The following is a 144179-nucleotide window of genomic DNA, read 5'->3' as shown; positions in this document are numbered from 1 at the left end:
ATGTTATAAATCAGTTGGAAAAAATAGTTAATACTAAGCTTGAAGCAACTGTTTCAAGGCAAATTCAAGTCCAATTTCAAACATCTGGAAAACAAGCTTTACAGGTATGTGATACAACAATAATAGATCTTTCTAAAATATAAAATGATGAATTTTGTTTTTTAAATTCTAAACCCTTTTTTACAGGAAGCACTAAAGATAGTATGGAAGCTTCTGTTCTTCCTGCTTACGAGATGTCCTGCAAAACAATGTTTGACCAAATTGACTCCACATTTCAAAAAGGAATGGTTGAATTTATACATTCACCTTTAGCATTTGCTTTGAGGGTAAGAATACTAGAAAGCACAATTCCTTCCTTTTTTTTGCTTCTTTGATGTTCATTTTTGTTTTTTTTTTTTCAGGATACTATCAATTTTGATATGAGGATTTTAGATCATAATAAGTCGGTTGTCCGCATGGCAAAGTTCTGTGTGGTTTCTAGGCATACGGTAAGATGTTTGAATACTATAAATATAGGAAAAACCAACTAATTTTATCTTATATTTTGTGCCTTTTTTTAGGGATAATTTAGGCTCCATCAATTCAGCCCATTTGTTTTTCTCTGTTTTGGCAGGTTAATGGTGTAGCATAATTCCACAGTGACATCTTAAAGGCTGAATTATTGGTAGATTATGTGTCAATATGGCAAAACAAGTTTCAAAATAAGACCAACGACATTACTCCTAGACGTTGGTTCAAATTTTGTAGTCCTGAACTTAGTCAGATCATAACAAAATGGTTAAAAACAGACAAGTGGGTCACTAACCTAGACCTACTTGTGTGTCTGTGGGAGGTATGATGCTTTCATTTTCATTCTATTATTATGTAAAAATGACCAAAATGCCCTCTATTATGAGGATTTACATATCTCCTGCTGATTGTACGTTATATCTTATCCTTTCTCTCCAAAAGTTTGATGACAATCCAGAACTTCATAGAAGAAGATACTAGAACATTCTGTTAATGCAATGCAATGCATGTTGAAACAGGAAATGAGCCCTGAAGAGCGAAAAGCCACAACACCAAGGACAATCATGATTGGAGGGAAAACATTTGCAACATATACAAATGCTAAAAGAATAGTCAACCTTATGGATGATGTTGGTGTTGTTGTGAACACCGATCCTGAAGTTAATGAATACTAGTTAAAAATGGTTTCATATCTTTTTTTTGTTTTAGAACTTATTTATTATTGTAATTTTGTATTGCATGTGGTTTTTGTGCCTAACAGTGTGGAGTACCCTCTTTCATCAATTCTTAATAGTGATGTCACGTGAGAAATCATTTTTCTTTTTGTTAAACAAGTCTTTATTATCATGTATTAGGTCATACCATGGGTAAAAACAGCCTTGCCCCTGGTTCCGGGGTTGTCACAAAATACTTGACTTTTTAACTTTGTTTGTGGTTTCATTTAGTAATAATCCTTCTGAGGGGGTGTTTGTTGGGCTGCTTCTTTCAATGTCATTAACAACAGTGGTAAGTAAAATCTTACTACTATGAACCTCTTTTGCTTAAACCTACCTTATTGACCTGTAGCTGATTAAACATTAAATTAATTATGCAGGTTTTGAAGTTTTTGATGGAAAAGAATAGTGTTAATGCTCTTCATAGAAAAGTATGTTGGTATTCTAGGAAATTTGGCTAATAATTTAGTTAATTATATAAAAAATGTTGAAATCTTACATTTGTCTACTATTGGAATGATTATTTGTAGTATTACATTTGTCTACTATTCGAATGATTATTTGTATAACATTAACTTTTGTGCAATGCATTGTATTATTTGTATATAGTATTTTATTTTCCATTATGTGACATAAAATGCAAATTTAATATGAAAATAAGTAAATCCATAAATAATTTTTTTTTTAAAATTTAAAATTACGATACGCAAAAATGTATGTCATCTTCATTTATGACATGGCCTTTCTTGACAGGGGCTTTCTTGATACGCATTGCGTGTCATTAACACGCGCGTCGTAAGGTTACGACACGCGAATGCGTGTCGTCTTCCTTTATGACAATGCCTTCCTTGATACGCATTGCGTGTCGTAACCGAGCGTCGTAAATGCGTGTCGTAAATGCGCGTCGTAAATGCGCGTCGTCTATCTTTATGACATGGCCTTCCTTGACACGCATTTGCGCGTCGTCTGAGCCATTTACGACGCGCAATGAGCGTCGTAAAAGGCCTTTTTTCTTGTAGTGTAGCCTCAACAAATGTTCTAGTGAATTTTCATGTTTTAGACAAGTTGGTATGGCAAAATTATGGTAGGGGCGAGTTTACTGTGATGCAAGTTCGAAAGCTTTCGGATTCTGATTGTGCCAATAACATTAATCATTTTACTTGGGTTAACTATATTCCAATTAAAATCATCTGTTTTGTTTGTCAACCTCTAATAATAGGATTTCCATTTTCAATAATCAAAGTAAAAGAGGTGTAGCGGTTTCTTCATGCTTGTGCCGTTCTGCCATTCTATTAAGAAAGAAGTCGTTCATGTTTTTTTCTCCTGTGTTATGTCTCGGAGTTGTGGTGGTGGTTAAATGATTGGTCTCACAACAACCTTTCTCTAGTTTGGAGGTGGCTAAATTGTTGAAAATGAACACAAACGACAACATATTAAAAAAGATGTAACTTTTCCTTGTTTATTTGACTCTTTGGAAGATATAGAAAGCCCGTAATATTGTGGTGTTTCGGAAAGTGAAGCGGCCTATTATGTTTCTTGCTGATGACATTAGCATTTTCACTTTCAATTGGATTAAAAATATAATTAAGTTTAGATTGATTGGTCTATTTGGTATATGTCTTTCATTTCAAACATTTTGTGTATGTCCACTTGAGGGGTTGGGTTAAGTCCTTTTTGCTTATGCTAATGTTTTGCCTGTGTTCAAAATTAATAAATAAATAACATACTTGATATACCAATCGTTTAAGATTTTGTGTCCTGTTTTATCTACTGCTTACCTATAACAATAAAATCACTTATTAGATCGAGTAAGCGTTTTCCTTCATGTCCTACAAAAAAGTTGAAGAATGATCTTCCAAGTGCTTCCATTTTATTGTTTCGATGAAAACAAGAACTAAAAAGACAGAAGTTGGACAAAGAAAAAAAAAACAAAAGAAAAGAAAAAGGAGAGATGGACACAAGTGCGCAAACAGATTAGAAAGCATTTGGAAATTGGAAAGAATAATAATTCATAATATATAAATTTTTGTGGTTGTATTTTAAATGGTTAATTACTTATATATATATATATATATATATATATATATATATATATATATATATATATATATATATATATATATATATATATATATATATATATATATATATATATATATATATATATATATATATATATGGTAGGTGTGAGACCATGTATTACATGTGTTTAATTAAAAAAAAATATGAAATTTTAACAATTTGAAAAGTTTGAATTCATAAGAAAAATGAGAAAAAATTTGAATTACTAAAATTAATTAGACTTTAATGTATTTAATACATTACATATATAAACTTTTTCTAATAATTACTTTACATATATATTACCTTACATATTAAATGTGAAATTTTAATTTAATAAAATGAAAAATACAATAAAATGATAAGTGGAAAATAGAAAATTTAAATATTTTAGAAAATGTCATATGTCCAAATGAAGGAGAAGAGGACATATGGCAAAAAAAACTTTCATTTATTATATATATATATATATATATATATATATATATATATATATATATATATATATATATATATATATATATATATATATATATGGCTAGTTATTTTGTTTTTTATATTTATTGTGTGCTAGAATGCACCAATAGAAATTTAGTAAATTAAATAATTATAGATATTACATGATTTCCATAATTATATGTATATTAAATGATATCCATAATTATAATTCTCTTTTTATGGAAACTAATTAAATCTGTCGTTAATGTCAGCAATAACATTTTTTCAGAATAAATTTGCATCTAGGTTTTTATATATAGGTTCGTACTTTGTTTCAAGACTCAATCACTTAAAATACAATAAAGTTGTATGAAATATGAAGAACGAGATAGAATACATTCTCATTCTGCTACAATACACTCTCATTCTTCTACATATGAATTTATTCTGAAAGAATATTATTGTTGACATTAATGACAAATTTAATTAGTTTTCATAAGAATGAGTTACAAGTATCGATAACATTTAATATACATATAATTAATACTAAATTACTATTGGTGCATTCTAGCACACAATAGATGTGAAAAACATTTGAACCTACCTCTCCCCCCCTCTCTCTCTCTCTCTCTCTCTCTCTCTCTCTCTCTCTCTCTCTCTCTCTCTCTCTCTCTCTCTCTATATATATATATATATATATATATATATATATATATATATATATATATATATATATATATATATATATATAAATAGGGAGGTTATAATATGTAATTAACGGATTTCAATTTAACCTCTGATTTCTAAAATTATAGATAGCAATTAAAAAAATAAATCTTTAGTTAACGATAATATTATAAAATTATCATTAAACATCATAATTTAAAAAAAAAAATTGTTTTATTTTTATCAATCAAATATTAAAGATATTGAAAACAAATTTATTTTCTTTGGATTCTATTGAACACTTAAAACATAATTAAATGATTTTTTTTCTTCTTCATTAATATAAGATGAAAAAATAATAATTATCAAATTTTCTTTCAAAATCAAAATATCAAAAAATTTCTAGAATCTGATTCGTACTATTAATAACAAAAAGCAAACTATTAATCACACATAAATATACAAAAAAAACTATTAATCATACATGAATATACCAAGGGTAGGATAAAAAACAAATTATTAATCATACATGAATAAAACATAATATTTAAGTAAAAAATCAAATATAATTGTAATCATAAATGAAAAAAAAATTGTACAAATAATTATAATATACCTCTAAGCACAAATGAATTGTAACACCGAAATTTTCAAACCAGATTTTTCATGTTTTAAACATAAAAATCGCATGTCATATTTCCCGAAAATCTCAAGTATAAACATTAATACAATTTATTTATCAAAAGTTGTTTATCACATAAACTAGGATCCTCCAAGACATATCTCCAGTGTGAGTGTGTGTACAATCAAACCGGGGCCTTCCCATGATCATCAGAATTACTTGAAACACATAACACATAACACGGTAAGCACAAGGCTTAGTGAGTTCCCCAAAATACCACATATAACTCATTAGCCACTTTAGGCTATAACTCGATAAGACCCTCAAGTCAATGCGTCTCAGTGGGACCCTCCGGTCCCAACTCAGTAAGCTCATAATAACAATACTCAACATAAATCACAAAGACATAATGTAGAATATCAAATTCACAGATAATCACAATAAGCAGTTCAATCACATAAGGTACCACTCAAGGCAAGTATAGTGAGAAGACTCACCTTGCAAGAAGTCAGCAAAAATCGAACTCAAATCACCGGTCTAGCCTCCGCCTAACATACACAACAATTATCCCTAATTAATCACGACTCTCAAAAGGCTACACTAACTCACAGAAGAGCAAAAGACCATTTTACCCCTCCATGGCCCTAAATGTCCATAATTTGACCCAAACCATAAAAGTCAACAAAAGTGAACGACAGGGAGTATGTCGTGCGAACCAGCTCCTTACATTGGACATACTGGGTTGCCATGCAGATATCGGGGACGCGCGACCCTTACGTTGCGCGTACTGGAATTACACCCGGCGTATGCTCCAGTTTCATCATTCTCACTTTTTTGGTCTTAAACAGTTAAGACCTTGGCTCGTATCTCAGATCTAGACTCTCTAATAGCTCTTAACCCATAAAGTTAGGTACTTTAAGCCTTTGTATGGTTGGAAAGGTCCCAAAAACACAAAACACTCACCCTCTTATGACAAAAAGCACATATCTCATGCATGGCTTGATCCCAACGTCCAAGATAGGATTTTTATGACACTACACCACTGAATATACTAAAAGGGGGTGGATCGTGGTCTCTAGAGTACAATATCACATAAAGTCTTCAACTTTTGGGACAAAACCCTAGAATACCCTACTAAGATGCAAAAACCAAAAGAGTAAGAAAGCTCTGAGCTTTATACCTTAAAATGAAGCCCCACACTAAGATAAGCCCAGATCCAAGGCCTGAAATCACACCTATTCTTCTTTAAGACTCTTTCTTCACTCCAAACAAACTCAAGAATGCTCCCGAGGATCTCAGATGCACTCACAAGCTCTAAGAACGAAAACTAGGGTTAAGGAGGGTTGGTGACTGAGACTGGTGGCCAGGAACGAGGCCATCATATCCTTTAAATAGGGGTTTCACCCTAAATTAGGGTTTTCACTCTGAGCCTAGTACGCCCAGCATACTAGGTGGCTTCCGCATAAAATGCACGCATATGAGTTCATTGAGCGTACACTCGTGTACGCCCAACGTACTCATTTACCACCTTTTCTCATAAAGGGACTAAAATGGCCAATTACTCAAAAGACCAAGGGTTACGAGGTATACCTGAACTTGGGATGTTACAATTCTCCCCCATTAGGATCAGACTTCGCCCTCGAAGTCATGCTCCGAAAATAATTCGGGATATTGCTCTCGCATTTCTAACTCCGGCTCCCAAGTCGACTCGGACCGTCTACGATATTTCCACTGCACCCGAACCAGGGGCACCTCTTCGTTCCTCAGAACCTTCACCTTCCGATCTAAAATCACGATCGGCCTCTCGATGTAATTCAGGCTCGTATCCACCTGAGTGTCCCCTAGGGGTACCACTACCATCTCATCGGCTACACGCTTCCTTAATTGGGACACGTGGAAGGTGTTATGAATCTGACTCAACTCTGCAGGTAGCTCCAACCGGTATGCTACCCTACCCACTCTGGCAGTCACTCTGAAAGAACCGATGTACCGGGGCCCCAACGTGCCCCGTTTCCAGAATCGAATCATCCCTTTCCATGGGGATACCTTCAAGAGTACAAGATCTTCGACCTGGAACTCCAGCTCGGATCGTCGCATGTCTGCATAACTCTTCTGGCGACTCTGGGCCATCAATAATCTATGTCTGACCTGCTGAATCCGCTCAGTCGTCTTCAGCACTATATCAGTGCCACCCATCACTCTTTGCCCTACCTTTCCCCAACAAATGGGAGTCCGACACCTCCTCCCATAAAGATGCTCAAAGGGAGGCATCCCAATACTCGAATGATGACTATTTTTGTAAGAAAACTCAGCCAAGGGAAAATAAGTGTCCCAACTTCCTCCGAAGCCCATCACACACGCTCGCAGCATGTCCTCAAGCGTCTGAATCATTCGCTCACTCTGCCCGTCTATCTGTGGATGGTTGCGGTTCTGAAGTGCAACCGTGTACCCAACTCCTCATGAAATTTCTTCCAGAACCTAGAAGTAAAGTGCACGTCTCGGTCTGACACTATCGAGGCCAGCACTCTATGCCGAGCCACCACCTCCCTCAAATAAATCTCGGCCAGTCTCTCCGTAGAAGAACTCTCACTAATAGCAAGGAAGTGAGCATTCTTCGTCAACCGGTCCACAATCACCCAAATCGCTTCAACCCCACGCGCAGTTCTCGATAACTTGGTGATAAAGTCCATAGAAATTTGTTCCCACTTCCACTGGGAATCTCCAGAGGCTGTAATGGACCATACGGTCACTAGTGCTCCGCCTTAACTCGACGATAGGTCAAACACCTTTCTACAACCCATGCAGGGTCACTAATAGTCGCTCTTTAGGTCCAAATACATCTTCAGGAACTGGACTTCTCGTAACCAGATATCATACTTGGAGAATTTGGCATACAGGCTTTCCAACCTCAATACCCCAAGAACCTCATGCAGATGCTCCTCATGTTTCTCCCTGGACCTCGAATACACCAAGATATCGTCGATGAACACGATCACCAACCGGACCAACATAGGCCTGCACACCCGGTTCATGAGATCCATGAACAGTGCTGGTGCGTTGGTGAGCCCGAAAGGCATCACCACAAACTCGTAATGCCCATAACGAGTCCTAAAGGCCGTCTTCTGAATATCCTCCTCTCGCACTCTCATCTGGTGATATCCAGATCTCAAATCAATCTTGGAAAACCAAGATGCCCCCTGCAACTGATCGAACAAATCGTCGATCCTCGGAAGTGGATAACTGTTCTTGACCGTTAGCTTGTTCAACTCCCGGTAATTAATGCACATCTGGTGTGAACCATCCTTTTTCCTGACAAAAAGGATCGACGCTCCCCACGGCAAGCTACTCGTTCGAATAAATCCTTTCCCAAGTAGCTCCTGAAGCTGTGAGGATAACTCCTGCATCTCTGGCGGCGCAAGGCGATAAGGTGCCTTGGCGATTGGTGCCGCTCTCGGAACGAAATCAATCCGAACCCACTTGCCTCTCAGGAGGCACACCTGGTAACTCCTCGGGAAAAACATCAGGAAATTCGAACACTATCGGAACCTTAGAAATAGAACTCGGATTCTTTGACACAATTTGGGTATCCATCACGTACGCCAAGAAACCCATACATCCCCGCTGTAAACTCTGCCTTGCCCTGGCAGCAAAGCAGAAGGTTGAACCGGATCTGGTACCCTCGCCATACACGGTAAGCACTCCTCCACTAGGGTCTCGTATAGTCACCAACTGACGCTCGTAGTTGATCACTGCTCCAAAACGGCTCAACCAATCCATTCCCACAATGACACAGACATCACCCATCACAATCGATACCAGGTCAATTGGAAAATCAACACCAAAAATCTCCAGCACACATCCTCGAAACACATCAGTAGCAAAAAATGCATGCTCATCGGCTATAGAAACCCTCAAAGGTCGACTCAACTCCTCGCGTCGGATACTGATGTGACGATTAAAAGCTAAAGACACGAAGGATCGACTCGCACGCGAATCAAATAACACTAAAGCAGGTACAAAATTCACAAGAAATATACCTAGACATAGCACAGAATAAGCACAATAAATCTCATAAAAGAAAACAATAAAGAAATACATACCAACCACGACATTAGGTGATGTGCGTACCTCCTCCGATGTCAGCTGAAATGCTCTCCCACGAGCCTTTGGAGCCTCGGTCTTCACTGGTCGAACATCAACAGTACGCAAAGCAGCAGGAGAGGAACCCTGAGTTGATCCCTAAACAAGTTGAGGGCACTCGGCCTTCCGATGGCTGATCTGATTGCAATGAAAGCAGATTGCAAATCTGTGACATCCCCAAAATCTCGGCCAGAAAAGACCGATTTTCATTTATGCTTTTAAATATTTTCAGAGTAAATCCTTTTGATTTGAAAGAGTTGCGGAATTTGTTCCCAAAACAAAACATGATAAAATAGTATTTATCAAAGCATTTCATCAAGAGATGCATTTCATTATATAATCAAAACTCGGGATGTCATGTTCCGATACAGACCATAAAGCATAAACGATAAACATTACAAGTCATTCAACAAATATATACATATACAGACTTGTAAACAAAACAACAAGATGATCCATCCATCTTACGCCCTTGCGCCACTTCCTGTAATACAAATAAAACTGAGTGGGTCAGGCTTGGGAGCCTGGTGAGCATATAGGGTTTTCAACCCACAATAAATAAGTTATATTTAATTTCACCAACCAAACACTATCCCGATTACCCGTTCCCGTTATCCTCACTTTACGTCCCTAAAACAACTATCTCAAGGGACCTAATCTAGGATTTTCATCGGGACGGACATCACTGCGAAGGGGTTTCCTCAACAATAGATATCCTAAAGGCAACCATGAGGGGGATAGAGTACACCGGTGAACACATCGTTCACAACACCTACAGGTTATGAACCTGCTAGCGTTCCACTGGACTGTCTAGAAAGAGTCCGTGGTCGTTATCCATACTCCGTTGAATAACTAGATCAACAACAACAACAACAACGAGGCCTCTCATCTGTTTATTACACACCAACTATCTACCCATGTTCTACCCAACATATTAGTAGATAAAAATATACATTTGTATACATAGTTTAAAGAAACCTGTATAGCATGCTTGAATCAACACATATATCACATAACAGATGAGGCACACACACACATAACACATATCTCATAAAGAAATAAGCAGATCTGTAAGATAGAAGAGAGTGAATACTCATTCACACATAACGCGACCAAATATATACACATAGCACGTATTTTTATATAAAATACTTCGTATTATTGTATTAGAAGAAATAACTACACACTCACTTGATCAGAAGATGATCGGACAGCACTACGGCTTATAGGAGTAGTATTCCTCAGCAGATCTGGAAGATCTCCTCAAAAATCGAACTTCTCGCGGGCAGAGCTTCGACTCGGGAACCGCGCTTCTCGGGATCTTCGGGGTCTCGGGACTTGCCTCGGGGCTAGAGTATGATACCGGGGCTTCGGGGTATTTCTGGCACGCAAAACGGTGAAAAACGGGAGAGAGAAGAGAAGAAATGAACAAGATAGCCGGCTGCCTTCGGATCCTTTATATAGAGGCTGGAGCCTCGGAGTACGCGGGGCGTACAGGCGTACGCAGCGCGTACGCGTCCGAAATCGTCATTGCATGCGTCATCCGAAGTGTCGACACTATGCGGAGTACGCGATAGCGTACTCACGTACGCGGGGCGTACCTTGGATCAGACGGGTGACTCGGCTTCGGATAATGCCTCCGATTTTGATTTAAAAATAAATACAAAATGATTAATAAACTTCGGAAATTCATAACTTCTTCATACGAACTCCGTTTTCGACGTTCTTTATATCCACGGAAAGGTGAGACCACGCTCTACGACTTTCGTTTAGACTCCGTCGGCTAATTTTGAATTTATTTTTATTAATTATTTTTAATAGGCCGCGACAGAAACTTTCGTTATAAATTCATAACTTCTTCGTTTGATGTCCGTTCTCGCCTAACTTTTTATCGCTTCGATACCAACAATGAGATCTTCGATTCTCATTTAGATTGCTTCGGCTAAAAACCGCTCGATCTCAAATCGAGTATTTTGGGCTGCACACCGCTAAGCCGGAACTTCGATAAATCATAACTTCCTCATACGAAGTCAGATTTGGGCGTTCTATATATATTCGGAAACCTCATTTCGACTACTACAACATTAACCAAAGATATTAAGTTTATTTTACACTTAAATTTTGACGCTTATTTTTATTCTTAATTAATCAGACCACATAATTAAGCAATTAAGCACAAAACACATAATACTCAAATAATACATTCTTATTATTTCAAAACGGGTTACAAAGGTTAACCTAGACTATTATATTGCTAAATATGGCAAGCCCGGAAACACAGGCGTTACAATTCTCTCCACCTTAGAATGATTCCGTCCCCGGAATCACACATCAACAAACAAATGCGGATAGCGACCCATCATGTCACTCTCCGTCTCCCAGGTGAGATTCGGCCCATTCGTGTGTTTCCATCGGACAAGCACTAACCCAACCATCTTGCGTCGCAATTTCTTAGTCTTTCGGTCAACAATTGCCTCTGGTTCTTCAATCAACCTTTTGTTCTCATCAATTCTCAATTCAGAAATTGGAATTATGTCGGGAACTTCTCCCGTGAACTTCCTCAAATAACACACATGAAAAGTGTTATGAATTCCATTCAGTTCTTCGGGTAATTCGAGCTTGTAAGCTTGGTTCCCAATCCTCTGAAGAACTTTAAACGGTCCAATAAACCTTGGACTCAACTTTCCCCTTTTACCAAATCTTATAAGTCCCTTCCACGGCGAGACTTTAAGCAAAACCGAATCCCCAACCTCAAAAGTTATCGGTCTCCGCTTATTGTCAGCATAACTCTTTTGACGATCCTGAGCTGCTAACATTCTTTCCCTAATTATTTTCAACTTTTCAGCAGTTTGATGAACCAACTCCGGTCCCATAAACTGCTTTTCCCCAGCCTCAAGCCAACAAGACGGCGTACGACACTTCTGTCCATACAAAGCTTGGTAAGGTGCCATCTTAATGCTCGAGTGGAAACTATTATTATAGGAAAATTCTACCAACGGTAAATGTTCATCCCAATTACCTAGGAATTCCAGAGTACATGCTCTCAGCATATCTTCAAGTGTTTGTATCGTTCGTTCGCTCTGACCATCAGTCTGCGGATGGTAAGCTGTACTTAAACACAACTTGGTACCCAATTCCTCTTGTAGACTTTTCCAAAACCTCGATGTGAAACGGCTATCACGATCCGACACAATCGTTAACGGAACACCGTGAAGCCTCACAATTTCCTTTACGTAAGAATTTGCAAGCTTCTCCATAGACCATTTCTCCCTGGCCGCTATGAAATGCGCACTCTTAGTGAATCGATCAACGACCACCCAAATCATGTCGTGACCATTCTTTGTTCTGGGTAGTTTAGTGACAAAATCCATAGCAATGTCTTCCCACTTACCCATAGGCACAGGCAAAGGTTCTAAACTCCCGTACGGTTTCTGATGTTGTGTCTTGACTCTCGCACAAGTCACACACTCGGCCACATACTTTGCAACATCAAGCTTCATCGTCGGCCACCAGTAGTAGGGTTTCAGGTCCCTATACATTTTAGTGCTACCCGGATGAATCGAGTACATGGTCTTGTGAGCTTCTTCCATCAGAAGATCTCTGACTCCTCCTGTCTTAGGTATCCAAATCCGATCTTGGAACACCTTCAGTCCATGACTGTTTACACCGAACACCAACGTTTTGCCCAAACGTTCCTCCTTTCTGTCATTCTTCTCAGAAGCTTCGCTCTGAGCTTTCTTTATACTTTCCAAAATAGTTGAGACAACTTCAATTCTCAACGCTCTTGGCCTTTTCCTTTCGGGATTGACTTTCCGACTGAGAGCATCAGCAACAACATTAGCTTTACCGGGGTGGTAAAGTATCTCGCAGTCATAGTCTTTAAGTAATTCTAGCCAGCGTCGTTGCCTCATATTCAATTCTTTCTGATTAAAGAGGTATTGGAGACTCTTATGATCAGTGAAAAGTTTGCACTTCATGCCATAGAGGTAATGCCTCCATATTTTCAGAGCGAAAACTACCGCTGCCAACTCTAAATCATGAGTCGGGTAGTTCTTTTCATGCTCTTTCAGCTGTCGAGACGCATATGCTATCACCTTTTCTCTTTGGGTCAAAACACAACCCAAACCAACACCAGACGCATCGCTATAGACAGCGAAGTCTTCAACTCCATCGGGTAGAGAAAGTATCGGTGCCTCGCATAGCTTCTCCTTTAGCTTCTCAAATGCTTCCTTATGCTTCTCACCCCAAGCATAAGTAGCTCCTTTGTGGGTCAAAGCTGACAATGGACTAGCGATCGAAGAAAAGCCTTGGATAAACCTTCGGTAATATCCAGCTAATCCCAGAAAGCTTCGAATCTCCGTGGGACTTTTCGGTTGTTCCCACTTCGTCACAGCTTCGATCTTTGCTGGATCAACCATTATCCCTTCTTGGTTGACCACGTGACCCAAGAATTGGACTTCACGAATCCAAAAATCACATTTGGAGAACTTAGCATACAGCTTCTCCTTCTTCAAGACTTCTAACACTTCTCGCAAGTGTCTGCCATGCTCCTCCTGGCTTTTTGAGTAAATCAGAATGTCGTCTATGAACACTATCACGGATTTATCGAGGAACGGGTTACAAACCCTATTCATCAAATCCATGAACGCTGCTGGAGCATTGGTTAGTCCAAACGACATAACCAAGAACTCGTAGTGTCCATATCTAGTTCTGAATGCAGTCTTCTCGATATCTTGCTCTCTTACTTTTAGCTGATGATATCCTGACCTAAGATCGATCTTCGAGAAATAGCTCGAACCTTGCAATTGATCAAACAGGTCATCAATCCTCGGCAACGGATATCTATTCTTTATTGTTGCCTTGTTCAGCTCTCTGTAATCGATGCACATTCTCATACTTCCATCTTTCTTCTTTACAAATAACACCGGAGCTCCCCAGGGCGATGAACTAGGTCTAATGAAACCGTTGTCCAATAACTCCTGAAGTTGCATCATTAGCTCCTTCATCTCCGTCGGTGCTAATCGATAAGGTGCTTTCGCAATTGGCGTTGTTCCTGGCAACAAGTCAATACGGAATTCCACTTGTCGATCAGGCGGTAATCCAGGAAGATCTTCGGGAAATACTTCCGGATAATCACACACAACTGGAATATTCTGCATCACCTTCTTTTCCTTCTTAGCATCAATCACGAATGCTAAAAACGATGTACACCCCTTGGTCAAACATTTTCTGGCTTTCATCAATGAAATGATTCCAGAATTCACTCTGCGTTTATCTCCATACACCATAAACGAATCTTTCCCAGGCGGGTTTACTTTGACTATTTTCTTCTTGCATAAAATTTCGGCATCATTGGCGTTAAGCCAATCCATTCCCAATACGATGTCGAAACCATTAAGTTCGATAGGCAATAATTCCTCGTGGAACTTATTCCCATTTAGATCAATTAAGATGTTTTTCATGCGATAGCTAACAGGTACAAACTTGCCACTAGCAACTTCGACTAATAAAGCATTATCTAGTCTAACAACAGGCAAAGCTAGCTTTCTACCAAATTCATGCGATATAAAGGAGTAGTTGGCTCCAGAATCAAATAAAATTTGGGCAGGCAATTCGTTAACGAGAAAGGTACCTGAAGCGACATCAGCTTCATCTTTAGCAGCTTCCAGTGTCATCTGGAATGCTCTCGCCTTTGGCTTTGGCGGAATGTTGGGTCTTGCTGCTTCCTTCTTTTTCGGACAATCTCTTGAGATGTGCCCCTCCTCACCACAACCATAACAAACATTCTTGGTGAAGGTGCAGTCGTTGGCATAATGCCCTGGCTTTCCACATTTGAAGCATGTGGTTTCCCCGCCACACTTCCCATGATGCTTCTTCTTGCACTTGTCGCACCATTTCGCCTCTACCTTTCCTCCACTTCCTCTCGAACTAGACTTCGAGAATTTACTTTTCTTGCTGGACCCTGAAAATCCATCGATTTTCCTTTTCTCGCCAACCTCTGACCTTTCCAGACCTTTTTCCCTGATCTGGGTCTCAACATTTCTAGCAGCCCAGATGGCGGCTTTCAATGTGGTTGCTTGCTTAACCATTGGACCATAGTCCGCTGGTAGTCCAAGGGCAAACTTGTTGACCTTAGAGAGTTCTGTAGGCACCAAATATGGGATAAACTTCATCTTTTCCGTGAAACTTGCAGCGTATTCAGTAACGCTCAATTTCCCTTTCTTCAAATTCTGAAACTCATTACTGATTTCCAGAAGGTCCTGCTCGGAGCAGTATTGCATTTTTAGTTGTTCCACAAAGTCTTCCCAAGACATTTTGCTTGCTTCTCCCTTGGGCATAGAGTCAGCTAACAGCTTCCACCAACTCAACACGCCAGATTTTAGCAGGGGGATCGCAAGAGCGGTCTTCTGCCTGTTGCTGCATTCGCAACTTTCAAACATAGTCTCCATTTCGGAGACCCAATCCATAACTTGCACCGGCGTCGGGCTTCCGGATAAACATGGTGGTTTGGATGCCATGAAATCCTTATACTTGCACCCACGACCATCATTTCCTCCATACTGGTTATTGCGTCTAACCACTGGTTGTTCGTCTTGACCAATGATTCCACTAAAGTTTTCTCCTTCAGACTGCCCTCCATTCTCCTCGGGCTCTTCCGCTTGAATTGACGGTTCTTCACGATTCTGCCTAAGCAGGCGTCTTGTTTCTTCCATCTGACGATCCAACATCATTTGAATCATCATTTGTACACCAGCCATTGTTATCGGCTCAGGTGCATCAGCTACGACAGGTACTTGTTGAATTACAGGTGGTTGATTCCTGTTTTCATCAGCATTTCCAACGCCACTCCTTGTTCTCACCATTTTTGATCTACACACCGCAATAATTTCACCTTATTACTCCCAACGATTACATGCTAGTTCTAATATCGTATACATACGCTTAGAATCCTAAACACATAAACCTTCAGATCCGGTTGGCAACAAACCGTAGATCCGAACAAACAATATCATATATGGCAACATATAACATTTAGCACATAAAAGCATTTTAGGCAACCTTCCTAAAATAAACTAGTGCTCGTGTCTAAAATCCAACAGACACACATCTCACAATCTCCACTTAGCATACTAAGTTTAAGTCTAGAAATCCTACAAATTCCTAGTTCGCTTAAACTAATGCTTTGATACCAACTGTGACATCCCCAAAATCTCGGCCAGAAAAGACCGATTTTCATTTATGCTTTTAAATATTTTCAGAGTAAATCCTTTTGATTTGAAAGAGTTGCGGAATTTGTTCCCAAAACAAAACATGATAAAATAGTATTTATCAAAGCATTTCATCAAGAGATGCATTTCATTATATAATCAAAACTCGGGATGTCATGTTCCGATACAGACCATAAAGCATAAACGATAAACATTACAAGTCATTCAACAAATATATACATATACAGACTTGTAAACAAAACAACAAGATGATCCATCCATCTTACGCCCTTGCGCCACTTCCTGTAATACAAATAAAACTGAGTGGGTCAGGCTTGGGAGCCTGGTGAGCATATAGGGTTTTCAACCCACAATAAATAAGTTATATTTAATTTCACCAACCAAACACTATCCCGATTACCCGTTCCCGTTATCCTCACTTTACGTCCCTAAAACAACTATCTCAAGGGACCTAATCTAGGATTTTCATCGGGACGGACATCACTGCGAAGGGGTTTCCTCAACAATAGATATCCTAAAGGCAACCATGAGGGGGATAGAGTACACCGGTGAACACATCGTTCACAACACCTACAGGTTATGAACCTGCTAGCGTTCCACTGGACTGTCTAGAAAGAGTCCGTGGTCGTTATCCATACTCCGCTGAATAACTAGATCAACAACAACAACAACAACAACGAGGCCTCTCATCTGTTTATTACACACCAACTATCTACCCATGTTCTACCCAACATATTAGTAGATAAAAATATACATTTGTATACATAGTTTAAAGAAACCTGTATAGCATGCTTGAATCAACACATATATCACATAACAGATGAGGCACACACACACATAACACATATCTCATAAAGAAATAAGCAGATCTGTAAGATAGAAGAGAGTGAATACTCATTCACACATAACGCGACCAAATATATACACATAGCACGTATTTTTATATAAAATACTTCGTATTATTGTATTAGAAGAAATAACTACACACTCACTTGATCAGAAGATGATCGGACAACACTACGGCTTATAGGAGTAGTATTCCTCAGCAGATCTGGAAGATCTCCTCAAAAATCGAACTTCTCGCGGGCAGAGCTTCGACTCGGGAACCGCGCTTCTCGGGATCTTCGGGGTCTCGGGACTTGCCTCGGGGCTAGAGTATGATACCGGGGCTTCGGGGTATTTCTGGCACGCAAAACGGTGAAAAACGGGAGAGAGAAGAGAAGAAATGAACAAGATAGCCGGCTGCCTTCGGATCCTTTATATAGAGGCTGGAGCCTCGGAGTACGCGGGGCGTACAGGCGTACGCAGCGCGTACGCGTCCGAAATCGTCATTGCATGCGTCATCCGAAGTGTCGACACTATGCGGAGTACGCGATAGCGTACTCACGTACGCGGGGCGTACCTTGGATCAGACGGGTGACTCGGCTTCGGATAATGCCTCCGATTTTGATTTAAAAATAAATACAAAATGATTAATAAACTTCGGAAATTCATAACTTCTTCATACGAACTCCGTTTTCGACGTTCTTTATATCTACGGAAAGGTGAGACCACGCTCTACGACTTTCGTTTAGACTCCGTCGGCTAATTTTGAATTTATTTTTATTAATTATTTTTAATAGGCCGCGACAGAAACTTTCGTTATAAATTCATAACTTTTTCGTTTGATGTCCGTTCTCGCCTAACTTTTTATCGCTTCGATACCAACAATGAGATCTTCGATTCTCATTTAGATTGCTTCGGCTAAAAACCGCTCGATCTCAAATCGAGTATTTTGGGCTGCACACCGCTAAGCCGGAACTTCGATAAATCATAACTTCCTCATACGAAGTCAGATTTGGGCGTTCTATATATATTCGGAAACCTCATTTCGACTACTACAACATTAACCAAAGATATTAAGTTTATTTTACACTTAAATTTTGACGCTTATTTTTATTCTTAATTAATCAGACCACATAATTAAGCAATTAAGCACAAAACACATAATACTCAAATAATACATTCTTATTATTTCAAAACGGGTTACAAAGGTTAACCTAGACTATTATATTGCTAAATATGGCAAGCCCGGAAACACAGGCGTTACAAAATCCCTTGGGGAAATCCTTCGCCATATGCCCCTCCTTTCCACACTTGTAGCAAATCCCCGCCCTGCAAGATCCCTCATGAATCTTGCCGCACTTGCCACAACTGCGGCCCTTCTGACCTCCTAATCTCGAATCGTCGGGCTTAGCCCGCTTGGCTGCCAGCTGCGACTGCATCGGCCGTCGGTCTCTCCCCTGAGACTCTGCATCGTCCCTAGCCTGGGTCTCCAAATCGATCTCCCTCCTCCTGGCATTTTCCTGAAGCTCCGCAAATGTCCGATAAGATGATTTTGATATGAACTCTAGAATATCCCTCCTCAGAATGCTCAAATAATGGCTCATGCGTTCCTTTTCAGTCTACACATGCTCAGGGCAGAACAACGCCCTCTCATGAAACATCCGAGTAATCACAGTCACCGACTCCGTCTTCTGTCTGAGAGATAAAAACTCATGGGCCAACCGTTCCCTCTCCACCGGGGGAACATACTCATCACAGAACATCATCACAAATCTCTCCCAAGTCACTACAGTATGCTCTACAGGAGTAAAGTTGGATGTCACAAATTTCCACTAATCCTTCGTTCCCAAGCGAAGCTGGTTCAGCGCGAACCGCACCCTCAAATGCTCTTGGAAAGAACAGGTATAGAAACATCCCTCGATGTCAGAGATCCATCTCATCGCAACAATCAGATCCTGAGTCCCATCAAACTCTGGTGGCTTCGTGTTGCTGAACTCCCGATACAACAACGAGTCACCCCTCTGCGGCCTGGCAGCAACGACAGTTGCGGTGGCTGCAGCAACAGCCGCCTCCGAAACAGCAGCATATCGCTCATCAAATGACTCGATCAGAGTGTTCTAAATAGACCCAAACATCTCTGCAATAGCCTCCCGAATGGTTGTTGCCACCTCATCATGAATCATCATGCGAATCTCGTCATCACTAACTCCATTGCTCTCTGGGGTGTGGCGTGTAGCTACCATGATGTGTTTGAAACACAACACAAAATCATCAGAGACTCGCTTGAGTATACTCACACTCGATCGCTTTCTCCTAGCACCTTATGGATTCGTACTTAGGCTACCTGCAGATCTGGTGCTTTCAGTAGTATGGGCCCAATACTACATTCCACCCCAATTCTGTAGTCACCCGAAGTCCTCCTCCTAAGATTCTAATTCACAAATACTCTATATCTCACGAATCACATGATGGGTTTGAGCCATAAGAACTTTCCTATGTGCACATGCAAACCCTAATTTCTTGGATCTAGGTTTCTCTAATTGAACATGCATTGTATCCAAGACTTACAATACTATATCTAATGAAAACAATTAAGTCTAATCATATGAAATTGGATCTAGAACAATACCTTGGATTACTTGCTTGATACTTCTTCTTCTTGGAGCTTAGAGTCACAATTGTCACTCCTCTAATGGCTTACAAACACCAACTAGCAAGAGAATGATCTTGAGAGAGAGAGAGAGGAGGGTGAGAAATCGGCCCAAGGGTTCCTTGCCTTGCATGAGTGTCGATTTCCCTCACCCTAGGGATCTATTTATACTATGAGCTACTAGGGTTTCACCTTTAACCCTAATTGAATAACTTAGGCCCTAAGCAATCCAAGATCCTCCTAGATATTAGGCTTGGACGATTTTATGGTCTCCTAACCCTAAAATCCGTCCACCCTTATATCCATAAGGATACATAGCCCAAAACACAACTATCACACATTTGACAGTTTATGCCCCTTTATTCAATTAATCTCTTTAAGTCACCAAATTAATTCTCAATTAATATATGACTTATATTAATCAAATAACATTATTATTCTTCTAATATATTATTCTCATAATATATTAATAATATCTCTTCTCTCTTACCAAATCATCATGTCAAGTTGCTATGGTGAAGGCAACCCAAAAGGACCATGCATAATGAGTCAAGTACTTACCAAATATAGTTATAGCCTTAGACACTAATCCAACAGTCTCCCACTTGGATAAGTCTAGTAACTATATATGCAAACACAATCCGATTAGCAATCATAGCTCTCAAAGACGCTATCAAACTCTGATCTTATCAGTATCCTGTCCTTTAGATAAGGCATCATACAGTCCTCTGTTTAGATATTATGCAGACAATCTTATGGAATTTATTATCCAACATTTTGTTTCTTGATCTTAGATTCATTTGACATAGAACTTAATTGAACACATCAATTTAGTCCTGACCGGGCCCGACACATAAGTCAAATCAAATCATCGAGCGGCCCTGATATCGCTTTTACCCTCTTAGGATAAAAGTAACAGATAAACTTCGACTTATATGCATTTATTATTTACTAATCAATCATACACAATAATGCATTTTATGACATCAATTTACTGATACGGTTTCGCATTATCAATGCACAACCAATTAATAAACAATAAACCATATATCTTGGTTTTAAGACCATATGATATTATCGTCTTGCGATCACTTGTGTCTCATTCCATAAAGTGATTCCAGCAAGCGCGGGTTTATTCCAATGCTCAAAACATATTCATAAGCACTCATGAACGTTGCAGCAAACCTTTGCTATGTCTAATACCTTTTAGACAATCTACACACCAATTCATGACAATCTTCATTCATACCTACTTCCAACATACGAATGATTGTGGACCATTCGAATAATTCGATTATTCTTAATAACTCAATTATTCAGGAAGTCAAAACATGCAAAGTGAAACAATAGTTAAACAATTAACATAAGATAGTAGCTTTACTTATAAATAATACTCCTTTATTTAATCATCAAATATCAATTACATTAATCTATTACATGTTTCCAAAACTATCTAATCTAAACTAATATCGTCTTTCAGCCCAATGCTCCTAGCATGCTGCAAATGCTTAACCCTGCTCAGTCCCTTCGTAAGCGGATATGCTGGGTTATCCTCTGACGATACCCTATTTACTATGAGGTGTCCTTCTTCTACTCGATGTCTAATAAAGTGATATTTTCTGTCGATATGCCGAGATCTACCATGATCCCTCGGTTCCTTGGTCAAGGCAACCGCTCCTTCATTATCACAGAAAATTTCCATAGGCTCCTTTATGGTAGGCACAACTCCAAGATCACCAATGAAGTTCTTCAACCACATCGCCTCCTTTGACGCTTCGCTCGCCGCAATGTACTCTGATTCGCAAATTGAATCAGCTACGGTTTCCTGTTTGGAACTTTTCCAAGTTCTGCTCCTCCATTAAGGGTAAAGACTCAGCCCGACTGTGAACGGTAGTTGTCCCTGTCGGTTTGGAAGCTTGCGTCACTGTACCCTCGCACTTTTAAGTCATCACTCCCTCCGAGGACTAAGAACCTTTCCTTGGTCCTCCGAAGGTACTTAAGTATATTCTTGACCGCAATCCAATGAGCCCTGCCAGCAGGGCCGGTCCATTGCTTTTTCATGCCCAGGGCTAGACAATAGAAAAATGCCCTTATGTTTATCCACTAAAATGGGACAATCACATATATAAAAATGACGTTAGTTGATAAGGTTGGCAAATGAATGTGTTAAATAAAAAAATGTCTGTATGACCATCTAACAAACCATCAAGAAGTTGAAAATATCATACATAATCACATAAGAACTTAGAATCACATATGAAATCAAAATAATCATTGCAAATTCCAAGTTTTTTTATAATTCATGGTTTTCATATAACTTGTTTAACAAATCCTTCTTTTCACAAAAGTTTTCTATGGATCTTTTCCCACTGTCCTTTAATCTTTGGTTTTTGAAGATAATGGAGACATTTGTAATTCTACTTCTCTGCAATGTGAATGAGTTGTTTAAAATTTCAGAATTCATACTTTCTATTTTGTATGGATATTTGACTCATTCTCAAAATTACAAATTTGAATGGACCATAAGATTTCAAGTTCACAGGGTTAGAAACTCGTGGAATATTTATTCAGAATAAATAGATTATACTAATCTTAATATCAAAAAAGTCAAATCATCAATAGTGAGAAGACATAATGTTTCGACAGCATGATTAGGATTTTGGTTAAAGGTTAATAAATAAAATAACCACTTTATAATTTATATGCAAGAGAGGGATCTCATTTCCCAAATCCAAGATAGACTAAAGTTTAACATATTTCACCCACGTTACAAAAGCATAACCACATCACATTAATAACCACAACTATGGGGTTTTAAGCCGTAAACAACATATTTTCATGCTATAAGGGTATGTGGTCAAGAAATTGTGTTCCAACTGGTTAAAGAATCTATTAATGCATCTCCTTGAAGTGTAATACAAAATTTCATTCTATCGGAATATTACCTCAGTCAAAATATCATTGCTTCACAATACTGCAATATCATAATATCAGAATATTAATAATTTCAGAAAACTAATATCACTATAAGAATTTCAGAATAATTACTTTAATCTGAAATCAAAATCAAAAGCCAAGAATGAGAACATCATAATTAAAAAGAGCCAATAATTAGAAGGAACACAGAATTCATAACTCAAATACCAAACATAATTGTGATTTCTGAAACTATAAGTCAAAAACCCGAGAAGGAGAAGGAGAACTCAGAACTCAAAAAGTATACAAGGAGAAGGAGATTTTTGATTTTGGGATTAAGTTACGAAAACAAGAAGGAGAACCGAATTAATAGTCATCTAATGTGCCGCGACTCCTCGATTTTGATTTAGGCGTGCGAGTTTACAATAACAAGAAAGATGCTTGCGTATGTTTTTGATTGTTGCAGCCAATCTCGTGCCCTTATTCCCTTATGTTGCTGCTAGGCTGAATGGTTTAATGGATAATCGTTCCCAATACCCATTAGAGCTATTGAAAAACTGATGCTCCTCAGCCCACTGCTGCCCAGGGCCATAGCCCAGGTCGCCCTACCCTTGGGTCGGGCCTGCCTGCCAGGGTTCCCTTGATATCTACTGACCATGATCAAAGCAAAGGCCACATCAGGGTGAGTACAAGTCATAGCGTACATGATTGAGCCAACTGCGGAAGCGTAGGGTACTCGGCTCATCTCAGCTATCTCGGCTTCTGTACTCGGACTTTGAGTCTTACTCAATTTGGCATTACTCTGTATCGGTAGTTCTCCCTTCTTCGAGTTTTCCATACTAAAATGTTTTAGTACTTTATCCAAGTAAGTATTCTGACTAAGTCCTATTAGTCTATTACTTCATTCTCTCACTATCCTTATTCCCAAAATATAGGAAGCCTCTCCGAGGTCCTTTATAGCGAAGCACTTCCCGAGCTAGGTTTTAACCTCCTGCAAAGTTGGGACGTCGTTTCCTATGAGCAGTATGTCATCGACATACAAAACGAGGAAGCTAACTATACTCCCACTGGCCTTGACATATACACATGATTCATCTTCACTTCGTACAAATCCAAACTCTTTGACTTTCTCATCGAAGCAAAGATTCCATCTGCGAGATGCTTTCTTAAGTCCATAAATGGACTTCTCAAGATTTCACACTCTATTGGGATGCTTCGGATCAACAAAACCCTCTGGCTGAGCCATGTAAACATCCTCAGCCAACTTCCCATTCAGGAAAGCGGTCTTGACATCCATTTTCCATATCTCATAATCATGAAATGCAGTAATGGCTAGCATCACCCTAATAGATTTTATCTGAGCAATTGGTGAGAAGGTCTCATCATAGTCAACTCCGAGAGTTTGAGTAAAGCACTTCGCCTCCAATCGTGCCTTATACGTGTGCACATTCCCATCCATGTCGGTCTTCTTCTTGAAGATCCATTTGCACCCAACCGTCTTACGTTCGGGCACATTGTCAACCAAATTCCAAACTTGGTTGTTATACATGGACTGAATCTCACTGTCCATCGCCTCTTTCCATTTTACAGACTCTGGGCCTGCCATGGCTTCCTTATAGCTATTAGGTTCATCTAGATTTATTAGTGTACCATCACTAATATACGTGTCCCCTTCGGTAGTAATATGAAAACCATAAAGCTGGGGTTGAACTCTAACTCTTTCGGAACGTCTAAGAGGTAAGGATTCGTCAATCGGTTCAACCGGAGTTTCCTCCTTGGGTTAAGCGCCAACATTAGAGGTTCCTTCATCGCTCGACTCTTGAATCTCTTCAAGATCGATTTGCCTCCAACTGTCTCCTTGGCTTATGAGTTATCGCTATCAGGAAAACCCCTCTCCTCGCAACGAAGACAACATTGTCACTCGGTCTATAGAAGAGATATCCAAAGGATTTCTGCGGATAACCGATGAAAATACATCGCTCACTATGAGGTTCGAGCTTGTCGTGAGTTTCTCGTCTTACGAAAACTTCACAGCCCCAAACCTTGATATGTGCCAACGAGGGAGCTTTCCCTATCCACATCTCGTGAGGTGTTTTGGCAACCTTCTTTGTAGGGACTCGGTTAAGGATATGGGCGGCAGTCTCTAAGGCATACCCCCAAAATGAGATAGGTAGTGAAGCACGACTCATCATAGAACGAACCATGTCTAACAAGGTTTGATTACGCCTTTCTGCCACACCATTCAATTGTGGTGTCCTAGGTGGCGTCAATTGCGAAACTATTCTGCATTCCTTGAGATAGTCGTAGAATTCAAGACTTAGGTACTCTCCTCCTCGATCGGATCGAAGCATCTTGATTTTCCTGCCCAATTGATTCTCCACTTCATGCTTGAACTCTTTGAACTTTTCAAACGTTTCTAACTTGTGCTTGATTAAGTAAATATACCCATATCTACTATAATCATCGGTGAAAGTCACATAGAAGCGGTTCCCATCCTTTGTGGTGGATCTAAAGGGCCCACACACGTCGGTGTGTATGAGATCCAATAAACCCTCACCCCTCTCACAAGTGCCAGTGAAGGGTGACTTGGTCATCTTTCCAAGTAAACAAGATTCGCACGTGTCATCTTCCCTAAGGTCGAATGACTCCAATACTCCATCCTTTTGGAGTTTGGCTATGCGCTTCTTGTTGACATGTCCAAGACGACAATGCCACAAGGATGCTTTATCCATACTATTGGAAGAATCCATACGCAACACATCATTTCCTAGGTTATCTACAACCATAACAGTTTCATAAATTCCATTACAAGGCATTGATTCAAAATATAAAACACCATTTAGATAAGCATAAATTAAACCATTCTCATTATTAAACGAATATCTAAATCCTTGTCTAAATAAACCATGAAAAGAAATGATGTTTCTTGCCATATCTGGCGAGTAGAAACAATTATTTAAATCTAAATTCAATCCATTACTAAGCACTAAAGAATACACTTCAATCTTGGTAACAGGCGACGATCTTCTGTTCCCCATGATTAGATTTATTCTTCCAAGCTCCACATCCCTATTTCTTCCTAGTCCCTACAAATCAGAACAAATGTGGTAACCACACCCTGTATCAAGAACCCAAGAAATAGCATGAGATGAATCATTAGATTTAATTGTGTAAATACTTGCGAAAGATGGCTTGATCTTTCCGTCCTTGATGGCTTGCAGATATTCCGGGAAGCTTCTCTTCCAATACCCTATTTTGTGGCAATGATGGCACTCTGCCTCCTTTGGGTTTGGGTTGGGCTTAGCAGGATCAACCTTGGTCCCACTATAATTAATTAATTATACTTTTAATTAATTAAAAGTAAAATTAATTAAATTAGACTACCTAGTATTTTAAAAGTTTAAAATACACCCTATACTATATATATATATATATATATATATATATATATATATATATATGTGTGTGTGTGTGTGTGTATATGACATTAAAAGTCTAATATTATGTATGTATAAGTAAACAGTCAGTCTTACCGTTAGTAGGCCCCATTCACGAAGCTGGTATATAAGGGGTATTTAAGGAAATTGCCTATAAAATGGCGAATGAATGAGTATCCAATCTTACCCACCGCACTCTTGACTAGTGGAGGGTCGTTAGCCGAACGGGTAGGATAGGACAGAAACCTTCCATTATAAGTATAATGAAGTACAAAGTAACTAAATGCTTTTACGAATTCCCAAATCATAGTTACTTTAGGCAAAATGCGAAATTGTATGCTAGTCCATGGAATTACACTTCGTACCCTTGTCAAACGTTAATGGAGCATGTGTGGTTAACCGACACACTAATTTGGGGATGATATTGGTAGCAAAGGGTGGCTCGATGTTTATCATAGATCAATGGAGCGTGTGTGGCTAACCGGCACATTGATTAGGTGATAGTAGCGTTGAGTGCACCATGTAGATTCGTATGGTTATTCACACCTTATTTGTGATCCCCGACATCCCAGTCGCAAACTTGAAGGGCATAATCGAGATTAAACATGCCATTGAAAAGTTCAATGAATCTCAAAAGACCTTGGAGTTTCAATTCATTTAAAACTTAAACCTCATTTTTGCTTTTCATGGTGGAAACTGGTGAATCGTCATTCATCTACCTTCAAATATTATGCAACTAGATTATGGCATCCTCTTCTAGGTTGTAGTGTATTGTGTTGGATCCTAGCCTTGATGTTTCATTTGGGTGTTACATCAAGGATTCTAATCAACTATCTTGAATTTTATCCCATTTTTGGAGATGTACAATGGTCTTCCCAAATTCCATGGAACAAGCTTTCCAAATAAAGATGACATTCCACGATATGATCGAGGTACCCGAGGTCATGCTTCACTTCCTCCACCTCCTCCTATTGTTCTCCCTAACCCACGTGATCGAAGGCTTGAAAAGTACAAGCTCACTCAAACCCTATTGGCAAGTAAGCACGAAGATGGAAAGTCTGTGTGTGCACACGTCTTAGAGATGAAGTCACACATTGACAGGTTGGGTATGTTGGGTGTTGTCATCTCCAAGGATCTGGGTGTAGACTGGGTTCTTAATTCGCTTCCTGAATCATATAGTGAGTTCGTAAGAGAGTACTATATGATGGAAGCATGACACTCATTGATCTCACCTATTTGCTTGTTGTTGCTGAATCAGCAATGATTTGGCGCACTAGAGAAGCAAAGCTGATTGGTAGATCTGCCTTCCAAACCTCTATGGAAATAGGCAATGGCAACGAAAGACATGTCATGGTTAAAAGGTTTGACCATAATAGAAAGGCAAGGTTTGAAGTAGTGTCATGTGTTGTTCCAAAAGAATCAATTTGCTTTTATTGCTAAGAGAAGGGGCATTGGAGACGAAGCTGCCCTATTTACCTGAGAGATCTAAGAGATGGGAGAGTCAAGACGTATGGCTCTACTTCAGGTAAAATCCATTAACTAACTCTATAAGTTCCTATTTTGATTCTTGATACATGACATGATAAGATTACATTTTGATGTTTTGAAAGATCATAGAAAAGAAAGGAAGCTTGAGGAAGAAGAGTGTTGAATCTGATCATGAAGAAATAGATTTCAATCGCATGGATTCGAGGATCAGATTTTTGAGTTGCTACTTTAGAGTTAGGGTAGATTGCTAAGAAATATGTAATAGCATAGTTTTTCAGTTGAATTGCATTGTAAAGACAAAGTTTTTCCGCAATAAAATAAAATTTGATTTTGTCTTATTTATTTTTCCTTGCAATAGCATGTATGAAAAATTGATGTTTGAATGTTTCTACTATTAGCAATAATGGATTTGATTCTTAATTATATTATTTGTGGAAATGTCGAGAATTTACCAAATATGGAGAGTTTCTCATCGCCCAAGTTTCAATTGGACAAAAACTTGGAATCAGGCAACCTGCATTGTGTGATGAATGAAAAACTTTCATATTTGGAAATTAGATTAATTCCTTGAAAAAGAGTCAAGTGAAGGGCTAGGGATCAGGTACACTTGGTTGTGCGTTGGTTAAGTCCACCACAAAGAGAGATAAAGTATTCGTCATCATTTTCTAAAGTTTAGTAATATGATTATACTTATAAGATTAAGTGTAATTCTGAGTTGATTGAAAATGTTTCAATAAATGGCAGAACAAATAAGAAGAATCAAATAGGCAGAAAGATAAAAGTTTCTCCATTCTAAGAAGAAGGGAGAGTACATTTTATTGTGTTTTATGATAAGTCTTAATGATTAAGAACCATATCTCAATTGATCCTATAAGTGAGTCTTAGTGCATTTGTATGGCTAAGAAGAGGAATCAAGAATTGTGGAAATGGTTAAATCAAGAAGTCAATCATACTTCGTTCCAATATCAAGTCTTAGAGTCATACTCCAAGATTTTGACATTGAGTGACATGTCTTTAGTAGGTTTATAACACTCAACAAATGTGGAATTTGGAAGTTTTCTTATTCTTGCACATTTGAAATTGGTAGGTTGTGATGTCTTGGATAAGACAAAGACCACCCAGGACCAATTATGTGAAGTGTTTTTGTCTTGATAAGAACTACACTAACTCTTGAATATTTGTTTTGTCTAGGAAAGTTTCCTGACAAGAGAATCATATATGTCAAGAGGTCAGTGGGAGTTTTAATGATCTTGAAAACGTTTCAAGAACAAGTCAAGAATAAACCTTATCGATCATCACTAGCACACGACTTGAGGTTTACAACCTATCGTGTTGACATAATCTTGTTTTTGTGCCATTCCAGTTTGGTTAATTGTGCATGTGAGTTCTATGAGCTCTCATTTGAATGCATAAAGGCAAAGCACCTTGATCAATTGAAAGTACATTGATATGTAGGGGTGAGTTGTTGAACAACTTGGAAGACATGGTGGGCATTCGTGCTACCATGAGGCAAGAAATCAAAATTAAACAAGTTCAGTCCATATAAGTTTGTATTTGTCGCAAACCTTGTCTTACGATAATGGTTATGGCAGATTCACATGGATAGGAACACATACACTTTTAAATCTATGTGTCATAAGGTTTCTCTCCTTCATGAAAATGATTGTGAGGAAATACTTTCACTAAGAGAGATTTTAAGAACATAGCATTTTGAAAATTGTATTCTCAAAATTCGATTATGATTACGGCATCCTTTTTCATAGTTCGAATTGTGAGATTTGGCAATTAATCTAAACATTTAGGACTTGTTGCTATAAGTTCTGAATTGATTAAGACATATATTCAAGCTATCTAAGGAAAGGTGTATGAGTTTAAAAGGATTAGATCAAGGTTTATCAAAGCATCTAGTATTAGAAATATGGACTTTGGAATTCAATAAGTATTGTTTTCTAGAAGTTCAAGTGTTTTCTGAATACATATCAAAGCTAGTGGGAGCATAAGTGTTATGCTTGTATGGAAATGATGATTATTATTTTAAGTATTCCAAGTTAGCATTATTAATTATAGCAAACAAAGATTCACTTTGCAAAGTTGCAGGGGTTGAAAAGTTGTTTTACTATAATTAAGGGAGTAAATATTATACTTTGTTTCAAAATCTAAAAGCTTAGATCAAGAAATGTAATAAAAGTTAGAATTGTGAGAACATGGCTAACAAAATATTATGGCAGAAAACTGATAAAGTATCATGCCTTTATGTGAGACATTATGCAGCGTGTCCCATATGCTTCGGGTATAGGATCAATTGCATATGCTATAATATTTGACCATTCTAAATTTTTCCAAATGCCTAGGGCATTAAGAGGGAAAAGGGACTAGAACTGGTTTTGACTAAAATAAATAAACAACTATCAAAGGACGATCCAAAGTTCGCTGAGGATTGGTCGCTTGTGAGTAGTTGGAAGTAGAGTATTGGATGGACCATATCGACATTATTATGAATAGATAAGATTCTATTTAGAATGAGTTGTCATATGGAAAATATGGAAATGTTTCCATAATTGGGAGTTGGAAATTAAGAATTTATGTCTAGATTAGAAAATTTTATGCAAAAAGGATGTTCAAAGGAATGTACTTTGAGTGAGAGACATCACATCTACAGATTTGTTTTGTAACGATTTCTGATAGAGTACCTTGTGATTTGATTGGCCAAGTTTTTGTGACTTTTGTGCTGTGACTTCACGAAAGGATCATTGCATAAAATGTTAGAATCTGACATATTCTAAAAGTGGCAAGAATTTGGTATTCTTACACTAATGATAAGGATTGGGGATTGTGACATGAGTTTCATTGGAAAAGTTTTTCAATTGATCTATTTCACAAAGTATGGACCATAGGAAGCCAAAGTGTGCATGCTTGGAGCATGGGACAGTTGTGGTTATAATTCGAGTAATAAAGTTAATTTTTTGAAACATTAAACAATGAATAATGAGTAATCAATATGGTGACTAAATAAAAGATGTTTTATTTATACTCAAGAGTTTGGGGCCATATAGGATTGAGTATTATCGTTGTGTTTCACTTTGTATGTTTTGACTTCCAGAATAACTGGGTTATTCGAACCTCCACAGTCGGTCATACGTTGGAAGTAGGTATGAAGGAAGACTGTCATGAATCTGTCTATAGATTTTCTAAAGTGTTTAGACATAGCACAAGTTTGCTACAGAGTTCATGAGTGCTTTAATAAGATTTAAGTATTGGATTAAACCCACACTCACTTGAATCACTTCATGGATTTATCACGGGTGATTAATGAGACGATAACATTGTATATTCTTGAAACTAAGACGTGTGAGTTGTTATTTGCTGGTCGGTTGCACATTGATGATAAGTAAATGCACCAGTAACTTGGTGTTATAAAACTTATTGTTGTGTGTGATTCGATTAGTAGGTGCAAGCAAGCATTTGAGTCGAAGTTTATCCATTCCTTTACCCAAAGCAGGGTAAAAGCAATATATGTGGGCACCTCGATGATTTTGTGATGACACCCTAAGCGCTTGGCCAAGCCGGGACTAAGTTGATGTGTTTAATTATAATCTGTTGTCAGTCGTCATAAATCAGATGTCGGGAAACAATACATAGACGGAGAGAATGATTTATAAACATGTCTCGTGTTTATACGATATCTTGAGACTGGAGGAATATATGATCCCTTTTCTAAAGGACACGCTATCTGATAAGATTAGAGTTGACAGCGGCTTTTGAAAGCTATGACTGCTTATCAGGTTCTGAAGTTATGCAAAATAGTTATTAGACTTATCCAAGTGGGAGACTGTTGGATTAGTGTCTAAGTACATAACTATTTTGGTATGTACTTGACCCGATTATGAGCATGGTCCTTTTGGGTTGCCTTCACCATAGCAACTTGTAGGATGAATTGAGGAGAGAAAGGATTAATTATGACTTATTAATATATTATAAGAATAATATATTAAAAGAGAAATCATAATGTTTAATTAATATTAGTCAAGAATTAATTAAGAATTAATTTTGTAGCTAAAAGAGATTAATTAAACTTAGGGGACTGATTGTATAATTATAAGATAGTTACATAGATGGGCTAATGGACTCCATAGAAGGTGGAGTGGACGAATTTTATGGGGAAGCCCATAAGAATTCGTCCAAGGCTTCTAAAGAGGGAGTCCATGGGCTGCTTAGGGGTTAAGCAGTCAAATTAGGATTTCCTTGTTAGATAACGTTAATTGCCTACCTATTTAAAGAACCCTTGAGACCCAAAAACGTGGCTAACCTTTTCAAGAGGGTTTCTGGACATTTTTGGAGTTCTCGTTCTCTTTCTTCTTCATCTAATTGCTATTGATGTTTGTGACTCCATTAGAGGTGCAACATTTGAGGCACTAATCTTTCTGAAGCCAATTACAAGAAGGATTAGATTGTTATTGCTATATAACAATCAAAGGTTAGATCTAAACCCTATTTTATGTTAATATGATTAATTGTATGCTAGATCTAGGGTTTATAGCTTTGGATATTCAATTGCATGTTCATTAGACAAACTAGATCCAAATGCTATTAGGGTTTGCATGTATACCATATGAATGATGTAGTGCTTAAAACCCATCACTTTGTTGTGCTCTGGTGTTGAGTTTCTCCTTTCGTTCATCTCAACGCTTTCTCCTCTAGGTTTAATGTCTTTAATCTTGCTATTTTATGGTTTTTTCTGTGTTACCTTCGCTTAGGGTTTTGTTAGTTGTTGCAACTGTCAGCCGTCCCATGGCCTCTTGCCTCTGTCTGTCGCATATCATTGTCTTCTCCTGGTTTTTCTTTCGTCTCAAACTGTTCTTACCATTTCCAAGAACCGTGTGAAACCCCACATGCAGCTGTGGAGATTGTGCCTATTTTGCTCCATATTTTCCTTTTATCTGGAAATAATAAGACCTTTCAATGTAGAAAGTCGATTACGCCTATGATTTCTTCATTGCTCCAAAGGGGGGAATCGAAGAAAGCTTCATCATGCTCATATCAAATCCCCAAACGAGTTTCATCTATACATCCCATTCTACTTTGTGACTGTGAAATCAGCCATTTCTTTGCAGTTTTGGTGTTGTTTCCTTGAAGAACATCCACTACAGCAATCCCAGTTTACGACAACAAGAATTAGTTTTCATATACCACTTGAAAACAAGGTTCGTTTCTATAATTACATGTTTTGATTTTTACGGTGTCTTTTTCTTTTTAGTCTAAGTTTCGATCTTACTGAGGGAATTATTAGGAATAAGAAGTCATTAGGAAGGATTCAAAGACTAGGGTTAGTAAAACATAGGACTTTCTTTGGAAGAAAGATGATTATAATTTTGAACGTGTTGGGTTAATCGGTTGGTTCAACGGGTCATGGGTCGGATCTAGTTAATGATCTAGGAGCGTTTGATTGAGTCATGCTGAAATAAAGGGATTATACCCATGTTTTAGAATGTGCACATCAGAAAAGGTCAAGTTTGACCAAGTTTATAGGAAATCACGAGATATGCATGTGCATGTTTAGTATAAAAAGGTGCTTATTTCCTTTGTTCTGTATCTCTATTTTTTATTGAATTGAGAAGCTTTCTCCCAGCAAGTTTACTTTTAGATACATACGTGACTAGTGTGTGTTGTGTGTGATTATTGTTAAGGACCTGTGCCAACAATGAAGCCAATATGGATGCCTTTTCGCCCACATACAAGCCAAAGAAAAAGTAACAAAAAACTATCAGTTTCATTATTGCAATTCATATATGTCAAAATTTATCAAAATAGAAAGTAAATATGATTTGGTATCAATTTATTGTGAATCTATGCAACAAATTTCTTTTTTACCTTCAATTTTGATTTCACAGATATTGGGATTTCAAGAATGATTTGCCTCCCGGTGTTACCAAAGAAAGAATTATGTAGTGGTGTGTAAGGTATAGTATGTACAACTATGATTTTTTTTATAAAATTTGTTAATAAACATACAGTTCGGTTCTCCCCAGTTCTCTCAGTTCGATTTGAGGGTAAGCTTTGGTGTTGGTGTTCCTAATTTGGACGTTTTTTTTTATTGATCACAAAGGGCAACGTATGTACTCTTTCATGTTTAGAATCCTGTTAATTGAATTGTTACTATGCTATAATGGTTGGAAACCACTAATCATACTAAGATTCACTCATGATGCTTCAAGTTGTGAGTACAGTATATCTGTTCACACACTTCTTTCCATAGGAAAAAACATTATTATATGATAATTTTCCATTGTTCATATGTAATATTTCTAATTCCAATTTTATGTTACATGTCATTTCGTTGGATATATTGTGAATGTTTTTCATCCGGAATATATTGTCATGATTGCAACTGCGTAAATTGTCATAACAATGTTGAAAATGAGGGTGCAAGGGGTAGATGTTGTTGAATTACTTTGGAACGCAATCCAAATGCATTTAGGCCTAAAACTGCTACCAGCCCACATGGAAACCATCATCATATGGCGAGTCTTTCTTAAAAATTTACAAAACAACCACGCATCAGTCAAATTATATCATTATTATTTTATGACACAATTGTACAAGCTTTGCATTTATGTAATTACCATTGTTATTATACATGCTATGCGTATGAAACTTTTGCTACATGATCATCAGGTGTGTGTAAGCAAATTTTACAATAGTTCTGTTTTAATAGCTAATTAAAAATTATATTTTTGCATATTTACACCATATAAAAGTTTTATAATAATTCATTCTCTTTTTTGCATAGATGTGTTGTATGTTGTTTCAGAGAGGTTACCATCCAAGTTAGTTTCTTTGTTTCTTTGTTTGTTTTTATAATATGTGTATCCTTTATAATTTGTATTATCATATGTAGATTTTGTTTGGGATATGCAACACCCGAATCATTGATAATTGATACACAAAAAGTCTCAAAGGGGGAGATGGGGTGAGGTAACCGTGTAAGAAGAAGCAGCCTTCCAAATTCATATTTGTCTCTGAGGATACAACGATGGAGTGGTGTTTGGTCTCTTGAAATGGGAACATTTACATTGGCACCATACCGTAAATAGATCACAAAACGTTAGATTTAGACCACATGTAAGTTTCGGTTATTCAAAAGGGCATTTTGGTCATTTACTTTGTTAATTGAATTTATCGTCTAAGTTGTACTGTGATTTCTTCCTACAGTATTCCACCAAATATGTACATCCCAGGATCGTAATATAGTATCGGTAGAGATAGTTGAGTGCAACTTTTTTAAATGGCATAAGGTATGAAAACATCATTATTTTCGGTTGTTCTCACAACCCAAAAGTCATTTTTTTCTAAAAAGGATTAAGTTCAAGAATCGGTTAAGCGCATCTCACTTTTATGTGTTCTTATACAAAAGTAGCTACATTTGGCTTTATAGATTTTACTATTTAATCGACTTATTAGCAAAAAAACAAAAACAATTAAAAGATGCCTTTCTTTCTCAAAAAGTTCATAGAATTTCATCCATATATTCTCAATTTATTCGTTATTGTCTTTGTGCTTTCTAACATATTTTTATTTTTATTTTAGAAGATGTTGGCCAACACATTTTCCAAGGGTGTTCGACCATGATATGCATAATTTCATGTAGTTGGAACCAGGTAATAGCATCTTATTTTTATTTCTCTATGTAATATGCATTGTATTTTGAAATTTTAGCGTTGTATTTTTACAAGTGTCTTATTAGGATCTTGCAGTATAAAAAATTGTAATCAAATATAGCAATAAAGATTGCTTTGTATTTAAATGAAAATGGCTATAATGAGTACAATTTGCACTATATAAGTAATCTACTTTTTTTTACCATTAATATCAATTTACTGTCAATTGCTTACCCATTATAGCATTTTACTTCAATTTTTTTTACCAGTAATAGTAATACACAATTTGTATATATATTTTCATTTATATATAACTTATTTTACCTATAGGTTGTTAACCGACTAGAAAAGGAATACGTGTATGACACCCTTCTCAACTATGCTATAGAGTATGACCATACTCGGATATACAATAAAATTCGTCATGAAATCAATAAATTATGTAGTGTTCATGACTCCCTCCAAGAAATTTGTATCCAAATGTTTGATCATGTATATCGATTCTTTTATATAACTTTAATGACATATTCATAATAAACAGTATTAGTTTCATGTTTATAATAAACATTCCATTACCAATATGATCATTGTTCTTTTATTTGTTACATTTGCTACTATGGGTAAAAGAGTAAAGGTAGAAAAGAATAAAGTAGGTTGTTATATATTTGCAGATTGATGAAGATGTTCTTCAAGCTAATTGCACACATTATGCACCATGCAACGAGTTGATGAATTCAAACCCGCGCTATTGGCACGGGGGGCTTCACTAGTTACAAATAATTCGTCATCTTTTACGTATAGAAAGAGAATAAACAATTAATTACCTTGTATATATTTTAAAATGTGGTCATTGACCATTATTATGATTTAAATTGATGTAGAGTAAGTCAATTTATAAACCGCATAAACTACATCAACACCATACAAACCGCACACATAAAACTGCACCAAGTAACTCGGTTTACCATCTTCGTGGTACGATTAGCGGTTGTGACTCTAAACTGCACCAAACCGCACCGTGAATACCCATAATATTTACTAATATTATTTAATATTTAAGAAAAGCATTCACAAGCATATACGAGACGGGTTCCATTTTTGTGAAATGCATCGACATCAGATGACAAAAAATAAAAGTTAGAGCAAAATGCCATAAGTGCAAAAACAGGGTGCAAAAGCACTAGAAAACATCAAACACATGCATGCATACGCTCACATATCAATTACAAAATAGAAGAAATAATTAACGGTCAAAATTTTAATAAAATTTAAGGTGTATATTGTGTAAATTGTAGCATTTTGTCATGATCCTGTTGTTGTCATCTAGCGATGATAATATATCTAAATGAGGTGTTAATCAGAAACATAGTAACACTAAAATTTGGAAGTCCAGTTATCTATTACCATAAAAATATCAACCAATGAGATGAACATTGCATATGTAAAAATATTGTATAGAAATAAGATAAGCAACTACCAAACTATTATATCAATCTAGATTATCTCGTGTTTTAATATCTTTTCAAAAATAATGAACTGGTATCACACATTCTAACAATAATCATTAGAGTAAATTACATGAATGGTCCCTATGGTATGGAGTAATTTGTACGTTTGGTCCCTGACTTATTTTTTTACTTGAAAGGTCCCTACTGTTTGTTTTTGTTGTGCGCTTAGTCCCTGTCTTACCTAAAAAGACTATTTTGCCCTTGATTTTTTCAATTTATTTAATTAAACAGACCCCCAACCTCACTTCCAGTTCACCTTACCTTTCCTTACATATCTCACCTTATTTAAATAAATTAAAAAATCAATGGTAAAATAGTATTTTTAGGTAAGACAGGGACCAAACGCGCAACAAAAACAGACTGTAGAGACCTTTCGAGTTAACAAAATAAGTTAGGGACCAAACATTCTAATTACCCCAAACCATAGGGACCATTCGTGTAATTTACTCTAATCATTATTCTATCAAAAACCTGTCTTATCTTTCGCATGCATGACATAGCATGTATCAAAAAATAGCTTCTAACTGATAAGTAAGAAGTGTCTTATCACATGTTATCTCAAAGGAATATCAACGTGTTAAAACAAACAACATGAAATAATGAACATACCTTAAAAAGTGTATAATTTAAAATGTGTGTCGAAATATTCCCCTTAGGATTTGCATTGTATTTGTCACAATTAGGAATTTTTGTGCCTTGTAACCAACACTTAAACCAATTTATGAATCAAAAATATAAGAGCATGTATGATGCATACTCTATGTCAGCAAAATTTCAATCAAACACCCCATGCAAGCAATTCAAATAGTCATTAAGCAATTGGAAACCCTAGAAGTTCTTGTTTAAGTCCATTTTGGACTAGGACTTCCTTATTGGGCCCAATGGACCAATAAGCTTCCAATTTGGCTATCTTGGGCTTAGAACTCTTGAATGGGCTCTAATTGGACACACTTCCATTTAATTCCATATTTTGGGCCATATTGGGCCTAGAATGAGATAGATTAATTATATGAACCATTTTGGGCCATAATTAACCTAATCTAACCTAATGGGTCATAAAAATCATATTTATATTTTTTTAGGGCCAAAAATCATCCAACCTAGCTATAACATGGGCTTAAGGGCAAAAAGCCCAAAAACCTCCTCTCACCCTCCCCATTCTCGGCCCAAGCCCAAAAGAAAAAAGAGTTGACTTTGTGAGTGACACCTCACAATTGTTCATGGGACATCCATGCATGAAGACTCAAACATCCATGCACTCACATACTTCCAAGTCTAGCCACTCTTTTTCTCCCTCTCTCTCTTACTCTCGGCCGACACACACACACACATTTCACTCACTTTTCTCTCAAGGAAACACTCTCATAACTCATCCATACTTCGAGATCTAACTCATCCATACGTCTACCGGCGAAATGTAATAGTAAATACACCTTCAACACCAAAATCGTTACCAAACAAATTGATTCTGTCTCGAATCAATAACGAATCAAAAATCAATAAACAATGATACTTCAATACACACGCTGAAATTTACGAGAAGTCAATACACCATCTTTGGGCTCAAAAGTTTCAAATCGTGCTTGTTGGGCCTAGCTAGCCCAATGACATGATCTTTAGGCCCGAAGGGAGCACGCTTACATGTTATTGGGCCTTATATGACCTAATTTCGTGTAAAAGGACTTTCAATAGCTTTATTGTGCTGTTGGGCCCCAAGGGTCCTTTGGTACTGCTAGCAAAGTCGAGAAGTCAAATGCGAGTCGGGCCAAGTGCCTTTCGCATTCACGATAGCCTTGAACGACTTATGGAAATAACGGGGGGCTTCGCACCCTCTTTTCTCCTCGGTTGTGGGGCTATGAGAAGTCAGGGTGGTTGGATTAAGTGACTAGTACGGACAACGCCTAAGGGATCGTTTGTATAGTTGTAAACTAGTCATTTTCATTAATGCGTGATTATAACGACTCACAACCCATAATTAATCCAATGTCACCTGGAATTATAGAAAAACAACGTCGTATCGGAATAATACTAACTAAGCCACATAATTTGATGTATTGGGAAAACATCGGGTTTTCCCTGGGAAATTCAACACTCTTGATTATGTGATATATATACAAAGTCTAACAATTATTCACGTTTATAATAATCAACAAGCATACTTACGGATCTTCACACTTTTTCTCATATACAACATTTTTTTTAGAAAATATCGGATTTTCTGAGGTTTTCAAAACTATGCAAATCATTTCTTTTCAAACCTTACTTATGAACTCACCAACATTTCATATATTGACGTTTTTCCAAAATACTTGTATTCTCAGGTAACATGTAATTGAAGAAAAATGTATCCAGTGATGTCATGATGTTTGTTTAATTAATATCGAATGGCTTATGTTTGGAAATGTAATGTTTTGAAACAATGTACTGAATGTAAACAATACCGGTTGTAATATTTCAATGCATGGTGATGAATGATGTTATGATTCATGTATATTCATTGTGATGATATTCAATTGAGTCACAATAGCCCTCGGATGTTTCCGCCGTCTGGTTCGGGGGTGTTACAGGTTGGTATCAGAGCTCTGTTTATAGTGAACTAGCATATCTAGCCACACATTGATATGAAAATATAAACCAAAAGAGGGACTAACACAACTCTGAACAAAACAAGTAAAACATAACAATAAAACACCCTTGCTTGTATTAGGAACGAGAACCTAACACCGAATCAAACAAGATAATGCTAGTATCTCGGTTAATCCAGGATTGTACTTAGTTGTATCAAGGAACGGATGTAGCCTGATCAACTACATTCCTACCAAGGTATCACTACCACACGTCCTGAGGAGATCGTGATAGCTAGGGAACCTAAAAACATACCCCTTTATCACCAAAAAGAGAACATCTGTTTAGTCTATACCATAGTTGTAGAGTCATAGGAGTAACGATAGTTTATACCTTCCCCCAGTCTTCATGGAGGGAGAGCAGCAGGGTATCCAATTTCATCAAGTCCTAGTTGCTCACGGAATGCTTGAAGATGAACCAGAAGAGAATCAAGAGGAGGCACACGACGTCAGACCTGACGAATACACAGACACCGACTACGAGTTCGAGGAGACCGATGATGACATAGAGGAAGGACAAGACCCGGGCAAAGATCACGCCACGTCGTTTGTAAACGAGGCGCAATCGGACCACCCCGCCTCACCAGTGAACCCCCCAAGGGAGAACCGCTCTCCCGAAGCTGAGATCGCCGCCCTGCGGCAACAGCTGTACGCCATGGAAGCACGTGCAGTGCAAGCTGAGCATGAGAGGGATGAGGTTATTGGAGACATGACTGAGATGGCTCAGTTGCTGGCTCAACACTTTGGCATATGACCCCGCCACTATATAGGACGCACCACGAAGTGTTAGGGATAGGTTTATCTGACCCGACCATTAGGATCTATGCTATGTACCCCGACTCTATGTTTAAGTGACTACACTACTCATAGAGTCGTTATGCTGCCGAACTAATATCACTTTTGTATGCTCTTTCGGGCAAAATTTTCATGTATCAAATGCGGATAATATTAGTGAACTTTTACGTGTTTTATTATGACATCACAAATTGCTATGTGTTGCGAATCCATGATTGTATGCTAATTTGTAGAAGTACTTAAGTTCGTACCATGCACCTAGTCAGTAGGATCACAACCTCACAGAACCCACAAACACTCAACATCTTTCCGTTTCATGACAGAAAGATGCCTCGCCGACCTACTCGCGGAAACCCTAGACCAACCCCACCCAAAGTTGACTCCACTGCATTCCAGGCAGCCGTATCTGCTGCGGTCACCACAACTATGGCACAAATTCACCAAGGGAACAACGGAGGAGGCAACGGGCAAGGGGCCGGGAGTTCGAACAATGGAATGAATCAAGGACCCACCAAAACCTGTACCTACAAGGACTTCACAAACGCCAAACCACGAACCTTTAACGGCACCGGAGGAGTGATCACCCTGAAACGATGGATCGAGAAGGTGCAATCATGGAGTGTGTCAGGGGGCAAGAAAGATCAAGAAAGAGATTTCTAAGCCAAGCAGTTTCAGCAACTACATTAGATACACTTGGCTTCGATACTAGACCTAGAGACGACGTGTTGACGCATGGTGATACATTTATTAGTGATAGTACACTGGTAATTTTGGATGAACCTTTTAACTACAAGAAAGCCATGGCGGACCCTGGGTCTGCCAAGTGGAAAGAGGCAATGGACAGTGAGATTAAGTTCATGTATGACAACCAAGTTGCTAAGATTAAATATATTAGGGTTATGCTAGCCATAGCTTCATTTCATGACTATGAAGTTTGGCAGATGGATGTCAAAACCGATTTTCTTAGTGGGAAGTTGGCTGAGGATGTTTATATGAGTCAGCCAAAGGGTTTTGTGGATGCTAAGTACCCCAATAGAGTGTGTAAGCTTGAGAAATCAATCTATAGTTTAAAACAAGCTTCTTGCAGATGGAATCTTTTCTTTGACGAGAAAGTTAAAGAGTTTAGCTTCTCTAGAAGTAAGGATGAATCTTGTGTATATGTCAAAGCTAGTGGGAGTATAATGACCTTCCTAGTGTTTTATGTTGATGACATACTCCTTATGAGAAACAACATTCCAACTTTGCAAGAAGTTAAGTCTTGGCTTGGAAAGTGTTTCACTATGAAGGATCCGGGAGAGGCTACTTATATCCTAGGGATAAGGATTTTGAGAAATAGGAATAAAAGACTAATTGGCCTTAGTCAAAGTACGTATTTGGATAAAGTTTTAAAACGTTTTTGCATGGAGAATTCCAAGAAAGGAGAGTTACCTATCTAGAGTAATACCAAACTTAGTAAGACTTAGAGTCCGAGTACTGATGCAGAGATAGCAGAAATGAGTCGAGTTCCATATGCTTTCATTGTTGGATCGATCATGTATACTATGACATGTACTCATCCTGATGTGGCTTTTGCTTTGAGCATGGTTAGTCGATATCAAGAAAATACAAGTAAATCTCATTGGATAGCAGTCAAGAATATTCTTAAGTATCTACGAAGAACTAAGGACCGGGTCCTTGTGGTTGGTTGTAGTGATAACTTGAGACTAACTGGGTATAGTGACGCCAGTTTTCAGACAGACAAAGTCAACTTCTATTCTCAATATGGCTAGGTGTTTACCCTTAATAGAGGAGCGATAACTTGGAAAAGTTTCGAATAGGAGATTGTGGTTGATTCCACCTGTTAATCAGAGTACATAGCGGCAAGCAAAGCATCGAAGGAGGCTATATGGTTGAAGAACTTCATCGGTGACCTTGGAGTTGTGCCAGCCATAAAGGAGCCAATGGAGATTTTCTGTGATGATGAAGGAGTGGTTGCCTTAACTAAGGAACCAAAAGATCATGGTAGATCAAGACATATCGACATAAAATACCATTTTCTCATACATAGAGTGGAAGAAGAACATCTCGCCGTGAAGAGGGTATCATCAGAAGAGAATCATGCAGATCCCCTCACAAGGGGTCTGAGTAGGGTTAAGCACATTCAGCATGCAAGGAGCATTGGTCTGAAGGATGATATTATTTTTAGTAATTAGATAGATATTTAGAAACTTGTAACAAAATAAATGTAGTCGACATTTGATGAATAATTAATGGAGATTTATTTATGAGTATTGTTTACTATCTTTTGTCAATTATTTATTATTGTGTTTCATTTTGCATGTTTTACTTCCTGAATAACTAGATTATTCAAATATCCACATTCAGTCAAACTTTTGGAAGTAAGTAGTGAACCAAGACCGTCATAAATTGGATTGTAGATTGTCTAACGTTTTAGACATAGCAAAAGTTTGTTGCAGCATTCATGAGTACTTTTGAAATGGAGAATTTAAGTATTGGATTAACCCACACTCAAAGAATTACTTCATGGAATTTATCACGAGTAATTCTAAGACGATAATATCTAATGATCTTTAAACAGAGATATATGAGTTGTTGTTTATGAGCTGGTTGTGCATTGATGATATGTAAATGCATCAGTAACTTGATGTTATAAAACATATTGTTGTGCCTGATTTGATGAGTAAATAGTACAAGCATACAAGTCAACTTTTATCTATTCCTTTTGCTCTAACGGGAAAAGTGATATCTTAGGCCCCTCGATGATTTGGTTTTGACTTATGTGTCGCGCCCGGCCAAGACTAAATTGATGTGTTCAATTAGTAGCTCTTTGTCATTACAAATCAAAAATCAGGAAACAAAGTATTAGACAATGAGATTGACTCAGTTCCATGTCGTTTGTCCACATGATATCTTGCAGAATGGAGGATTATATGATTATTTATCTTAGGACTCATATCTGACTAGGTCAGAGTTTGACAGCGACTTTAAGAGTTACAACTTTCTAATCAAAATTTTAAGTTATATTGACAGCTATAGTTATTAAAGTTTATCCAAATAGGAGGTCGTTGGATTAGGTGTCTAAGCCCATAACTATAATTGGTATATATACTTGAATTTATAGTAGCATAGTCCTTTTTAGTTGCCTTCATACTAGCAACTAGACAGGATGATCTATTGAGAAAGAGGAAGAATTTATTATTTGATTAATAAAAATTGAAATGAATGATTTATTAGTGTATTATGAAAATAATATATTAATAGCAAATCATATTATGTCATTAATAGTTAATCAGAAATTATTTGGAATTAATTTTGGGATTAATTGAATTAATTAAAAGTTCAGAGGCTGTTTGGCAATTTATTTATAGTTAAGGAAAGAAGCTCTAAACCTACCTAAAGAGGCTTAGATGAAAACTTCTAGGAAGGCCCTGTAATTTTCATCCAAGGGCTATTAGATGGAAGGTTTAGGGTTGCTTGGTCCTTAAGCAAAGCAATTAGGGTTTCCTACTTCTAACCCTAGCTTTGGCTCTAAGCCACCTCACTATATAAAGACCTTAGCCCTTGGTATATTCGGCACATGAAATCCTAGAGATTTATAGATGAAAATTGAAGCTTCCTCCTCCCTCTCATATCTCATCCTCTTGCTAAGTGTGTTTGTGATTCATTAGAGGTGTTACACTTCTAACACTTGCTCTCAAGCTTCCACATCTTCAAAGTTTTGGATTGTTATTTCTTCATAACAATCAAAGGTATGTATCATAACTATTATTATGTGATTTTCAATTATTTATCATAGATCTAGGGTTTATTGAATTGTTGTTCATAGTGTATGTTCAATTAAAGAAGACATAGATCTAATTGTGGTTCCATGCACACATAGGATTGTATGTTGTGTTGAAATCCCATCAGAACCGTACATCCTTTCCTTTTTATGTCCTCTTGTTATAGGTTTCCTCCCTCCCCCCCCCCCCCTCTCTCTCTCTCTCTCTCTCTCTCTCTCTCTCTCTATATATATATATATATATATATATATATATATATATATATATATATATATATATATATATATATATATATCAGTGTTGTAAAAATCTCGATTAGGTCCCGATTAATCCCTAGGCGCTACTCGACTGATTAGAGAGCGCCTAGTGATTAATCCCGATTAGGTCCCGATTAACCTCAATAGAAACTATTTTGAGGTATGATTGTGTTTATCATATTAACTTATTTTGTTATGATATTAGTGATATTTATGAACTTTTATATGATATTAGTCATATTTAATTTTTTAAAATCTAACAAATTAGCAATTAATGATCCCCGATTAATCTCCGCATAGCCGATTAATCCCTTAACCCCAGTCCACCGACTAGCTAACGTCGAACGATTTTTACAACCTTGCTATATATATATATATATATATATATATATATATATATATATATATATCAGCATACCCATCATCTCAAGCTAGGGTTTTGATTTTGTCCTTAAGGAAGAAAAAATATCAAGTTATCTTCCATAGATCGTCATCTTTATTTACTGCCACATTAAATGAGTTTTAGTTTGTACTCTCCATCATCCAAGAAAATCCTAGAGGAATTAACCATCAAAAAAGGTAGCATTCAATCTTCTCTCTCTAGGGTTCTAGTTTATTACAACAAGTCTATGAACTTGTGATCCTTAGGGATTGTGATTGTATTTAAGTTTGCTTTCGTTACGTATTTTATGATTTTAAAGTATCACCGTATTCCAACATGCCAATCGAAAACATATAAGCATCGTCAAAACATAATTGACCCATAATATACATTTCATGTATTAAACAGTGGAGATCAAGGTCCTATTTGTATGAAGCCACACCCCCTTGAATATACCCTTTTGGTAGTCTCGCCTCTTGAAAATACCTTTTTTGGTAGCCTTAAGAAGTGAAATACTCAAAACCTTTGTTGTAATGATGAAAAGAAAGAGTAGCATGAAGATACCTTTGTCAAATTACTCTCTCTATTTTGAACTCTTTGGTGGGAGATACATTGATAACAATTGAGGAATAAGTCGACCGGAGACAAATATGTATCCAAATATGGAATTTACATCCAAAACACATTTTATCCATAATACAATCTAAGAACCCGTAAGTAAAGGAATCAAATGTCTTTTCAAATTCAATTTTTAATATGCAAGGTTTCTTTTGATCCTTTTTTCTCCTAAGAAATAATATTTTTGAGAATTAAGGGTCCATCAAGAATAATCCTACATGTGATGAAAGATGCTTAGGTTTTTCCAATAATCGATTAATCAATGAGTATATTTAGTCTCTCCACAAACACTTTTGTAACAATCTTGTATATACCAACCAATAAGGTTGATTAGCCTATAGAAGGATAGAGAAATCAAATATCTCACTTTTGGCTCCAATGTTATGAATATGGAATTACTACTATCATTATCAAAGTAGAAGCACCTCTCTGAATCTGGAATTACTATCCTTTTCAAAGTAGAAGTACCTCTCGAAATGGAAATATTCAAGAAATATGTATGCCCTTATAATTTCCCATAAGCTCTTGATAAAGTGAATGAGAACCCATTATATAGACCGAGGTGCTTTATCACTACCACAACACCAAACAACTTTGTGTTTTTGGTTGCACTTGTTATCACAATATTTTACCTACTCAATAGCTCAAATTCCACACCCCTGCTTCTGCTCTATATCGTCGAAACCCCACCTATGACCACATTCGTGTTTTTGGTTACACTTGTTATCCCAACATTTCTTCCACTCGACCTCATAAGCTCGCCACTCACTCCGTTCCTTGCGTTTTCCTCGACTGCCCCACTGATTTTCGTGGGTACTGTTGCCTTGACATTTCCTATGGACACATCATTTTATCCTGTAACGTCACATTTAACGAGGCCTCTTTTTCATTTTCCTCACCCAAAAATAGCCACGCCACCCCCATCCCCTCCTACTCCTTCAAATCAGTCCCCGCCCTCTTCTCCTCCCTCGCCCACTGCCACTCCTCGGACTCCCATTACCTACCAACGGTGACAACGCCAAACCTCTACCCATCCCTTGCCATCCCCCACCCCTCCCTCTCCACCGCTAAATTCCAATGATCATGAATTAAACCCACCACCTCCTTCCGCTCCCACCCCATCCCTCTCCATGACCACTTGCTCTAAAGTGGGAACAATTAAACCCAAGCTTCCTTTCAACCTTTTTGTCACCTCATCCTCACCTGTGCCCCCCCCCCCTCCCCACCTCCCACCTCAAGGCCCTGTCCGATCCAAATTGGAACGCAACAATGTCCGATGAATTTCGAGCCTTGATGGATAATAAAACTTGGGTCTTAGTACCTCAGCCACCGGATACTAATATCATCTGTTGCATGTGGTTATTTCGCCATAAGCCCAATGCAAATGGCACTTTACAACGATACAAAGCTCGGTTGGTTGTTAATGGAAAAAGTCAACAGGTTGGAGTAGATTGTGACGAGACTTTTAGCCCGGTTGTCAAACCAACCATTATACGTATGGTTTTCAGCTTGGCTGTAGCCCGCGGTTGATCTATTCACCAACTTGATGTGAAAAATGTTTACCTTCATGGGGACCTCCATGAGACGGTCTACATGTTTCAACCACCCGGCTTCACTGATCAACACCATCCTAATCATGTATGCCTCCTTAAGAAATCTCTATATGGTTTGAAACAGGCACCCCGTGCGTGGTACGATCGATTTGCTACATACATTACCAAGTGTGGTTTCCGCAACACTATTAGTGATATCTCACTGTTCGTTTACACCAATGGTTCTAAGATGGCTTATTTGTTACTTTATGTAGACGACATTATTTTGACCGCATCAGACACAACTCTTTTGCATCAAATCATTCAATCTTTGTCCACAGAGTTTGCTATGTCCGATCTTGGCAGGCTTCACCACTTTCCCGGCATTAATGTCTCCAACCAGAATAATGGATTATTTCTCTCTCAAGCTACTTATGCCACTGACATACTTTCCCGTGCTCACATGTCTGACTGCAAACCTTCAGCTACTCATGTGGATATCGGTTCCAAACTCAGTGCAACGAGTGGCAACCTTTTACCGGACGGCTCTCTTTATCACAGCTTGGTCGGGGCGCTACAGTATCTCACCATTACCAGGCCGGATCTCACATATGTGGTGCAACAAATATGTCTTTTCATGCATGCACCACGGGAACCACATCTTCAGTTCTTGAAATGGGTCTTACGCTATCTTAAAGGAACTCTTCATTACGGCCTCACTATCTCTCCCTCCAAGTCGAACAACCTTGTTGCCTATTCTGATGCCGACTCGCCGGGGGGGGGGGGGGGGGGGGGGGGTCCGGACTCTCGCCGCTCAAAATCCGAATATTGTGTTTTTTTGGGTGACAACCTTTTCGCATGGTCATCAAAGCGACAACCCACAATTTCCCGTTCTAGTGTCGAGGCTGAGTACCGATGCGTCGCTAATGCTGTTGCAGAAACTAGTTGGTTGCGTAACCTATTGTTGGAATATTTTTGTAGTATATTTATCAGAAAATCCAGTTCTGCATCAACGGACTAAACACGTGGAGCTTGAAATTCATTTTGTACGAGAAAAGGTTCGCATTGGTGTTGTTCGTGTACTCCACATACTGGCGGACTACCAATATGCATACATCTTTATCAAAGGCCTGCCACGACAGCTTTTCACCCGTTTTCGATCCAGTCTTTGACTGCGTCCTTCTCCGGCTCACACTGAGGGGGTGTATTAGCCGTATATATTGTTTATATAATAATATTATGTTATATCTTAGATTAAAATAGTTTGTTTCCTATTTTATAGATTTCCTTGGTATATATACGGTATTCCTTTCAATGAAATCTTTGACCTTTTCTAAAGAGTTAACATCTTCACTCTCACAAACCCATTTAATTAACTTTGTCTTAGGTATAAAGTATTTTCTTTCTTAACTTAAAATTTTCAAGTTGAATCTTCAATCTCCAATCCTTGATACATCTCTTTATGTTTCTGAATTTTTCCAAGACAATTGCAATATGGGGAGAAAATATAGTCCAGAGTCACCTAGGCACCAACCTGTAGACAATAGAATGTAACTTAGATTCGCTGTGTTAAAACTTGTTGAAGTATGTGGGACCAAAGTCATAATCTTCCCAATTTTTTAGAAGAATGAGATAATGATCTTACAAGATGCAAGGAAGAGCCACAACTCTGGCATCCGGCCAAGATACTGCAAAATCATTAACCTAGTCTAATTCGCTTAGCTTAGGACCATCATTTGTCATTCTAGTAAACCGTTTTGTCTCCATTTTTATTTCAATAAGATCCAAGTTTTCAATAAAAAATTAGAAGTGAAGAGCCCCCCTAGACATATGATCATTTCCTTTCATCAAAGTATCTTACCTTATTAAAGTCTTTGGATACTACACAGAAACGGATAGTTTAGATTTTATTCCATATCAGTCTCTTCCAAGGAAGTTCACGTGGGACATAAGTTTAACAAACCAATATTTTTTTTCTTTTTTGAATCCACCATACCCTAGTTGCATGAAAATCCCCTTTATAATTACTTTATTACGAGTGAATATTCTAATATTTCAAAGTGATACATGCTCACCAGAAAGCCCATTGACAGGAATGAGTTCAAAATCCAGTTCATTATGTCCTGCAGCGATCTAACCAGACCACTATCAATCTCGTCAATTATTGTTACTAGAATACTTAAAAGATTAACGTTATTTAATAAACAACATTAATCCGTTTAATTTAGAAACATAGATTGTACAAACAACATCATTACGTATGGACAATGTCAACGATCGCTCAAGTCATTTGATGTAACAGTAATCTCTCCCGCGTATTACCGAAAGAAAAACATAGATCATTTTTTCAGAAACATTTGCATAATAAACCGATTAAATAACGTTTTGCTGTAATCCAGAAAATATTGGCAAAAGATTATGTTGCTTGAGTGAATCTAAATCAGAATAAGAACAAATTGATTTATGTAAATGCATGGTAATAATTCGATCTACAAATACAATCCCAATTTTATTTTTATTTTATTCAACCTGGACATTATTGGCCATATCTTTTTAAGGTATTATTTGTATTTTAAATATACCCTTGTTCGGGTTGTGACCTGCCCAAATTCCCTATATAAACGCTATACCTGTATACCACCCGTAACTTTCACCCAAGGCTTTCTTCTTTCTCATCAATAGGCCATAATTACGTACTTAATTATGGCATATCATACGGTTTCTCCAGCCAACTTCACCACCGTGGAATGCCATAAACAAGTCCGCTCATGGCGACTTCTCCGCTCCATCTTGGAACTACTCATCCAAGCTTGCACCTGCACCCTTGTGGAAAGACCAGATTTCAACGATGACAATCCTCCAATTCACCCTTACCACCACCGCAAACCCTCTTCTTTAGTCTTCCCGACCACCGCCACCAATATCACCGGCACCATCTTCGGTTCACGCACCGGAAAAGTCAGCTTCTGTATCCAAACAAACCCTAAATCACAAAACCCAGTCCTCCTCCTTGAACTCACAATCTCCACCACCTTTCTCGCCCGGGAAATGAAAAGTGGCAATCTGAGGATCGCCCTCGAGTGCTCGAATGATTCAGAAGCATCTCCAGATAAATCTCTCTTGGCTACTCCATTGTGGACCATGTACTGTAATGGAAGAAAAGTAGGGTTTGCATTCAAGAGACAACCATCAGCATCCGATCTCAAAGTTTTAAAGCACATGGAAATGGTTCATGAAGGTGCAGGGACTTTAAAAGCAAAAGATGTCGAAAGAAAACAGGATATAATGTACCTAAGAGGAAACTTTAGTAGGGTTACTGGTAAATCCATGGCTCGATCAGAATCCTTCCATTTCATCGACCCTGATGGTAACATCGGTCAAGAACTCAGTATTTTCTTTTTCAGACCAAAATAAGATAATTTTTTCGATCTTTATTATGTTATTCGATCACAAGCTTTTTGCTTATGTTAGGCTCGGTTTGTTTTTGAGTTGTGCTAGAATTTGTTAGCATGGCTTTCATTGTTACTCCCCACCTTTTGATCGGGTCACTGGTTTATAATTCGTATTTTGTGATATATATATAACACTTCGAATTTGCCATAAATTGTTACTCATTGATTCTGCATATATGAGATGATGTTCGAATTCCTGAATATTTAGTATGAGACAAGTTTACAAAATAGAAATTAAAAAAATCTGACTAAAGATTAAATTAGTGGGTGCATGAGTTGTTGGTGATTCGCCATGTCTCGTCTCTACAAGACCAAATAACTTTAATGTTTTTGTTGCGTAGTGAAACACATAAAACTGTACACACACCAGTATCTTTATATATAGAATGTTTCCTTTTGCTTTACACTGTTTCTTTTGTTTCCATTTCATTCTTTTTCGTTTCTTAACACCACATCAACTACCATAATCCTTTTCTTAATCATATGGTTATGTGTAAGCTGGAAAGTTGAGGTTCTTTCGTCCTTATTTGATAATAATATTAATTATGATACACTACTCGGTTGTGCATGGTGTGAATGTCTAATGATGTTGCGAATAAAGGCATTCATTTTATATCATATATGTGAATGTGTGTCTATATATATTGGTGTTCAATCATTGTCGCCTTTATGCTTGTGATTGGAGTTTCGGCAGCAAAAAGATATCAAGGTGCTACAATGTGGGCTCTTCAGGACCACAATATTGTGTGATACATAAATATTGGCACAAACTATTAAAAATCATGACAACATGCATGATCAAGTTATTGAATTAACGATCATAAGATATTCCATGGATTGAAATTGGAATCGTAATATGTATTGGTACTTTGAAGTAAATGAGCTTCCGGTTCCAATCACAAACCTTGTCAAAGTTCCCGAAGTATAAATTACAATAAGTACCATCTAGTACAAGCTAGGATTCTTGAAGGATCAATCATCAAGATTCATATATAGTGATAGTATAGTCTCCTAGAATTCAATAAGATCGATTATGGGGACATTTATTTGTAAAACTAGTAGTCTTTTGTGAAGAATGCCCAAACGAAGAACTTTTCATTGCTTTATTGTATATGCGAAAGCTAGAGCTCGAAGTCCCTTTGAGCTTATTTCCACTTTTTGGAAGGCCTTTTAGTTTCTTTGACATCGCGAATTGACTAGTCATCAAAGGCCTTTCTTGATCAGGAGGAGGAACGTTCGCCACCGCTAATTGAACAATGGAAGCTGAGGACTCGTCCATTGAAACTGATCTCCTCATTGCTACTGACCCATCTCTCTGAACACGATGATGTTCAGCCAAATCACTAATCGCCCTTACCCCACTGCTTGTTTCATCCAGAATTCTACAAGTTTTCTCCACTTCTCCATCATTTTCAACTTCAATCACGTGATGATCAACAGTTTCAGAATCCTCGCCTGGGGACGTTTCCTCCATTGTAATTGGCTCACTCGAACTTGAATCGATTACAGTCTCAGTTGGTTCACTTGTGTTCTTGATGATCGGAGCTCGACACAGAGGACAGGTCTTATGTGAACGTAGCCATGTATCTATACAAGGGACATGAAAGGCATGGCTGCACTTGGGCAAAAGCCGAAGACTTTCATCGTCTTCAAACTCACTCAAACAAACCGAACAATCAGTCCCTTCGATTAACCCTTGGTCTCTTTTATACTTGAAAATTTGGATAGATTCGATCTGTGATTGCTCGAGACCTATGGTATTGATCAACCAAATAGGATGGTGAACAACCGGGCCAAGATCCTCGTTCACGAAATCTTCATGGGTTTCATCTGTATTCTCGTTGTTTCTTTGGCGACTTCCATATCTCGCCGCGAATAAGAGGTAACAAATGAAAGAGAGCGACACAGAAAGACCACAGAACATGAAGATCAGGTATGGTGAGAATGGCTGATCGAGTGACGTTGGTGGCGGAGGAAGTGGCGGTGGTGGTGGTGGATGTGCATGACAACTATGATCATCACATGAGTCAATGAATTTTCTAGGACGATTTGCCATGGTAAGCACAAAGAGGGTAGATGAAACCAAATGTTGGAGGGTGTGATGAAGTCGTGTAAGTACTAGTGTGGTGGGGTCGGGGGAGACCGGAGACTTGGAGAGTTTCGTAAGAATTGCGTTGCTTAGATTTTTTGGGTGGTCAATGCAGACTGATTTAGAGTCTTTTACGCGTTTACGAGAAATTTGGTGCAAACATTAATGACTATTATATTATTTTTATTTGATAATATTTTATAAATATATATACACTTATTATAAATTTTATAAAACAAAGGTGTAAGATTGTTTTTTAATAGATACAAATTTTGAAGTCTGCACACCATATCTACAGAAAAATAGTTGAACCACACGTATATAATATGCAAGAAAAAAACGGATTGTTTTTTAATGTTTATAGGAGCTAAAATAAATTGAAATTAAAATAAACTCATTATAGTTATATCTTAATTTTTTGATATATCAATCACCACTAAATTGTATACGATCAATCATAATTAGATAGTCCAGTACTAATCAAAAGAAAATTAACAATATTGTCATCTTTAATTACACTTGAATTTGATTGGTAAACATGAATAAAAAAATTGATAACGATATTTGTGGTAGGTCTCAAGCAATTTCCTAACTTTCATATACATTAAACACTAGATGCGACTTTCGTGTGTTATACGGATTAACTAAAAAAATTAAATATCAAACTATAAACATTTAACATTTTTAAAAATAAATGTGAAAAAAAATATAAACAAAATTTGGAATAATTAAGTAATTAAATATATATACTAATAAAAAGACTAATGACATGTATTAAATGATTATGTTGCATATAAACATGTAAACATTAAGTATTTTAAAATAATTTTTTGAAATAAATACAAACAAAATAATGAATGAATAGGTAATTGAATCTATACTAATAAAAAAAATATTGACATATTTTAAATAATTATTATGAATCATAAATTTTCAAATACTTCTTTAAATACAACATTAGATGTTCATATTGCTAAGTTTACTCTAAACAATGTAACATATAACTTCTCATGAATGAACATTGGTTGTCTAGAAAATAATCCCATCTTTGACAGCGATTGTCATTGACTCTTGTTCATTGTCATTGCAAAACATGTATTCAACTGAAATTGTTGTCTTTGAAATGTGAAAGGAATCTATTTATTCAAGTGTGTCAAAGACATTCTTGGAATAAATGTAAGGTTTCCTATATTACTTTCAGAAATTATCTATGCTTCTACAACACGTTTACCCAATGCTATAACTTATAGGCTCGTTCAATTTTACAAAACCGCATTTCAAATTAATATTTCTTACTAACATAACTGGAACACCGACTTTAATACTAACTTATGAATTGGCTAACCTGGTGGTTTATGAGCATTTAGAACATCGGGCGAGTATAAACTTTTATCAAAGTCATCATGGACAAAATCTTATTGATAAAGACTATTGGAACTTAAGTATTCTTTTTCTAATCCCAAAAATAATTATAACAAACGGTCGTTTATTTCTTAAATGGCTTCATTTTTCGGTGCAATGATTGCTCTTTCTTGAAGACAAAAACATCAGATTATTGGTATTTTGAAGAATAGAATGATAGAAAATTCAATTAATAAACCAATATGATTAAATGAACCAATAATGAGAAGAATATGTGTTATATCAACAATTGTCTCACCATCATTTAAACCCCCAACATTTCCTTCTCTTATATCCAAAATCCAATTTGAAAATAGCATTAAATGTAGACTTTACAATTTGACCAAATATAGGAGGAATGTAATGAAGCATTCACAATGTCTTGTCAACTTTCATTAGGAACAATAGATGTCTAAAATCGCCTCCAAAAGCAATTGTTTTCCTCCAAATGACAATCTTAAGTTGCTACGAAGATTATAACTCAATATATCTTTCAAAGATCGACATCATTACTTTTCGGCACTATAGAACAAAAAGAGTCATCAGTAGGATTTTGAATAATTATAAAGCAAGAGTGTGCACTCCTACCTCCTATTAATAACAATAAAACAATAACACTTAAAGCAACATTTAAAATGATTTCACCTTCGGATCTTATGGCTAGATAATGTATTCCAAATAAAAGTTTTCCCAAAACCTTTATAGCCATAAACAAAAAATACACCTCATTTTTTCTATTGAACAATTGTCATGATATCAAAAATGTCTCATCGTTCAAAATAAAGTAGTTGATTAAAGAGTATATTAAACGAATGGTCCCTATGGTTTGGGGTAATTTGTATATTTGGTCCATAACTTATTTTTTTAACGTGGAAGGTCCTTATTATTTTTTTTTGTTACGCGTTTGGTCCCTATTGTTTTTTTTTTTTTTTTGCGCTTGGTCACTGTCTTATGTAAAAAACTACTATTTAAATAGAGAAAAAATGATGAGATAGGTAAGATAAGGTGAGGGGTGGGGTTGGGGTGTGTTTATTGAAATAAATTACAAAATCAATGGCAAAATAGTCTTTTTAGGTGAGACAGGGACCAATCGCATAATAAAAACAATCAGTAGGGACCTTCTGAGTTAAAAAAATAAGTTATGGACCAAACATGCAAATTACCCTAAATCATAGGGACCATTCATGTAATTTACTCTTGAATAAACTGGTTCTATAGAATCGTGCTGTCAAAATCTAACTGCTTAATATACCAATTAATATTAATAACATAAAGAAAATATCATGAGCCCGAATTACTTACGGAATATAGCGGATATTTAATTAAAACGATACATAAAAAATTATTTAAAAAATGCATATTAATTAAGTTACTATAAATATTTCTTCATACACATTTATTAACTTATATTATAATTTGTGTGATAGTAAATCTTCATGTTTATTCTATCTTAAATAAAAATAGCATTACAGTTCAAACTAAAACAAATGCAACAATTTGTTTTGGTTTATTCCAAAACAAAAACAGTAAATTTTTAGACTATTTTATCAAATTTAACATACTTTCTTATAAATAATCAATACGGAGTATTGAACTATACGTATTTTTTAACATCTTAATTCATAATTAAATAACTACTCAATTACATATAAAACTTATTTTATGAAATATATAAATCCATAATAGAATTTAGTTGACAAGTAAAGAACAACATAAAACGTTGTGTACAATACATGCGTTTAAGGCAAAAATAAAAATAAAAACAAAAACAGTAGCAAAGTTTAAAAATAATTAGTATTATTAGGTATTATTAGGTGTCATTTAATATTTTATATACAGTGCCTTAAATTTAGCGAGTACATTATTGAAGGAATGTTATTTGTAAAAAGTTTTAATGAATTTATATTAATAGTATTAAATGGAATTCTTTTTAAAATTAAAAAACACAACAATGACAATCACAAATGGAAAATAAATAAATAAAAATTACAAGAAAAACTACACGTTTCAAAATAAAAGATAAGAAAATATGTGGCAAAAAAGATTTTTATCTTTTAGGTTATAGATAGATTACAACCACTTATATTTAATTTAAATAATCATATATCTTCCTAGAAGCCATATTGGGGCGGAGCTTGAAGTTGCGCTAGCCTATTATGTTTTTTAGCGGTAAGCTAAATCCAATGTTTTAAAAACTGGTTTGAACTGGCCGGTCGAACCGGTTGGACAGGGAACCGGAGGAGGGAGCGGTTCAACTATCACCGGTTTTATGTCAATTTCTGAACCGGATTGAATCGACCGGTTTTTAGAAAAACCCGGTTGAACCGGTCAAAATAAACCGGTTAAACCGAATAAAAACACATAAAAAAAAAAAACCATTTACATAATAAACTTTCGTGATTTTTTTTTTCAAACCTATTTAGTTTTCTTTAAATAAAAACATATGATAAATGTTATAAAGTTTTTTATGTGTTTGTATTTATTTAAAACTATATTGTGTTTCGGTATTATACTTTATTTTTACGTATATGGATTGATGTAAAACACTAAAACTTATGGCTATATGTTATTTTAATATATATATCGATTCATCTAAAACTTATTTTTATGTGTATTTTTAATGTTTGAACTTGTAAACATCAAATTAATGATTTATTTATGTATGTATGTGTTGGAAAATAGAAAAAAATATGAAAAATATTGAAACCGGTTGATCCGGTGATCGAATCGATTAAACCGGTTGAACCGGTAACCGATCACCATACCGATTCAACTAAAAAACCGGTTTTTAAAACATTGGCTAAATCACTTAGAAATGTCAACACCATAAAACAAGAAATAATATTCATTGAAATATATATATATATATATATATATATATATATATATATATATATATATATATATATATATATGTGTGTGTGTGTGTGTGTGTGTTTAGGTTCATTTGAGACCATTCTAATTTTGTGAGACCATAAAACCAAATCTAAAAATAATTTTAAAATGCAAAATAAATGGAAAAATCCAAAAATTCTTTTTTTAAATATTATTTTCGGAACTTGAATAAACTAAAAAAAAATAAAAAAAATCCGTTTTTTTTTAAATACGTGAAACATTCTAATAGAATATTACACTTACATATTCTAAAAAATAATTTTAAAATGCAGAATAAATGAAAAAATCTAAAAATTCTTTTTTTAAATATTATTTTCGGAACTTGAATTAACTAAAAAAAATAAAAATAAATTTCATTTTTTTTTTGAAAAATACGTGAAATATTCTAATAGAATATTACACTGTACATATTCAAAAAAATAATTTTAAAATGCAAAATAAATGGAAAAATCCAAAAATTCTTTTTTTAAATATTATTTTCGGAACTTGAATTAACTAAAAAAAATAAAAAAATGTGTCTCACGGTCTCACAAAATTAAGCCGTCTCACATTAACCTAACCATATATATATATATATATATATATATATATATATATATATATATATATATATATATATATATATATATATATATATATATATATATATATAGAGAGAGAGAGAGAGAGAGAGAGAGATAGATAGAATTAGGTTCAAATGTTTTCAATAAGTATTATGTGTTTCTAATAACCAATCAGAATTAAGCAAAAATAAATTCAACAATAAATCATAAAAGGGTATAATAGTAATCTAGGCATAATTATTTATGGTACATTGACTTTTACACTAATTTCTCCCATATTTATCTATGGTCGTTCTTTTTCACTCACCCCACTTGTGTTTATGTGTGTACGAGAGCATAATCTTCATTATCGACAAACGCTCATGCATCCCTCATCAGTAGTAAGAGCAATCCTAGAATTCAAACTTTTCAAGGTATTTCTCAATTGCTCCGTCTCACAAAGAAACACTTTACTAATATCTCTAGCAACCGTGAAACGTGACGGGATACAAAACTGTGGAACAGCAACACTACAAAAATATCTGAACCCGTCACGTTCAACGTATGAAAATGGTTGCTCATCAATGGCAATCATTTTTGCTAAAGCAAGCCTGGTTGTATTTTGGTTAAATTCCCAATTAGAAACAGTAGTCGCATCACTTTGACTTGTTCTAAAAGTGCTAATTTTCTTTTGTTTTTTATCAATATTATCAGGATTCTGTAAACATACAGCATTATGTTTACCCAAAGATGATGTACCATTCTTTGTAGTAACAGTCAAGATTCTGGAACAATGTTTGCATTGCGCCTTTATAATCTTGCTTGTCTTTGGATCTCTAACATCTGTGTAGTTGCGCCAAGCGTTTGATATCCTTTTGTCCCCAACTACCGGCACTTTGTTTTGCTCAACAGCCTCACTTTCACCATCCAAGTCAACATCAATTCGACTACTTTCCATTGGTGAACCTAAAATTTCAGACAACAAACATAAATTAATCAATAACAACCAAAAGAAAACAATGAACTTTTGACACCACAAAACACAAAAAAAAACAGTGGGAATCTGAACACATAAAGATACAGGGCACTAAATCAAAACACATACAAATACAACCAAAATATAACAATGAGTCGACATTTTAGTTGCAGGCTTCGTGAGATGGAGGAACACACCAAAATATAACAACGAATCAAAATATAACATACAGATAACAGATACAGCCAAAATATAACAATGAATCAAAATATAACATACATATATGGGATTTCTTTTGAACAACAATTTGAATGGGATTTCTTATAAGTGGGAATTCATGACTTATTTGTTGAACATACAATAGATACATGAAGGATTGAGCCAAGGCACCAAGAGATGGCGAGTAGGCATAACTTTCTAAACACAGTGACCTTCGATGAAGCGTCATGGTATTTTCGGGATCAACATTCATAGCTCGATTATAGGAATTCATCGTAACTTTATCACAACTGAAACATGCTATCATGAACTACTAATAAGAATTAATTAAGTAGTGATAGTACTCACAAACTCGGGGAAGCAAGTTTAGGTCAACCAACTTCTAATTGTCTTAGACTCCCACTAGGAACCTACCTATGCAAGTAGTGATATTACACACAAACTCGGGGAAACGAGTTTAGGTTAAACTAAAACTAAACTATCATAAACTACACGCAGTGATAGTCCACATAACTCAAGAAAACGAGTTTGAATAGAACATCTACTATTCTTGAGGAACGCCTTGAGAAGTAGTGCCTACAACACAGTAAAAAAGAATATTAGGACAATATTATCACATACTAACCTTAAGATAAGGTAACAAGTATAATATACATCTTTTATCCAAATTAGGATTCAGATTTAGTCACTAAACTATCTGAATCCTACTACTAAATCATTAGAAACTATGCTAACATACTGACATAGGTGGTGATCACAACGAGTGCTAACTTAAGAACATCAACAAAGTATTTTTCACACTTACCAAACCTGTGAATTCACCAAAATTATGTTGACCCTCTCAAAATTACATGTATTCCTAGGTCAACCCACAGAGATAAAAGACTAACCACATAGTACAAACGACTATCAGACTATCAAAGGGAATAGAAACTCGACACGAAGGCGTCTTCCAGAAAGCTAACAATTCTGAAAGTCGGGCCACTCGATGTTTCCGCCACCAGGCCGAGGGTGTGACAATAAACTAGCCAATGACCATTGTGTTTGTTGTGTTGTTGTGTTTGTTGTTTTTGTTATAAAAATTGTTGTAATAATTTATTTATTCATATGGCATGTAATAAATTAAATAGATTGGTTTTCTTAGTTTACTTTTGTAAGTAATAGATTAGTTTTTCGAAATAATTTATTTGTATAAAAATATAACAAGAAATGAAGATGAAACCATTTTTTGAAGACAAAAAGGTGATTTTCGCAACTTTGAAGTGTGCAATGGCAAAGGCAACCTTTATGCAAACTGTTGCAAAAGGTGTTGTTGTTGGCAACCTCCCTTGGAGCTGTTAGACCTAATGCAACCTTTTCTGCAGTTATTTCTAAAAAGTGTTGCTATTGGAAGCTTCCACGAGTCTTAATAGGATACTTAAGGAGTGTTATGAACTTAGAATGATGAGTTAATCCTTAGAAGGTTATTTTAGTATTTGACACTTTATAACAATGATATTAGGTGTAGAGTTTGAGGAACAAGCTTGGTGAAGTGTGTAAAGAGTGAAGTATCACTAGCATTGGACTAATGTGAGTTTACCGTGAGCATATGTCCCAAACTATAACTTCAATCCAAGAGTTTTCACATGCTAGAAATTAGGGGTGTTCATGGATGGTTAACCGAATCGAAAACATCTTTCGGAAGGTTTACCGAGACTATCGGTTCGTTCATTTCTTCAACCTAAACCTAAACCGAAAAATCATGGTAACCGGAATTCGATTAACCGATTTTTTCGGTTCGGTTATCCGGTTAACCGATTAACCATTAGTAATTAATAAAAATATGTTAAGATTATCAAACCCCATAACAAATAAATGACAATGAATAATCCATATAACTTATTTAATTATGTTGTTGTTTCTATTAATAATGATACTATGATGAATTGTCAAATATCCATGGAATATGGGGAAAAAATTCAACTATTACAAAAATGTTTTTTTAATTAATTGATAAAATATAGTCAAATATTTTGTTCTTTACGTGAAATGGTGTTGAAATACAAATGTCATTTATAATCTATATCAACATATGTCAAATGTTAATGATGATCATTATTGATTTAAAATGGAAAATATAAATAATATGACAATTATTAATTGTAACTGGATATTTCTAATAAGTAATTAGATATTAACTCAATCGACTAAATATTAAAAATATATATATTTTAAAGTATAAAATAAAATTTCGGTTTTTCGGTTAACCGTCCATAGCAAAAAAACATGAACTGTAACCAAGCAAAAAACCGAAGATTTTAACGGTTTGGTTAAACAAACCGAAAAATTCCAAAATATTGGTTTGGTTAACCTAAAAATCGGTACGTTTTTAGATTTTAAGGTTCGGTTTTTCAGTGTTCGGATATTTTGAACATCCCTACTAGAAATTGCAAATACGCTATGAAATATTTTGTTGATTCTTATATGCTTCTACATGCTATGTGTTTTCTATATAAAGAAACAATTTGAGTATTTTATACAACAGATTTGAAAAATAAAAGATATTTTCCTTCAAAGGTTGGTTTGAAAATAAAATAGGTTTAAGATGAATATTGATAAGTTGTTTTATTTAAATAATAATAATAATAATAATAATAATAATAATAATAATAATTAAAAAAAGAAAAAAAAAAACTTGTTGGTTCATGTTGGTATGATATTATATGATGTTTTCATGTTAAAATGATATTTTATGGAAAAACGTTGCTTTATGTTAAATGATTTTATGATTTAACGTATTAACATGTGCATACATACTAGGATGGGTACCTATGTGAGTCCTTTTTTATATCCATACGAGAATGGTGTTATGATTCACTAGGCAGGAGTGGGAGAGTTAACCCTTATGTGATGGTCATGTGATGGTTCATGAATACCTAGTCTATGATGTGGACTTGGAAGATGTTTTGTTTGGAATACACTCCTTCTTACATCGTCCACATTAGTTGTGTTTGGAATATGCGCATTCATGACTATATGGTGTATGTTTGAAAGACGCTCCTTCATACTCAAATCTTAACCATCAAACTTGTGAGATTGGACTCTTGAGAGAAACTAGGGTTTGGGGATAGTTGCATATTGCATACCATTAACACTTTTGTTTGTTTTATATATGTACTAAGTTGAGTCTTGATATTAAATAACTTAAGAATATTGATTTAAGATTGGTTTATTGGTTTTGGGTTGTAAACCCTTCATTTGTTTTTTGTCAATAAATCCCACCTTATTTAGCTTAAGCTGTTTTGGAAATATTAAAATCAAATATATTAGAATTTGTTTTGGAAAGATCTTTGTTATGAAATCCCTAAAATCGTTTCGGAGTTTTTTATTTTGAAAGAAAGAAGAATAAATTACACGAATGGTCCCTATGGTTTGGGTTAATTTGCATGCTTTGTCTCTAACTTATTTTTTTAACTCGGTAGGTCCCTATTGTTTGTTTTTGGTACGTGTTTGGTCCCTACTGTTTGTTTTTGTTACGCGTTTTGTCTCTATCTTACCTAAAAAGATTATTATTTAAATAGGAAAAAATAATGGAATAGATAAGGTAAAGTGAGTGAGTGGGATGGGGGTGTGTTGATTTAATTAAATTAAAAAATAAAAAAATAGTCTTTTTAGATAATACAACGACCAAACGTATAACAAAAACAAAATAGGGACCTTGCACGTTAAAAAAAATAAGTTAGGAACCAAATACACAAATTGCTCTAAACCATAGGAACCATTCGTGTAATTTACTCAATAAAAAATTAATAAATAAAAAAAAAATAGTCTTTTTAGATAATACAGCGACCAAGCGTATAACAAAAACAAAATAGGGACCTTGCATGTTAAAAAAAAAAGTTAGGAACCAAATACGCAAATTGCTCTAAACCATGGGCCTAATATGTCAAACGATTTTGATAAGAATTTGATAACAAAACTTCTACATTTTTTAAAATATTCTCAAAACAAAAATGAATTTAGGGTTGTCTCCTCACTCAAAATGAATCTACACAGGATATTCTCACTATGCAAATCAATAATTGTCTAACAAATTTTGATGTATGTTCAGGCAGGGCCGGCCCAAGCCCAAGGCGAGCTGGGCCATGGCCCAGGGCATCAAATCTTAGTGGGGCAGCAGTTTTCCAAAACCAATTCAATTATAGGTATTATGCTATTTGTTTGATTCATTAACAGGACTAGCGTAGCAGGCAGGAAGCGCTTAAACAATACCTAATTAGGCGCCAATGAAAAATTGATTTCACACTTTGACTTCTCGATCTAAGTAACACATACTAATATTAAAGATAAAGAAGATGAGGCGCCTGGTCCTGGAGAATACGATGGACGATTCAAATTAAAAATCTTCATCTAGTCTAAAGTGAAGTCACTGTTTTCTTCTCTTAATCACACTCAATTTCTCCTCCTAAACTCCTTCTTTCAAATCGTTTCTTCAAATCTCCAATTATATTCTCCTAAAAGTTTAAGAGCTCTGTGAAATTGGAAGTTTCAAACAGGGTGATTGAATGAACATGTCCTTCTAATCGATTTCTGTAAGTTTTTCCTAGTGATTGAATCATCATAACTTTTGCTTAAATTGAATAACTCAAGTTGTAAAAATCTGATAGTGATAAATATTTCTTAAATTTCAATGAAGTTGTCGATTCTAATTTTGAAAATCTATTATAGAAATTCTGATGAGATTCTGATTTTTATATTATCTTATATGTATAATATGTGAATTCTGATTTTGAACTTCTGATATATGAATTTTGATTTCGAAATTTTGATATGTCATTTACGATTGAAAATTCTGATATGTTTTTGATTTCTGAATCATATAATATTGTATTTTTTTGAATATCTGAAGTATATGAAAATCTGATGTTTGTTTTAATTTCTAAACAATCTTTTGTTAAAAACTGAATAAGTTATTTTAATTTCTGAAAATCTGATGTATCCAATTTCTAAAAATCAAAAGTTAATTTAATTTATGAAAATCAAAAATGGTAATTAATATACCAATTTATGTTTCTGTTTAGGTTGTGGAAATGTATAGCTAACTTTAGGTTGTATTGGATATGTGAGTTCTGATTTGGAAATTCTAATATGTGATTTTTTTAATTGGAAATTCTGATATGTGTTTTTAAATTTTTGAATAATATGATATTGTATTTTAAAAATAATCTGACGTAATGAAAATCTAAGGTTATTTTAATTTCTAATTAATCTGATGTATCATATTTCTGAAAAATGTGATGCATTTGAAAAGCTGACATGTTATTTTAATTTTGACAAACTGATCTATCAAATTTCTGAAAATTTGATGTTAATTTACTTTTTCTGAAAATCTGAAAGTTAATTCGCATGCCAATTTATGTTATTCTTCTCTTTGTGGTTAGAGATAGTTAACTTCAGGTGGTATTCTTATGGGGTTTTGCGAAGGAATTTGACATGTTGTCCAAACATTTAAGATTTCATTGACGAGGTGGTTGCGGTTGCTTCTAGGGAAAGATTTTTTTAAAATTGAAGTTACTCAAATCATATCTTTGAAGTACCATAAGTCAAGAAAGATTAAACCAAATAAAAAATTTGAGTATTAAAAGTCAATTTCTACTAACTCTTGATTATCATAAAATAAGATATTTTTTTTTCAAAAAATGCACGAAAGCATCGCTTTAGATGAATTTTTGTATGTTTTTGTTTGTATAAGTTTGTTTTAGTTTGACTATAAAATTTATTTCACTTGTGATATATAAATTTTTTCATATATAAGGGCATTAATTTAGTATGTCGCATTGGGCATTGAAAATCATTGGACCGGCCCTGTGTTCAGGTCGAAGATTGAATCTCACGTAGAAGAGTTAGCATGGATTTTGAGAAGACCAAAACTTGTGTGGTGTGTGGTGAGCTTGAGTGAATGTTGTCCATATTTGAATTGTTAACAACCTCGCCAACTCAACTTTTAAAATGTTATGTTTTGAAACTTTTTTTTATTTCTGCAAACTTAATTATGAATTAAATTCTGATTTTTAAAACTTAATTTTCTTAAAGAGGGTTTCAAATAGGCCCTACCAAAGGATGTTACACCTGCAAACCTGTTAAAGCTTGTCTTAATGGCTTTTGTTGTGACAAAAATAGAACTTTAGTAACTTTATTAGCATGATTAAAACTTTAATGGTCAAATAGTAATAATTTAAAACTTCAATGTTAAATGAGGTTAAAACTCCATAATTAAACTTAAAAACTTTAATCTATTTATTTTATCAAATATTATATACTATATTATTTTAATCTCTATTATAAAATATTATATACATAAAATATAATATAATATATTTTACTTTTATAACTATACCATCCTTTATAATTTTGAAAAAAATAAACATGGTTATGTTTTAAGTTATGTTTGCGGCTTAAAAGTATCAAATTAAATAAATAGCTTTACAAAACATTGCCTGCAGATAAATATAATTTAAATAATTAAAAAAATTAAAAATATATATATATCATCTATCAAGTTAAATGAGTTTAATGAAAAAATCTAATATGATAACAAAAAACCTCTACAAAAGGTTTACCATATTCAAATACTCATATATCTCATGATTAATGAGAAATAGAGCTTTTTGTTGTATTCTTTTTGAAGTTCGTAAATCATTTGGTATCTCACCAGTGGAACAAAATGATGATATCACTTATTAAAATGGATGATTTTTGGTTGAAAGGGGACGAATACACAGACACACACACTACATTCATTGAAAATGTTGTGATTTTTATGTAAGTTTAAGTTGTACCAAAACCCATCCAACTGTAAAGCAGCACAAGAAAGGAATCAAAAGTGCATACCATTAACTCATTAAGTGCATCTCTTCCTGAAAAGCAGTCAAACCATATTTGACTCCTTTACAGACTGTTGTCACTAATAAATCCAATACACTAAAAAGGGGGTGAATTCATGTACTTTTAGCAATCCAAAATTATGTGTGAAATGAACAATAAAGATTTAAAAAATAACTGAAACATATACGATATACCTATAATAAGTATATAACCACAAACATTTTTTTAACTTATAAAACCACAACCTAAAAAGCGTTTGCAATGATGGAAGATGAAATTAAGCATGATATTAAAAAAGATAGAAAATCATTAAATTCCTAAATCTAAAGAGTTGATACTCGCAACAAGTAGAGCATTTTCAATCGAAAAGCAAACAATTACAAACCATAAACAGGTCTTGAGTAGGGAATTTTGTTACTCATCTGCCTTTGGTGCTTCTTTAATTTCTTCAGCACTGTCATCCTGCATTATTTCAAACCAACAATTGGGTATGAATATATGATAAATTGATAAATAAATTAATTAATTAAAGTAGTAAAGAATAAAAATTGAAATTAAAAAAAGAAAACTACCTGCATGTCTGAAGTCCATAAAGTGAGATTATCACGAAGAAGTTGCATGATCAGGGTGCTGTCCTTGTAGGAATCTTCTCCTAAGGTATCCAATTCTGCAATAGCTTCATCAAAAGCCTACCAAATCACAAAACAACCAGTCAAATTCAGAATAATCACAAGTGAATCTGAGAATATCATTTATATTCAAAGTTTTATACAGTTTACTGCTCACCTGCTTTGCAAGATTGCATGCGCGATCTGGTGAATTTAGGATCTCATAGTAGAAGACTGAGAAGTTGAGTGCAAGTCCAAGTCGGATAGGATGGGTGGGAGCAAGTTCTCCATTTGCAATATCCTGCAACCATGAGAGCTTGATTCTTTTCTGACTGCTTTGGAAAAAAAAGTGAAAGAAAAATCGAGCACCGATATGGAAAATGTGTAACGGTTTTCATTTGATGAATGCAATAGAGTCGTATTGACTTGAGATTCGATTTTCAGAGTTAGATTTTAGAAGAGCTACAGAAGTGTGATTGAAAGGGCAAAGATTTAACGGAAATCTAATATGCAAGTCATGGAATGAATAGTTTCAGGTTTGACTTCTGGTTTAGAGTGTAAAAGCTAACAAGTGAAACAGTGAAAAACGAAATTCTTCAAACAAAATTTAGAGCAAAAAGTGAGAAAACCCTAACCTGAGCCGCCTTGTAAGCAGAGAGTGTATTCTCAGCAGCTTCTTTCCTCTCAGATCCAGTCTTAAATTCAGCCAAATACCTGTAATAATCTCCCTTCATTTTCAGATAGAAAACCTTGGAATCACCGCTAGACGCGGATCCGATGAGCTTCGAATCGAGAAGCTTGAGGATACCGTCGCAGATCGACGATAGCTCCGTCTCGATCTTAGATCTGTAATCACGGATCGTCGCAACGTGTCCCTCGTTGCCTCTGCTCTCTTCTTTCTGCTCGATGGAGGAGATGATACGCCAGGAAGCCCTCCGTGCTCCGATCACGTTCTTGTAAGCAACGGAGAGAAGGTTGCGCTCCTCTATGGTGAGTTCTTCGCTGCCGTCCGCGGCGGCGACGACTTTTTCCATGAATTCAACCATTTCCTCGTAGCGTTCAGCTTGTTCGGCGAGTTTTGCCATGTACACATTGTCTTCGCGAGGAGATGATGCGGCGGCCATTGCTCTGTTTGTGTGTGAAGAGAGAGAATGCGAAATGGGGAAGGAGAAGGCGGTTATCGTCACAGCCTATTCGAGTTTTGCAGAGAGAGACAGTGTGGTGGTATATTGGCTCTTTTGAAAAAGGTATTTCCTCACTGGTTCCAATATAATATTTTATATTTAGAGTAAATTACAATTTTGGTCCAGTTGTTTATACAAGGTTTAGTCCTAGTTTTACGATTTTGACACTAGTAGTCCTCGTGGTTGGCAATTTCATAAGGCTGTTAGGTGTGGGCAACGCCTTTAGGACGTTTTTCCACGTTATAACACCATAAACACCGCCCTTCCTATCCATTTTTACATGTTATTAGCATACACGTTGCTTTCCGTTATCACCACCACATCCTATAACGCTCGTTTTTTGTTTTTTCTTCTAAAAACGTTGGTGGGCATTGCCCACTCCAACCAATCTTATGGAAAGGTGTTTATTTTTGTTACCGTCAATATTTTTTGTGAAGTGCATATGAAATGATTAAAATGTATATGTTTTTGTCTTTTCTTACTTTTTTTAATTATTACTAAAAATTACAGTATATCACCAACACCATCGTATACCATCACTACAGCATTGTATGCCACCACCATTGTCATTTTTCACTACCACCACCTGCAACTCCAAACCAAATTAAGCTACCCACTTACCCAACCTTACATATCTCAATAAACCATAGTTGTTTGATTGGAAACAATGCATAAGGGGAAGGAGGAAGAAGATTGGCACCACCATCACCGCCATAGTCAAGATAAACTCAATCTCTTTTCTCATCATCTTTATCTTTGATGTTAACTTGAATTGTAATTGATGATGGGAGGAGAATGTGAGGAGGTGATAGTATGTAAATGAAGAGGAGATGATGCTTGTCGGAGAAGGGATCAAGAAAACAGATCAGTTGGATTTACATGCAAGAAAAAAAAAACAGAAAGAAGATAGCAACTGGAGATGTGATTAGGAAGAAAGGGAACAGAGTGATCGTTATAGATCAAGCGGTCACTTAAGAGTGATGAAAGAATACCAACGACTAGTTAAAGAGAGGAGGGTTTTTGGATGTGATATGCATTCTTAGTGGGGATGGCATTGTCATTAATCTTTATTATATAGCAGGTTACAATTTTGGTCATTGATGTTAGAAAGTCGTATTACTTTTAGTCCTAAAAAAGGATAAAACAAAGGCATTTTAGTTATTTCATTTCATGTGTAGTTAAAAGAAAAACTATGACGCTAATTGAGGGAATGGCCATTTCTAATAGAATTGCCAACCACGAGGATCAATGATGTCAAAACCATAAAACTAAGATCAAACCTAAAAAGTGGTGTAAACCACATAGACTAAAATTGTAATTTAATTTTATATTATAAGAAACTCCGTCGCTTCCTCGGTTAGATTCAGTCTAAATTAGTAATTTACAAACATAATAATTGGATAATTCCATCATTTATCAATTACTTCTTGAAAAAAACATATAAATAGTGAAAATAGAATGAAGAAAATTATTTCGTCGTGGATATAGACAATGATGTAATAATCCATGAATTTAAATTAAAGGATTTAATAACCCATGTAATAAACTAAAATGGCATATTACCCATATAAAAAACAAAAAAACCAAAAGGGTATAAGACCCATATAATCAAACAATTGGTTTTATAAATCTTGCTATGAAAAATATGCTACCTTCAAATTTTTTTCTAATTAACAAATAGAGTTAATATTGATTAGCTAATAAAGATGAGTAATATATACAAACTCAATATGTTAAAATGGGATAATTCTACAAACAAATAACAATAATATGCATGCATCAATCCCAAATCGAGTCAATCTCATAAGTCCAAACTTCCCAAAATAGTGATGGTTAAATAATACGACTCATAATCAGTAAGCACGAAGCACAAACCTTAGCTTTTTTCCATTTTACAAATCTAGGCATAGTGAACCATCACACTAGCCACCAGGGGTAGCTAACCATACTTGCACGTAAGGCTTTCTAAAATCCTAATCACAACCCGCTATCTAGGAATTCTACAAATAATAGGATCTCAAGTGTAACAGTCCAAAAATCATGACATAAAAATAATTGTTTTTACATTTATAAATCGTTAATACATATCTTTCTCATAAAACCAAGGAATCCAAGATTTAACAAATTAATTCACAGAACGTGAAAACTTGTGGTGTGTGTTATGCAATCATTTCGAGCTCTCCCATTTAAAAACCGAAGTACCTGAAACATAAACTGAAAATCGTAAGCACAAAGCTTAATGAGTTCTCCAAAATACCACATAGCATACAACCACGAAATATCATGCAACATACATATAGTTGCCATGGGATCCCCCTCCCCCCCCCCCCCTAATGGTCTTTACCTGGAATGTCATGGGCTCCCCCCATGGTCTAATATCCAAGTGTCATGAGATCCTCTCATAGTCTCTTCCTGGAATGCCATAGCCCCCCCCCCCCCCCCCAAATGGTCTGATATCCAAGTGTCATGGGCTACCCTTATGGTCTTTCATGCAAGTATCATATAGACAACTAGCATTCCACAAACATGTAATGTGTCGGCGTTGGTGCCTTCGACCCATGGATATAGTGAGAAGACTCATCACACACTGCTGAATCATGCGGATAAATCTCTAGCTGCTGGCTGACCACCCCGAACTATCTATATCAAAACAACACCCAATTAACAATTGGGTTCCAATCCATAATCATGAATTTATACTTGGGGTAGAAAGACCATTTTACCCCTAGCTAGATCTATAAGAAATGGCTCTCAAGGTTGAGACTTTATACCTCCAGAAGTTAGATCTAGGTGAACAAAGTTGGATCCAAAAGCTCCAAGTCAAGCAATGACTCTTCAAGAAGTTCCTTCTTCCTCCCCAACGACTAAAATAAGTCTTAATATGAATATTTGAATTAAAATTATTCATGTATTAAAAAGTGATTTGATAGATTAAGTGCTTGTCTTGTGATTTGGAAGACATCCTCACATGACATTAACCTTCACTTTATGTCTTAAGCTATGGGTGAGTATGGTGAAATTCAATGTTTTTTATTGCCAAAACTAAACCACAAACCGCAAATACAATTTTTATAAGCACATAAACCAAATGATGTGGTTTTTAAGCGGTACAATTTTTTGTTTTTTTATGTGGTGCGCTTTTATTCTGTTGCGATTTGACTTTAAAATGTATAACTTGATGTGGTTTTTTAGTACACTTTTATACCACAAAAGTTTGATAATTGCTACTGTTAAAAAATAAGGTTATGTTATTGGAAATTGCTATTAAAAAAACTAAGTTGGAAATTGATACTAAAAAAATAAAAGAATATTATCATATTGCAAACAACGCACGTTATGCAAATATAGGCTATGCAGCCTATGTTATACATACCTTCTGATGATTACTCTTAATTACGGAAGAATCCCCGCTTTGCGGGGTTCGATACGCCAAACAAGTGGACAAAACGGGAAGATTTTGTTGAGTTACACTGAACTGATTACATTAAACTTGTTTTCTAGTCCCATATTAGAAGCATATTTTCCCGATGAAATGCGTTTGTGCTACAATCAACGTCAAATAGGCAAATACAAGGCTATTTTCGTTTACACTACACAACATAAAAAAATAGCTTCCATAACGGTAAAGAATCATCAACCTGCTATGCATTCCCAGAAGAGAAGTGGAACATGCAATTATTTAAACAAAATTGAAGAACATAACCGATCATTTATGTTGGACTCTTCTTGAAACGAAATTACAGTCGTACCATGTTGTTGATGCAAACACCTGTAAGTTGATTAAAACAACAGTAAATACCGAAATTCAAAAAAACCACAAAACGCGAAGATGTTCTTACCTGATTATTGAAAATAAAAAATTGAGCCTTGAAGTAGAAAATAGAGCCCTTATTAAAAACTTCCATCCAAAATTAAGCCCTTGAAATTAAAAAAAAAATACAATTAAAAAAATTCATGAAAAGTAAATAGGCAACTTACCTCTTAAGAAGTACAAGGTTCAAATGGGTTTGAAGTCATCTTAAGAAGTACAAGGTTCAAATGGGTTTGAAGTCACTCACTTAATTGAGTTAATTCATAAAAAAGTTCTTTAGGCCAATTTTAAACCTTAAACAATTATAAAAATGATTTTCATATTATTAAAAACAAATAAATACAAGAATATAAACATATTTTCATTTATTTGTGAATACTAAAGCAACAAATGGAAAGTATAGTGGTTCGCTAACCCATGAACACCAGAGTCCACTACACCATCAACAACCATAAAATCAATTTGACTAGCATCAATGACCCTATTATTTGATTTCATATTTCTTATAAACTTGTCAAACAGAATAATATCAACCTACTTTGAAAGTTGATGTAGTTCTAGTTACATGTTGTTTGCATATTTTTTTAAGTTTGTTAAAAGGAGCAGACAATCCTATTGCTAACAACTTAGCAACAACACATCTTAGTAAAAAATAAAATTAGAAGTTGCCATTGATTTGAATGTGAACTTGTAATGGTCGAAGGAATAGGAGAATCAGAATTTTGAAAAATATTAGTAAAAAAAAAAAGAATCATTGATTCTTATAAGCAAAGACATATGTGAATTGTGATGCAGCATCTTCTATTTGTCAAAGAAGTTGACACTCCTAATCGTTTTGGAGGAATTAAATATATTGGATTTGAGAAGCTTACTTTTGTTTCTATATAGGTGTGCGTGTGTTAATGTCTATTTTGCCCTTTTGTACAAATCTTGAATTTTGATTTTAAGTAAATTAAACTTATTGTTAAGTTGTTAATAATTACATAAGTTATAGTATGACATTATGCTTTCTAATTCTTTCCACTTCTGTGTCTAATATAGCAATATATTTTCATTTATAATTCTTAAGATTCTAAAATTTTATTTTAATATTTTTTTCTTATTAAACAATTGTATTTTCAAACTTAAATAAAAAAGAAAAGAAATAATGAAATAATGTTAAAAAAAAGTTAGGAAATAAAAGCAAAGTTAGGAGCTATAATTTCATAAACAAACAAGAGTATATTGCTATTTTTGCATTTCTCCTAACCAACATTGTTAATTTTAGATTATATTCATTATGCACCCAAACCTTAGGTTGAATGCTTTTTAACTTTTAGATTAATATAACCTTATTGGAGTTGAAAATCTCAAAAAAATAGATGACCAATCCGATCAATTTGATGGTGAGATTGTTGGACTCTAGCCGTAACAATTGAGAATTTACACCAAAATAGCAACAGGGACAGGAAAGTGACTTTGCAGGGGACAAAACTTAGAAGGGCAAAACTGGAAAAACTTATGTAGTTTTGGTAATCTGAACAGGGGACAGAACATGCCAAAGCTTTAGAGGCTTTTCTTATTGAACTTGAATAACAGAGAAAGTGACACATCAATCACGTACATAGCAGGTCTATTTAAAACAAAAACTTACATAAAAATAGGAACTAACTCCACTAAGCTAAAGACCAGGACTTTCAAACACTAGTTTGACTTATTCCACATTAAAATAAAACATGTGAGCAGCAGCCTCTGAATTAACTCTCAATACTTTCCCCCTTAATTCATAGGCTTAAAACTTCTTGACTCCAATAAGATTCCGCATTTCTTCATGTTTAATTCTTCCCAGTGTCTTGGTGAGTATGTCAGCCTTCTGCTCTTTGCTGCTTACATGACTCACTGTTATCTCCCCATTTTCTATGCATTCACGAATAAAATGGAATCTTATATCTATGTGTTTGCTCCTTCCATGAAAGACTGGATTCTTCATGAGGTCAAGTGATGAACGATTATCAACCAGCAGAGTTACAGGTGGCACAGTTTGCCTTGTTATTTCCCTGAGGAGTCTTCTAAGCCATATTCCTTGGCAAGCTGCTAGAGTGGCTGCCATAAACTCTGCTTCACAGGAGGATAAGGCAACACATCTCTGTTTTTGTGAGGCCCATGTAATCAAATTTCCATTCACATAAAAAGCCATCCCACCTGTACTTCTCTTATCATTCACATCATTCCCTAGATCACTGTCAGTGTATCCAGCAATCACAACTTCTTTTCTTCCTCTTGAGTACTTCAGACCATAGTCAAGGGTGCCTTTCACATACCTGAGTATTCCCTTAACAGCTTGAAGGTGTTTTGTAGCTGGCCTTTCCATGTAGCGGCTTACTATTCCAACTGCAAACGATATGTCTGGACGGGTATGGGTCAGATACCTGAGTCCTCCAACGATGCTCCTGTATTCTGTGGGATTCACCAACTCTCCTTCTTCATCCTTGTGAAGCTTTAGCTTGTGTTCCATTGGGCTCTTGGTGGGGTTACAATCTAACACCCGGGTCTTGATGAGTAAATTCTTAGCATAGGCTTCTTGCTTTAGTGTAATCATACCATCCTGTTGACCTACTTCAATGCCCAAGTAATATGATAAGAGAACAAGATCACTCATCTCAAACTTGGTATTCATATCGCTTTTGAAGTCTTGAACTTGCTTGTGGCAGCTACCAGTTACAAGTAGGTCATCTACATATACCCCAACAATCAGTATGTCACGATTGTGTTTCTTGGTGTATACTGAATATTCATGAGCACAACGAGCAAAACCCAATTGTTTTAGGTATTGATCCAAACACGCATTCCAGGCCCTCGGGGCCTGCTTTAAGCCATACAGAGCCTTAGTCAGCTTGTACACCTTGTTCGTCTCTCTTTCTTTCTGGTAACCTTCAGGTTGTGAGACGTATACCTCCTGTTCTAATTCGCCATTAAGGAATGATGATTTCACATCAAGATGGTGCACCCACCATCCATTAGTTCCTGCTAAAGCTAGAATGAGGCGTACTGTTTCAATTCTGGCCACTGGAGCGAAAACCTCGTCATAGTCGATTCCGTATTTTTGGATGTACCTCTTTGCCACAATCCTCGCTTTGTGCTTTATGATCTTCCCAGTTGGGTATCGCTTCAACTTGTACGCCCATTTTAAACCTATGCGTTTTCGATTCTTTGGAAGATCGACTAACTTCCAGGTGTTGTTTTTTCAATTGATGCCAATTCGGAATCCATAGCGGCTACCCACTCGCTACTCTTACTCGCCTCTGTGTATGATGTTGGTTCTCCATCATTGAGGATCATCAACAATTCTTTTGGGGGTAGGTTGATTTCATCAGTGTTCTCGTACAGCTCGGTGAGCAGTCGATAGCGCTTCGGGGCTCCACTGCCTGTGGAGCTTGAGGCGGTGCTGGGAGTTGCTATCGGAATTGGAGTATTTGGTGTACCAGGTGAATTTGGCGTACCTGTTGTATCAATAAATGGGCTTGATTGAGAGTTGACTTCAAAATTAATGGGCTGAGAGTCTTCAGTCCACTCATCATTATTTAGAGGAGACCCAATTTCTTGTTGTGAGGTATCCGGCTCCCAATCGACTTCATCATCATAAGCCTCATCTAGGTTAAAACCTTCAACAATGAAACTCATACCTGGTACCACTTTAATTTTCACACACTTCTCCCACACCCAACCTGCTGTTCATCGAATACTACATCTTTACTCACGTATATTTTCCCGGTATCTGGGTCCAACAACCTATATGCCTTTGTGCCCTTTTCAATTCCCAGATGAACCAGTCGTATGCTCATCTCATCTAGCTTCTTTAGATGATTCTTTGCAATTCTCATGTGAGCGATACAACCAAACACCCTAAGGTGTTCCACATTCGGTTTTCTTCCAGTCCACCTCTCGTAGGGAGTTGTATCACTTAAAGCTTTCATATGTGCCCTATTTAGAACATATACTGAGTGAGTTACAGCTTCCCCCCACAGAACATCAAGCATCTTCATGGTCTTCATATTACATCTAACCATTTCGAGCACTGTTCGGTTCCGTCTCTCCACCACACCATTTTGTTGTGGGGAGAATGGTGTTGTATAATGTCTTTCCAACCTGTTTCATTGCAGTATTGGGTGAATTCATTTGACAAGAACTCACCCCCACGGTCTGTTCTAAACATCTTCAACTTCTCGCCAATCTCTACTTCTACTCCCCTTCTGAAGTTCTTAAAGACCTCAAATGCCTCATCTTTTGACTTTAGCAAATAAACCCACATTACTCTGCTAAAGTCATCAACAAGTAGCATGTAGTAACGGTTCCCTGAGGGTGTAGGAGGTGAAACAGGGCCACAAAGATCACCATGAACTAGCTCCAGCCTTTTCTTTGCTGTATAATTAGAGTGTGAAGGAAATGGTTTTCTTACTTGCTTTCACACTAAGCACCCTTCGCATGGCTGTGATGGAATGGACATCTTAGGCATTCCTTTTATTAATTTCTTCTCCTGCATATACTTCATTGAGTTGAAATTAACATGACCCATTCTCATGTGCCATAACCACGATGGGTCATTAGATTTTGCTATCAAGCATATTCCTTTGACTTCTTCCAACTCTATTTTATAGAGTCTATTTGAGGACCTTCTAACCTTCATCAGTAATTTCCCAGTGACATCATGGACCCATAAAAATGGATCTTTAATTCTTATTTCATCTCCTCCCTCTGCTAGTTGTCCCAGGCTTATTATATTACTGCAATAAGTCTGGGATATAGTATACCTAATCAAGCTTGCATTGACTCCCATCCTTGCATTGAAAGACAATTAAGCCCTTTCCTTATATACAGACTTTTGCTTCATTCCCAAACTTCACATATCCTTGAATTGACTCATTCAGATTTCTAAACTTGCCCTTATCTCCAGTCATGTGGTTACTAGCCCTTGTGTCAAGATACCACATACTTGACTGACTGAAGATGTCACCTTGTGATCTTAACTGTGGGGTCACATTTTCTTCATTGAGAAATACTTCACCATGTTCGAAAGTTGATAGAAGCAAAGCAGGTTCATTGTCATGATGATATTGTATCAAATTGTTTTCTTGATTTCTTTCTCTTCTGGGATTCTTACACTCAGTTGCATAGTGTCCAAACTCCTGGCAGTTGTAGCATTGGATCCCACTCTTGTCTTGACTACCAGATGCTTGGTGATTGCCTTTCTTTTGATGATATGAACCCCCTCTACCACGACCACCAGACCTACCTTTGCCCCTGCCTCGACCACGTGAGTTTCCAACATTGCCCCTATTTGACTTTTGCTTGGTTTCCCCATCTGTTTTCTTTTTATTCCTCTCTGACCATTCCTTATGAGTCAAGAGAAGTTTCCTTTCATCACTCTCTCCATGGCCTTTCATCCTTTCTTCGTGGGCTTTCAGTCTTCCAATAACCTCTTCGACTGTCATTGTCTCTAAATCACCAAATTGCTCCAATGTATAGGCAATTTGAAGAAACTTGGATGAAACAGCCCTTAGCAGTTTCTTCACTACATAGGACTCTTCTATGGTGTCTCCAAGAGTGCGCAGGGTACTAACTGTGTTGATTACCTTCACAGTAAACTCATCAACACCTTCCGCCTCCTTCATACTTAATGCCTCAAATTCAGCTTTCAATGTCTGAATTCTTGCAGCCTTTACCCTATCTGCTCCTACAAACATCAATTTTAAGGCTTCCCAAGCTTCTTTTGCTGTTTTCTTCTCAGCCAAGGATAGTAGAAGGTCTTCAGGAATCCCTTGATAAATGGCTGCAAGTGCCATCTTCTCCTTCTTTACTTCCACCACAATATTGCTTGTCCTGGGCTCCACTGCATCCCACACTCCCTGGGCTTGCATGAAGACCCTCATCTTGATGGCCCAAGCAGAGTAGTTACTTCTTGACAGCATCGGATAGTGGAGAGTAACCAAGCCTTCCTTCTCACCATTTCCATTGTTTCCTGTCATCTCTTCACGAGATTGATATTTGGGCATGCACCAGGCTTGCTCTGATACCAAGTGTTGGACTCTAGCCGCAACAATTGAGAATTTACACCAAAATAGCAACAGGGACAGGAAAGTGACTTTGCAGGGGACAAAACTTAGAAGGGCAAAACTGGAAAAACTTATGTAGTTTTGGTAATCTGAACAGGGTACAGAACATGCCAAAGCTTTAGAGGCTTTTCTTATTGAACTTGAATAACAGAGAAAGTGACACATCAGTCGCGTACATAGCAGGTCTATTTAACCTGTAAGCAAGAAAGGTCACATAAATAGGAAAGCAATTCCATGAAACAAAATACCAATATATAGATCACATAACTATTTAATTCAACCTGTTTTCTCTGGCTAAGAGCAAATTTAGGTGCAACCACTTTAGCTTCTGCCACAACTTTATCATGAAGGCGAGGTAAACCCCCCAATATCCTAAATATCATATACCAAAACCCATCAATCAGTGTGTGTGTGTGTAAGAGAGAGAGAGAGACAGAGAGAAAGAGAGAGAGAGAGAGACAGAGAGAGAGAGAGAGAGACCCGAAGTCATTTTTAGAGGAGAAAAAGAGATACAACAGAAAATTCACACCCATACACCTAATAGATAAGCAAAACTTAAAAGTGACTAAATTTAAAAAAGATGAAGAAAAAATTAAAAAGAAAAGGTAATAAAAAATTACTATGTATAGTTTAGGAATTTTGTTTATATATGTGTTAATATGCCTGTAAACGGACCGAACGAACACAAATAATTATTTATAACAAAATTTTACATGTTAGAAAATAAAAAAGTTATGATATCTTAAAAACATTATACTAACAACTTAAAAACATTTTTTTTTGATGATTTTTGGAAGCTCAAAATTATGTTATCGTTTATTATAGTTATACAATTAATATATGTAAATATATGTATAATTTATAAACGGGGTCCCCATAGGGGTTTTGGGACGGGATCGCCTACCCTCACCCCACCTCGAAATTAAAATGGGGGTTAACCTTGCCCCCGCCTCCGTCCCCGCCCCCGATTTTTTAAAAAAATTCCCCCAAATGAGAAGAGCCCCCACGGGAACGGGGTCCCGCGGGACTTTTTGACATCCTTAGAATCAACGAAGAATTTATTGTCATCAAGATTCCTTATTGCCCATTCTAGATACCGAAATCCACAATGATTACTTATTGCAAATAAAATCCCACTTAAATACAATTATATATCTAATAAATCCATATATTCATACATATTAAATAATTTATTGGATTTCAAAGGTCAATTATTTTGTGTGGCGGCTCATGCTAAACAGGATTTAGTAGTTTGCAGCCTTGCTATTAGAGGTGTTACTATTGACTATTTTCCATGCTAATTCTGTCAGAAAGAGGATGAAAAGACAGATCATGTTTTATTTCATTGTGATTATGCTACAAAGGTGTGGAAATGGTTCTTCTCATGGGTGGTGTTAATTTGGCAATCCCTCACAATTTCTTTTCTCTGATGTGGTTGATTAACTCCATGAGAGCGGACAAGATGAAATGCAATTTACTCATTGCCTTATCTTATCTAGTGTTGTAGTTTTTATGGAAATCCATAAATAACATTATCTTCAAAAAATGAAAATGCAATCTAATGCGGATGATAGATGATATTCAAGTCGCATCCTTTAATCAGATCAAATATCGAGCTAGATTTGAGTCGTTATCTTGGTTTGATTGGTCAATTCTTCCATTTTTAGTTGTAATTTGTAACTTCTTCTAGCGTCTTTCTAGATTCTTCAATGAGTTTCTGCCGTTCAAAAAAAATATTATCATCATCAAAGAAAAATATAATGTTTTGTAAATTGTCGTGTATCTAAGAAGAGTCAAATGTTCAAGTTCTTGTGATTTAGGTTTAACAAGAAGAATAGAAAAATAATATGTTAGGGCATCTTTAACGAGAGTTTTATTTAAAGCTTATAACTATTAGGTTTTTTTTTTTTTTTTTTTTTTTTTTTTTTTTTTTAAATTTAATTTTGAGCACTTATTACCATTTGAGGCAAATAGTTTTTTTTGTTCTTTTTTAGGGAATATGACTTATTAAGGTAATTAACTTTTCGGTTTTTTCGCATATGAGTACAACATGTCATAATGGTCATATATGAACACTTTCAACAGGTTCGTTACCTAGATGTGTACAAAAAAATAGTTATCCAAATATGAACAAAACGAAAAATAAATAATAAATTACACAAATGTTCCCTTTGGTTTGGGGGAATTTATGTGTTTGGTCCCTAATTTATTTTTTTAAGTCGGATGATCTCTACTGTTTATTTTTGTTGCGCGCTTGGTCCTTGTCTTACCTAAAAAGACTATGGTGCCCTTATTAATTAATTTTTTTAATTAATTTTCTTATTTATGTATTTATTCTTTATATATTTAACAAAAATTAATAGACCTCACACATCTGTATCTCCTCACCATCTCATCTCTCATCCTCCTCAACTTCTATTTCTTTTCCATCTTTAGTGATATCGATGTCTTCACCATCCTTTTTTTTTTCAGTCCTTCAACTCTGTCAAATCAACACCACAACCCACTAAAGATGAAAAGACAATGGGTTATGGTGTTGATTCGCTAGAGTTGAAGGACAAAAAAAGGATGATGAAGACGTCGATGTCACTAAATATGAGAAGGAAATAGAAGTTGAGGACAATGAGAGATGAGATGGCGACTGGTGAGACCCAGATTAAATTTCTCAAATATGGTTTCAGGTTTACGGTGAGGAGATCCAGATATGTGGGGTCTATTAATTTTTTTAAATATATAAAAAATAAATACATAAATAAGAAAATTAATTAAAAAAATAAATTAATAAGGGCACAATAGTCTTTTTAGGTAAAACAAGGACCAAACGCGCAACAAAAATAAAGAGTAGGGACCATCCGAGTTAAGAAAATAAGTTAGGGACCAAAAACACAAATTCCCCCAAACCACAGGGACCATTCGTGTAATTTACTCTTACTTTTGGGTTTGTTTATGTTTGGATAACTATTTTTTGGTACACATCTAAGTAACGAACTTGTTAAAAGTGTTTACATATGACATTTATGACCTATTGTAGCAGGATGTAACCTGCTACAGCAGGTCATAATGGTTATATGTGAACATTTTCATCAAGTTTGTTACCTAGATGTGTACAAAAAAAGATAATTACTCAGATGTGAACAAACCGAAAAGTTAACTACTTTAATAAGTCATGTTCTTTTTTTTATTGACCACTCAATATATATTAAATGGTCAATATAGTTTAAAACTTTATACACCTAAGTCCTCTTTCTATATTTTAGTTTTAATTTATTGTTATTTTTTTACTAATTAATTATTGTTATCAAATATTTAATGATATTTTATTTATGAAATATAATTTCGTAAGATTATATAAATATTTTCATTTGTTGTGAAATTTTAAATATGATGTATGTTTAAAAATGACTCTTGAGGGTAATTAACTTTTGCGTTTGTACTCATTTGATCCCTTTTTGTATTAAATATATCATCGAACTTGTTGTTTGTGTTCACAATAATCCTTTTGACCGGCTTTTGACCTTTGATAGTCGGTCAAAGGGTTATGGTGAACACAAACAACAAGTTCGATGGTATATTGAGTATAAAAAAAGGAAAGGGACCAAATGAGAACAAATGCAACAGTTGGTTACCCTCCTGATTCATTTTCCCTTACTTATTTAGAGCAAATCACATGTCATCTCCTACTGATATTAATGACTTTATGAGATTTATTCTTGCTTCTCTTCAAAACATAACCCACGAAAGAACATTATTCATACATGTACAACTTTGTAATGCACTTGAATATTTATTAGGGGAATCTTGGCTAAGCAGACGCATTTCATGACTACATTTACATTTCCAATCAAATGATTTATCGTATCATGGATTCTAGACAAGTCTACAAACGATTGGAATCACAAGTGCTGTGATTTTCGAGTTTACTTAGCTTTAAGATCGAATTCATGAGATAAGATACAACATCAATATGTACAATATCATGCTGCTTTTGTAGACACATCACCATAATATACCTTGAGACAAACGTTTATGCTGATAAATATACCTCTCATACATAGTCATATCCTTTTGCAGAGAGGTGTTGACAGCTAACCACAATAAGCATAACATAGACCATGTTTTAACAAGGTTACCCCTTTGAAACGCTCTTCATATACGTTATAGCCAAAGAAGGCTGCAGTTTTGATAATTTTGCAATTTTAATTTCATTTAACTTTTCGGGGAAAGTGACTCAGAAGGGTAATCAACTGTTGAGTTCGTTCTCATTTGGTCTTTTTCCTTTTTTTACTCAATATATCATCAAACTTGTTGTTTGTGTTCACCATAACCCTTTGACCGACTATCACAGGTCAAAAGCCGGTCAAAAGGGTTATGATGAACGCAAACAACAAGTTTGTTGGTATATTGAATACAAAAAAAGGAGAATGACCAAATGAATACAAATGCAAAAATTAATTACCCTCAAGAGTCATTTTTCCTCTTAAGTCATGATATATGTTAACCATTGAAGTGCTTTTATTATGATATAGGGATATTCTTTTAACAAAAAATATATTTAGTTTTACACGAAAATTTTGAACGAATTAGACTGAAAATATCTACTAATTGAAAATCTAAACTTCTTTAATTTAAAGAAAAAACAAAATAGAAAGTCTTAGGGGGTGTTTGGTTTAGCTTTTAAAAGCTCAAAAGATCTTTTCCAAAAAGTTACAAAAAGTCAGGATTTCCTGACTTTTCTAAAAAGATGATTTTTCTTGTATTAAAACTCCAAAAGTTCTTAGTTTGCCAAACATCTTTTTGTTTTTTTTCTTTTATAAAAAAGACTTTTAGCTGTGAAAAGCTAAGTGAAACACCCCGAAAATATAAATCGAAGCCAAAGAAACCGATGATGTTCATGAGTTTATTTTTAATTTTTAATTTTTTTAATTTTTATTTTTTTATCGGTGGGTTTAAAATTAGGGTCATATCAACACCTCCTCGATCGATCATCAGGTGCTATCTCCTTCGTCAAACCATCTTCCTCCGACAACGATCTTCCATCGCTGCGATTCCTCCGACAACCTGCTTCCGGGCGCTGCTCCCTCCGACAACCATCTTCCATCGATCCCTCACTATCTCCCCTTCCATCGCATCTGCACAAACTACAAGAACACCCCATTTCTTTCTCTATCCTATATAAAGGGGTTTCCAGGAGAAAATAGAAGCAAACCCACATTTCAGGTAAGGCTTTAAATCCGTTTGATTCGATTAGCGATTTTAATTTGGATGAAATTCAACTCCTAATTATGGATTTTGTTTTGTTTTCTCGTCTGGGTTGATTTTAGTTTCGATTCTATATAGTATTGGTATTGACAAAATATATTGAAGTTGGACCTGTATGCCCTTGAACCTCTATTTGTCTTCATTCTTTTTGTCGATTAGCCTACTTGCTGGAAAATGCAATTTAATTTACTTTTCCATTAGTGTTATATGATCTTATCAATGATCTCAAAAGAAAATGCTGTAAAGGGAATATTTATGGTTTTAGAGGGAATTGGTGTTGTGATCATCCATTTGGTTGGAAAGATTGATGGGGAATATGAGAGCTTATGGCTTATGGCTGTGGTTTTGATCTTTAATAATATAACAGAAAAGATAAAAACTGCAAGTTATACAATTTCACTTCAATTTTGTTTTGGGAATTTCACTTCAATGCTATCAATGCGATCATGGAAGGTAAAGTTGCCATTGTTAATGCTTCTTGTTAGGCTCTTATGTTTGGATGCTAATTTATATAATTTTGGTATAGAAATTGTTGCTATTTTCTTGAAATTACAATGCCATCATGGGTTGATTTTCAAAGTAAAAATCTTCAAACACATTGATGTCAGTTATCTTCTGATTTCTATAGTATCCACAATATATTCCATTTTTTACTATTCAAGTCTCTGATGTATGAACTATAACATAATCTATTTCTTATCTTTTCAATTTGTGCACTTGTATATGTTATATTTGAACACTAACTATGTTTCCTTAAATGTTTTAGAACTTTCAATAACATAATTTATATCATCAGGATAACCATAACCGATCATGGATCCACCTGCAACAGTATCAGTAGAATCCAAACCCGAATCCAAACCCGATGAATCAAAACCCAATAATCCCAAATCCTACGATTGTGGACTATGCGACACAGAAGTCGTCTACAAAATCGCTCAAGAACTTCTTCCCGGATTAGCCTCCGCCTGCGTCGACAACACAACCGGCGGCCTTTTCAAGAACGCAGGAACAGTCGCCGTCGACATGAGAAAAGAAATGTCCGATTACCTCACACAACGAAGCGAAACTTACGTAGCCGAATTCCTACTTTCCGAAAATACCCCTGTACCAGAAACATCCGAACACCCATACGACATAATCATAACCCTAATCGACGATTTCGCAGCTTCAAAACGAAACATGTTTAGCCGTGTCTCTGAGTGGGTTTCCAGTGATGGAAGAGAAGACAGAATCGATGATTTTGTACAAGAAATGGAAATCAATGGCTTCTGGTTACTCGCTCGAAGAGAATGCATTGCTTCAATTCTCCTTAAAAATGTCGACTACAAGAATTCGTTTCATTGTAATGTGGCTTGTGGATCCGAAGAAGAAATCGGTAAACATCGATTGGAGTGTAAGTTTCGAGGTATGGATTGTGTGAATGAAGGGTGTACGACAAGATACTGTGCTGCTCAAAAGGAAAATCACGAGGCGATTTGTCCATTTATGATACTTGCTTGTGAACAAAAATGTTCCGATTTTGTTATGAGGAGAGAAATGGATAGACATTGTGTCACGATTTGTCCTATGAAGCTTGTGAATTGTGCGTTTTATACTGTTGGGTGTAAGTCTTGTATACCAAAATGCGATGTGCAAAAACATAATACGGATGATCTTTCGGGACATTTGTTGCTTATTATTCGAACTGCTCATAAGGAAGCTAATGAAAATGATCTTAAACATCGGGTAGAACAAATCCGAAATGTGAGTTTTTATCTTTTTATCTTTTTTCTTTTTAATAAATTTTACAATATGGATGAAAAAAAAAATGTTAAATTTCACATTGTGACAGCTGACAAATACTGAAAAGTTGGCAAGAGCACGTGACGCTAGGGCTTTAACATTTTTGATCAAGGATGCTGAAGCAAAGCTTGGACCATTGGAATCGAAAGCCAACTCATCATCTGACTCATCTAAACATGATGACATCAATAAAATCAATCCACCCAAGGAAACTGAGCCATTGATTGTGAAAGATGACTCAGCAAAAACCGAGCCATTGGTTGTGAAAGATGACTCAGCAAAAACCGAGCCATCGATTGTGAAAGATGACTCGGCAAAAACCGAGCCATTGATTGTGAAAGATGACTCGGTAAAAACCGAGCCGCCGGTGGTCAAAGATGAGTCAAAGGAAGACCGCCCGGTACCACCGCCGGAAAACCCTGCCGTGAAGGACGTCCACCAAGAACCACCGCCAAAGCCTGTGGAATCACCGGAGGAAAGGAAAGATAAACAAGACGCGAATTCAAATTCTCCACCAATTGAAAATGGTGAATCGAAAGTGCCTATAAAAGAAGAAGAGACTAAAGAGTTATTAGGAAAACCATCGGATAGTAAGGAAGAAGAGAAAACAAAGTCACCAAAAGGAGAAGTCAAAGAATCCATGAAAACATCCATAGAAGATGAAAAAAGCAAAAATGGTGATGAAGAAGATAAGAAGAAATCACCTGAAAAGGGAACAGTCGAAGAGTCCACGAAATAGGTCAACTGAGTTACCGAGTTTTCGGTTTTGAATACAATTTTTTTTCGTTTTTATCAAGAATCACTCACTTTTGGGATTTCTTCTGTTAATTTTTAACGGCATATTGCCTTACATATATGATCATATTGTATTTTTTTATGTAAATGCAAGAAAGTCGCAATGTACTACTTTCTACTTGCTATATGGCTGTTTGTTTTTTACTTAATCTGGATAAATATTGTTAAAATTGATGGATATTGTGAAATTTATTTAAAAAAATATAAGGGTAAATGGTATCTCATTTAGATGGCTTAGTTTATATATAACATCTTATTCAGCCACTTAATCCAGACTTGATTTGATAAGGAAATAAAAAAGAAAAAGAAACAGCCCTTAAGTTATGGAGGTCCTTCATTCGCGACAATCAAAACTGTGAACATTTTATATGATGGATTGGCAAAAACTCTTAGGTCCCCAATAAACAACATGAGCACACGAGAGAATGTGCTCCAATATATTGCACACATACATGATCAACAAAAATGCATCATGGGCTCATATCCAGGTTAAAAGATTTATGCCAAACTAGAATTTATTTATGGTAGGTAAAAAGTTTTATTAATATTGTGGGGTCGGTGACAATTTGAAAGACATCAGGTTAAATGCAATAAACAATAATGTATTATCATTGGTTTGTTTCTTAAAGCATTATACGGTGAGTTCTGTTTATTTCAGTATTGTACTTTGAAAATCTATCCACATATATAATTGGATACATTTTAAAAGTATAATGTCCGAATATACCGTGTGTATTTTCAAATTACAATATCATAATAAGAAAGTATTTATAAGTGCAATGCCTCAATATGATCTTGACCCCAATTCTCTAATCAATATAAAGATTGTAACGTACATCCACTGGTTTGTTTAATATAACATTTTACTTTGATTTCTTCCTATTACAAATCGTACTTTGAAAACACTACCCACTTAAGTTATAGTGGGGTCATACAAATACAAACCAATTTTCATTGCTATAGATTCTTCTAAGTATAATGTCATAATAAAAAAATTTCAAAAGTACAATGCTATGTGATGATCGGCAAATGTTGGTTTCAAGTGTTAATTTTGAGTTTTATAAAATATTCATAAATTTTGGTTCTATTTATTTTTTTCTCTTTTTAATTCCCATGAATTGGTTTAAATATATGACTCATATCGGTTATTCGGAAAATTGTTTGATCATTGTTCTTCATATTTCTTTAAAATCCAATATTGTGAAATCATCATTCCTCAATTCATATATATATATATATATATATATATATATATATATATATATATATATATATATATATATATATATATATATATATATATATATGGCTGTCATGTACTACGGTATTGATGGATCTTTTTTGTTTATTATCCCATAAATAAACTATACTTTCTAGAGTTGCGACTCCCATTAAAATTTAACAATTATATGTTTGTGTAGGTTATACACAGTCATTTAAAATATAATACTAATGCATTGTCTTTGGTAAGCCTCGGTTTTCCCTCTCCAGATATATATTTTATTTTTCATATAGTTAAGATTTTGCAAGTTGTATTAACCTTCACATTCAATGGTTTTCTTGAATCACTATTTTGTTTGACTTTTAGATGTTGATGATACCCTTAATTATCCTTTGAGCTTCGGGTTGTCAAATGAGTGCAACAAAAATATTGGTGATTTTAGTGTCACCATGTCATTTTATCTAACTGGAACTAACATGTGAACTTAAGGGCTTCATAATTTGTACTCTAATATATGTATGAGTTTGTGCACATATGTATAAGATCAAATTAGAAGCCAGTTCGACGACAAGTCGGGGGTATGGGGCAGTGCCCCTGGGTTCGGGGTTTCCAAATGGGCGGCGCCCCTTTAGCGGGGTCTAGGGGTAGCGCCCCTAGTGGGCTCCAAGGGGCAGAGCCCTTGGCTGGGGTCCCATTGCCAGGTCAACGCCCCAAAAACTCTTCGAAAAATACATATGGGAATATAGTGGGAAAAACGAATTCTTGAGGGTGATTATGGTAAAACTGACGAAACTCGTCAGTTTTCGAAACCCTAAATCCTCATTGAAATCCAGATTTCCTTGACTTACTTCTGAAGCAACCCATGACGACCAACCCTAATAAAAACCCTAATCTCGTTTATTATATATACGAATCTTCTTATTAAGAAGAGATACACAAAATTCTTAAGCTCTTACTTTCATCAAATAAACATAGAATCTTTCTAGTAATTTGGCTTACGACTTCTGTGTCTAGAATCGTAAGTGTCATCTTGGATTATCCTAGGCTGAATTTCTTTCAACCCAGACATATGGTAGAAATATCAGTTTGAAAAGTGTTCTCACAATCCAAGTGGTATCCAGATCTCCACTACAAACCCTATTTTTTCCAATACATCCATCTCCTTTTTTAATCATCTTATGTTTGATAGATAGTAAACAAAATTAACTTCTGATCTTTGTTACTTGCACAGTTTGCACACATTTTTTAGAGTATATCGTGAATAATCGTGCCATAGAGGGAACCAAGTGGTTAGTTTTTTCTACAAGCATTATATGCAAAATATGCAAGAAGTTATATTAATAAAATGGTAAATGGCCAAAACAACAATATACTTTAATTTTTTACCAATATGGAAAATGTACTGTATTTAGCACATACTTGTAAAAGAGTTGCACTTTTAGGTAGAGATATCATATGCCCCAAATAAATGTTTAGCAGCATCCACATACATACGAGACTACAAGTACTAACAACCTAATTCTGACATACCTTTGTATCAAAAACATCCGTTAATATGAGGGGATCGATTATTAACAAAAAATAATTAAGTATCCTTTTTCTAATTTCTTGTTTATTGATTTTGCTACCAATAAGTTACATTTGTTCTTTCATGTTCCTAATCGGTTTGAGAATTCTTTTGCCCTGACTTTTCCATTTCCTTACAATATTTTTATGTTGTCAAAACTCATTTGTAATATTCTCGACTAGTGTTTATCTTGTTCAAGTTAGTATTGATAGATGACAAAACTGTAAAAAGGTATGTATAGTATGTCGAAAATTGTTATTTTGGTCCAAAAAGTTGTAGACTAACACCATCCAAAACTTTGATTTTGTTACAAGTTTGGTCCAAATTATTTTGAATTTATTTTATAATGATGATATTTTTTTCTTTTTCAGTTATTTATTTATTTATATGATTTAAACAAAAATACAAAAATATCAATCCTCCGGTCAACATCACAAACTCCGTCGTTGGTCACCACCACTGTCGTCGGGCACCACCACCACCACCACCAGCTTCAGTGTCAAACAAAAAATTTTAGATTTGAAAAACAAAACAATCATTTTTTCATATCTGAAATCTCAAACATGAACAATCATTTTTTCTACGAACTCAAATTTTTCCAAATCACTCAAATTGGAACAAGATTACTCAAGAGTAAGATATTTCTACAAACTCGATTTTTTTAGATCTCAAGAACAAAAATACATTATTCTAGACTTGCAAAATCGAAAACCCTAGAATCATTCAGTTTTTCTAAACATACACAGGATTAACATTTTCTGAAACTAAGTTTTAGAGATATGCAAACTTCCAGAAAATGAGAAGAGGATAGATGTTATTGGTATCCTAATCTGGAACATCACCATGAACATCGGTCGACGTTAGATTCACTGGAGCCGAAGTCACCACAAACACAGAGTCATCATCTATATGGAGGCGACGACAGACGTTTCACAAACCCTAAATAATCTCCACGAACAACTCCAGATCTCCACAGCCACACTCATTTGATTTCTCAGATCTATCTTAGACACACCCTAAAAAAACCAAAACCCTAGAAACGTTGCCCTTCGTCTTCTCCGCCTCATTCATTGGAGTCGCTGCCGACCAGGATTGTTGACGCAGGTGGCGTTGAAAACCCTTGCGAGTTTTGATGCCTTCAATATGTGAATGGGTGGTTCGATGACTAGGATTTTTCGACGAGAAGAGAGGTCCAACGATCTATTCCTGATAGGTCACCGATCTGTGAAAAACTTCATTTTGTCTTTCTCTTTTTCCGCCGAGTCACCTATCACAACTAGCATTTTAGGGCCAGGATTTCATATCTATGTACAAGATAGTTCTTTGTGTAACTATGTAACGAGGTATTTAAATGCGAACCGGACTTCAAATGTTATATCAGTTTATACATCCAAAAACTTGAACTCATGTCGAAACTTCCTCGTAAAAGTCGTAAACCTAATCCAAAAAGCTTCATTCACTCGACTTTGGTTTTAGACCTTGGATTCTCGGTTCAACCCTTCTAATGGACCAAAACCTTCTTATTGGGCCCTAATGGGCCAATAACCTCTTAACTTGGTTCTTTTGGGCCAAGAATCCACATATGGGCCCTAGTTGGGCCGAAATTCATTAAGCAATAGTATTTTGGGCCATAATACCCTTAGTGGGCTTTATTGGGCCGTGAATACCTTTCTTGGGTCATAGTGGGCCCAATACTCCATTTAGCATTATTTTAGGGCTAAAACTCTCTTAATGGGCCTTATTGGACCATGATAAATTATTTTAAAAACTTAATTGGGCCAATACCTTCCATAGATCATTTTGGGCCGAGAGCCATTTATTTTGGGCTTTTTGAAAACCCAAAACCCTATTGGGCATAGGGGTTCTCGGTTACACTTAAAACCTAAGCCCAAAACTTTGTTTCCTTCTCTCCTCTCCTATTCTAGGTTTCTAAAAAAAAGAGATATAATGAAGATGTATGCTTGTGGCACCTCATTATTGTATCTAATACAAACAAGCAATTTTATTGCATACTTACATGCACCAAAATTTTAACCTCCATGTAAAAATCACTCTATCTCCTCTATCCTCTCCTTATCTCGGCCAAGCACCCATGTAGCACCTGATTTCTGGTACGTAAATCTTATTTGAGTATTTCTCTTCTTTTAGCCTTGGACTCGGCGAGTCACAGGTCCGACTCGCCGAGTAGATGGGACCCGGGACACGTTTAAGTTGTCGACTCGGCGAGTCCATATCCTGGACTCGGCGAGTCACAGCTGTTGGATGAAACCCTAAGTTTCAGGGGTTTGCACCCTATTTAAGCAACACATCCGCCCCAGGCCAGGCCCCATTCTCTCCCCAGAGCTCCCAACCCTCGTTTATGGTTGTTCTTTGAAGATTTGAAGCATTTGTTGTGTGCTTTTGAAGGTTTTGAAGAAGAAAGGAAGTAGATCCAGAAGAAGGGAAGCCATCCAGGCATTATTGTGTTCTCCCAGCAGTTCCTTTGAGGTATAACCCGTTTTCCCCATGATTCTATGCTTAGTACTTCATTTAGGTCATTCTTGGACAAATCCCCAAGCTTGTATGTGCAATATATTTCGTAATAAGATGATTGGCCTTTGGATCTAGGCAAGATTGAGCTCCAGGAGCTCAGATCTGTTAGCTTTATGGCCCCATGTTGCTTGTTCACCCTAGATCTACCCTTTTGAGGCATTTTGAGCCCTAAAATCCATATTGGTGAATATCTACACGTAAAGTTGGAAACTTTATGTGTGATTCGTGTCCTAGAAGTCCAGATCTGTGAATGGCATGGACTGGAATCGAGCAAATCCGTGTATTCAGTGGGTGCATGGCAACGACTCGGCGAGTCGTTCATATGACTCGGCGAGTCTGTTCGCGAGTCTCCGAGTTTGTCCCCTTTTCGCAGTGTCGAGTGAGCAGTGAGTCACGGGGTGTGACTCAGTGAGTCAGAAGCTGAACTCATCTATGGAGGTACTCGGCGAGTCAATGCCCTGACTCGGCGAGTTCAAGGCAATCTCCTTAGATCAAGAACAGACTCGGCGAGTTGTTCATACAACTCGGCGAGTCGCAGCATGAGTGTTCTTCGGATGATGATGGACTCGACGAGTTGTTCATACAACTCGGCGAGTCTTAGCATAAGTGTTCATCGGATGAAGATGAACTCGCCGAGTTGTTCATACAACTCGGCGAGTAGGATGAAGGACTTGAACAATCAGTTTGGAAGGAGAACTCGTCGAGTCAACGCCTAACTCGAAGAGTAGAATCGGGACCCAGGTCAGTCGATTGGACGGGGACTCGGCGAGTTGGCAAGCCAACTCGGCGAGTCGGGTCAACTGGAAGTTGACTCTGACTTTGGCTTATGGCATGATCAGGGGTAAAATGGTCATTTTACCCAAAAGGACAGTTAGCAGTGTTTGATTTAGTATGTTGTGGGAATTACAGCCGGAGGATTTCCGGAGCAGCAGCAGTAGTAGTAGGTGATCAATTCCCACACAGACCAGCAGCTATTTCGAGGTGAGTTTCCTTTCCAATAGGAACGGGTCTAAGGCACCAAGGCCGACCCGTGTAGACGAGATGCTAGTACTAGAGTGTGAGCCGAGCCCGTATCTCTGGGTTTAGTCAAGTATGATATATGTGTTAATATGATAGAGTTGCTTATACTTGTTGTCTGCGTGATACTTGTATGTTATGGGTTAGCGGTTGAGTGTGGGCAGGGCCCATATCTCTCCGAGGTTGAAGTGTGGGCTAGGCCCGTATCTCCCAGATAGCGAAGTATGGGCAGGGCCCGTATCTTCACAAGTGTGGGCGAGGCCCGTATCTCCCGGCTAGCGAAGTGTGGGCAGGGCCCGTATCTTCCCGAGTGTGGTCAAGGCCCGTAACTCCTAGCCGAACATTGTTTGTTATATGCTTGCATGGTATGGGGTATTATGGGGGAACTCACTAAACTTTGTGCTTACGGTTTTCAGTTTTGGTTTCAGGTACCTCCTCAGCCATGGGAAAGGAGTCGGCGCGGTAGCAACATGTCACACACACTCTCTTGTTTCCGTAGTTACGAGTTTATTCTGGGATTGATACTCTGATATTTTGGTTGATCAAATGTTGTGGTTTTCACTTTGGTTTTCGATGTGAAGTGGTTCAACTAAACAATGTTTTAACTGTTAATGTTTTCTATGTTATGTTTTATAAACGAAATTTTTGGACGTGAAAATTGGGTCGTTACAACCCATCACCCTCATTCTCACTTCAGTCTCATTTTTCGAAATTTCATTCTATCATATTTCTCTCTCAATAACCCAAGAAAACTCTCTCTTCTTCTTTAAAAATCGTGTGAGTGTTAGTGTATGCTCAAGAGTTCCTCACTAAAGATCCTAACTTGGTAAGCTTCTAACAAACTTAAGGTGTTCCATATACATTTTATACTAAGAGTATCCTCAAAACCCACTCTCTTTTCGTGATATGCTTCTAGAAACCATCTTGGGTTCAAAAATCTCTTCAAGATAGCAAGCTAAGCCCAAGAATCACTTTTACATTCCTCTTCAAAACCGATCAAGCCCAAGGTGAGCTTCATACCCCTTGTTTTCGTGATTTTCCATCTTTAGGGGGGATACAAGCTTGGTTTTGTGTTAAATCTTAGTATTTATGCTTGCATGTGTATGTTTGTGTGATATATGTGTTAACATGTTGTGATATTACGCTAAAAGCCCAAAAAATTAGAGATCTACCCAAACCTTGGAATTGTTGGGATAACTCACATTATGTATTTCTTATGTTTGGTAAAAGATGCTAAGTAAGCTTGAATATTCACAACAAAACTAAAGGAATTATAAAAGGGGACCATATATGTCATTTGTCATAAAAGTGGGCCTTATTTATCATTCTCGGTATTATTGGGGCCAAAAGTGTCATTTTTCATAAAAAAATGGACTTTTATTGTCAACCTTGGTATTAATGGGCCAAAAGTGTTATTTTTGATAAAAAATTATTAACAATCTTGGTAAAAATGGGCCTTTTATGTCATTTTCGGTATTAATGGGCCAAAATGGACATTTTATCATAAAAATGGGCTCTTTGTGGTATTTTCGATATTTTGGGCCAAAAGGGGCATTTTTGATAAAAATGGGTATTTTATTGTCAATTTCGGTATTTTTGGGCTAATATGGTCATTTTTGGTAAAAATGGGCTTTTTACGGCATTTTCATTTACAATGGGCCGAAAATGAACTATTGGGCCAAAAATGACATTTATAGATAAAATGGGAAAAAATTGGATTATTTAGTAAAATGGGCCACTTATAACAATTTGTACCAAAAATTGGACCTTATATGGCCTATTTATCCTCATTGGACCTTGTATGACACCCTTTATGTTAATTGGGACTTAATATCAATTTTGTGTAAATTGGGCCTCTTGTGAACATATCGTTAACAATCGACTATTTTGATAACGACGATGAAACAACGAACTATTCCGACACTCTCGATAAAAATGATTACATTTTTACTATTTACGAGTTATAGTAAAAAATGTCACAACTAGCATTTTGGCTAGGAAAATTATATTCTCATGTAATCATTCAAATATTGTGAAACATGTACTCTAAGTGAATATCAATCAATGCCCATTTAAATACATCTCTTATGTTCAATTAAGGGTTGAAAACCCTAGAGATCCAGGTTCAAGTTCATTATGGACTAGGATTTCCTTATTGGGCCTAATGGACCAATAAACATTCAATTTAACTACATTGGGCTTAGAAACCCTATTTGGATTCTAAATGGACCCAATTCATAAATCTATAACATTTTGGACCATTTGGGCCTAGAATGATTCATTCTAACCCTTAATGGGCCTTATTGGGCCATAATTGATCCAATTAACCCTAATAGACCATAAAACCCATTCTTATATGTCATTTGGGCCGTGAATTACCCTAAAGGCTCAATGGGACGAAAAGTAATTATTGGACCTCATAATTTCGAACCAAGGCTAGAAATGGGCCAAGCTAATCCACCTCCTTTTCTCTTTAGCCCACTCTCGGCCAAGATAAAAAAAATGGATAATTAATCTTAACCATGCCACCTCATTTTTGTTTAAAGGATAACTAGGTATTTGTTCAACATACAACTAGACAAAATCTCATGTTTCCATGCACTCTTCTTCCCTCCGTTCTTATCTTCGGCCGAGAGTAGGCTAGCAACATACACACACACTCAAAAATTCTTTCCAAAACATCTCTAAAATCATCCTTTTCTTTCATCAAAGATCTCGAAAATTTGCTTGTGTTTCAAGGATCTTCATCAAGTATTTTCACTCTTTGGTAAGTTTTTATCAAACACAAACATCTCCTTTCATTTTAACATTAAGAACTCCTTCTTACATAGCTTTACTCCATGATCACACTTTTGGAAACTTCTTAAGCTCAATATCTGTAACGCCTGTGTTTCTGGGCTTGTCATTTTTAGCAATGTAATAGTCTAGGTTAACCTTTGTAACCCGTTTTGAAATAATAAAGATTGTATTATTTAAGTATTGTGTGTTTTGTGCTTAATTGCTTAATTATGTGGTTTGATTAATTAAGAATACAGATAAGCGTCAAAATTTAAGTGTAAAATAAACATAATATCTTTGGTTAATGTTGTAGTAGTTGAAACGAGGTTTCCGAATATATATAGAATGGCCAAATCAGACTTCGTATGAGGAAGTTATGATTTATTGAAGTTTCGACTTAGCGGTGTGCAGCCCGAAATACTCGATTTGAGATCGAGCGTTTTTTAGTCGAAACAATCTAAACGAGGATCGAAGGTCTCGTTGTTGGTATCGAAGCGATAAAAAGTTAGGCGAGAACGGACATCAAACGAAGAAGTTATGAATTTATAACGAAGTTTTTCTGTCGCGGCCTATTAAAAATAAATAATAAAAATAAAGTTAAAATTATCCGACGGAGTCTAAACAAAAGTTGTAGAGCGTAGTCTCACCTTTGCGTGGATATAAAGAACGTCAAAAACGGAGTTCGTATGAAGAAGATATGAATTTCCGAAGTTTATTAAATAAATTGTATTTAAATTAAATCTTTAATTCGGAGGCATTATCCGAAGGGGAGTCAGCAATCTGATCCGAAGTACGCCCCGCGTACACTGAAGATGTCGACACTCGCAACAAGTAGCTTCGGATGACGAACGCAGTGACGAATTCGGACCAGTACGCCCCGCGTACTCCGAGGCTCCAGCCTCCTATAAATAGGATCCGAAGGCAGCTAATTCTTTTGTTCATTTTCTCTCTTCTCTCTCCCGTTTTGCATCGATTTGCGTGACAGAAATACCCTGAAGCCCCGATAATATAATCGAGCCCCAAGGCAAGTCCCGAGATCCCGAAGATCCCGAGAAGTGCGGTTCCCGAGCCGAAGCTCTGCCCGCAAGAAGTTCGATTTTTGTGAAGATCTTCTAGATCTGCTGAGATTTACTACTTCTGCAAGTCGTAGTGTTGTCCGATCATCTTCTGATCAAGTGAGTGTGTGGTTACTTTCTTCTAACGCATAATTATGAAGCATTTTATACGAAATACGTGTTATGTGTATAATATTGTTATTTATATGTGTGAGTATATACTACCTTTCATAAACACGATAATAATACAAGTATGGTTTGAGTGTATTAAGTATATTGTTGTTTATATGTGTGAATGTGTATTCACTTTCTTCTATCTCATAGATATGATTTATTCTCTATGAAATACGTGTTATGTGTGTGTGTGCCTCATCTGTTATGTGGAAAATGTATTGATTAAAGCATGCTATACAGGTTTTTAAAATATGTATAAAAATGTATATTTTTATCTACTAATATGTTGGGTAGAACATGGGTAGATAGTTGGTGTGTAATAAACAGATGAGAGGCCTCGTTGTTGTTTGATTTAGTCATCTAGCGGAGTTTAGATGACGACCACAGACTTTTCTAGATAGTCTTGTGGAAACATTAGCAGGTTCGCCACCTGTAGGTGTTAATGAACTTGGGTGTTCATTCGTTGTACTCCATCCTCCTCATGGTTGCCTTATTTGAATTATATTGCTGAGGAACCCCCGAAGCATGTGTTGTCGCCCCGATGACATATTCTTAGACTAGGTCCCTTGTGTTATTTGAATTATATTGCTGAGGAACACCCGAAGCATGTGTTTTGGTTGTAATGAAGAGGGGCATATTTTGAAAGACTGTCCGAAGAAGAAGGTGGCAGCTAGGCCCAACATTCCACCAAAGCCGAAGGCGAGAGCCTTCCAGATGACACTTGAGGCTGCGAAAGATGAAGCTGATGTCGCTTCAGGTACCTTTCTCGTTAACGAATTACCTGCTCAAATTTTGTTTGATTCTGGAGCCAACTACTCATTTATTTCGCATGAGTTTGGTAGGAAACTAGATTTGCCTGTTGATAGACTAGATAATGCTTTATTAGTCGAAGTTGCTAGTGGCAAGTTTGTACCTGTTAGCCATCGTATGAAAGACATCTTAATCAACCTTAATGGGAATAAGTTTCACGAGGAATTATTGCCTATCGAGCTTAATGGTTTCGACATCGTGTTGGGAATGGATTGGCTTAGCGCCAATGATGCCGAAATTTTATGCAAGAAGAAGATAGTTAAAGTAAACCCGCCTGGGAAAGATTCGTTTATGGTGTATGGGGACAAACGCAGAGTGAATTCTGGAATCATTTCTCTAATGAAAGCCATAAAGTGTTTGACCAAGGGATGTACATCATATTTAGCATTCGTGATTGATGCTAAGAAGGAAAAGAAGGTGATGCAGAGTATTCTAGTGGTGTGTGAGTATCTGGAAGTATTTCCCGAAGATCTTCCTGGATTACCACCTGATAGACAAGTGGAGTTCAGAATTGACTTGTTACCAGGAACCACGCCGATAGCAAAATCACCTTATCGATTAGCACCGACGGAGATAAAGGAGCTAATGATGCAACTTCAGGAGTTATTGGACAAAGGTTTCATTAGACCTAGTTCATCGCCCTGGGGAGCTCCGATGTTATTTGTGAAGAAGAAAGATGGAAGTATGAGAATGTGCATCGATTACAGAGAGCTGAACAAGGCAACAATAAAGAATAGATATCCGTTGCCAATGATTGATGACCTATTTGATCAATTGCAAGGTTCGAGCTATTTCTCGAAGATCGATCTAAGGTCAGGATATCATCAGCTAAAAGTAAGAGAGCAAGATATCGAGAAAACTGCATTCAGAACTAGATATGGACACTGCGAGTTGTTGGTTATGTCGTTTGGACTAACCAATGCTCCGACAGCATTCATGGATTTGATGAATAGGGTTTGTAATCCGTTCCTTGATAAATATGTGATAGTGTTCATAGACGACATTCTGATTTACTCGAAAAGCCAGGAGGAGCATGGCAGACGCTTGCAAGAAGTGTTAGAAGTTTTGAAGCAGGAGAAGCTGTATGCAAAGTTCTCTAAGTGTGATTTTTGGATTCGTGAAGTCCAATTCTTGGGTCACGTGGTCAACCAAGAAGGGATAATGGTTGATCCAGCAAAGATCGAAGTTGTGACGAGGTGGGAACAACCGAAAAGTCCCACGGAGATTCGAAGCTTTTTAGGATTAGCCGGATATTACCGAAGGTTTATCCAAGGCTTTTCTTCGATTGCTACTCCATTGACAGCTTTGACCCACAAAGGAGCTACTTATGCTTGGAGTGATAAGCATAAAGAAGCATTCGAGAAGCTGAAGAAGAAGCTATGCGAGGCACCGATACTTTCTCTACCCGATGGAGTTGAAGACTTCGCTGTTTATAGCGATGCGTCTGGTATTGGATTGGGTTGTGTTTTGACCCAAAGAGAAAAGGTGATAGCATATGCGTCTCGACAGCTGAAAGAGCATGAAAAGAATTACCCGACTCATGATTTGGAGTTGGCAGCGGTAGTTTTCGCTCTGAAAATATGGAGGCATTACCTTTATGGCACGAAGTGCAAACTTTTCACTGATCATAAGAGTCTCCAATATCTCTTTAATCAGAAAGAGTTGAATATGAGGCAACGACGCTGGCTAGAATTACTTAAAGACTATGACTGTGAGATACTTTACCATCCCGATAAAGCTAATGTTGTTGCTGATGCTCTCAGTCGAAAAGTCAATCTTGAAAGGAAAAGGCCAAGAGCGTTGAGAATTGAAGTTGTCTCGACTATTGTGGAGAGTATAAAGAAAGCTCAAAGCGAAGCTTCTGAAAAGAATGACCGAAAGGAGGAACGTTTGGGCAAAACGTTAGTGTTCGGTGTAAACAGTCATGGACTGAAGGTGTTCCAAGATCGGATTTGGATACCTAAGACAGGAGGAGTCAGAGATCTTCTAATGGAAGAAGCTCACAAAACCATGTACTCAATTCATCCCGGTAGCACTAAAATGTATAGGGACCTGAAACCCTACTACTGGTGGCCGACGATGAAGCTTGAGGTTGCAAAGTATGTGGCTGAGTGTGTGACTTGTGCGAGAGTCAAGACACAACATCAGAAACCGTACGGGAGTTTAGAACCATTGCCTGTGCCTATGGGTAAGTGGGAAGACATTGCTATGGATTTTGTCACTAAACTGCCCAGAACAAAGAATGGTCACGACATGATTTGGGTGGTCGTTGATCGATTCACTAAGAGTGCGCATTTCATAGCAGCCAAGGAGAAATGGTCTATGGAAAAGCTTGCGAATTCTTACGTGAGGGAAATTGTGAGGCTTCACGGTGTTCCGTTAACGATTGTATCGGATCGTGATAGCCGTTTCACCTCAAGGTTTTGGAAAAGTCTACAAGAGGAAATGGGTACCAAGTTATGTTTAAGTACAGCTTACCATCCGCAGACTGATGGTCAGAGTGAAAGAACAATACAAACACTTGAGGATATGCTGAGAGCATGTACCCTGGAATTCCTAGGTAACTGGGATGAACATTTACCTTTGGTAGAATTTTCCTACAATAATAGTTTCTACTCGAGCATTAAGATGGCACCTTATCAAGCTTTGTATGGACAGAAGTGTCGTACGCCGTCTTGTTGGCTTGAGGCTGGGGAAAAGCAGTTTATGGGACCGGAGATGGTTCATCAAACTGCTGAAAAGTTGAAAATTGATGAGAAGTTCACGGGAGAAGTTCACGGGAGAAGTTCCCGACATAATTCCAATCTCTGAATTGAGAATTGATGAGAACAAAAGGTTGATTGAAGAACCAGAGGCAATTGTTGACCGAAAGACTAAGAAGTTGCGACGCAAAATGGTTGGGTTAGTGCCTGTCCGATGGAAACACACGAATGGGCCGAATCTCACCTGGGAGACAGAGAGTCACATGTTGAGTCGCTATCCGCATTTGTTTGTTGATGTGTGATTCCGGGGACGGAATCATTCTAAGGTGGAGAGAATTGTAACGCCTGTGTTTCTGGGCTTGCCATTTTTAGCAATGTAATAGTCTAGGTTAACCTTTGTAACCCGTTTTGAAATAATAAAGATTGTATTATTTAAGTATTGTGTGTTTTGTGCTTAATTGCTTAATTATGTGGTTTGATTAATTAAGAATACAGATAAGCGTCAAAATTTAAGTGTAAAATAAACATAATATCTTTGGTTAATGTTGTAGTAGTTGAAACGAGGTTTCCGAATATATATAGAATGGCCAAATCAGACTTCGTATGAGGAAGTTATGATTTATTGAAGTTTCGACTTAGCGGTGTGCAGCCCGAAATACTCGATTTGAGATCGAGCGTTTTTTAGTCGAAACAATCTAAACGAGGATCGAAGGTCTCGTTGTTGGTATCGAAGCGATAAAAAGTTAGGCGAGAACGGACATCAAACGAAGAAGTTATGAATTTATAACGAAGTTTTTCTGTCGCGGCCTATTAAAAATAAATAATAAAAATAAAGTTAAAATTATCCGACGGAGTCTAAACAAAAGTTGTAGAGCGTAGTCTCACCTTTGCGTGGATATAAAGAACGTCGAAAACGGAGTTCGTATGAAGAAGATATGAATTTCCGAAGTTTATTAAATAAATTGTATTTAAATTAAATCTTTAATTCGGAGGCATTATCCGAAGGGGAGTCAGCAATCTGATCCGAAGTACGCCCCGCGTACACTGAAGATGTCGACACTCGCAACAAGTAGCTTCGGATGACGAACGCAGTGACGAATTCGGACCAGTACGCCCCACGTACTCCGAGGCTCCAGCCTCCTATAAATAGGATCCGAAGGCAGCCGATTCTTTTGTTTATTTTCTCTCTTCTCTCTCCCGTTTTGCATCGATTTGCGTGCCAGAAATACCCCGAAGCCCCGGTAATATACTCGAGCCCCGAGGCAAGTCCCTAGATCCCGAAGATCCCGAGAAGTGCGGTTCCCGAGCCGAAGCTCTGCCCGCGAGAAGTTCGATTTTTGTGAAGATCTTCCAGATCTGCTGAGATTTACTACTTCTGCAAGTCGTAGTGCTGTCCGATCATCTTCTGATCAAGTGAGTGTGTGGTTACTTTCTTCTAACGCATAATTATGAAGTATTTTATACGAAATACGTGTTATGTGTATAATATTGTTATTTATATGTGTGAGTGTATACTACCTTTCATAAACACGATAATAATACAAGTATGGTTTGAGTGTACTAAGGATATTGTTGTTTATATGTGTGAATGTGTATTCACTTTCTTCTATCTCATAGATATGATTTATTCTCTATGAAATACGTGTTATGTGTGTGTGTGCCTCATCTATTATGTGGAAAATGTATTGATTAAAGCATGCTATACAGGTTTTTAAACTATGTATAAAAATGTATATTTTTATCTACTAATATGTTGGGTAGAACATGGGTAGATAGTTGGTGTGTAATAAACAGATGAGAGGCCTCGTTGTTGTTTGATTTAGTCATCTAGCAGAGTTTAGATGACGACCACGGACTTTTCTAGATAGTCTTGTGGAAACATTAGCAGGTTCGCCACCTGTAGGTGTTAATGAACTTGGGTGTTCATTCGCTGTACTCCATCCCCCTCATGGTTGCCTTATTTGACTTATATTGCTGAGGAACCCCCGAAGCATGTGTTGTCGCCCCGATGAAATATTCTTAGACTAGGTCCCTTGTGTTAGTTGTTTTAGGGATATAAAGTGAGAATAACGGGAATGGGTAATTGGGTTATCGTTGGTTGGTGAAAAATTAAATATGATTATTTATTGTGGGTTGAAAACTCTATATGCTCACCAGGCTCCCAAGCCTGACCCACTCAGTTTTATTTGTATTACAGGAAGTGGTGCGAGGGCATAAGATGGACGAACCATCAAGTTGTTTTGTTTACAAGTCTGTATATGTATATATTTGTTGAATGACTTGTAATGTTATCGTTTATGCTTATTGGTCTGTATCAGAACATGACACCCCGAGTTTTGATTATATAATGAAAAATACATTTCTTTTATGAAATGCTTTGGTAAACATTGTTTTATCACGTTTTGTTTTTGGGAACAAATTCCGCAACTCTTTCAAATCAAAAGGATTTACTCTGAAAATAATTTAAAAGCATAAATGAAAATCGGTCTTTTCTGGCCGAGATTTTGGGGATGTCACAATATTTACTCAAGAAGGCTTGCTAGGGCCGAAAAAACACTCACTTCTTCTTCAAAACCGAGAACAACAAGCAAAGGTAAGTTCATACCCCCCTTTTTTTTCGGTTTTTACATGTTTTTGGGAGAGAATACAAGTATTTATGTGTAGATATATACATTTATGCATGCTATGTGTGATTTTTTTGGCGTTTGTTGCGTTTGTGTGCTAAACTCGATGAATCTATAAAACCCTAACAAAAATAAGCGAGATTCTTAAACAAAAACACTCTAGACATCATGCTACAAAGTTAAAAGTGTTATAAATGCCTAAGTTGTGAAAAACAAAACAAAATCTTGTGTAAGAATCATTTTTGGCAAATAAACAAAAGTTTGGGGTCATGAGTGACACCCACGGTTTTATAGGGGATAAAAGGGTATTATTAGCTTAAAAATGAGCTTTTATAACAACCATATTTTTCCTAAGAGTCAAAAGTGTAGAATTTGGCATTTTGGGCCGTAATGTGGGCCTCACGGTTTATTGGGCCCAAAATTGCAAAAATATAAATCTTTGGGGATTGAAATGTTATTTAAACAAAACTTGAGCCAAAAATGAGAATAAACGAGATTAGGGGCTAAAAATGACACTTATCTCAAAATTTGGGGCAAAAATGTTAGTTTTGCAAAAATGGGCCGGAAATGTCATTTTATGCAAATAAGGGGCGAAAAATGTAATTTTCTGCAAAAAAAAGGGTCGAAAATATCAAAATATGTATTTTTGGGCCAAATCTGTAAATTACTAGACATTTGGGGCGAAAATTGAAATTTTTATAAATTGATGGACTAAAATGTTATTTTTAATTATAATGGGCCAAAAATGACATTTTATGTAAAATTAAGCCTCTAAATGTTAATTTAGTTCTTAAGGGACCTAAAGTGTAATTTTATTAAACACAAGTTCAAATTACAAAATTTTGACGCATCACGCTAGAAATAACATTATAACAATACACTAGATTTTTATAAATGTATGAATAAAATTTTCCAACTAAATGAACCATACTATAATAAACAAACGAAATACAATAAGGGTGCGAATATTGGGCCTACTGCTTCCTATACATGCTTATTGGGCCTTCATGTTCTGTTTGCATGATTAATGGGCCCAATATATTCATTTCATGTTTATTGGGCCTTAGTGACCCAATTACATGCTTAATGGGCCTAAATTATCATTTACATGTTTATTAGGCCTTAGTGGCCCATTTACATGATAATTGGGCCTGAATTATTCATTGTATGCTTAATGGGCCTTAAGTGTCCTTCTGCATGCCTAACAAGCCTTGAAACAATTTACACGTCTAATGGGTCACAAGTGTCCTTTTGCATGTTTTGTTGGGCTTTATCATTTCACGTCTATATATCAACTAGTGTTTGTAAATTAAATACATATAACGTTATACATATTCATGTGGATATATTTGGGATCTAATGGGACTTGTCGGTTGACATCACTTAGTGTATGGTCGTAGCATGTAGTTATGATCAGAGTCTCCGGGAGGGAGAGCGAGAGTTTGTGTATAGATCTATACGGGGTGACCCCCCACGCCTTAGCTGTTCGCTACAGCTAGACTAGGCTAGTCTAGGGCGACAACCTTGATAAAAAATCGACGTTTGGAAAAATGCCAAGACAAACAATTTAGTCATTATCATGCATGGTTATAACGGCTCACATAGTGATCCAATACCATCTTAACATTTCGGAGATTAAACCCTTCGATCGTGTCTAGGGCTGTGCATGGGTCGGTTTGGGTCGGTTTTGGACCCCAACCCAACCCAACCCGTAAATGATCGGTTTTTGGTTTTCAGAACCCAATAGGGTCGGTTTCTGGTCGGTTCGGTTTCTCGGTTTCTGATATCGGTTTGGACGGTTTCTCGGTTTCTTGGGTTCAACTCATACACTTATGGTTTTTGGGTTTAAACCCATGGGTTTTGGGTTTGAACCCATTTTCCAGAAATGTAACAATTAGTTAAATAATTAAAAAAACACCTAAGCTTTTTTTATTTATTTTTATTTTTTTTAATATATATATATATATATATATATATACATATCTATATATATATATATATATATATATATATATATATATATATATATATATATATATATATAAACATAAAATAATCAGTAAAAAGCATCGGGTTTGCGGGTTTGCTGGGTCGGTTTCTCGGTTTTAAAGAGGGGTCGGTTTCTTGGGTTGTTGGGTCGGTTTTTGGGGGCAAAACCGAAACCGAACCCGAAAAGTCGGTTTTTACAAATTTAAAACCCACACCGTCGGTTTTGATTCAGTTTCGGTTTTTTCGGTTTCGGTTTCGTCGGTTTTTGTCGGTTTCTCGGTTTCTTGGTTCGGGTTTGCTCACCCCTAATCGTGTCAATGCAAAACAACTTATACGATGATGCAAGAACTATAACACTTTTATAAATCATAAAATATCGGATTTTTTGGGGGAAACACTATTAATCATTACCTTTTTTTCATAACAGATATAATACACGGAATTTGGAATTTTCATTTACACATGGTTTTACAATGAAAATCACACATGCATTTGTACTTAGTCATTACATCTTTTTCAAAGAATTTTATAGAAAATATCGGATTTTCTAGGTTGTGCAACCAATACAAAGTTTTTCAATCAAACATGCTTATGAACTCACCAACATTATATATGTTGATCGTTTTTAAAATAACTTGTATTCTCAGGTAATCGTTAAGCTGGAGAACCATCAAGAGTATTTTGGGATTTCTTTTATGCACGTGTCAATTATCATACAATTTATATTTTCGAATTATGTAATGTAAAACAATGTACTTGATGTGAACAATGCCAGTTATAGTATGTAATGTTGGTGACGATTGTGTTATGTTTCATGTATATTCATTGTGATGATATTTCAATTTATAATCACACGAGCCCCCCGGACGTCTCCGCCGTCTGGTTCGGGGGTGTGACAAAAAATTATACACTTGTATCATTATTTTAACGCTAAATAATGAAACACACTATTTGCGTAAGAATTTCGTTAAGGCTCTTGTGAGATGCACTTTCACTGTACCTACCTTAGTGTACATCGTAAGTCATGTAGTTATAACTAGAGTCTCCTGGAGGGAGAAAGGGAATTTGTGTATAGATCTATACGAGGTTGACGCCCCACACCTGAGCTGCTCGCTACAGCTAGACAGGCCAGTCTAGGGTGACAAATGTCTTCTACGAAACTGACGCCTGAAGAACGTCAAGACAGACACCCCGTCATATTAGTATGGTTATAACGACTCACATAGAGAATAACAAAACTATTATAAGTTTTACATTGAATATACATACCACTCAGTTTTTGCAAAGTATAAACACTGTGTTGATTATTTGTACTGTCCACCTCACTCCGGTCTTTGGGTTTAAGACCACAATTTCTCATGACACAAAAAATACAGGATTTTCTAGCAATCACTCTTGATACATTTTTCAAACAAGATAAAACAAGGATACACATGCTATAATACGATATTTGAAACAAAACTCACAAACTATTTTTTTACAAGAAAATATCGGATTTTCTGAAATTTGCAACTAATACAAAGTTTTCTTACAAATATGCTTATGAACTCACTAACATTTTATATGTTAATGCTTTCAAAATAACTTGTATTCTCAGGAACACAACAGATTGGAAGCTTTGGAGTTTTGGATATTGTTGTAATTTGTTTTCATCATACATTTGATATTTTTGGGATGTAATTTTATAAACAAACACAATGATGTAAACTATGTACGTTGTTATATTTTATGCATGGTGATGATAATGTCTATGTTTCATTTATACACACTTGTTATGATATTACAAGATGAAGTCATTCGCCCTCGGACGTTTCCGTCGTTTCGGTTCGAGGGATGTGACATCACCGCCTTCGCCGGAGCTGGAGGTCCGGTGATGACAAAATTAGAGTGAATGTAATGTAGATAGAGATAGAGATGGGAGGGGTGGGGTGGGGTGGGGTGATAACACATACCGATTTCTTTTTTCCTTTTTTGTTTTTAGTTATTGTAATAAAATTAAAATTGGAAAATAAAATAATAAGGGGTAGATTCATCGTTATAAAAAGTTTCAAAAAAAAATTTGGACTAAACTCGCAACAAAATTAAACTTCTGGACTGGTGGTGCTAGTCCAAACCTTTTTTGACCAAAGTGAGAATTTTAAACTAAACATAGATTTGTTCAAAATATGTTTTCTTTTGAGATTAGCAATTATATTTTTATGGGTTGTTTGTATCTAGTCACATAGAGATTATGTTAAAATATGTGTGATCACTTTATACTGAGGGTTTCATGAAGAGTTAGTGTACACTACAAATAAAGAGAAGAAACCTAACAACTCATCCAAATAATTGATAAGGCGTTCAAACACGCATGATCACAAAATTCTCTTTTAAGTTTAAAATCAAATAAAAATCGATTTGGAGACCAATTTTCAAACTCCTCTAAATATTATTATCTCTTATACAACAAGTTGAGATCCAGCAACACTAATTTGCGCCAAACAAACATCGAGATACAAATTACATCAAAATCTTACTCAACCAAAGACTAAGCACAAACTTATGTGTTAATTCCAACAACATAACAATTATATTGTTATGGGTTGTTTGTATTTAGTCACATAGAGATTATGTTAGAATGTGTAATCACTTTATAATTAGGGTTTCAAGAAGAGTTAGTGTACGTTACAAATAAAGAGAAGAAACCTAGCAACTCATCCAAATATTTGGTAAGGCGTTCAAACAAACATGATCACAAAATTCTCTTTCAAGTTTAAAATCAAATAAAAATCGATTTTGAGACCAATTTTCAAACTTCTCTGAATATTCTTCTCTCTTATACAACAAATTGAGTTCCAACAACAAAAATTTGCACCTAACAATCATTTAGATACGAATTACATGAAAATCTTACTCAACCAAAGACTAAAAACAAACTTATGTGTTAATTCTAATGACATGCAAAATACAATTAGAACTTAATAACAAATTAAATATTGAATCATCAGATTCCATTATCCAATTTTACTAAAAAAATTCAAAATCAATTTAGATGTAGCCTTTTTTAAAACGCTTTACACATGCATCCACTACTCTATTCCTAAATTTACACCTTTCGTCCACAACATGACTTCAACCCTCAAGCCAAATGAGGGGCATATATTTGTCATCTCCTCATACCATCAGCCAAATGACTATTTGGTAATTTTGATCTAGCCGTCACATGAGCAAAATATATAAATTTAACCAAATTCAAACAAATTAAGGGTTGTAATGAGGAATTACCCACAAACCACCGAATCAAAAGAGTCTTACTAAACTAGTCTCATCTAATAGCACCAACTTAAACTCTTAAATGTTTAACATGGAAAATTCCGAGAAAACAGGGACAAAATCGTGCAAACATTATTGGGGTTTTAGGTTACCAATACAATGTACATGCGAAATTTCACTTAAACACTTAAGGGTACATGAAACCTAAAATTGGATCTATGTCTTTGTCACATATAATAGCATCATACTTATAACGAACACAACTAAACCTTATAAATTCAAAATTCATGTTTAGAATACATACCTGTTGTAGATCCAAGAAAGCTAGTCAAAGTCTTCTTGTCTCCTTGAAAAACCTAGCTCCAAAATTATGCGAGCCTCTAATGTTTCACACCTACAATGCAAAAAGCTTGAAGATTGGGTGGAGTGTGGTATGATTTTTGGATTTTCTTTGTAGGAAAGGTTAGCTAAAAATTGCAAGGGTTAAGGCTCAATTTATAGCTTCCTAGAAACCCTATAAACCCTAGATTTAAACATATAATAGTAATATTTCAAATCAGTCAATTATCTAGTTTCGTGGTTACCAAATGGAGGCTTCCAGAACCTTGTTAAGGGCTCCAAAAACTGGCCATCTATAGAGGATTCTAGATCCTCTCTATTGTTCAATTATTGAACAATTATAACTCAACCCTTATACCTTTAATTAATTCTAATTAACCCAAAATTAATTATGATTAATTCTTAATTAATTATTGTTATTTTTAATTAATATATTAATCATATAATATATTAAAAAATCATTTTATCTCTCTTATCTAATCAATCTAAGCTATTTCTTGGTTATGAGGGCAACCCAAAAAGGACTTCACTTTTATTCTTCAACATTACACCAATTTAGTTAGGACCTTAGATACAATAATCTAATAGTCTCCCACTTGGATAAGTCGTTAACTACAATTGTAAGTACAACTACGAATTACAAGTAAAGAGTGTTTTCCAAAGACATTGCCAAACTCTGATTAAATGTTGGCCCTAAGATAAGTGATCAACTATCCCTTCGTTCTTTCTGATATCGTATAGACACAAGACATGGATTTAAATCAATCTCATTGTCTAAGATTTTGTTTCCCGGTTTCCCGGTTTGTGATGACTTCATCAGACTACCAATTGAACACATCAATTTAGTCCTAGATGGGCCTAACACTATAACGTTAACATCAAATCACCACGTGGTATAAAGATATCGTTTTTCCTGTTAGGGAAAAAGGAATGAATAAAATTTGAATATATAATCATCAATTTTACTCACCAAATCATGCATGGAATGACACTTTATAACACCCAGTTACGAGATGCATTGGAGTAAACCAATGCGCAACTGATTTGTAAAATATAACTTATATATCTCTTTTTTGAGAATATAAAATGTGATCGTCTTAGAATTACTCGTGATAGAATCCATGAAGTAATATATAAGCGCGGGTTTAACCAATACTCAAAATCCTTATTTTCAAAGTGCTCATGAATTTTGCAGCAATCCCAATGCTATGTCCAATCCCTATGAACAATCTACAAATGATTCATGACAATCTTAAATCAATATTCACTACTAGAAAAAAGGCCTTTTACGACGCTCATTGCGTGTCGTAAAACGCTCAGACGACGCGCAAATGCGCGTCAAGAAAGGTCCTGTCATAACGAGAGACAACGCGCATTTACGACGAGCATTTATGACACACAATGCGTATCATTAAAGCCACTGTCAAGAAAGGCCATGTCATAAATGAAGATGACACACATTTTTGCGTATCGTAATTTTTATTTTTATTTTTTTAAAAAAAATATTTATAGGTTTACTAAATTTCAAATTAAATTTTCATTTCATGTCTCATAATAGAAAATAAAATACCATATAAAAAATACAATCCATTGCACAAAAGTTAATGTCATACAAAATACAAAATAAAATACAATAAATAAGAAAGATAATTCATTGCACTAAAATGTCAAATACAAATAATCATCGCTAACTATATAACCTAATACTACATTGCTATTAAGGGACATCATCATAACTCACTGAAGGTCTTGGAACAATATTCTCGTCATCAACTCTTACACCAACCTTGATTTAGTAGATGACTTTCACCATCATTTATTTCCAGATAATTGATTGTTGTTGAATATCCTGTTTGAAAAGTGTATATATATATATATATATATATATATATATATATATATATATATATATATATATATATATATATATATATTTGTTAACCAATTACACCAGGTAATCTGATACTTACACATGTATTAGAGTCAAATATGATATGAACAGTTCAGATCGAATGTCACCAGATAACTGATTATCTGCTAAATAGCTGCATAATTGTCATAAGATTAAGATAAAATGGGTGAGAAAAATCACTCTAAAAGCTTAATAACTGACAATGTACATAAGATACAAAACTTACATGTGTTTTCCATTTTTAACCTGTCAAGACCAGGGGCTGTTTCTAAGTTGATCGCTTGTTTGTTGTATCCGACCTCAATCCTATCCAGATTAGATGAATTCAAAAACATACAAGCACATGTTTGCTTCAACTGATAAATCACTAACATTAAGTATGGGATCTCTATAGCACAAGTGACCATGCAAAAGTTACCATAACTTATTTTCATCAATTGATAAGCCTGAACCGATATTAAATTCAAGCATCTTCTCTAACCTTGTTTATAGCAAGCAATGGTTCCTGTCAAAATAAATATTTTATTTCAGCTTTTTATGTGTCCGAATGGAAAACTGATACTGTGGGAAATGACCATTCTGACCTTCATTAGGGTTGTTACTTTTCCAGGTGGGGACGCCCTTGAAATATTCATGTCACCATCCACTAGCAAATATCAACAGTTGCTGCACATTGACATAAATGAAACATTTTTAAAAAAAAGAAAAAACAGATATCTCAATGTAAGCACAAGTTTATATTACTGATTTCGTTTTCATACAGTTAGATTCTCAAAAGCACTTCGGAACCTCTGCAAAAGGAGTTTGATTTCATTTTCCTCACCACCATAAAATGCAATTGATTCGGCATTTTCTCGAACACGTACAAGACCATAACGGAAATCTGCTTCCATTTTCTCTTGCATGAAATTCAAGTTAACAAGACCCTAATACAGCATTTGATGAATATCATAAGTTAGAACAGAAAAATGGGATATATGTTTGAAGGTTTTATGAGGATTGGGAATCTTTACCTTCCCAAGGAAAATGCTGATGGATGTTCCACCAAGTGAATATACTACAAGAACAATAAAAAGAGGTGGATATATGCCAAATAGTATGTTGCTGAAAGATATCAGGTCTATTATGGCATTGAAGAGTGCTAAAGAGAATGAAAGTGATGTTCCTGTGGATGAACTTAGATCATCAACACTTCGTTGATCTGCATAAGGCGACCCGAGTTCGATTCCCGGCAATGGAACCAGTCGATAGTTAACTGTAAAAAAACAAGCACAAAGTTGTATTGACAAGAATGGATTGTATTCAAATGGAAAGATAACCAGAAAGCTTCATATTAGCAAATGAAGTTCTTCCTATCCAAGCTAAACAACCAAAATAGCAAAATAACTACTTCTAGAATTATGGGTTGAGTTGGGTTAGAGTAATAAACATGGAAATGTTTGTGTTGTGAAAAGACGTAAATGTCCTTTTTCTTTGTTACCTGCTGAGAAGCCACAGGGTGAGCTTCCTTCAACCAAAACTCATTTGACTTTTGGGTTGACTTCCCATTCATCAAGAAAACTCCTGTACTTAAATCCGTATCTGTATTCAATAGAAAAATGTTGGTTTCAAAATTTGTATGTTATCTGTGCAAAGAAATACAATCATCAACTTCAATCATAAGGAAATATTAGGGTTCAACATATCATGTATCAATCTACAACTAGAAGATATGTAATGATCTCTGAATCATAAGCATAATGGCCTATAAGATACGAGCATTAAAGCAAAACTAACTCCTAAATCAGAGATTAACATCAAATGCATCCAATTTCAAGTTTCCTAAACCTAAGCTCGAAATACGAAGAGAGATAGAGAGATCGTAGGTCATGTATCAGGCTGTTATTACTTGAATTTAATCCTAAAGTAAAAAAACATGTTACTAATTTTAACTTACCACATCATTTTTGAAGTTTTGAGCTACAGTTCCAAAGGCATCGATGCTTGCATACAACACATGTAAGTTTGGTTCAGAGCCCAAAGTCACAAGAGCAGGCAAAAAATGTGTAATTGTGGAGTAATGCATTGGGAAACAATTTGCTAAGCATAATTCTGCAATTTCTGATTTCTGAGATTAGGGCTCTACTTGCTACTAGTTAAGAAGTCAATCTCGAATAGAAATTCAGTTAACAAACTAAAGTAATCATCTATCTTTGTTCATAATCGGAGATAATGACAAATACATTTGGAACTGGTCATATTATAGTAATAACGATAACAAGCATACCATCGTTAGGGAAAAACTTGGCGAAAATGAGAACTAAACAGAGAAACAGTACCAATATTTTCGTTGACCTCCTTCCTTGAAATCAGCATCCAGAGTTCGCTTTCTATCCTCCCCCATTTTAGTAGGCTTCGGCGATGTGAAGAAGAAAGCCAACAACATCGCTCCAAATCTAAAAAAACAACAAAATTAAGAACGTGCGCATACTATATACACAAGCATGAAATGCATCAAAGAATTTGTTAGAAGGGAAGAATAATCCTTGTGTAGAAATTTTTCTAACTCGGTTATACGATGATCATATAGCCTGTAAAAGATAGAAGATAAATCATCTTTACACTAGAATCAAACACTAAACGGACCTGGATGCGAAGTAGGCGAACACATACACATCCTCCTAGGTTTATCCAACAGCTTTTTCGATGCTTGATTACTATTATTACTCCTCGGAATTACAAAGATCGAACGACTCGGAGAAATTTGACGATTGTCGAGAGAAAATCGTATATTCGACGCCGAAGGAGATGATCCGTATACGTTGACACGTGTAGGTGATGCAGATCGGTTCTAAAAGAACAACGACAGGCTCGGCGAGAAGGTGGAGGTGGAGGAAGCACACGAGTTTGACAACGGCGAGGTGTAGAATCTTCCGGAAGGAGAGTGAGCTCGGAGTACGGGTCTTCGGGTCGGATTCGCAATTGATTTACAGTTAAAGAAATTTGGGGTTTTTGAGAAGATAAGGAAGGGAGAAGTAGCCATGGTTATCTGATTGAGTGTTTTTGCGTTTTTAATTGAGAGAAGTAGTGTGAGGGCAAAGAGTAGGTGGAGACATTTTGCTGGTGGGAGATCGGAGATTTGGTGATGACTTAGGGTTTTTTTGGGGTATTTGAGTAAGAGAGAGAAGAACGGTGGAAAGAAGGTAATAACACGGCGGGCCTTTCAAACTTTTCAGAATTTCATTTCCCCCCAGAGAAGAGACCTCGCGTTTCATTAAGAAAATATAAAGCGATATGGTTACACGACGCCCATTTTATGTTATGTGCCCTCCGTGTTTTTTTTTCAATGTGTCACTTATTTTAGGATGCGCAAAAATGCGTGCCCTAAATCCTTCTGATTTTTGGAGAGATGACATTATTTTTAGGGCACACATTTTTGCATATTATAAAATAGCGCGAGTCATTGTTTGCGCGTCATTAAAGGGTATTTTTCTAGTAGTGATTTACTCACTAAGTATGAAAGACTGTCGCATTTCGAATAAATTAATATTCTGGAAGTAAAACATGCAAAGAGAAACATAAGAATAAATTAATTGACAAATGGTATAACACACTTTGAATATAAATAAATCTCTATTTAATTAATTAAATGATAGGAAACGTGATGTTACAATTCTCCCCCACTTAAATTAGATTTCGTCCTCGAAATCAACTCTTGCTTCCACTTCATGATACAACCCCTCACATGATCCAAGTTGTCCGGAAATCCATAGATTTGATCGGCTCAAGACCTTCTCAGCCAAACGTTGTCATGCTAATCCCACACATAAGTGCACAATCGCGACGAAAACCAACTCGTTAAATAATAAGCAAGCCCACCCTCCTACTCAGCTCCGATAGCCCAACTTAGCTATCCACTGACAACAGTCAGGCTTACCCCTGATCTACTCACCGAAAACAGTACTCGGGCCTACCCCGGTAAACTAACCAACAACAGCACTCGGGCATACCCCCAATCTATTAACCAACAATAGCGCTCAGGCTCAAAAAGACTTAACTAATCCTATTAGGTCTTCGGGTTGTGACTCAGACCTCCAAGCCCCAATCAAACAATAAAAGACAAGGAAATCCCTCATCATATCCCTCAATCTTGGATGCTAAGACCCTAGGGTGCGCTTGGTACACATAAAAAGAATTGCTGCAGAGAATGGAAATGCAGAGAAAGAGAATTAAGCTGGAGAAAGAGAATTGACTCCCCTGTTTGGTAGAACTAAGATTTCGCTAGAGAAATGTGTCTGAAAATCATTTCTCTTGTTTGGCAATATTAAACAGTGAAATGGAAATGCTTTTTTACCTTGCTTATTTATTTTCAAACAACATTCTTTTTATAAAAATGCATTATGATGCACATCTTAGTTTGCCAAAGTAAGTATATTTTATGTTTATAATTTTTTTTATTATAACATCACTTTTTACCAAATAATTTATTTTGTTGTTAATTAATATTATTTTATATATATCAAATATTGAAAAACATATTTCTAATATAAATGAATAATTTACAAATAGATTCAAACCGAAGAAATATTATCACACCACATAATGAATACAATATAAAAACAAGAATAATGAAATAACAATAGAGTTGGTCAATCATTAAAAATAGTATAAACACCACATTATGAATAACGAAGTTTAAATAAAAACATAGAATAAATTATTTACTGGCACGCCTTGAACTCCAATCAGTAAACATAGTATTAGCAAGAAGATCTCGACGGTCAGTCCATCCTTGTGAGGTCTCCACAGTAGAAATAATGTTGTCATCGGACCTTGAAGATCCTTCAATATTTCGGACCTTGAAGATCCTTCAATATTTCTTTTCTTGCCCACCTCGATTCTCTCCAGACCCCCTTCCTTTAACTGGGTCTCCACATTTCTAGCTGCTCGGACTGCTGTCTTCGAAGTAGTTGCCATCTTGACCGTTGGGCCAAAGTCGGCAGGCAGTCCATTTGCGAACCTCTCAATTTTTGAGAGTTCAGTTGGCACTAAGTATGGAAATAACTTCACCTTATCGGTAAATGCAGTGGCATAATCATCAATGCTCAATTTACCTTTCTTCAGGTTCTGGAATTCATTGTTCAGATCAATCAGATCTATCTCTGAGCAGTACTGCATCTTTAAATGCTCCAGGAACGATTCCCAAGACATCCTCAGGGCTTCCCCTCGAGGCATCATATCTGCCAGTAACTTCCACCAGCTCAAGACTCCGGTCTTCAGTTGTCTAACTGCAAATACAGTCTTCTGTTTGTTGCTACAGTCGCAACTCTCAAACACCATCTCCATTTCGGAGATCCAGTCTATAATCTCAACAGGCTTTGGGCTTCCAGAAAGACTTGGCGGCTTGGCGCCCAAGAAATTTTTATACATACGCCCATCCCTGTTTCTTTCCCTTTCCGGGTCATTCCTTTCTACCACTGGGGGTTCTGCTTGTCTAACAGTCCCACTGTAGTTACCTCCCTCCGACTGCCCTCCATTCACTTCGGGCTCTTCCACTTGAAGTGATAGTTCCTCACGATTTTGTTGGAGTAATCGCCTTGTCTCCTCCATTTGGCGATCCAACATCATCTGCATCATCGCTTGCACCCCAGCCATCGTCATTAGCTCTGGTTTTGCTGCTACAACATGTGCTTGCTCAATCACAGGTGGTTGATTCTTGTCTTCGTTCACGTTTCCAACTCCACTTCTGGTTCTTACCATTTTTGATCTACACACCGAATATGGTGAATTCAGATCCTCAATCACGATAGATAATTAATTCATCCTTATCACTCCGAAACGTTTACATGCTAGTTCTAATATCGTAGTCGAACGCTTAGAATCCTAAACACATAAGGTTTCCAGATCCGGTCGCCAACAGACCATGGATCCGAACAAATAATAGCATTGATATAGCTATCTCACAAAACATTTAGCACATAAAATCATCTTAGGCATCATTCCTAAAATAAACTAGTGCTTGTGTCAATTTAGGTGTACTACCTAACATATTTTAGACACACTCCTCACAATCATTACTTAGCATTCTAAGTTTAAGTCTAGAAATTTCCTACAATTTCCTAGTTCGCTTAAACTAATGCTCTGATAACAACTGTGACATCCCCATTTTCACGGCCAGAAAAGACCGATTTGTTTATGCTTTGTTTTATAAAATCAGAGTAATCTTTTAAAGAAAACGGTTGCGGAATTTGTTCCCAAAACAAGATATGATAATAACTTATCTAAACATTTCTCAAAGAGAATGTATTTTTATTTATTAATAAAACCTTGGGATGTCATGTTCCGATATAGACATATAAGCATAAACAGAACTTAAATTCACTTACACTAATGATTTATATCTCCTTTAAATCTCTCTGTGAAATATGTCTTCGTATCGATACCTTTGATACAAAGAAAACTGAGTGGGTCAGGCTTGGGAGTCTGGTGAGCATATAGGGTTTTCATCCCGCAATATTATATCATATATTTATAAATATAGAACATTCAAACTTGTACAATTTCACCATATAAAGGCAACTCTTATCCCACCCCATCGATCCTCACAACGACACGATCTAAACTCTCGTATCTAAAATTTACCTCTTTACCTGATCCCTATTCACGGATCTAAAACTATCCTCTTCACCCGATCCATAATCACGGATCTAAAACTAACCTTTTAACCTGATCCATACTCACGGATCTAAAACTAACCTTTTCCCATGATCCATACTCACGGATCTAAAACTAACCTTTTCCCCTGATCCATACTCACGGATCTAAAACTACCTGATCCATACTCACGGATCTAAAACTAACCTCCTGATCTGATCCATACTCCCGGATCAATAATTGTACCCATTCCATACTCCCAGAATAGGGGCAATTAACTATACCTTAATCCTGATTTGATCCATACTCCCGGATCTATAACTGTGCTCAATCCATACTCCCGGACTAGGGACAATTAACTTAATCTTAATCCATATCTGATCCATACTCCCGGATCTATAACTGTGCCTAATCCATACTCCCGGACTAGGGACAATTAACTTAGTCTTAATCCATACTCCCGGATTAATAACAAGTTTATCTCTTTTCCCATTCCATATTCTCGGATCTAAATACAATCTCTTGATCTAATCCATACTCATGGATCTAAAACTAACCTCTTGATCTGATCCATACTCACGGATCTCATGTACCCATGTCCTACCCAACATATTCGTAGATACAAAAAATATATATAGTTTAACTCATTAAAACCTATATAGTTCATATATATACAGTTTAACTCATTAAAACCTATATAGTTCATCCATTCCATACTCATCTCAAATAAACAAACAATATATAAACACATAGCACGTATTTCATAACAAATACTTAATATTTATGTGTTAGAAGAAAGTGACCACACGCTCACACATATAAACATCTTTATATTATACATATAGCACATATTTCATAGCAAATACTTAATATTTATGTGTTTAGAAGAAAGTGACCACACGCTCACCCAAACATATACTTAATACATTCAAACAATACTTGTATAATACCCGTGTTTAAGAAAGAGACTATACATCCACACATATAAACAACTTTATATTATACACATAGCTCATATTTCATAGCAAATACTTAATATTTATGCGTTAGAAGAAAGTAACTACACACTCACTTGATTAGAAGATGATCGGACAGCACTACGGCTTGTAGAAGTAGTATTCTTCGGCAGATCTTCACAAAAACCGGACTCCTCGCGGGCAGAGCTTCGGATCGGGAATTGCACTTCTCGGGATCTTCGGGGCCTCGGGACTTGCTTCGGGGTTCGGGAATGATACCGGGGCTTCGGGATAATTCTTGCACGAAAAACGATGCAAAAACACAAGAGAAAGGGAAGAAATGAGCAAAGAACTCGGCTGCCCTCGACACCCTTTTATAGAGGGCTGGTAACCCAATTACGCTGGGCATAAATTTACATTACGCTGGGCGTAATGTGGATCGGCTCGCTGACTCCCCCCATGGATAATATCGGTTATTTTATAATTAAATTAAATATCGAAAATATTTAATAAACTTCAAAAATTCATATCTTCCTCATACGAACTCCGTTTTCGACGTTCTTTATATCCCCGCGTAGGTGAGACTACGCTCTACAACTTTCGTTTAGACTCCGTCGGCTAATTTTGAATTTATTTTTATTATTTATTTTTAGTAGGCCGGGACAAGAAAACTCCGTTATAAAATCATAACATCTTCATCTGACATCCGTTTTCGCCTATCTTTTTATCGTTTTACTACAATTAATGAGATCTTCAATTCTCATTTAGATTGTTTCGGCTAAAAACCGCTCGGTCTCAAATCGAGTATTCAGGCTGCATACCGCTAAGTCGAAACTTCGAAAAATCATAACTTCCTCATACGAAGTCAGATTTGGGCATTCTTTTTATGCACGCTCATGGTTTAACGAACTCTACGACTTTCGTTTAGATCGCTAACGCTAAATATCACTCTAACGTAAATTCACTTTTTACGTCATTCAGCGTCGTGCCGGTTCTGTCGTGAAACTTCGACAGGTCATAACTTGTTCGTTGTAACTCGGATTTTGGCGTTCTTTATATGTAAAGAATCCTTGTAACATATACTATAACTTAGTTAAGATTATTCCTTCAAAATAATCTTCCATAAAAAAGTCATTTTTGACGCTTAACGTCTCTAATTGACTAGCCTGGATCTACGGGCGTTACAATTATCTCCCCCTTAGGATGATTACGTCCCAGAATCATCAACGAAAATAGGACTTGTATAATGATTCCATACGCTATCTCTTCATCCTAGGTAATAACCGTAACTTCTATGTTTCCTCGAAAGAGTATTTAACTCTATGGCTTTCTTCACCGCAGACGATGCCCAATCTTGCATCTGCTTATCGTACTATGATGTACTTTCAATCGTAACCCTCGAGTTACCAAATAAATCTTTATTATGGACTCCTTCTTCTTCTTAGTATAAATACTTTCCTTTATCTATTGTAACAAACCGATGGGTCGTGCTCTACTGACCTATCATCGAATGATGTAACGCTTTGACTCAAGTCTCTTAGAGTCAAATTCCAAAATGGAATATACCTTCCTTCAAATTCTAATGTGATATAATCACATTTCAGCATGTAGCATTTCTACCTACAAACTTCTTTTAACAACGACCGCGACACTATCAATCGCATTAACTTCAACCTTCTGACTTAAGTCAGATGTTACATCTAACTTGGTCCTTTAGACCACGTAACATACTCCTCGTAGTCGAACTCAAATTTAAACATGACCACAAGGGTCGGAACAAGAACCATCTTACTAGTCATTACCGAAACAATGGTAATGACATACCAGAATAAAATGGAATCAATCACTAGCTTCTTGGTAACCTTGTGACTTTCCCTGATCCAAGTGCGAGTCTTGTGCTTCCAGTAGTATATGCATCTACTACCTTTCACACCTACTCATACTCGTCCCAAGTATTGTCCCGCAGTCGACCAAGTCACCATACAAGAAAATCAGACAATCATTCAACACATCAGTTAGCAAAACTAGGGTTTATATTAATTTCTTGAAACGATTTACACAAAAGTTCAAGTTCACCCTATACTATGCCTATAACAGGCTACACCACATGTTACTTTTCATATCGTGTGACAACCCGATATTTCAACTCTTTGTAATGACCTAAAAAGTCAAGTATTGTAACCACTTTTGAGTTAATAAAATTAACTTTGGTAATAAAATGTCCAAAAAGTTCTATTTAAATTCCTTCTATGTTTAAATGTCATTAAACGATGATCGTACGTAAAAAGAGCGCCCAAATCCGACTTCGTATATTGAAGTTAAGATTTTTCCAAGTTCAACTTAGCAACAGACAACTAAAAACTCGAATCGGAGATCGAGTGACTTTTGGCCAGAATGACCTAAATGAGAATCGAAGGTCTCGACAATGGTATTTCAGCGGTGAAAAGTCTGGCAAAAACCGACGTCATATAAAAAAGTTACGAATTTTTAAAGAAATTCCTTAATCACGTCATTTTATAATTAAATAATAAAAATAATTTCGGAATTTGCCAACGGAGTCTAAACGAAAGTTGTAGAGCGTAGTCTCACCTACGCGTGGATATAAAGAACGTCGAAAACGGAGTTCGTATGAAGGAGATATGAATTTTAGAAGTTTATTTAAAATAAATATAAATTTAAATATAAATTCTTGGTAATATCCGAAGGGGAGTCAGCAGATAGGACCGGAGTACGCCCTGCGTACCCTCGTACGCCCCGCGTACTCGAATCAAGGGCCTCGGATCATCCACGTCGCCCCTACTCCTCTATGCTCTCCCATCCGAAGTGCGTAAGCGATGACGTCCCAGTACGCGTTGCGTACCCTCGTACGCCCAACGTACCGAGGCGGTTCAGCACCCCTATAAAAGGGATGCAAGGGTTTCCTAAAAACTTGCCCATTTCTTCTCTTTTCTCTTACGTTTTGCCTCGTTTTCCGTGCCCGTTCAAACCCGAAGCTCTGGTCTTTTTGCTCAAGTCCCAAGGGTCGATTTTACTCCCGAGATTCTCGAGAATCCCGAGAAAAAAAAATCCGTTTCCCAAGACGAAACTCTGCCCGGTTTTCCATCTTGCTATCTTCAAACTTTTAAGTGATTTCATACCCCTTTAATCAACCTTTGAAATGATTTTTAAATGTTTTAAATACTTATGGGGGGGGGGATACAAGTTAAATACTTATACTTATTGCTTCAATCACATGTGGTTGCATTAATCACATGTGATTAATAACTAGGGAAACCAATGATTTTATCAATGTTCAAACTGTCTATCAAACTGTTTTACTTCAAAATGTTTTACAAACCCTTTTACTTTTCAGACTTATTTACAACTGTGATTCAAACAAATGTTCCTTATACTTAAACTGTTTTATCAAAACCTATGCCTTCAAATTGTTTTATAGATTGACATCAAGTCGATCTTTTCTTAAAATAATACTTATGTTTCAAACATCTTATAAAAACTTATTTATACTTTTATATTATAAATTGCATGCCCATATATGTATAGATGTATAAATAATGTTTAAAGGGCTTAGGAAGGCCATCCGCCCTATTTCCTTTTTCTCGATTTGGATGTGGTCTGGTGGGATTTCGGGTGACCATCCGAAGGTCGTTTCAATATTAATTATATATCAAATATACATATATAGACATAAAAGTACTTCCATATTCATACGTACTAGACACACCATTAGTAAGTTACCATCGGGGTAACACAGGATCATACTATTACAACTGCTAGATCAATGAGTCAGTTCATTCATGAGTCCATATACAACTATACTAGTAAGAGAACATATACAACTATACTAGAACGAGAAACATTACCCTTACATTAATACGTTAACAATTGTGATCCACTGTATCGGAGCATGCCTTAAATGTCATGGCCCGAGTTGTAGCCAGAATTCTCTTGGAGGGAGAGCGTGAGTTTGCGTATAGATCTATACTGGATTGACTATCCTACACCTTGCTGCTAGCTACAGCCGGACCTGCAGGTCTGCGGGTTCCAAACGTCATTTCGTTATTAGGACCATTCGTATGTCGTTGTTACCAGTCGATAGCATGGTGCAATTATCACATTTTACCTTAATATAAATCCGGTTTAAGGTAGTTAGTACAGCAATAGTTACTAAAAACTAAGCTACAGTACTACAATGATTTACCTATTACATATTTTTAGTGATAACCTCACTTGAACTTTAATGTACAAACTATATTTTGTCAAAAGATAGTTGCACTTGGGAAATTACACACTTTTACAACAAACGAACATACAAAACAGTTAAGCCTTGGTAGAAGGCTACTTTAATAGAAAATATAAGTTTTTCTGAGAGATTCAAACTTTTACAAACACTTACATACATTTTACAAACTTATACTTGAGACACGTTCAAACGTATTTGATAACAAACACCGACACTAAAATACTTATGAACTCACTAGCTTAATGCTGATAAACTCTTTCAAAATAACTTGTATTCTCAGGTCATCAGTAGACAGGTACCGATGCCAACTTTTGAGAAGATGGAGCGCATTCAAGACTCATCATATTATTATTTTGATTTACCTTATATTTTTGGTGTCTAAAACTGTACAGAACACGTTTGTATTAAAATTATATATTTAATGCAATGGATGATGTTGTTTGCTTATTTACATTTACTGTGTTGTGATACTTTACATGACGTCCTCCGCCCCAGAACGTTTCCGCCGTTCTTGGTTTTGGGGTGTGACAGATTGGTATCAGAGCATTGTTTATAGTGAATCAAGTATATCAACCCATAAAAGATATACTAAACTATAAACCCATTAGGGATTAAAGCACTCTGACCAAGAGTCTATACTTTAAAATATTAAAATATTTAATTAAGTATACTAGTCTGCATTCATACTAAAATCAGTGTCACAATGACAAGAACAAAAGTATTTCGATTGTTAAATATCACAAGTGAGCTCGGGGATGTATGGTCAGTCCTGGGAATGGCATAGCCTGATCAACTATGCTGGTCCTAGGAGTGATTAGCATATGCCCTAGAATGGTTGTGATAGGTTAACAAGTCTAAAAACTTACCAACAATACCACAAGAAGATCAGTAGAACTTAAACTTAAAATACTATAGGTGTATTTTGTACTACTAGTTACACGTATACTATATTCTTATACCTCTCTTCTCACGTAGATCTAAATGGCTGGATTCCATCACGGGGACCGTACTTTCCAAATGAAGGCAATGTCGGGTGGATCGATGAAGAGCCCGAAGATGAGCATCCAATCCCTTTGGATGATCACCTCGCAGAAGGCTTTTCTGATGGATCCGACTCCGAGCCTGAAGTCAACAAGCTACCGCTCGTAGGTCAAGCCCCGAACAACAACCCTCGACCAGTTTTTCCAGGTCCTACTCCCTTGTGGGCAAACAACTTGAATCGCTGGAGTGATGAACAGGGTCAACCCTTACCATACTTTGGGGACCGAAGCTTTTACAACGTCGGCGATGGTGGCTCTGCTGACCGAGCTCTGCCTGTCATTATCCGCAGAATAGCTCGTAAAGTCGAGCATGGTCGAGCAGCCATCGACCGTGTCATGGAGATTGATGCCAACTCAGGTGTCAACACAGTCCGCATCCGCTGTCTTGAAGAAGACATGGAACGGACCCGGAGAACCAATGAAACCCTACAGCAGCAGCTGGCTGCCTCACGAGCTGAAAAGGAACTTCGAGCTCGTCAGAGGGCTCAGGATCGACACCTTCAAGAGGTGTTTCATCAAGTGTCCGACCTCAGGGCTCTCCCGGGGAATTCCCACCGCCATTAGATGATGTCTAGTACGTCTCTGTCTTTTGATTAAAGAATAACCTTTAACATCTGTGCTCTAAGTAGCACTTGTCTGTAAAATATTCCTAACTTTCAATACTCTAATTAGGAATCTAAGAACTGTCAAACTTTTCTATATGGTATGATGTAAGACCTACTGTTAGGTCGATTTTCCCTGAACTTATTACATCAGTAATACCAGTATTATTGAAATCTATCTAATCTGTGGGAAAAATCTATACACTTGTGCTTTCCTACTAATATTTCTTATTGTGATTTCAAACACTCATTCAACTGTTGGGCTATGGTTAGTTAGTCCATGTGTCACTCTCACGTTGCTTACAAATTAATTCTTACCATTTTTCTTATCTTTATAAACTTATAGCTGAAAGATGCCTCCTTGCAAATCTCCCAGGAATAATCCTGCACCACCACCTCCTCCGCCTCCGGTCATCGATACTGTAGCCCTGAATGCTACCGTAGCTGCAGCAGTGGCAACTGCCATAGCTCAGTATCACTCTTCTGATGCCAGCAGAGGTGGAACCCCTGTGGAATCAACCCCGGTTGAAACCCCTGTGCGCTCGAGATAGTGCTCATACAAGGATTTCACAAATTGCAAACCAAAGCCTTTTTACGGCACCGACGGAGTCATTGCCCTCTCGCAATGGCTCGAGAAGACTGAATCAGTCTTCGAAATCTGTTCATGCCCTGCGGCGAGTAAAGTCAAGTATGCCGCATGCACCTTTGAAGGAAAGGCCCTGACATGGTGGAACGACCATGTTAAGGCACTAACTCTCGTCGTAGCCAACGACATAGGCTGGGAAACAATGAAAGACCTCATGACTGAGGAATACTGCCCGAGGGGCGAGATCCAGAAACTGGAGCAGGAACTTTGGAACCTGACGATGAAGGGCACCAACGTGGTCGCTTATACTGCCCGATTCAGCGAGCTGGTGGCCCTCTGCCCCAATATGGTTCCCACTGAGGGGAAGAAGATCGAGAGGTACATATGGGGGCTAGTGCCTCCGTATCAGGGGAATGTTCTAGCATCAAACCCCGCTACTTTCGACAGTGCCAAACGATTGGCACAACGACTCATTGACCATGGAGTCAAAACCCCTACAACCACAACCACCCTAGCTATCCCGGAACCCTCCAAACCCGCTGATACTAAGCGGAAATTCTGGGATGAAAAGAAGAAGCAACAGGCTGCCAAAAAGAAGAAAATTGTGGCAATACATGCCGCAATAACCCTTGCTGCTGCTACTACTGCTCCGGTGGGTCGGTATGCTGGAAGTTCGCCCAAATGCAACAAATGCAACTACCACCACAACGACCCCTGCCGTGAAATGCAGTGCTCTAGCTGCAACAGGAAAGGACACACCATCCATTTCTGTAAGTTCCCGACACAACCTATCAACCAAGTCCCTGGCTTTGGCGCGAGCCCGACCTGCTATGGATGTGGCGAAGCAGGCCACTATAAGAGGGACTGCCCCAAAGCAAAGAATGCTGGTGGAGCAGGAAGGGTACTAGCTATAGGCCACGGGGAAGCAGTTGCTGACCCGACAGTGGTGACTGGTACGTTCCTCCTCGATAACTCCTATGCATGCATTCTGTTCGATAGTGGAGCGGAGCGAAGCTTCGTAAACCATAAATTTGCTCGCATGCTTAATCAACCACTGCACGCACTCAAATAACTATTCACAGTAGAAATGGCTAATGGAAAAACTGAAAGTACGAGTAGCATATACTTAGGTTGTACCCTAACTCTAGATAACCATTCATTCCCAATCGACCTCATGCCAGTCTCAATAAAAAGTTTCAACGTTATCATTGGCATGGATTGGTTAAGCCTTCATTGCGCCGACATCATGTGCTACGAGAAAGCAGTCCGTCTAAACCTTCCGTCTAACAAAACTCTTATAGTCTATGACGACAAACCCGGTGCAAGTCTTCGCATCATATCAAGTATTCAAGCACAGAAGTATCTGCGTAAGGAATACCATGCATTCCTTGCTCACGTCGTCGAAACGAGCCTCAAAACGAAAGAACTAAAGAACATCCCTGTAGTGAGCGACTTCCCCGACATTTTCCCAGAAGAACTACCCGGGTTACCTCCGCAACGACAGGTCGAGTTCAGAATCGACTTAGTCCCAGGAGCTACCCCAGTAGCCAAGTCGCCCTACCGCTTAGCACCAGCTGAGATGCAGGAACTCTCTAGTCAACTTAACGAACTGCTCATCAAGGGCTTTATAAGACCGAGTTTCTCACCTTGGGGAGCACCGGTCTTGTTCGTTAAGAAGAAAGACGGATCATTCCGTATGTGTATTGACTACAGAGAACTCAACAAACTGATGGTCAAAAATCGTTACCCTCTGCCTCGCATAGATGATCTATTCGACCAACTGCAAGGGGCGAACTATTTTTCTAAGATTGATCTGAGATCCGGATATCACCAGTTACGAGTGCTAAAGGAGGATGTGCCGAAGACAGCCTTCCGAACTCGTTACGGACATTACGAGTTCGTGGTGATGCCATTCGGATTGACCAATGCGCCCGCAGTCTTCATGGATCTGATGAATAGAGTATGCCGACCTTACTTGGATCAGTTCGTCATCGTTTTCATTGACGACATCCTAATCTACTCCCGAAGTAAGAAAGAGCATGGCGATCACCTGTGACAAGTTCTAGAGACATTACGAAAAGAGAAGCTTTATGCGAAGTTCTCGAAATGTGAATTTTGGATCCGGAGAGTCGAATTCTTAGGACACGTGGTAAGCGAAGAGGGAATCCACGTGGACCCATCCAAAATTAAAGCCATTGAGAACTGGTCAGCACCTAAGACGCCTACAGAAATTCGTAAATTTCTAGGTCTCGCTGGCTACTACCGCAGATTCATTCACAACTTCTCTCGAATAGCGAAACCTCTTACAACCCTAACCCAGAAAGGCGTGGCCTTTGACTGGGAAGAGAAACAAGAAAGAGCGTTCCAAACGCTCAAACGAGCCTTGTGCACCGCACCAATACTATCCCTTCCCGAAGGAATAGAAGACTTCGTAGTCTATTGCGATGCATCGAATCAAGGGCTCGGATGTGTCCTGATGCAGCGAGGTAAGGTCATCGCCTACGCCTCGAGACCGTTGAAGACACACGAGGTTAACTACACGACCCACGATCTTGAACTAGGAGCAGTGGTGTTTGCTCTGAAGATCTGGAGACATTACTTGTATGGAACGAAGAGCACTATCTTTACCGACCACAAGAGTTTACAACACATTTTCGATCAAAAGGAGCTCAACATGAGACAACGACGGTGGGTCGAGCTACTCAGTGATTACAAATGCGATATTCGTTATCATCCGGGTAAAGCCAACGTAGTAGCAGACGCCCTAAGTCGGAAGGAATATTCTGGTCGTAAAGTCAAGTCATTGTCAATAACCATCCATTCACACTTGTCTAAGCAAATTCAGGAGGCTCAACTTAAAGCCATGAAACCTGAAAATGTGACGAATGAATCCCTTAGAGGAATGGACAAGAATTTAGAAGCCAAGGGTGACGGATCCTTATTTTTCATGAACCGGATCTAGACACCGAAACACGGTGGTTTCCGAGACTTGGTCATGACCGAGGCGCACAACACTCGGTATTCCGTCCACCCAGGTTCAGATAAGATGTATCTGGATCTTAAAAAGCTATATTGGTGGCCTAATATGAAAGCAGAGATTCCTACCTTCGTAAGTAAATGCCTTACTTGCGCAAAGGTTAAGGTCGAGTACCAGAAGCCCTCTGGTTTATTGCAACAACCAGAGATCCCGGAATGGAAGTGGGAGCGGATCACTATGGATTTCATAACCAAGTTGCCCAAGACAATGGGTGGACTTGACACCATATGGGTCATCGTTGATAGATTGACCAAGTCTGCACACTTCCTGCCTATCAAAGAAACCGACAAGATGGAGAAAATTACGAGAACATACATTAGGGAAATCGTACGGCTACATGGTGTACCTATGTCCATTATCTCCGATAGAGATAGTAGGTTCACCTCAAGATTTTGGCAATCACTACAACATTCCCTAGGAACAAGGCTGGACATGAGCACAGCCTACCATCCTCAGACCGACGGACAGAGTGAGAGGACCATCCAAACATTGGAAGATATGTTGCGAGCCTGCGTGATTTACTTTGGGAAGGCATGGGATACTCATTTACCCCTTGTCGAGTTTTCCTATAATAACAGTTATCACACGAGCATCAAGGCTGCTCCATTTGAAGCTCTCTACGGCCGAAAGTGCAGATCCCCTCTGTGCTGGGCTGAGATGAGTAATACCCAATTAGCCAGGGGGAAAGCTTCCGACAGTACTCTCACCGGTCCGGAGATCATTCGGGAAACAACAGAGAAAATCGTTCAGATCCATGAACGATTGAAAGCCTCTAGAGACCGACAGAAGAGCTACACTGATAAACGAAGAAAACCTTTGGAATTTCAGGTGAGAGACCGAGTCCTTCTCAAAGTCTCACCCTGGAAGGGCTTGATACGCTTCGTCAAGCGTGGGAAGCTTAATCCGAGGTACATAGGGCCTTTCGAGATTCTTGCAAGAGTCGGCCCCGTAGCTAACAAACTCGACCTACCAGACGCGCTTCGTAACATACATTCTACATTCCACGTATCTAACTTGAAAAAGTGTCTATCCGACGAGACTCTTGTAATCCCGCTCGACGAGATTGAGATCAACGAGAGCCTCAACTTCGTGGAAGAACCTGTAGAGATCATGGACCGTGAGGTCAAGCAGACAAAACAAAGTCGCATACCCATCGTGAAGGTTCGCTGGAACGCCAAGCGGGGACCTGAATTCACATGGGAACGCGAAGATCAGATGAAACAAGAGTACCTTCATCTCTTTCATGTTCACTAGTATATTTACTACTTTAAATTTCGGGACGAAATTCCCTCTAACGAGGGGATGATGTGACAACCCGATATTTCAACTCTTTGTAATGACCTAAAAAGTCAAGTATTGTAACCACTTTTGAGTTAATAAAATTAACTTTGGTAATAAAGTGTCCAAAAAGTTCTATTTAAATTCCTTCTATGTTTAAATGTAATTAAACCATGATCGTACGTAAAAAGAGCGCCCAAATCCGACTTCGTATATTGAAGTTAAGATTTTTCCAAGTTCGGCTTAGCAACAGACAACTAAAAACTCGAATCGGAGATCGAGCAACTTTTGGCCGGAATGACCTAAATGAGAATCGAAGGTCTCGACAATGGTATTTCAGCGGTGAAAAGTCTGGCAAAAACCGACGTCAGATAAAGAAGTTATGAATTTTTAAAGAAATTCCTTAATCACGTCATTTTATAATTAAATAATAAAAATAATTTCGGAATTTGCCAACGGAGTCTAAACTAAAGTTGTAGAGCGTAGTCTCACCTACGCGTGGATATAAAGAACGTCGAAAACGGAGTTCGTATGAAGGAGATATGAATTTTAGAAGTTTATTTAAAATAAATATAAATTTAAATATAAATTTAAATATAAATTCTTGGTAATATCCGAAGGGGAGTCAGCAGATATGACCGGAGTACGCCCCACGTATTCGAATCAAGGGCCTCGGATCGTCCACATCGCCCCTACTCCTCTATGCTCTCCCATCCGAAGTGCGTAAGTGATGATGTCCCAGTACGCACTGCGTACCCTCGTACGCCCAGCGTACCGAGACGGTTCAGCACCCCTATAAAAGGGATGCGAGGGTTTCCAAAAAACTTGCCCATTTCTTCTCTTTTCTCTTACGTTTTGCCTCGTTTTCCGTGCCCGTTCAAACCCGAAGCTCTGGTCTTTTTGCTCAAGTCCCAAGGGTCGATTTTACTCCCGAGATTCCCGAGAATCCCGAGAAAAAAAATCTGTTTCCCAAGACGAAACTCTGCCCGGTTTTCCATCTCGCTATCTTCAAACTTTCAAGTGAGTTCGTACCCCTTTAATCAACCTTTGAAATGATTTTTAAATGTTTTAAATACTTATGGGGGGGGGGGGGGGGGATACAAGTTAAATACTTATACTTATTGCTTCAATCACATGTGGTTGCATTAATCACATGTGATTAATAACTAGGGAAACTAGTGATTTTATCACTGTTCAAACTGTCTATCAAACTGTTTTACTTCAAAATGTTTTACAAACCCTTTTACTTTTCAGACTTATTTACAACTGTGATTTAAACAAATGTTCCTTATACTTAAACTGTTTTATCAAAACCTATGCCTTCAAATTGTTTTATAGATTGACATCAAGTGGATCTTTTCTTAAAATAATACTTATGTTTCAAACGTCGTATAAAAACTTATTTATGCTTTTATATTATAAATTGCATGCCCATATATGTATAGATGTATAAATAATGTTTAAAGGGCTTAGGAAGGCCATTCTCCCTATTTCCTTTTTCTCGATTTGGATGTGGTCTGGTGGGATTTCGGGTGACCATCCGAAGGTCGTTTCAATATTAATTATATATCAAATATACATATATAGACATAAAAGTACTTCCATATTCATACGTACTAGACACACCATTAGTAGTTAACATCGGGGTAACACAGGATCATACTATTACAACTGCTAGATCAATGAGTCAGTTTATTCATGAGTCCATATACAACTATACTAGTAAGAGAACATATACAACTATACTAGAGCGAGAAACATTACCCTTACATTAATATGTTAACAATTGTGATCCACTGTATCGGAGCATGCCTTAAATGTCATGGCCCGAGTTGTAGCCAGAATTCTCTTGGAAGGAGACCGTGAGTTTGTGTATAGATCTATACTGGATTGACTATCCTACACCTTGCTGCTAGCTACAGCCGGACCTGCAGGTCTGCGGGTGCCAAACGTCATTTCGTTATTATGACCATTCGTATGTCGTTGTTACCAGTCGATAGCATGGTGCAATTATCACATTTTACCTTAATATAAATCCGGTTTAAGGTAGTTAGTACAGTAGTAGTTACTATAAAACTAAGCTACAGTACTACAATGATTTACCCATTACATATTTTTAGTGATAACCTCACTTGAACTTTAATGTACAAACTATATTTTGTCAAAAGATAGTTGCACTTGGGAAATTACACACTTTTACAACAAACGAACATACAAAACAGTTAAGCCTTGGTAGAAGACTACTTTAATAGAAAATATAGGTTTTTCTGAGAGATTCAAACTTTTACAAACACTTACATACATTTTACAAACTTATACTTGAGACACGTTCAAACGTATTTGATAACAAACACCGACACTAAAATACTTATGAACTCACCAGCTTAATGCTGATAAACTCTTTCAAAATAACTTGTATTCTCAGGTCATCAGTAGACAGGTACCGATGCCAGCTTTTGAGAAGATGGAGCGCATTCAAGACTCATCATATTATTATTTTGATTTACCTTATATTTTTGGTGTCTAAAACTGTACAGAACACGCTTGTATTAAAATTATATATTTAATGCAATGGATGATGTTGTTTGCTTATTTACATTTACTGTGTTGTGATACTTTACATGACGTCCTCCGCCCCAGAACGTTTCCGCCGTTCTTGGTTTTGGGGTGTGACATATCGCTACTTTATAACTTGATCTTTAGATATAAAATCCTTATTCATGATTCCTTGCATTGCCATCTGCTTCATCAAGGATCATTTGAAATGCTCTTGCCTTTGGCTTTGGTGGCACATTTGGCTTTGTAATCTCTCCCCTTATTGGGCAGTTTTGTTTGAAGTGTCCTTCTTCACCACACTTAAAGCAGGCTTCTCTTTTGTTTGGGCATTTGCTGGCATAATAACCAGTCTTCCCGCAATTGAAGCAGGTCATTTCTTTAGAGCATTCCCCAATGTGCTTCCTCTTGCACTTGTCACACCATTGTGCTCCTTCTTCGAGCTTCTTCGAATCAGACTTCGAAAATTTTCTCTTCTCATCGGACCTTGAAGATCCTTCAATATTTCTTTTCTCGCCCACCTCGATTCTCTCCAGACGCCTTTCCTTTAGCTGGGTCTCCACATTTCTAGCTGCTCGGACTGTTGTCTTCGAAGTAGTTGCCATCTTGACCGTTGGGCTAAAGTCGGCAGGCAGTCCATTTGCGAACCTCTCAATTTTGAGAGTTCAGTTGGCACTAAGTATGGAAATAACTTCACCTTATCGGTAAATGCAGTGGCATAATCATCAATGCTCAATTTACCTTTCTTCAGGTTCTGGAATTCATTGTTCAGATCAATCAGATCTATCTCTGAGCAGTACTGCATCTTTAAATGCTCAAGGAATGATTCCCAAGACATCCTCCGGGCTTCCCCTCGAGGCATCATATATGCGAGTTACTTCCACCAGCTCAAGACTCCGGTCTTTAGTTGTCTAACTGCAAAGACAGTCTTCTGTTTGTTGCTACAGTCGCAACTCTCAAACACCATCTCCATTTCGGAGATCCAGTCTATAATCTCAACAGGCTTTGGGCTTCCACAAAGACTTGGCGGCTTGGCGCCCAAGAAATTTTTATACATACGCCCATCCCTATTTCTTTCCCTTTCCGGGTCATTCCTTTCTACCACTGGGGGTTCTGCTTGTCCAACAGTCCCACTGTAGTTACCTCCCTCCGACTGCCCTCCATTCACTTTGGGCTCTTCCACTTGAAGTGACAGTTACTCACGATTTTGTTGGAGTAATCGCCTTGTCTCCTCCATTTGGCGATCCAACATCATCTGCATCATCGCTTGCACCCCAACCATCGTCATTAGCTCTGGTTTTGCTGCTACAACAGGTGCTTGCTCAATCACAGGTGGTTGATTCTTGTCTTCGTTCACGTTTCCAACTCCACTTCTGGTTCTTACCATTTTTGATCTACACACCGAATATGGTGAATTCAGATCCTCAATCACGATAGATAATTAATTCATCCTTATCACTTCGAAACGTTTACATGCTAGTTCTAATATCGTAGTCGAACGCTTAGAATCCTAAACAGATAAGGTTTCCAGATCCGGTCGCCAACAGACCATGGATCCGAACAAATAATAGCATTGATATAGCTATCTCACAAAAGATTTAGCACATAAAACCATCTTAGGCATCATTCCTAAAATAACCTAGTGCTTGTGTCAATTTAGGTGTACTACCTAACATATTTTAGACACACTCCTCACAATCATTACTTAGCATTCTAAGTTTAAGTCTAGAAATTTCCTACAATTTCCTAGTTTGCTTAAACTAATGCTCTGATACCAACTGTGACATCCCCATTTTCACGGCCAGAAAAGACCGATTTGTTTATGCTTTGTTTTATAAAATCAGAGTAATCTTTTAAAGAAAACGGTTGCGGAATTTGTTCCCAAAACAAGATATGATAATAACTTATCAAAACATTTCTCAACGAGAATGTATTTTTATTTAATAATAAAACCTCGGGATGTCATGTTCCGATACAGACATATAAGCATAAAAGAACTTAAATTCAATTACACTAATGATTTATATCTCCTTTAAATCTCTCTGTGAAATATGTCTTCGTATCGATACCTGTGATACAAAGAAAACTGAGTGGGTCAGGCTTGGGAACCTGGTGAGCATATAGGGTTTTCATCCCACAATATTATATCATATATTTATAAATATAGAACATTCAAACTTGTACAATTTCACCATATAAAGGCAACTCTTATCCCACCCCATCGATCCTCACAACGACACGATCTAAACTCTCGTATCTAAAATTTACCTCTTTACCTGATCCCTATTCACGGATCTAAAACTATCCTCTTCACCCGATCCATACTCACGGATCTAAAACTAACCTTTTAACCTGATCCATACTCACGGATCTAAAACTAACCTTTTCCCATGATCCATACTCACGGATCTAAAACTAACCTTTTCCCCTGATCCATACTCACGGATCTAAAACTACCTGATCCATACTCACGGATCTAAAACTAACCTCCTGATCTGATCCATACTCCCGGATCAATAATTGTACCCATTCCATACTCCCGGAATAGGGGCAATTAACTATACCTTAATCCTGATTTGATCCATACTCCCGGATCTATAACTGTGCCCAATCCATACTCCCGGACTAGGGACAATTAACTTAATCTTAATCCATATCTGATCTATACTCCCGGATCTATAACTGTGCCTGATCCATACTCCCGGACTAGGGACAATTAACTTAGTCTTAATCCATACTCCCGGATTAATAACAAGTTTATCTCTTTTCCCATTCCATATTCTTGGATCTAAATACAATCTCTTGATCTAATCCATACTCATGGATCTAAAACTAACCTCTTGATCTGATCCATACTCACGGATCTCATGTACCCATGTCCTACCCAACATATTCGTAGATACAAAATATATATATAGTTTAACTCATTAAAACCTATATAGTTCATATATATACAGTTTAACTCATTAAAACCTATATAGTTCATCCATTCCATACTCATCTCAAATAAACAAACAATATATAAACACATAGCACGTATTTCATAACAAATACTTAATATTTATGTGTTAGAAGAAAGTGACCACACGCTTACACATATAAACATCTTTATATTATACATATAGCACATATTTCATAGCAAATACTTAATATTTATGTGTTTAGAAGAAAGTGACCACACGCTCACCCAAACATATACTTAATACATTCAAGCAATACTTGTATAATACCCGTGTTTAAGAAAGGGACTATACACCCACACATATAAACAACTTTATATTATACACATAGCTCGTATTTCATAGCAAATACTTAATATTTATGCGTTAGCTTGTATAATACCCGTGTTCAAGAAAGGGACTATACGGCTTGTAGAAGTAGTATTCTTCGGCAGATCTGGAAGATCTTCACAAAAACCGGACTCCTCGCGGGCAGAGCTTTGGATTGGGAATTGCACTTCTCGGGATCTTCGGGGCCTTGGGACTTGCTTCGGGATTCGGGAATGATACCGGGGCTTCGGGATAATTATTGCACGAAAAACGATGCAAAAACGCGAGAGAAAGGGAAGAAATGAGCAAAGACTCGGCTGCCCTCGACACCCTTTTATAGGGGGCTGGTAACCCAATTACGCTGGGCGTAAATTTACATTACGCTGGGCGTAATGTGGATCGGCTCGCTGACTCCCACCATGGATAATATCGGTTATTTTATAATTAAATTAAATATCGAAAATATTTAATAAACTTCAAAAATTCATATCTTCCTCATACGAACTCCGTTTTCGACGTTCTTTATATCCCCGCGTAGGTGAGACTACGCTCTACAACTTTCGTTTAGACTCGGTCGGCTAATTTTGAATTTATTTTTATTATTTATTTTTAGTAGGCCGGGACAGGAAAACTCCGTTATAAAATCATAACATCTTCATCCGACATCCGTTTTCGCCTATCTTTTTTTCGTTTTACTAAAATTAATGAGATCTTCAATTCTCATTTAGATTGTTTCGGCTAAAAACCGCTCGGTCTCAAATCGAGTATTCGGTCTGCATACCGCTAAGTCGAAAATTCGAAAAATCATAACTTCCTCATACGAAGTCAGAGTTGGGCATTCTTTTTATGCACGCTCATGGTTTAACGAACTCTACGACTTTCGTTTAGATCGCTAAGGCTAAATATCACTCTAACGTAAATTCACTTTTTACGTCATTCAGCGTCGTGCCGGTTATGTCGCGAAACTTCGACAGGTCATAACTTCTTCGTTGTAACTCGGATTTTGGCATTCTTTATATGTACAGAATCCTTGTAACATATACTATAACTTAGTTAAGATTATTCCTTCAAAATAATCTTCCATAAAAAATTCGTTTTTGACGCTTAACGTCTCTAATTGACTAGCCTGGATCTACGGGCGTTACAATTATCTCCCCCTTAGGATGATTACGTCCCAGAATCATCAACGAAAATAGGACTTGTATAATGATTCCATACGCTATCTCTTCATCCTAGGTAATAACCGTAACTTCTATGTTTCCTCGAAAGAGTATTTAACTCTATGGCTTTCTTCACCGCAGACGATGCCCAATCTTGCATCTGCTTATCGTAATATGATGTACTTTCAATCGTAACCCTCGAGTTACCAAATAAATCCTTATTATGGACTCCTTCTTCTTCTTAGTATAAATACTTTCCTTTATCTATTGTAACAAACCGATGGGTCGTGCTCTACTGACCTATCATCGAATGATGTAACGCTTTGACTCAAGTCTCTTAGAGTCAAATTCCAAAATGGAATATACCTTCCTTCAAATTCTAATGTGATATAATCACATTTCAGCATGTAGCATTTCTACCTACAAACTTCTTTTAACAACGACCGCGACACTATCAATCGCATTAACTTCAACCTTCTGACTTAAGTCAGATGTTACATCTAACTTGGTCCTTTAGACCACGTAACATACTCCTCGTAGTCGAACTCAAATTTAAACATGACCACTAGGGTCGGAACAAGAACCATCTTACTAGTCATTACCGAAACAATGGTAATGACATACCAGAATAAAATGGAATCAATCACTAGCTTCTTGGTAACCTTGTGACTTTCCCTGATCCAAGTGCGAGTCTTGTGCTTCCGGTAGTATATGCATCTACTACCTTTCACACCTACTCATACTCGTCCCAAGTATTGTCCCGCAGTCGACCAAGTCACCATACAAGAAAATCAGACAATCATTCAACACATCAGTTAGCAAAACTAGGGTTTATATTAAATTCTTGAAACGATTTACACAAAAGTTCAAGTTCACCCTATACTATGCCTATAACAGGCTACACCACATGTTACTTTTCATATCGCTACTTTATAACTTGATCTTTAGATATAAAATCCTTATTCCTGATTCCTTGCATTGCCATCTGCTTCATCAAGGATCATTTGAAATGCTCTTGCCTTTGGCTTTGGCGGCACATATGGCTTTGTAATCTCTTCCCTTCCTGGGCAGTTTTGTTTGAAGAGTACTTCTTCACCACACTTAAAGCAGGCTTCTCTTTTGTTTGGGCATTTGCTGGCATAATAACCAGTCTTCCCGCATTTGAAGCAGGTCATTTCTTTAGAGCATTCCCCAATGTGCTTCCTCTTGCACTTGTCACACCATTGTGCTCCTTCTTCGAGCTTCTTCGAATCAGACTTCGAAAATTTTCTCTTCTCATCGGACCTTGAAGATCCTTCAATATTTCTTTTCTTGCCCACCTCGATTCTCTCCAGACCCCTTTCCTTTAGCTGGGTCTCCACATTTCTAGCTGCTCGGACTGTTGTCTTCGAAGTAGTTGCCATCTTAACCGTTGGGCCAAAGTCGGCAAACAGTCCATTTGCGAACCTCTCAATTTTTGAGAGTTCAGTTGGCACTAAGTATGGAAATAACTTCACCTTATCGGTAAATGCAGTGGCATAATCATCAATGCTCAATTTACCTTTCTTCAGGTTCTGGAATTCATTGTTCAGATCAATCAGATCTATCTCTGAGCAGTACTGCATCTTTAAATGCTCCAGGAATGATTCCCAAGACATCCTCAGGGCTTCCCCTCGAGGCATCATATCTGCCAGTAACTTCCACCAGCTCAAGACACCGGTCTTCAGTTGTCTAACTGCAAATACAGTCTTCTGTTTGTTGCTACAGTCGCAACTCTCAAACACCATCTCCATTTCGGAGATCCAGTCTATAATCTCAACAGGCTTTGGGCTTCCACAAAGACTTGGCGGCTTGGCGCCCAAGAAATTTTTATACATACGCCCATCCCTGTTTCTTTCCCTTTCCGGGTCATTCCTTTCTACCACTGGGGGTTCTGCTTGTCCAACAGTCCCACTGTAGTTACCTCCCTCCGACTGCCCTCCATTCACTTCGGGCTCTTCCACTTGAAGTGATAGTTCCTCACGATTTTGTTGGAGTAATCGCCTTGTCTCCTCCATTTGGCGATCCAACATCATCTGCATCATCGCTTGCACCCCAGCCATCGTCATTAGCTCTGGTTTTGCTGCTACAACATGTGCTTGCTCAATCACAGGTGGTTGATTCTTGTCTTCGTTCACGTTTCCAAATCCACTTCTGGTTCTTACCATTTTTGATCTACACACCGAATATGGTGAATTCAGATCCTCAATCACGATAGATAATTAATTCATCCTTATCACTCCGAAACGTTTACATGCTAGTTCTAATATCGTAGTCGAACGCTTAGAATCCTAAACACATAAGGTTTCCAGATCCGGTCGCCAACAGACCATGGATCCGAACAAATAATAGCATTGATATAGCTATCTCACAAAACATTTAGCACATAACACCATCTTAGGCATCATTCCTAAAATAAACTAGTGCTTGTGTCAATTTAGGTGTACTACCTAACATATTTTAGACACACTCCTCACAATCATTACTTAGCATTCTAAGTTTAAGTCTAGAAATTTCCTACAATTTCCTAGTTTGCTTAAACTAATGCTCTGATACCAACTGTGACATCCCCATTTTCACGGCCAGAAAAGACCGATTTGTTTATGCTTTGTTTTATAAAATCAGAGTAATCTTTTAAAGAAAACGGTTGCGGAATTTGTTCCCAAAACAAGATATGATAATAACTTATCAAAACATTTCTCAACGAGAATGTATTTTTATTTAATAATAAAACCTCGGGATGTCATGTTCCGATACAGACATATAAGCATAAAAGAACTTAAATTCAATTACACTAATGATTTATATCTCCTTTAAATCTCTCTGTGAAATATGTCTTCGTATCGATACCTGTGATACAAAGAAAACTGAGTGGGTCAGGCTTGGGAGCCTGGTGAGCATATAGGGTTTTCATCCCACAATATTATATCATATATTTATAAATATAGAACATTCAAACTTGTACAATTTCACCATATAAAGGCAACTCTTATCCCACCCCATCGATCCTCACAACGACACGATCTAAACTCTCGTATCTAAAATTTACCTCTTTACCTGATCCCTATTCACGGATCTAAAACTATCCTCTTCACCCGATCCATACTCGCGGATCTAAAACTAACCTTTTAACCTAATCCATACTCACGGATCTAAAACTAACCTTTTCCCATGATCCATACTCACGGATCTAAAACTAACCTTTTCCCCTGATCCATACTCACGGATCTAAAACTACCTGATCCATACCCACGGATCTAAAACTAACCTCCTGATCTGATCCATACTCCCGGATCAATAATTGTACCCATTCCATACTCTCGGAATAGGGGCAATTAACTATACCTTAATCCTGATTTGATCCATACTCCCGGATCTATAACTGTGCCCAATCCATACTCCCGGACTAGGGACAATTAACTTAATCTTAATCCATATCTGATCCATACTCCCGGATCTATAACTGTGCGTAATCCATACTCCCGGACTAGGGACAATTAACTTAGTCTTAATCCATACTCCCGGATTAATAACAAGTTTATCTCTTTTCCCATTCCATATTCTCGGATCTAAATACAATCTCTTGATCTAATCCATACTCATGGATCTAAAACTAACCTCTTGATCTGATCCATACTCACGAATCTCATGTACCCATGTCCTACCCAACATATTCGTAGATACAAAATATATATACAGTTTAACTCATTAAAACCTATATAGTTCATCCATTCCATACTCATCTCAAATAAACAAACAATATATAAACACATAGCACGTATTTCATAACAAATACTTAATATTTATGTGTTAGAAGAAAGTGACCACACGCTCACACATATAAACATCTTTATATTATACACATAGCACATATTTCATAGCAAATACTTAATATATATGTGTTTAGAAGAAAGTGACCACACGCTCACCCAAATATATACTTAATACATTCAAACAATACTTGTATTACACCCGTGTTTAAGAAAGGGACTATACACCCACACATATAAACAACTTTATATTATACACATAGCTCGTATTTCATAGCAAATACTTAATATTTATGCGTTAGAAGAAAGTAACTACACACTCACTTGATTAGAAGATGATCGGACAACACTACGGCTTGTAGAAGTAGTATTCTTCGGCAGATCTGGAAGATCTTCACAAAAACCGGACTCCTCGCGGGCAGAGCTTCGGATCGGGAATTGCACTTCTCGGGATCTTCGGGGCCTCGGGACTTGCTTCGGGGCTCGGGAATTATACCGGGGCTCGGGAATTATACCGGGGCTTCGGGATAATTCTTGCACGAAAAACGATGCAAAAACGCGAGAGAAAGGGAAGAAATAAGCAAAGAACTCGGCTGCCCTCGACACCCTTTTATAGGGGGCAGCAAAACCCAATTACGATGGGCGTAATGTGGATTGGCTCGCTGACTCCCCCCATGGATAATATCGGTTATTTTATAATTAAATTAAATATCGAAAATATTTAAGAAACTTCAAAAATTCATATCTTCCTCATACGAACTCCATTTTCGACGTTCTTTATATCCCCGCGTAGGTGAGACTACGCTCTACAACTTTCGTTTAGACTCTGTCGGCTAATTTTGAATTTATTTTTATTATTTATTTTAATAGGCCGGGACAGGAAAACTCCGTTATAAAATCATAACTTCTTCATCCGACATCCGTTTTCGCCTATCTTTTTATCGTTTTACTACAATTAATGAGATCTTAAATTCACATTTAGATTGTTTCGGCTAAAAACCGCTCGGTCTCAAATCGAGTATTCGGGCTGCATACCGCTAAGTCGAAACTTCGAAAAATCATAACTTCCTCATACGAAGTCAGAGTTGGGCATTCTTTTTATGCACGCTCATGGTTTAACGAACTCTACGACTTTCGTTTAGATCGCTAAGGCTAAATATCACTCTAACGTAAATTCACTTTTTACGTCATTCAGCGTCGTGTCGGTTCTGTCGTGAAATTTCGACAGGTCATAACTTCTTCGTTATAACTCGGATTTTGGCGTTCTTTATATGTACGGAATCCTTTTAACATATACTATAACTTAGTAAAGATTATTCCTTCAAAATAATCTTCCATAAAAAAGTTATTTTTGACGCTTAACGTCTCTAATTGACTAGCCCGGATCTACGGGTGTTACATCTGCAATAGAAACATACATGCAAACTCCGCCTACAATCTCTACTGAAATGACCCTCCTCCCCACACATGTGACATATAAAAGATCTGCACCTCCCCTCATCCAATCCCGAACTCCGGCCGGTGGACTTAAACCACTTGGCTGCCAGCTGATACTGGCCTGAAGTTGTCTTTTCCTCCTTCTGTTGAATCTTTAACTCAATCTCCCTCCTCCTAGCGCTTGACTGCATCTCGGTCAAGGTCTGATACTACTGAGTAGATACAAACTCTCGAATCCCCGTATTGAGCATACTCAAGTATCACGACATCTGCACCTACTCTAAAGCGGCGTACTCAGGGCATAAAAGAGCTTTCTCCGTAAACTTCTTGGTGATCTCTATCACCGACTCATTCTTCTGCTTGAGCGAAAGGTACTCCTATTCCAGTCACTCCTGCTCCATAAGAGGAACATATTTTGCTCGAAACATATCCAAAAACTACTCCCAAGTCACTACGGCTTGCTCACCTGCAAAAAGCCCGAGGTCAGAAACTCCCACCAATCCTTCACGCCCCAACGAAGAAGATTCAGTGCAAACTTCACCTTCTCGCCATCGGGAAATGAAAACGTGAAGAAAATTCCCTCCACATACGAAATCCATCTCGAAGCGATGATCGGTTCCTTGTCACCTCTGAAGTCCGGAGGCTTCACATAATTGAACTCTCGGTACTGCATCGCCCTGCGACTTTGAGATACTGTGATGGCGAAGTTGTTGTGGATGTAGCAGCAGCTACCTACATGACGGAGGTATAGCGCTGGTCAAACTCCTTGATCAACGTGGTCTTGACCGACCCAAACAACTTCAGAATCGCCTCCGAGATCGCCTTGACCTCCATGATCTTCCTAGGATTATCCTCGCTCCCGCACCACTAGTTGCTTTTGTGCGTGCTTGTTTTACACAATACATGGTCAGATAAACTATCGAATAATCAAATCTGCCCTAAGTCCACAACCAAACAAGGAACATGAAGTAAGGCTAAGTCGATCATTCTATGGCTATTTAATCTGGATCATATACAAATAATCAACATACACGCAACAATCACACAATCAAGTAACATATAGGAAGGAATTCCCTATATCATAAGGCATCACTGAAATCAGGCACTTTTATCTAACGGTCCCTATAAGAATCCTAGATTATCCACTAGAATGCTTTTCTAACATTTCACATATCACAAGGTCAAAACTCAACACATATAACAAGTATGGGTATTTTGGGAACTACTCGCCTGTTCATGCTCTGGCTGACTGTACACATCGCATCTTCCTGTAGAACCAAAGTTAGGTCAAGGTCCATGTTCCTAATCCCAAGCCAACAATCAAACAAGAACATGACAAGGGACCAAGCCCATGTCCCTATCCCAGCCCTTTTCTTACAAGTTCTTTTTAAAAATGTTTTTTGCGAAAATTCTCAGATCATAGTTTGAGACTGGATTCACACAAGTGTTCCACCAATTCGCTCAAACCAGGGATTTAATACCAACTTGTAACGTCCCATTTCCACAACAAATAAATTTCATGGTATTAAAGTAAAACTTCTTAATTATAAATCAATTATCATGAAAACCATTTATTACAAAATACATTTATTAAAAATCAGAGTAATATAAGAAACACAAAATCCTCAATGTTGTTGATGAGTTTGTACAGTCCCGCCTTCACCCTCCCATGATCACCGATAAAACCTGAAGAATATAAACAACTGGGTAAGCACAAATCTTAGTGAGTCTTCCCCCAAAATACCCCTTACAATAAACATACAAGCATGCATAACGTCCCACAATCAATTGATTGGAATTCCTAAGCCTAATCAGTCCTCAGACTGGAATGCCAACATGCAACAGATCCAATCAGCCTTCGGGATGGAATACCTAGGGTTTATTGGCCTACCACCTCAACCCATCAACTTTTACCGAGCCTCTGTGCCTATGGCTTACAGTCGGCCTACGTCGTGTATCTTGGCCTACAAGTAGGACCGCCTCAACCCACTACCACCATATGTCGACATATAAACAATCTAGGATCAAGTAGGCACATCATACAGGTAAACAAAAATCATACAGATCACTACCGCCTACTAGTCCTATCACATGCACACTGTCCCGCTACCAGCTAACCTCCATGAAATGTGTAACCATAAGAAACCAAAAGTGAGATAGCCACCCGAGCATATGATAGTACTCTAGAGACACAACCAAAGAAGGACTATAACAACCATAAAAATCATGCCAAATTTAAACTTTTAAAACATTTCCAAAACCAGTTGATTATTTCAAAACTTGTTTTCAAAATATCCAATGTCAGAGTTTCCCAGAACCAAATAATAAAAATCATAGGAGGTGTACAATCATGCCTTCGCCTTCCTGCGATCGTCAGAAGTACCTGAAACAAAATCAACAACTGTAAGCCTGAAGCTTAGTGAGTTCCCCCAAAATACCAACGCCATACAAATATAACTATATCATACAACAACATAGCATGCATCATGAGCCATCAGTTTGACTGGATCGCCTCGCAGGCCATTAGTCTATCTGGACTGCTCTCCGAGCCATCGACACGTTTGGACCGCCCTCTCGGGGCCTTCAGCCTATTCGAACCGCTCGCCTGTAACACCCGTTCCGGGAATGGTTTAATGGATGCAAGTTTTTAGGGTTTGGGATGCATGGAATCGGCGAGTTGGGTGTCCAACTCATCAAGTGGAGTCATTTAATTACGGACACGGGATCGGGACCTACTCGGCTAGTCGGAAGTCCCGACTCGGCGAGTAGGAGATGTAAGAGGAAACCCTAGTTCTTAGGGTTTGCACCCTATATAAGGATCATTATCTGCCCTTTGGGCCTCCCTTAGAACCTTATTGTCCCAGAGAAGGACGTTTTCGGCTGTGAACCCCCCTTGAGTGAGAGTAAGAGCTTGGCTTAGCAAGCTTGCAGTGTTGAAGAAGAGATCTAGAAGAAGGAACAAGAGGGGAAGCAGTAGATCTGACATCTACACTGCATTGGGCATCATTTTAAGGTAAGAAGTCGTTACCTTGATCTGTAGATTCTTAGATCTCTCCCTTTTCTAGTTCATGTCCATTTTTGGGACAACTGGAGTCCAATTTTAGATCTGGACGTATCATTGGGATATAGTTTCAAATCTGAACCTTTTTAGGTCCCCAAAGTCATAAAGTTTCTCCCTTTTATGTAGCTTGACCCTTCCCATGCACACAAACCTTGTTGAGAGCATTATATTGACCTTCTAGCATTATGAGGTCTTGCATGCACGTAAAGTTTGCTACTTTACGTGGCATTTGTGATAGAGAAGGTTGGATCTGAAGTTTGAGATTCCAGAATCCATAGTAAAGGACCGAAAATGAAGTGGACTAAAGGAACTCGTCGAGTCTCCTTGTGAACTCTGTGAATCGGGTGTATGGCTAAGGGTTTGCGGCCAAGGGTGTACGACTAAGGGTTTACGGCCAGGGTTTCCGGTCGAGTGTTTGGAGGGGACTCGGCGAGTCACTCTGGTGAGTCGGCGAGTTAGGCAAGGAATTCGGCGAGTTGATAGTTATACTCGGCGAGTTGAGGTTAACATGGACTGTTGACCTAGGCTATGGACCTTGACCAAGGTAGATTATGAAGGTATTATGGGGTTGTGTTAAGTAAATCACTTGATGATTATAGGCAGCTAAAAAGAAGTAGTGTGGGACGTAACCGACTTCAGCTTACTAGTTTAACATTCGTGAGGTGAGTCTTCTCACCATACCCATGGGTCTACGACACCAAGGCCGACCCATTTTATGATAGTTGATATACTTGTTGTGTAGAGGTGTGTGGCATTGTTACACACTGATATGTCGTAGAGATAGCCTTCGTGGCAAATGGTAGAGATAGCCTTCAGGGCTAATGGTAGAGATAGCCTTTATGGCTAAAGGTAGAGATAGCCTTTATACCTAAGGGCAGAGGTAGCCTTTGTGGCTAAAGGTAGAGATATCTTTATAGCTATCTGATATGCATTATGTGGTAAAGGTAGCTTTGTAGCTCATTGATATGTGTTATGTGGTAGAGGTAGATTTTATAGCTAATTGATATGCAATATGTGGTAGAGGCAGCGTTTTAGCTACTTCATATGTATCATGTGGTAGAGGTAGCTTTCATAGCTAGCGTGATATGTGAAATGTGTCTGTGGTATGCTCTGCGAAACTCACTAAGCTTCGTGCTTACAGGTTTGTCTATGGTTTCAAGTATCATCGTTTGGAATGGAAGGGCTAGGATTGATCGTAGTGCACACACCTATGAATTCCGCAACGAATGATTTTGGGATGAACTCTGATAATGTTTTACTTAATGATGATTTGAAATGGTTAGGATAAATGGTATCAATGTTTTAGCTATACTAAAAATGAAAATTTTACCCTTGATTTTTGGGTCGTTACATCGCCTGGCCATCAGCCTGACTAGTATGCCCTAATCGGGCATGCAGTCTATCTGGTCCGCCCTTGGTGTCTAAGTTTTACTTAATGATGATTTGAAATGTTAGGATAAATGGTATCAATGTTTTAGCTATACTAAAAATGAAATTTTTACTCTTGATTTTTGGGTCGTTACATCGTCAGGCCATCGGCCTGACTAGTATGCCCTAACCGGGCATGCAGTCGATCTGGTCCGCCCTTGGTGTCTAAGGCTACAACACAAAGCAGGACCTACCTCAACCCCATCCGAATCCCAACAAACATGTGCACATAATATCATACGCTAGCATGCAATAATAGATAGTCATACAGATATAACATATCACTAACATGGAAACCATCCTATGACTAGGATACCG

At 36.9% G+C, this 144179-nt stretch overlaps 4 protein-coding genes across 4 annotated transcripts; 2 read left to right on the top strand and 2 right to left on the bottom strand.

Annotated features, from left to right (window-relative positions):
* Positions 1-49460: 49460 nt before the first annotated feature.
* On the top strand, positions 49461-50452 carry LOC111883434 (protein MIZU-KUSSEI 1). Its single transcript, XM_023879767.3, has one exon. The coding sequence runs from the start codon at positions 49552-49554 to the stop codon at positions 50260-50262; it is 711 nt and encodes a 236-aa protein (XP_023735535.1). The 5' UTR covers positions 49461-49551; the 3' UTR covers positions 50263-50452.
* Positions 50453-51073: 621 nt separating this feature from the next.
* On the bottom strand, positions 51074-52412 carry LOC111883399 (E3 ubiquitin-protein ligase RING1). The gene has a single exon (XM_023879728.3). The coding sequence runs from the start codon at positions 52354-52356 to the stop codon at positions 51319-51321; it is 1038 nt and encodes a 345-aa protein (XP_023735496.1). The 5' UTR covers positions 52357-52412; the 3' UTR covers positions 51074-51318.
* A 13082-nt stretch (positions 52413-65494) lies between these two features.
* LOC111883381 (14-3-3-like protein) lies at positions 65495-67148 on the bottom strand. Its single transcript, XM_023879705.3, has 4 exons — positions 66530-67148; positions 66073-66195; positions 65859-65975; positions 65495-65748 (listed from the first exon to the last, which is right to left on the bottom strand). The coding sequence occupies exons 1-4, from the start codon at positions 67016-67018 to the stop codon at positions 65701-65703; spliced, it is 777 nt and encodes a 258-aa protein (XP_023735473.1). The 5' UTR covers positions 67019-67148; the 3' UTR covers positions 65495-65700.
* A 14669-nt stretch (positions 67149-81817) lies between these two features.
* Positions 81818-84942, top strand: LOC111883414 (uncharacterized). Its single transcript, XM_023879749.3, has 3 exons — positions 81818-82195; positions 83034-83983; positions 84072-84942. The coding sequence occupies exons 2-3, from the start codon at positions 83051-83053 to the stop codon at positions 84759-84761; spliced, it is 1623 nt and encodes a 540-aa protein (XP_023735517.1). The 5' UTR covers positions 81818-82195; positions 83034-83050; the 3' UTR covers positions 84762-84942.
* Positions 84943-144179: the final 59237 nt, after the last annotated feature.

Source organism: Lactuca sativa, chromosome 2 (assembly GCF_002870075.4).
Source record: "Lactuca sativa cultivar Salinas chromosome 2, Lsat_Salinas_v11, whole genome shotgun sequence".
NCBI classification, from domain to species: domain Eukaryota; kingdom Viridiplantae; phylum Streptophyta; class Magnoliopsida; order Asterales; family Asteraceae; genus Lactuca; species Lactuca sativa.
The sequence above is the reverse complement of the archived record's forward strand: the minus strand, read 5'-3'. Positions and strand labels throughout refer to the sequence as shown.

What these genes read in the sequence shown, in the direction of transcription:
- LOC111883414 (XM_023879749.3), top strand. Translation starts at nt 83,051, where the DNA reads ATGGATCCACCTGCAACAGTATCAGTAGAATCCAAACCCGAATCCAAA. An exon ending in GGGTAGAACAAATCCGAAAT is followed by an intron (nt 83,984 to 84,071) that starts GTGAGTTTTTAT and finishes ACATTGTGACAG; the next exon opens with CTGACAAATACTGAAAAGTT.
- LOC111883381 (XM_023879705.3), bottom strand. Translation starts at nt 67,018, where the DNA reads ATGGCCGCCGCATCATCTCCTCGCGAAGACAATGTGTACATGGCAAAA. An exon ending in CTGCTTACAAGGCGGCTCAG is followed by an intron (nt 66,196 to 66,529) that starts GTTAGGGTTTTC and finishes TCATGGTTGCAG; the next exon opens with GATATTGCAAATGGAGAACT. An exon ending in TATGGACTTCAGACATGCAG is followed by an intron (nt 65,749 to 65,858) that starts GTAGTTTTCTTT and finishes GAAATAATGCAG; the next exon opens with GATGACAGTGCTGAAGAAAT.
- LOC111883434 (XM_023879767.3), top strand. Translation starts at nt 49,552, where the DNA reads ATGGCATATCATACGGTTTCTCCAGCCAACTTCACCACCGTGGAATGC.
- LOC111883399 (XM_023879728.3), bottom strand. Translation starts at nt 52,356, where the DNA reads ATGGCAAATCGTCCTAGAAAATTCATTGACTCATGTGATGATCATAGT.